This window comes from Homalodisca vitripennis, chromosome 5, assembly GCF_021130785.1.
Source record: "Homalodisca vitripennis isolate AUS2020 chromosome 5, UT_GWSS_2.1, whole genome shotgun sequence".
In the NCBI taxonomy this organism is placed as follows: domain Eukaryota; kingdom Metazoa; phylum Arthropoda; class Insecta; order Hemiptera; family Cicadellidae; genus Homalodisca; species Homalodisca vitripennis.
The window spans coordinates 57,015,439-57,144,357 of record NC_060211.1 but is presented as its reverse complement, the minus strand read 5'-3'; the positions used below and the strand labels follow the sequence as shown (position 1 = coordinate 57,144,357).

At 31.3% G+C, this 128,919-nt stretch overlaps 4 protein-coding genes across 6 annotated transcripts; 2 read left to right on the top strand and 2 right to left on the bottom strand.

Annotated features, from left to right (window-relative positions):
* The first annotated feature begins 8,799 nt into the window (after window positions 1–8,799).
* Window positions 8,800–26,323, top strand: LOC124362243 (CDK5RAP1-like protein). Of its 2 annotated transcripts, XM_046816584.1 has the most exons (10): window positions 8,800–9,419; window positions 12,094–12,342; window positions 14,655–14,865; window positions 15,622–15,767; window positions 15,922–16,130; window positions 17,535–17,819; window positions 18,677–18,826; window positions 22,543–22,686; window positions 23,164–23,288; window positions 25,490–26,323. In XM_046816584.1, exons 1-9 carry the CDS (start codon window positions 9,158–9,160, stop codon window positions 23,275–23,277), a joined length of 1,770 nt encoding a protein of 589 aa, XP_046672540.1. In that variant the 5' UTR covers window positions 8,800–9,157; the 3' UTR covers window positions 23,278–23,288; window positions 25,490–26,323. The 2 variants fall into 2 exon arrangements, with proteins under 2 accessions (XP_046672540.1, XP_046672539.1); XM_046816583.1 differs by lacking the exon at window positions 25,490–26,323 and having other exon boundaries at window positions 23,164–23,318.
* Window positions 26,324–29,114: 2,791 nt separating this feature from the next.
* Window positions 29,115–47,227, bottom strand: LOC124362242 (homogentisate 1,2-dioxygenase). Its single transcript, XM_046816582.1, has 10 exons — window positions 46,787–47,227; window positions 44,399–44,534; window positions 43,128–43,258; window positions 42,265–42,445; window positions 40,510–40,589; window positions 37,067–37,166; window positions 35,392–35,615; window positions 34,596–34,722; window positions 34,331–34,512; window positions 29,115–29,468 (listed from the first exon to the last, which is right to left on the bottom strand). Exons 1-10 carry the CDS (start codon window positions 46,817–46,819, stop codon window positions 29,331–29,333), a joined length of 1,332 nt encoding a protein of 443 aa, XP_046672538.1. The 5' UTR covers window positions 46,820–47,227; the 3' UTR covers window positions 29,115–29,330.
* Window positions 47,228–63,942: 16,715 nt separating this feature from the next.
* On the bottom strand, window positions 63,943–99,482 carry LOC124362241 (macoilin). Its single transcript, XM_046816580.1, has 14 exons — window positions 99,275–99,482; window positions 91,034–91,175; window positions 90,257–90,383; window positions 89,361–89,490; window positions 87,854–87,920; window positions 85,592–85,709; window positions 82,204–82,414; window positions 79,149–79,346; window positions 77,040–77,198; window positions 76,557–76,724; window positions 75,847–75,967; window positions 74,565–74,739; window positions 72,616–72,842; window positions 63,943–69,360 (listed from the first exon to the last, which is right to left on the bottom strand). Exons 1-13 carry the CDS (start codon window positions 99,352–99,354, stop codon window positions 72,619–72,621), a joined length of 1,920 nt encoding a protein of 639 aa, XP_046672536.1. The 5' UTR covers window positions 99,355–99,482; the 3' UTR covers window positions 63,943–69,360; window positions 72,616–72,618.
* Window positions 99,483–101,113: 1,631 nt separating this feature from the next.
* LOC124362240 lies at window positions 101,114–123,198 on the top strand. Of its 2 annotated transcripts, XM_046816579.1 has the most exons (6): window positions 101,114–101,293; window positions 108,524–108,604; window positions 114,425–115,174; window positions 117,017–117,145; window positions 118,478–118,590; window positions 122,645–123,198. In XM_046816579.1, the coding sequence occupies exons 2-6, from the start codon at window positions 108,556–108,558 to the stop codon at window positions 122,753–122,755; spliced, it is 1,152 nt and encodes a 383-aa protein (XP_046672535.1). In that variant the 5' UTR covers window positions 101,114–101,293; window positions 108,524–108,555; the 3' UTR covers window positions 122,756–123,198. The 2 variants fall into 2 exon arrangements, with proteins under 2 accessions (XP_046672535.1, XP_046672534.1); XM_046816578.1 differs by lacking the exons at window positions 101,114–101,293; window positions 108,524–108,604 and adding an exon at window positions 110,344–110,564.
* Window positions 123,199–128,919: the final 5,721 nt, after the last annotated feature.

Below are 128,919 nucleotides of genomic sequence, written 5' to 3'. Positions count from 1 at the left end.
TCAAAGTTAAATTATATCTTTGTTTTGAAGGTCTTCTATGAAAGTTTTCTCATGAATCTGTCAGAATGTTAATAACAATGTCCTTCATTAGAGGCCACACTATCACGTACAGTGGCAACGTTAAGGGGGTTGTGGGGTGCTATAGGAAGCTAAATGAAATTCAGAATAAAGTTTTTTATTTTTGTAAAATATAATTTTCACATTTTGTAGTTTATTATTTTCCAATAAATTATTTATATGTTAAATCATAATACAGTATTATTAAAAGAAAGCATACTAAGTTGACTATGAAAACTACTTTATTACATGTTAAGTGGCAGTGGATAGAACCAAAATGAACCTTACGAAAAGTTTTGTCCCACATCCTTACTGAAAGATGAGTATCACTAACACATTACAGTAGGACTCTTTGTTTTATTTCTTTGTTCACACATGTTAAGGTTAGATCATTAATTGCACTCCACTTGTGGATTTTATTAATGGAAGGACTTTGATTCCTTGCTAAGATTTTGCAGGCTGTTAAAGTACTGCTTATATGAAATCCAAAAAAGTCAATGGGATTTTTTAGTCCTGGGTTCTTTACATTTTATCTTTTTCATTGACTTACTATCCTACATGACTGGTATGAATCTCAAAATCTCTCTGTTAGCAAACAAGACTCACTCTCCTTAACAGCTCAGAGCCAAACCAATCTAAAAAATCTAGAGAACCACAGTAATTAAATCCAGTGGTTTCAAAGAAGCCAACTACTAAATTGCTGAATGACAGAAATTAAAATACTGGATTTCCATATTACTAATAATTCCTAAGAATGGAGCCTAAATAGGGTTTTGGGAGAGGTAAAATTGGCATTATTGAACATCTTAAGTTTCTTAACTTACTTTGGTTATTAAAGTTTTAATAAGGAACTAACATTTTTGGATTACATTGATATTTTGTGTAAGAAATTGAGTTCTGGAATATTTTAATGTTATCCAAGTTAATGTACTTCTAAAGTAAGTTAAAGTAACTCTAGTTACACTTACATACGGTGAAAGAATTGCAGCGCAGTTTTCAACCTGCAAAGTCCACACATGTCCGCACCGACCACCAGACCGTCGTGACCGCACCGTCACCGATAATGTGGAGTTTGAATTTTGACGGGCACGGTGCGGTCTACGAGCGGCATCATTATGTTGTTTTACCTTTGCGTTCTTCTTTTTAAAACTATTTAAGTAGTCTACACGTTCTATTTTATTGCGTTATTATTATTCTATACTATATTATTGAATTATTTAGTATAGCCTATTAACTCTACATCCTGTGTTCGCATACAAAATCATATTTATTGATAAAAGTATTACATTTTCTTACCTTACAGTAAACTAGTCATATTTTCTTATTGTGCTTAAATTACAACAAATTTGAAAAACATGTTGTCCATTAAGTGATTTTAAACAGCTAAATTAGAATTATGAAAAATCTATAAACATTTTTCATTTATTAATAAATAACAAAAATGTAATTAATTATTTGCGCAAAAAATCTATTTTTTATGAATTGAAGTTACTTGATACATTTATTCCGGTATTTTGTAAGGGTCATATTTAGAAATGTTTCTATGACTTGTTTTATTCTTTTCACTTCAATAAAGTAAAAATAAAAATATTTTATTTACAATAAGATTTTCAAGCAAGAAAAACCCATGTTAAAAATAAATAATAATAATAAATAATTTATTTCCCCAGTATAAAAAACTGAATAATACTACAAATAAATATTATTGCCAGTGCTTGATAATAAATAATACTATGACATAACGTATTTACAATAGCAGTAAATAACAAATAAAAAAAATGTTTTCTATTTACTTTCTTTCTAATTTATCTACTTAGATTAATAAAATATAAAAAGTAGGTTACAACCTTTTAGGGTTTTCTTTCTTTTTTAAACTAATAATTAGGCCAATATATTTACAAAATAAGGGAAATTTAGGTACCCCATAAGGCTGTGTCTGTGTTGGGGATACTATATACAAAAAGGGTAAAAAATAAAAATAGCGGAAACGAGCAAGAATGAAATCATAAAAATGAGTTATTGTAGCTTATGTAGTAAATAATGTACTATTACGTTTCAAAGTTTAAAATTTAGTATAACTATTGTGCTGCATTAAATAAAAAGGATTTATGCATGATTTACAATTAAAATATTAGGATATAAACATGTAACATTAAATATTATATTGTAAATGATTATTTTATAATGCTCTAACGTGTCTATTTTAAATATTATTATGACTTAGCAGACAATTACTAACCATATACTGTACTAATTTATTATCTTAAACATATACTCAATATCATTTTGACCGATCAACCATACCCTAATTTTTTTTAGAAAGTATATGTATGTTTCTACTATTTTTGACTAATTCTGACAATAAATTATATGTCCTCGGAGCCATATAAAAATTTTTTGTAAAATGTGTTTGTTGTATGTTTTTCCAGTATATATTTTACAAATATTTACTATGTTTTACAAATTATTATAAAAGGGCTTGCAACATGGCAAACTCTCTGGCAATCACACTATAGCTCTTGGGTTTAATACAAAAAACACCAAATATACTGTTTATAGTGTATTTGACTGAAATTCACTGCAATGAAACACAATGAACAAGAATTATAGGGATAAAAAATATAACCAAGATAATGATATTTACAATTTTACATACTAGCTGAGTGTACAAAGCTTTACTGTAGCATTTGCAATGTTTCATTCACCACAGCGATTAATAAACATAACAGCAATGAAATTAACAATTATCTCAAGCAATACTTAATCTTCCGAATATTTTTTAAGTATCTGTCACTTCGAATTCAAAAGAAACATGCTCTCTAGTACAAACAGTGAGATTGTTGCGCTCAGACTGCATACGGACTGCGATACTGAAGCCATGTATGAATGAGAGGGAGAATGTAATTAAATCAAATCAAATATTTATTTGTTGTAAACATGTTCACATGTATAACAAAGTCAACTTAAAAGGTTACTTAAACCTAACTTAAAGAGTTAACAACTTCGTAAAATTCTGTTACATCGTATAATGCAGGTTGCAACTAGAAAGTTCTTTAGTTTTTTGTCCTAAATCTAGTGAGTGGCAGCTCTTTAATACCTTCCGGCAAAAACATTAAACATTTTTTATGCCTTGGTATAGAAAACTCTTCTGAGTTGCAGAGTATCTGCATCGTTTCACTTATAAGTTTATTTTTGTTTCTAGTTGCATAGTTATGGACCTCAGACATTGCAGGCAGAAGTGCCAAGTTCCTCTTAACAAACAAGAGTGTGCTAAATATATACATAGAAGGCAATTTTTAGACAAAAATAGACAATTCATAGACAAAAATTTAAATGTATGTATGCGAGCAGTGAATGAATCTTAGAATAGCAAATTGCAGGATTTTTAGCTTTATTTATTGACGTTTGCAAATACAATGTAACATTGTTTAAAAGCAATAAAAATATGATTGATTGATTGGACATGTGTGGCCTCACAGTAACCGAGCCGAGCCCGCACCGACACTCGGCCGACTCACGTGTCGGGCACGGTGCGGTTATGTGTGTCCCGACCTTTATACTGTAACTTTTTCGGGTTGTGAATAACAATGTGCTATGACAATACTCAAGTTTCACACTGTCTAGTACACCACCTTTTTTTTTACATATTTACATAATTATATTTATAATTATTTAGATTATGCACAGCTAAAATCAAAATAAAGTACATGAGAACTAGAAGTGATCTTTTGCTAAGATAATCTGCTTTACTTATAATACAAAAATAATAACATAATACAACAAGCAAATGACTTAAATATACAATATTATACAACACCTAGGATTAGCGACATAGCAATAACTTAAGTGTCAAAATAACACTAACTCAAGGCAAAGTATTAATCTTGAATTTTAATATTTTTACTCAAGTTAGTTAATATATCTTTAGATGATAACTAATTGATTACTTATTTAACCCTTTGAGTGCCAAGACACTTTTAGGAGATGGCATTGTCAGTGCCAAGCATTTATGACAGGTCACCTCTCTTAGTGCCAAGCACTGTTTTGGCGTTTGTCTAGTGTTCTACCAAATAATTCACAATTTTAAAAAAAGAACATAATGAGAGGTTTTTTATTTTATTATATAGGGGGGGAGAGGAAGTAGGTTACAAATTATGTTTATTTGGTTTATAAAATCTGTTAACATTTTTAAATAAAAAAAACGATACAATAAAAATTAAATTTGTTCTCATTTTGATACAAGACAGTTGTAATATTTTGATTTTAGTACATTTGTATGCACCTTTTTATTGTTACCTATGTAAATAGGAGCAAGCTTAACTTACCAAGTTTAAAAAAAGTAAATATCTCTAATACTGTGTTTTAACTTTTCTTATTAGGTAGTGCAAAATGTTGAAAATCTGCAATCATAAAAGTTGTCTCTCATATTTAACATATTTTACCAGCAGTAAAAAATCAAATCGAGATAGATATTATGTTTTTTTTATTTTTTTATCACTCATACATAAAAATGAATCCGATGTGTTGCTAAGCACTATCTCCGAGGGCTGGACCAAATTTTGGGGTTAATTCTTTTTTAATATTAATTGAAATCTAAGTTAGGTTTCTATTAAGTAAAAGATTAGAGAAGATACCTGGCATTTTGAAAACGCGGTACTATTTATGTTTTATAATCAAATAATTGTAACTGACACTAAACATCTGGTGACACTTTCAGCTTAAGTTCAACAAATTGACTGAATCATAACGAATATATAGATAACCTAGCAAAACAAGCCATAGCAGACGGCACAAAATTGTTCAATATTTACATCCCAACATCTGACTTCAAAGCCTATCAACAAAGGCAGTATGCAGTAGCATATAAGCAGGTATGCCAACGTACACCAAAAGCGGCATGGTACAAAGAAATAGAAAGTACGACAGGCCATAGCCCTTGGTTCATCATGACAAACTTCAAAAGGTGGGAGATAGTCAACGTAATTAGAATGAGATTTGGACATGCTCGGGTCAATACAAAGTTGTTTGACATCAAACAATATTTCACACCACTTTGTTTAAGTTGTACCCTCGCTGAACGAGAATCCCTTGACCACGTTAGTCTACGATGCCCAGCCTACGAGTTTGCGAGAGACCTGCGCTTTAAGATATTAAATAATCTACTTAGATCACATAATATGAATTTGATTGATATATTAAAACTTCATAACATAGAAATATACAAGGAACTCAACCAATTTTTAAAACAAATAAAAAAAAACACATATAGCTTCAAAGACAGTACACCAACATATATGTCTTCCTGGATATATGTCTCCCTGGAAAAATAAATATTCAATGAAAATCCATAGTAACACAAAATAACATATATATGGCAGAAATTTAACCCCCAGAGAACCACGAGGCGTCATGGGAATTCACCCAAGCTTATTTAATTAAACGAAGAGAGAAAAAAAGAAATTGACTGAAACATCTGTTTACACATAAATGTTATAAAATATGAATAATTGTACAGTGCTTGATCAGTAGTGTAATGTATATAGCAAATACAAAGTTAATATCTAACTTTTACTCCACATTGCACCAATGACGAATTTAAAACACCTAATGCATTCTAAATAATATTTAAACGCTGTTATTAAACCACTCTTAATGAAAGAAATTGTGACTGTTTTCACATAAGGTACTCCAAACTGGTGGGCTTCTTTAACATTGTGATATGGCATGGGGTTTATCAGTGGTTTAAAGAAGAAAAAAAGAAATGAACACTAAAATGCCTCAACGATACATTCTTTCCCAAACTATAGTCTGAAAAACAACAAGACTTCATAACGCAAAACCTTATAAACGATTTTTTTCACTTATATGAACTTAATAAGAATTTCCCCCTTATCCAGGAAGTGATAGGAAGTTAGTAGAATTTTCCACTAGGCTTCTCATTCCTACGTCTGTGTATATATTTTCCTTATTGGGAAACGTGGCAAACTTAACTTTGGCACTGGAAATGCCTTAGACCGAAAGTAGATTACAAGAGCCTGAAGTAAGCGTTTTTTTAAACAAACTAGATTTCCGATAGTTACATACGTACGTTTTTTATCAGGGTCAGAAAGGCAAACTTAACTGTCACACCATAAGTGATTTTATATGGTGGGAAGTAGACACGTTTTAACTGAAGTAGGCACCTTTTAACCGAAGTAGGCTTCTCAGACCTACGTATGTCCAATTTTTCTTTGATGGGACAATAAGGCAAACTCTACTATGGCACTGAAAATATTTTAGGTTGGAATTACATGACAAGAGCAAGAAGTAAACGATTTTTTGATCGAGGCAGGTTTTCGAGTCCTATGTTTCTGTAGTTTTGATCAGGTCAACCACAAGTAGACTTAGTTGTAGCGTTGGAAATATAATTTATTCGAACCAGAAATGCTCTTACACGTACAAAATATGATATAATTTTATTAATAGTCAGGTTAAACTCTTATACTCTTAACCATGAACACTGAAATAATAAGTACAGTACCTGATGTATGCCTACTTACGTTTGAAGAATGTAATTTGTACTACATCAAATTAGATCTTAAACTCTTTTACTAAGAAGTACTAAGACTTCGACTTAACAAAATTCCGTGTGAAGCCGCGGCTAAAAGCTAGCCATATATAAAATGAGATTAAATACAATGCCATAATATATGTCAATATTTAGTAACAGAATGATTCGAAATGCCAATGTAGTCGGCACTTTTCGGAAATATCGCCCACCGGCGGTCCGATTTCATCGGCTCTTGGCACTCAAAGGGTTATTTGTTTGATGTTTGTTTTTGACGATGGAAATATTGTGAAGGAAACAGGTCCGAACGATGGAAAATGTCCGGAAAATCCTGTTTACTTCACTGAAAATGTTATACAGTAACAGAAGTAAAGGGGCAGATATTCAATTAATAATTGCAAAAAGAATTAATAAAAAGTAAATTATTTGATAAGGGTTATGTTATATAGACTTTTGTTACAACATAGCTAAGATATCTGGTATAACCAGGTACACGAAAATCCACTAGTATTAGAATCTCAATCTATTCATACTCATTAAGCTTATTCCTTGATTATCACCTCAGAAGGATCGATAATCAAAGGCTTAGTTCAGTCAAGAATTCCTTTTCATCATTTACATTTTTAACTTACAATTTGATTTTTTTCACTTAACAAATACTTCAACCTGATACAACCCAAGACAGTATAACAACACCATTACTACTTACCATAAAACAAGTTTTATTTTGAATGGGATTTCATACGTATTAGCAGCATTAAGCTTTTTAACGTATTACCTGATTCTTTCAAAGCGTACAGTCGCGTGGTACCTTTTGAAAGAGGCCTGAAAACTGTCCTTTTGAGCATCTATCCTTAAAATTGTTAGTAATATTTGGTCCTTAATAAGGAAAGTCTTTAACAGTTGTAATGACCGGTACAGAAGAAATCGTTCCATTTTGAAGGTTTTTGAAATGGATTTTAGCAATAATCAATGGATTAGTATTGGTACACACCCATGTTCTGAGTAATTCCACGTATTTGAGCACTTGAAAATGAAATGAAATGAAAAATGTCTTTATTAAATACAAAGAAAAACATTCAATTGGCGAGGTTATGACTATTAAGTCCTCTCTTAATGTATAACACCTAACCATAAATAATGTATAAACTATACTATTAGTGTAAAACAAGAGCCACAATATAGTTTACATTATTGTTTTACATAAAAAAATTACAATCTATATTTATATAAAATAATAAAATGAAAAGAAGGTTCTTCATGAAACTAAATATCACTTAACTGCTTTTTCGATACTAATATTTGGGGATATATCCTATTCTTTGCACTTGCTAACAATGAAAGGGATTAAACATTCCAAAGAAGTTGCCTTAGTTTTAGTAACTCTAGGAATATATATCCATCACTATTTGTAAAGCCCCATTTTAGCGGATTATTGTTATATTGAGCTATTGCTGCAGTTGATGAACCTCTGTATGCATTGTTGTACAGTTACTGAGGTGGGAGGAAATATGGTTATCTTGAAGTGTAGAGATTTGTCTGTTATTGTGTGCAAGAAGTGTTGAAAGCTCAGACCAGCCAAATCATCATTGTTTAATGTAAGCTTTGATTATACTAATTACAAGTATATTAATTCAAAGATACAAGTAAGGAAAGGAATAATTAATAGTTTCTTGCTTCAACTACGTAACTGACAAAGAAAACGGATCTTCTCAAAGACCATTTTAGTCTGCCTGAGCATTAGCTGTATAAAATGTCTTTGTTAGCATAATCTCTTGTATCATATAGCCAGCTTCATATAAGTGTATTGTGAGAAGATAAATAATCGGTTGTATCTTGGTTTTACAGTAAAATAAGTAAGGAAAGGAATAAATAGTTTCTTGCTTCAACTACGTAACTGACAAAGATGACATTCTACTTAGATAAGAATTTCAGAACTTGTTTGTTCCGGTGGGAAGTGGAAACAATCTGCATGTAAATTATTTTTTAACGGAAGAATTATTTTTAGTGAGCTGCGTTAGTTCTGTACTTTACAACTCTATGGCTAAAGCAGAAAACTCTAAACTGTATTTTTCTTTTAAAATATATTGCAAACAGGCTTAGCTCAGCTGTTCATCAGCTGGTGTACATTGTATTTTTCATTACACCTTACTTTTAACTTTATTTGAATGATGTTGGTTGATATGTATTCAACCATAAGCCAAGACAAGCCTAGTTGCTAATTTGGTTTGTAAGGTTAGGTCACGGTCGAGTTTGTTTAGGTTATGTTATGATATTATAATTGTGCTGTTTGTTTATTTGGATAGATAAAAGTAAGAGATTACTTATACTCTAGGTAGAGAGCTGAAAATTATTTTAAAATATCCCTGATTTAGTATTTATGATAGCTTATCTCGTTGCAGTATCAAAGCATAGTTTTAATGGACACTATGATCATATTCATTCACTAACTATAATAATAAAACAATTCTTGATCATCATGTTCGATAGAAATACTATGTAGAGGTTTGTCAATTTAATGTACATTTAAGTCTTGATTCAGGATAATTGAAAATGAAGTTAAACTTTTTTGGTAATTGTAAAAATTTGTATTATTCTTATTTCAAGCTTAATCAAATTCAAATTGTGTCAACAGCTTATTTTAGTCAATGTAATATCAATAGAACTAGTAAAAATTCGAAAGTAGTCCCAAATAATGAGCCAACGTTACATGATTTTATAAAATATGAAAACTTAAAACATTTGGATTTAATTGGGGATAGCGCAAATGTACCATACACAAGTAATTGTGATGTTCACTCCAATAACCGTAAGGGTAAGTTGATTGTTATTAATTAATATATATGGGTACGGTCCAATAAGCGGACCCGGTTTTTTATATCGAAGAATATAATCATCGATACCTAATATTCGCATATCGAATCATAGACTATCAATCGATATAAAAGTAATAACAATCATATGTTTAAATTAAAATGTGAATTTAATGATAACAAATAATAAATGAACATAACCAAAATCAGGGAAACTCATAACTTTAACTAAATGAAACAGAACGAAAACGTTTTTACTAAAGTTGTGTCCACCATTACCTTCTTTTTTTGCATCTGAAGACGACCATGTTAGCTCCTCTGACAGTTACATTTGTTACCTTTCCACAAATATCACATAATGGATTCTTAGGTACTAAACCCAACATCCTGAAGCCATAAAAAACATATTTTATCGTCTTTTAAAGCAATTTCGTGAAGCTTCCTAAGATTGACGGCCATTTTAATACACAATGTTACGTGAAATTTAAAATATTACCTTGTATTATTTGAAAGTGTTTACAGCTGTTCATATAGATTATTTAAGTTGTTAAAAATAATTCATCAGTATCGATTGATTATATCGATGGTTATGATTAAGTAATATCGTTTGCCAATTTCGATATAAAAAACCGGGTCCGCTTATTGGACCGTACCCATATATATATATATATATCAAATAAAAGTAACCTAAATATTTATTTACTTTATCCACTTTGGCTAGTATAGTAAGTGGGTAGGGTATGATAAGCGGACCCGGTTTTTTATATCGAAATTGGCAATCAATATTACTTAATCATAACCATCGATATAATCAATCAATACTAATTAATTATTTTAAAAAATTAACTTAAATAATCTATATCAACAGCTGTAACTTAAACACTTTCAAATAATACACGTAGGGTAATATTTCAATTTTACATAAGTAACATTTGATTGTTAAAAATGGCAGTCAAGTTTAGAAAACTACACAACACTGCTTTGAAAGATGATAAGACATGTTTTTCGTGGCTTCAAAATGTAGGACTCGTACCGAAAAACCCATTTTGTGAAATTTGTGGGAAAGAAACAAATCTAACTGTGAGAGGAGCAAATATGGTCGTCTTCACTTTTCCTAATTTTGGTTATAATAATTTGTTTGATCACTGTAAATATTAAAATAAATTTATATTTTCATTTAAAACATATGGTTGTTATTGAGGACTATAGATATTTTATATTGATTGATAGTCTAGGATTTGAGATGTGAATATTAGATATCGATGATTACATTCTTCGATATAAAAAACCGGATCCGCTTATCGTACTCTACCCAATGGCTGCAAATACAGTGGCAATGTACATGTGTTATTTGTGTCACAAGCTGTCAGACACATTTATCCTTCAAAATAGTAAAAAGTTACATTGTTGTGTTTGTTACATGTTATAAATACAAATAGCCTCCTTGACAGTTTTTTTATTCACCACTATATTATTACTTATGTATACTAGAGGGTAGAGTGCGAAAAGTGGACCCGTTTTTTATATTGATGTTAAAAAATTATATTAACTAAATTATAATCATCGATATGACCAACCAATACTGATTCATTTATTTGAAAAATAATTAACTTAACTTACGTCTTCTGTAAATAATTCAGATAAGAAAAATAATATTTTTGTGTTTAACTTAATAAGGGACTCAATTAAGTTAAACTCTCAATTTAAAATGACAGTCAACTTTAGAAAACTTAATGAAATTGTTTTAAAAGGTTATAAAATTTCTAGGCTTCAAGATGTTGGTGTATAGCCGAAAAACCCTTTATATCTATAGTCACAGACATGTGGAAGGCATATTTTGGGTTGAGTGAATATTTTGTGCATTTTAATGTCAACCATAGTGACAACTTTTTAGACCGGGCAACTAGGTCTAATAGTTAGTCTTCATAAATGTAGCTGATACTGATTTAACGTTTATTTGGTTGCCTGAGGGTTGGATTTAAGTGTACAAGCTACAAAAAATATGATTTGAGAAAAAGAGTATTGAGTCATATTTTTAGCCCTATTGATACCCTCCCTATTTCGACCCAGACCTCCACCAGAATTACCGTGATTGACAATCAATTTCTTTCTTAAGGGGTATTTCTCTGTTGATTTCAAAGGAAACCAGGTTTTGTGTTTGTACAATGAAAATTGGCTTCACTGATCCTAGACCCATAACATGAGAGGGGAAGTAGTTGATCATGAATGCGGTTTCCCTCTCTTGACATTTTAGCCAACAAGGCCTAACAGATCATAAACTTAAAAAGAAACACTAAACTGCAGTCTTGTAAATATGGCTATTCTTTAAGTAGATGTAGTGTAAAATTATTCACTAGACAATTCTGACATTATCAATAACTACAGCAGTACTACAGTTTCAGGCACTGAGTGGAACAGTTTTAACAACTTATACAGACAAGATTATAAGATTAATAACTGAAATGGATTATAAAAATGAGGGTAATAGAACACTAGTACCTCTGTTGTGCATACAAAATTGTTAGTAGTCTCTTTATATTTTTTGTATCTTTTCATCAACCATTTTCATTTACCTTATTATTAGTACTCAAGTTTTTACCATTAGTTGAACACACTACCTCTGAAAATTTGTTTAAGTAATATGGTAAGTTATATACGTTTTCTGTTGTTCTTTAGTGTTTTTCGATGTGCATGGCTGCCAGATGAACGTCAGTGACACGGAAATAGTTTGGTCAATACTCAAATCAGCTGGCTTTGAAAAAACTGAAGTACTAAATGAGGCTGACGTTGTGCTCATAATGACATGTGCTATTAGAGAAGGAGCTGAAAATAAAATATGGAATAAACTTATACACAATCTAAAAAGTTTAAAACAAAGAAATTCCAGGGGACCCAACAAGACGCCATTGAAAATTGGTGTACTTGGTAAGTAATTACCGAATATCAGAAAATATGAAATTATAGTTTATGGTAACTAGCATGTTTATAAATCATAGACCTTTTAAATCCTAGAAATTGTTTGCAGATAGAATTTTCACATATTTTATTGCAGATTGAATTTTCACATATTTTATTTATTTCTAATTTACAGTATGCTATTATTTTTATAAGTTATTCCTAAACTTATAATATTGTACGTTTAGAAATGTTCTGTTGATTACAGTACACTCTGAAAGTTGTATGTCCACAACATAAACTTACTTGTGTTTGTACACGTTGTAGTGTTATAGTACACTAAATGTAATTAAATTATGTTCGCAAATAACTGAGATTTGAATTAACTGTATTTTTATGGGTTAGAAAGAGAGGCTTATCTTAACTTGAGTGGAAGATTGTTCCTCTTCTTAATATACAGAATTAAAATTTCAATGTTACAAACTCACAAAAATTGTCAAAACACAATGTGTCTTTCCATAGGATTAGACAGTGCTTTAGATGAGACTTTGTTATGTTAATTAGCATCAAAGTCTTCCGGTTCACACAACATCGAAATATTGTTTATACAATTAACTACTTGAAATATTTCGGCCTCTCTGTGGAGAGCCACCTTTGGTGATGTGGCTGGTTTTACTATGTGTTTATTGTGCCTAATGTGTTTTGCAGAACACATATTCACGACCAAACAACCAATATAACTCGACAAAACAAAAGTACTGGTAAAAATTCCCTAATATTATCCAAGAGTAAAAGTGAAACTTAAAAATATCAAGTCAAAATCAAAATATTTATTGCCATTGATCATCAACATGAAATAAGCATAGTCAAGTACAATGTTAAGTAACAATAATACAATACAATGCAATACGTATTTTGTCAATAATTTATAAATAAAAATATAAGTGAGGTTAGATTACATAATAGGTGTATATTTAAAAAAGTTATTTTTACATTGCTATTTAAAAAAAAAAAAACTATTGAGTGGAGCAATCTGAGCAGAATCATCTAACTTGTTGGAAAATTATACAGAATTTATTTTGTGTGAGAAGCCAGTTTTTTCTAATCTGTGCTGAGGTATATTAAGTTTACATTTATTTCGTGTTAAGTGGGCGTAAATGTCTTGTCTAGTGGAAAACAGATGTAGGTTAATTTGAGTAAATATTAAGATATAATAAATGTAAAGGTTAATGACTCAGAATTTTGAGTTGTATAAAAAGAGGTCAGCAGTGATCCAATGGGCCTGCTTTACAGAGCGTTCTTATTACCTTTTTTTTTGAACTAGCAGAATTTTTGAAATTGCAGTGGAACCGCCCCATAAAATCAAACCGTATGTAATGTGTGATTGATAATAACCAAGAAGCAAAATAACTTCAACAAAGAGATTGTGTGAAATCGTTTTGAAACGGCAACCTGTGAAACAGAAGTCATATTAATAATAACTGGTCTGTGGTTGGTCAAGCTTCAGCCAATCATGAGAAAGCTCTGTCTTCAACTCGTCTATATTGACAATTGCTTATTATTGGGAGCTTTTGTTTAACATTTATTGACCAAAGGTGGCTCTCCACATCTAGGCCGAAATATTTAATGAAGTTTGTTGTATAAGCAATGTTTGAGGTGGTGTGAAACAGAAGACTGTGATGTTAGGTATGACACTGGCCATGTGAGCCCAAGAACTTTGTTGTACAACTTTAAAAATCATTATTTAGTTAGAAAAGAATATACACTATATAATAACTGTAGGATTAAGCCAATTGTAAATCACTTACAATCCATTGCCTTTTCCAAACCATTGATTGTCCATAATCATTGGTGAAAGATTGTCTGTTAGTAATAAAGTAAATAAATAAAATAAAAATACTTACATAATGTTTGCACTAGCCAAAAGAAACCAAATTTAACAATAATGCAAACTAAAACCTCTATTACCTCTAGCATTATTTGATAATGCTCCTCTGCCACAAGACAAGGTGAGAACAATTATTGTTTGTTAACTCACTGCACCTATATTCTAAAAAAAAAAAACTCATTTTCCAATTGGCCGGCAACTTATGAGTCTTTGAGTATAGAAAATGAGCCCAATCTCAATACTTAACAGAACTATAATTTCATGTACAATATATCAATCCCCAGAGTATTATAATATACTTCTTAAATACAACTTTGTCCAACTTTGTGTTTGTGTTGTTTCTTTAGTCTTTAAATAGATTTTGTAATGGTTTAAATAATGAGATCCTTTTTATTTTGTAATAATAGATTTAACAAGTAATCAGAATACTAAACAAAGTATTAAAACTGTCTAGGTTGCATGGCTGAAAGATTGAAGCATACTTTATTGGAGAAAGAGCAGATTGTGGATGTAGTCGCTGGCCCAGACAGCTACAGAGACTTGCCTAGACTGCTGGCACTTACCTACAATGACCAGACTGCCATCAATGTGTTGTTATCACTTGATGAGACATATGCTGATGTGATGCCCGTTAGATTGAATGAAGGATCTAAGTCTGCATTTGTGTAAGGTTTTTAAAATGTCTATAAAGCTTTTTATGCAATGAAATATTATCATTAGCTTACTTAATGCTGTGGTCATTGGTACCCTGAGTGGTTCTTTTCCTCACCAATACTCTAGATATTTCTGCATCTTACATCTTCTTTCCTTCTTCCTAGTTTTCTCAGGTCCTTGTTCACCTGATCCCACCAACTTAGCTTTGGTCGTCCAAGGGGTCTTCTGCCTTCCAGGTTGTTCTCCGGATTGTCTTGGTGCTGTCCTCTTTCCTCAATATGTGCCCTGTCCACCTAATGCTTTTATTTCGTATCTCAGTTATAATCTTTGTATACGGTTCTCTTAATTCCCGATTGTGCTTGATCCTTCACTCTCCATTGTCAAAGGTTGGTCCTTACACTTTTCTCAATATTTTTGTTACATAGTACAGACAGCTACCAGTGTTTTTGTCGTATGTCATCCATCCTGGAGTATTTTATAGTTTTAGATATAAAAGTGTTTATTGTACCATGGAAATATAAGACGCACAAATTTAGACGATTGGATTTGTTTACGTAATGATGAGAGGAACATGAATAGTGAAAATAATTTAGTGGACAATATATAAAAAATAGAACAAAATGAAAAGTAAGTTTTTTTGCATAAAAGAATATATTTATCTAAAATTTACAAACCTGTTTCTGTAAACATCTCAATAACATTCAGTAAAACAACAAAGATTTAACATTTGAAGAGGTTTACTTTTTAACGTAATATTAATGTTCCAGGTCAATAATGCGTGGCTGTGACAATATGTGTACCTACTGCATTGTGCCTTTTACCAGAGGTAGAGAGCGTTCGCGACCTGTTCAATCAATCGTCAATGAAGTACAACATCTTGTCGACCAAGGGGTGAAGGAAATAACACTACTAGGTATATTTTAATTGTTTATTCACTCAGCTTTCATGCAATTCTCAGTTTTATAATCATAAAACTCTTGACAGTAATGTATGTTTAACTATTGGACTGTACATTTTTTAAACATCTGTTTTTATCCAATTTTTAACATTGAATATATGTTTTACAGGTCAAAATGTGAATAGTTATCAGGATTTATCAACACAGTCTTATTCTTTGAGTGGCCAAAAAATGGAAACTGTAAAAGGATTTAAAACAGTGTATAAACCTAAAAAACGGGGACTGAACTTTGCTGATCTCTTAGACAAATTGTCTGCTGCCCACCCTAACCTCAGGATACGATTTACATCACCTCACCCTAAAGATTTTCCTGACGAGGTAACTTCTTTATATATTTAATTATAAACTGTTTGCTCTTTTTATCAGTAGATGAGTCAGTAGACAGTCAGTATTCTTTATCTGATGTTAAGTTTGGTATTTTATTTGGAAATATACCAAAATTTAACAGTTCCTAAAAATTAAATATAATGTTTTTATTCATGTTTGAACTTACTGCCCAAATTGTGTTACTTTGGAGACATTTCCTTTTGGGGTTATAAAGGAAAGATATTCCAGTTATCAGTTATACAAGCAATAAGCATGCAGTATTTGTGATACTGATGTGAGATCTCACATTCACTTGACACACAATTCCACAATGAGTTGAGCAATAAAGAGCTGAACATTTTACTTTAACATGTAGTGTCAGCTTCTCAGAAAAGAAAATACCAGAGTGTAGCTTGGTCAGAATTGGGTATTTTATATATTTTGCTTTAGCTCTGGAACTGTTGGTCAAATATCTCTCAATGATAGAGTATTTTTAGTACCCTATACATTGTCTTAATTTGTTTTCATGTATAGCACAAAAGAAGTATATTATAATGTATATCATTGCATTCAGTATGTTTTCATTATACTTAATAATCTTTACGATATTTATATGCCCAATGAATAATAAATCAAATATCAAATAAATATTGAATAATGGCTACTCAATATTTATTTGATATCAGTACTTGATTCAATTACAAACAAAACAAATACTTTTTAAATGTAATGTATTCTTTAATGTAATACTTAAAATATTTACCATAGTAAACAGACAAAAATAATATAAATATTGGGCATTTAATTTTGAGTGAAACCAAAAGAAGGTTCAAGGATTTGTATTAGTTGTAAGTTCAATACATATACAGTATTCATAGATTTTCAAAATCACAACAGCATAGAAATAAAAACTTTAAGGTCCATGTCATGTTACTTGTTAGAGGATAATATTATGAAATAAAAAATTATGAAATTATTATTGGAAAAAAAACTATTGCAGCTTTTCTATACTATAACTTAAGCATAATTTTTCACTTAACACATTGACTGCGGCAGTCTTGTTTTACAGTGCAGAGCCAGATTGAGAGTAATGGTGTCATACAGTATACACCAGCATTAAAGGTGAAGGTAGCAAGACATGTCTTATCTTTTAAAACATTAATAAAAAAAACATGTCAATAATACACAAATAAAACGTTTAAGAAAAACAAAGTTTTTAGGGTAAATATAATTAACTATTGAAGTGTTAATAATATAAAAACTGACTGTTAAGTTGATATTGTTATTTTTAGAACATAAAATCTTGGATTCTGAGAGACTTAGTCCATAAAAGATCTATTGCATATACTTCAAAAACTGTTAACCTATGAGCTTTGCCATTGTGTGTAATGTTCCATGCTGATCGTCTGTCCTAAGGTCTTGAACATCATAGCTGAGAGAAGAAATATTTGCCGTAGTCTACACATGCCTGCTCAGTCAGGCAATAATCAGGTCCTGGAACGCATGAGAAGAGGCTACACAAAAGAGGCTTACCTGGATTTGATCAGGCACACGCGTGAAGTTCTACCAGAGGTCACTATATCTTCAGATTTTATATGTGGATTCTGTGGAGAAACTGATAGCGAATTTGAGGACACTTTGAATCTAGTGAAAGAAGTTAAATACAATTTTGCCTACATATTTCCCTACAGCATGCGTGAGGTAATGTTTTTCTGTACATAGTTTAACAAATTCTTATTGTACTACTAGAGCTGTTGTTCCTTTGTAATTTAAATAAAATTAGAAAGTTGTAGTTGACCCTATTTAGTTGATAGGGCATATTGTTATGTTTTAGTAAGGGTACTAAAGAATGTAAAGTTGATGAAAAGATTACAATTTTCTCCAATTTCATAACAATGTTCACTGTAAACTTTAAGAGTGAAAAGTGAACTTTACAAGAGTAATTATCAAGTTACCTAACTGAAAGTTGTAAATTAACAAAAAATTGATGTAAGGTTTATTGAGAAGTTCCATCCAAAGTTCAGAGTTGATAAAAGAAGAAAGAGATCTTCCAACATTTTTATGTTTGTTTTTTTAAGAACGATAACATTATAACATTGAGATCACAGTAGAATTTCAGACATTTGCCATAATTATGACTTATTTTGTAATATAATGGTGGCAAATGTTCAAAATCCTACTATCCTTTAAAATCATAAATTGTCAATAACAAATTTTAAACAAAAAACATTGAGATGGTCAAATATCTTCATCGTTTGTACCCGTTTTTTTAATCTTATTTTTTACTAAAGTATAGTATAATTCTTCAAAATACAAGTTTTCTTTAGTTTTTTATGTATATTAGGTACTAATGTTCATTGTACTAAATATTATCTTAGCAAGTTATTAACAAGTGAAAGTGTATTTATTTATACTACCAAATCTTCAGTATTCCAAATATATCATGTTGATAGAAATGGTAAGAAACCTTTGTCTGTTTGAAGTTATGTTTAAAACTATATTGTAAACATAGGTGATTGGTCAGCAATTTTGTCTAGTAATGTTGTGATAACTTGCAGAAAACAACGGCTCACAGACGCTACAAGGATGATGTGCCAAGTGAAGTGAAGCAAAAGAGAGTGGATATGCTAGTTAATCAGTTCAGATATGATGCTGAAGAATTGAACAATGCTCAAATTGGATTGACTCAGCTGATATTAGTGGAAGGGGTATTGTTGTTAGCCATATTAAATTAGTTTAACTTACTATTACATTGCCAGCATTTGGCTTCATGGTGGCCTTGAGACTGTCTCAGTTATACTATACATATTACTAAAATTTTGTATTAGAAGTAATAACAAAGTCAAATAATTTTTATTAACTTGTCCATTAACTCTCCGACTGATGATAAGAAACTCCCAGAATGATACACTGGTTTTGTTGTGTTTTTTGGTTTTGGTCATTTTCCATATATTTTTTAACAGTATGTAGTAAATGCTAAGTAATAAGTGTTATATATACATTTTTTATGTTATATATACATTTTTTATTAGAAACCGTAGAAAAATGTAAAATAATACAAATATGCACTTACTAGAGTATTGCTTTTTTATTTGTACATAAATTGAAAAATGTGTATTATAAATTTTTTGTTTTCTGTAACTTTCACATGACTTGAGATAGTAACATACTCTAAATGTACAAAATATACACAGTTTTGTAATGAACAAAAAGATTATAACATATATACACTTATTTACAACACAAAAAAGTGTTTTGATAAAAATGTAAAATATGTACCAGTACTACTTTTTTTGCAGTACCCATATCCGTAGTGGTGTTTGATATATTCCTTGGGCAAGAGGAATATCAGATAATGAATTGTTTTCACTGGCATTATCAATTTTCACAACCCAACTCACATTCCACCGGTTTATAATCATCCACACTACTTGACAACAAATCTGACAAAGAAATATCATCATGCACTTTATTTGCTAATATGTCACTTTCATCATCAGAACTAATATTTTCATCATCCAATAGTTCACTTATATAATTTGAACAAGGATCGGCCATTTCACAACATAACAATCAATTATGAACAACTAGCCTACATAATAACCTAGCAACAAAGAACGTCAAAGCCGTGCAGCATATCACCAGCTACATAGTCCGTCAGCTGTATGCCTTGCATTGATATCAGCTGACAACGAGTAATATTACAAATATAAACTATATAAAATGAATCTGTATTTATTAGTAGAGGATTCACCTGGTGAAAGTTATGTTTTTATAACTTAAACGGTTTTCGCGTAATAATAGCAGAAAGTTGACCGACGGCTGTGCCGTCTTTTATCAGTTCACAAGCGTTATTGATGAACGGCTTTACCGTCGGTCATCAGTTGGAGGGTTAAGAATAGTTACAATATCAATCATAAGGTTATAACAACAAACTGTATAATTTACATAGTACAAACTGTAAAATGATCCACTGTGTTAAATTACCGGTTGTGATAGGTCATTGGTAAAAGATACAAACAGTATTGGTCCAAGTACATAGTCTTGAGGTACACGTTGACTAACCTGCAAAGGTTTTGATTTTGTACTAGAATTGAAATAGTAATTTTCTTGTAGCTGGTTGAGTACAGTTCAGAAACAAAAATAAAGTATTGTTTTGTCTGTTTTTAAGAGCTTCTCAAAACACTCTCTGAGGTGGCATCCATGTTTCTTACCATGTTGTTCTGAATTTTTTCTAAAGTTTAAAAGCAACACTTCTTCAGTATGGTTTTATATTTAGGAAAAAACAGGTCTGTTGGGAAAACACGAGAGCTGTAATGTTTAACTAGATAGCTGTGGACAAGGAGCGATGTGTAAGCTTACTCGTTGTCATGATGCCCAACAGAGGTTTTACTGTTTTCAGGCCTCAGCGTGTTATGTTTAACATACAATAATTCCTTGTTAAATTTTATTGTTTATTCCTAACCACATGGGACAAATTCTTTATGGACAATGCCGGCAATAAAAAACCACAACCAACATAATCTTGATCGTTGACTTACTTGTACACTTTTTTTGGATGGCAAGATTTTGCCCATCTGTTAGTGCCTGCAACTGCTCTTTAATTTTAATATCATTGCCATAAACCACACACATACTTATGTACTAGTTTTGAGGTGAATGCAAAAGAACAATGAGTGTGGTGCATGTAATGGATGAATGAGTTGTAGTTTATGTTTTGATGTAAGCCAAATTTGATGAGATGTCAATTTTGATGAGGACCCCTCGTTGCTGCGCCTATTGATGTAGGTCAAATTTGATGCGAGTGTAAATTTGATGAGAGTCCCAGGTTATAACACCAATTTGCTATGTGTCACTCCCACATTGGTTACGATAATTTGCTGAAAGTCAGTTCTTTAGAATTATTCACTCACCATGTAGTTGTACGCGCCTTGTCACCAGTGGCACGTTGTTATACCATGTTGTTCATCATAGTATCGGTCGCCATCTTGTCCAATGCTAGCTGTATTTCCTCGTATTACTCAAAAATTATTAGATTTGAATATCTCTGGTGTTATCACCAGAGACAAGTCTGTGTGTATGTCAGGGTTCCAAAATATATTAAGTAATAATTACAAAATTTAACATCACTCCACACTTTTTGTAAAAGGGATATTTAAAGAAAGTCAAAGCAAGTGACCACGAGATTAGTTTATTAAATGTCACACTCTCAAAAATATTATAAACTCACTCACCTTGCAGTGCTTTGATAATTTTAAAAGTCTAAACAATATCCCATCCTTGATTAAATTTCAATATACTATACAACAGATCATTACTTTCCCAGGAGAACTAACACAACCTCCTTGCTTCGAGTCTGGTGGTAGAAGAACGAATCTCCGTACAATACGACGGATACTGATTCAAAACAACACTCATCACTTCTCTCATTCAAATCAGCGTCTTCACGAATAAATTTAATTTAATTCTTTCTTATAATTGTCGAAATTTATCACGTTTATTATAATTAATCAATTTAAGTATTTCTATTTTCTTTTTATTAATTTTTCAAAGCTTTTTATTTAAATTTTTAGCAACATGTGCTTTATGACGTCATAAATTTACAAGTCATTCATACCACAATTGGCTCTTCTGCGTAATTCTATTTAATGTTTTTGTAAAACACAATTTTGGTTATGTTTACTTCATTTTAATTAATCAAATCTTTTCCCGTATAAAGTTCAATAAATGTCTTCGTTATTAAATAAATCTCAATTCCGACAACATGTGATTCACTGATGTCACAGTCTGCCGATTCATTGACGTCACAGTCTGCCAATTCCCCGCGAATATTCAAATGTCGTAATTTGACCTGTTACAGTTTGTTTGCTAGAGAATGTTATTAATTAATTAGTATACCAAACACCTATGTAACCATGGAAATCTACAGATTTATATAAAGTGCAAAAAAAAGAGAATTATGGTTTTGGCAACAATTTTGTAGTTTATATTTTATAATATACATCAATTTATTTAGTCAACAAAAATATTTACAAAAAAGGTTATAAAGTGAGATCTTTAGGCAGAATATCTATAAAATTAACCTATTTATTTTTCAATATAAACTGTTCAAATGAATCAATTTACTATAATCAGTGTTATTTATAAAGGTAAAGAAGAAAAAATAAAGGGAATGCAAGTGTACCTTTTTTACTGGTTGTTGATCATTTAAGCGGTTGTAAGTGTAGAATAATGTGGTGTTTTAGATGTATGTTGTTTAGTATTTTAGATGTGACTGATAAATGTAATGTGATATTGTTCCATCAAAGACTATCATCGCAATTTCCAAAATATCATTATTTACTAATTTTTTAATTGTGACGATATTTTGACTAAAAGTTTTTGCAGTAGTAGGTTTTTTTTCAATATTTACAATTTGTTCAAGGAAAGCAAAAGATCGAAAGAACATTTAGCAGGACGCAATGACGGCAATACCAAAGTAATAATACCCAAGATTGACGTGTGCCAAGAGATCTGTGGGGAAGGTCCTGTCTCTCCCATAACTCCTGGAGACTATGTAGCAGTAAAGGTAAGGCCATATAGATATCATTCTTGAAATGTTTTATGTTAAAATAATGATTTCATCACATGTTACTTTATCACATGGTATAATGTCATATGATTTTGCTGTTTGTTTACAAATTTGTTTATTCTGCTGTTGCCTGTCACCATGGTTACCCATAAAACCAGTGAAAAAAATATTTAAAATTATAAAATAAAAAAAAAGAAAATAAAATTTTATTTTTACTTTTAATTTTGACCTTTGACCCCAAAATTAATCGAGTTCTTTATTGGTCCAGAATTATTGAACAGATGAACAGATAGACAAAGACATGATTTTAGTCTGTCCCTGTAGAATACTTAGCAATCTGTAGTCTCAGTACTTTTATCAATAAGTTGCTTTATATCAGTGAACCATTAACTACAGTTGAGAATAATGAATAAGATAACAATCAAATATACGGCAAAACTTATTGTAAATAAGATTCCAACTTATCAATTTCAGATAACTGGTGCTTCATCACAAGTATTAAAAGGAATCCCTCTGTACCATACAACTCTCGCCAGGTACAATAATAGAGGAGAAGAAGAAGTCAACTGTTGTTCAGTGATTGTATAAATACTATTGAGGTAATAAACATTGACTTTGTGTAATCTTAATTGTTTTCCCTATGTGGAGCCTATAGAATAATTAACCCTAGTGTTGGTAATCGATGACTATTTGTCGGTGACAGTCCCACAGTTGTTGGCAATTGACAATTGGTAGTCGATTAGTCAATACGTTACTTATTATAGTACGGAAACTCGTCGTATTAACATGATTTGGGCACCAATGCAAACATCAGAATCTGTCCTGTCTGCAGACATTGTATTCAATAGTCGTAGCGAGTGCACAGATGACACAATCAGCTGTTTATAAAGTGTAATTTACTTTCAACTCTGTTTTTATAGTCCGGCATAGTTGTTGACTGTATTGGTTATTTTGTTCATTTATTACATTCGATAACAGTATTTATTGATTATTGCACAAAACGTGTTTATTATGGTCCTGTAATGTTCTTATGTGAGTAGTTTTAGTAAATAATACTAACAGTAATATATTTGTTTACAAAATTTAGATGGATATCATAGTTTTGTTTTAGCCCAAGTCATATAGAACCATTACAAACAATAAGCGAACTAACTATTTGACTTATTTTCTCACTATAAATATAATTTTGTTACTTTATTCTTCCTTTCTAATAAGTTTCTTTTTATTATGACTCAAAACAATTATGTTTTTTGTTACTACATTTCAAATTGATAGTTACTGTTTTGTTCTAGGCCTAGGCCTCTGAAGTGCTAATACACACTATAAACCAAGTGAATATTGACTCATTTTCTTACTCTAAATATAATTTCATTACTTTATTCTTCTTTTCTAACAAGTTTTTTTTTCTTATGGGCTCAAGACAATAACATTTTTGGCTACGAAATTTTATATTGTTAGTTGCTGTCTTGTTGTAGGCATATTACAAACTATAAACCATTTAACAATTGACTTGTTTTCTTTTGGTCTATGTACTTTATTTTACTTCCCTTTTCTGTTCTTCTTTCTATAGGAACTCTTCTTTGGTTACAACTCAATGCACAATGAGTTAGATGTAGATGAGAGTGATGTGTCAGACATAGAATTGCTAATGAGTGAATTGTTACTGGACTACTAATCAAGGAGTTATGATCTATTTATCCCTGATTCAGACTTTGACTCTGATGACTCTAGATTGATAAGACGTCCTATAAGGAATATGGTAGATGTAGAAGATAAGGGGGAACCTGAACAAGCTGCTAGCACTGCATACAAAGTGACACCTTCACCACAAGCTGCCAGACAAGTTCAACCAATCCCTAACACCACAGGCCTAGATGACCAGCCTGCAGCAACATTACCAAGCTCAGGAGTTGGGGTTCGGGTGTATGACGAGGAACCTGTAAATATGGAATCAAAATTCATGGTTAGACAGCCTGTTTCCAGAGATTGCCCTGTCAGCCATAAACCTCTGGATTATTTCCATTTGTTTTTGACTCGAGGACAGATTGGTGTAGTCACCCGGGAAACTAATTTGTATGTCTTGAGGAAACAGAGAAAAATAAAGTGCTGGTGGTCTGAAGTAAAAATCATGGCTTCACTCATGGCATAATACCACTGTACGAGTATTATAACTTCGTACAAGAGATGAAAGTTTTTGTGACAATCATACCAGACACAAAACTATGGCAGACTCTTGGTCTACGGATCCCCTTGAGTTCATAGCTTGGTATGGTAAGACCATGAGCATGTGCAAGTTCCAGATGTTGAACACAATGCTGCATCTCACATCCAGGGAGGAGATACCCAAAGGTCAACCAGGCTATGACCCTTGGGTAAAAATCTGACCTTTCCTGTATGCAGTGAACTGTACGTTCAAACAGAACCTAAGCTTGGATGAAAGTATGTTTGGTATGATGAATTATGCTTTCATACAGTACATACCAAACAAACGGCATGCAAGGTTTGGTGTCAAAAAGTTTGAACTTGTAGACTCTAAAACATTGTATGTCGTTCAGGTTGAGCTATACTCGGACAAGAACTACTTGGCAGAGGGACAAGATCCGTTCACCCAAAAAGTTGTACTGAATCTGTTAGAGAAGGGTGGGTGTCTTGGTAAGGGCTATTATGTCATTACCGACAACTTCTAAATAAAATTTCCCGTTGCTCTGCGACTGCTGGATAACAGCACATACTTGATAGGGACTATAAAGAAGACATAAGGACCTGTCAAAGTCTATGTTGAGTACTACTCTTGTTGCAGACCAGTCTGTGTACTTCAGGAGAGGCCCGGTTCTTCTTGTAGCTTACAAGCAGAAACCTACAAGGAAACCAGTCTACCTGATTTCGACTGCGTACCATGCTCAGGATCAAGTTATCCGCAATCGTGGGAGTGGCATGGAAGCCATCAAACCCTATGTGGATACACCAATACAAATAAACTGATGGGTGGTGTGGACTGCAAAGACAAGTCCCTGTACTATTGGTCCTGCTCCAGACACACAATGAAGTAGTGGAAAAAGATCTTTGTCAACTTGCTGAACATGTGTGTGACAAATGCGTATGCTGTGTATGTCCAGGAAGAAATTCATTCTGGAGTTGATTAGGAGCCTGGCATCTCCTTCTAAACTCACTCCAGCTGTTGTGTCTGGAGGAGACGTAGCCAGTCACCGCTTTGAAATGCCAGAAAAAAAATGATAGCTGTGACATGTGCATCCCAAAGAAAAGGACTTCATTTTGAGGCCCAGGGTGCAGTGTGGGAGTCCACAAAGAATTTTCATAAATTGGAACATTATTGAAGTTAATTTTGCAGGGGGAAAAGCCAGTTGCAGAAAAGAACAGTGACTCTGACTAGTAATCTTGTAAAAGCCTAGTGTATTATAGTGGTTTTTTTGTTTTTTTTTACTTTTCCAAGCCCTGTATATATTCCTAATTACATAATTAATATGAACTTTTTGTATATACACATACAACTGACATAATATGATATCCGTACAAGATTGAGACAAGAAAATTGTTTGTGAAAAGTATAATTTTTTTTATATTTACTTTTTCTTTCTTTCCTAGTTTTATGTGTAATAAATAGCATTATTTTGTACTGAAATGTGTAATTATTTTTATTTGAGTTGAATTGCTAATTTTTTAGTTTTATGCATGTTTACACATTTTCAAAACACATTTTTAGTTTCTTTGTATGTTTTCCTAAAAACTTATATATTTTCAAAAACTACATAATAAAGTTTTACAACTTTTGGCTATTTTGAAGTTGTAGGAATAAAAATATTTTCAGACCATGGTCTCACAAAATAAATTTTAAAAAATCTAAAAATTTAAGTAAATTATATTATTATATACATATAATAATTTAAGTAAATTATATATATATATATATATATATATATATATATATATATATATATATATATATATATGTATATATGTGCCTGAATAATTTACAATAGAATATATAATAAAACAAATATACACCTATTATAAATTCAAGTTTTCTGAACAGGATGTTATTCTCCACTCTTTTCTGAAAAAAGCAATACATAATACATCATAATTGCTGTTGTATATTATGTGTTTTTAAAGGTAAAAAGAAAAATACCTTGTGCAACACACAAAACGGCCTGCCATTAACAAGTTAAATGACTGTCACTACTAGGGTTTAACAGATTGTTGAGTTCATTAATTATTTCAAACAAAAGTAATTAACTTTATTCATTTCACCTCACTTTCTTTATAAGTATATTGTCTTGTATGTCTCTCTTCAAAAATATATTGGTTTACAGTATAAGGCTATACAATGGAAAAGATAAAACACAGTTTACAGCAAAAATTTCACCACCAAATGTAGTACTGCCACTGACAGGATATTGGGCGTATTGTATTTAATTTGATAATTTGTTTTACTATGTATATTAAATGGTAAAAACAGTATAGTAAGTATTAATTGCCCATAGTATAACAAAACAATCACATTTTTTGGAGTTTAGTTATATTTTACATATAGGATAAATATTAAAAAAATGCTACTACATATTATTTTCAAACCTCAACTGATGTTTACTAGTACTAGTAGTTTTCTCAATGTGATATTTTAAATGGTTAGTGAACTGGTACATTAGAGTCACAGCACTGTGCATCGCAGTCACAGCACTGTGTGCATTGCAGCCCAACACACTGTGCATCGCAGTCACACACTGTGCATTGCAATCACAGCACTGTGCATTGTAGTCACAGCACTGTGCATCGCAGCCACAACACTGTGCATCGCAGCACAGCACTGTGCACGCACTGTGCATCGCAGTCACAGCACTGTGCATCGCAGTCACAGCACACTGTGCATCGCAGTCACAGCACTGTGCACACAGCACTGTGCATTGCAGCCACAACACTGTGCATCGCAGTCACAACACTGTGCATTGCAGCCACAACACTGTGCATCGCAGTCACAACACTGTGCATTGCAGTCCACAACACTGTGCATCGCAGCCCACAACACTGTGCATCGCAGTCACAGCACTGTGCATTGCACAAACACTGTGCATCGCAGTCACAGCACTGTGCATGCATTGCAGCCACAACACTGTGCATCGCAGTCACAACACTGTGCATCGCAGTCACAACACTGTGCATCGCAGTCACAGCACTGTGCATCGCAGTCACAGCACTGTGCATCGCAGTCACAGCACTGTGCATTGCAGTTACAGCACTGTACATCGCAGTTCCAGCACTGGTGGATGCAGTCAAAGCACTGGTGCATTAGTTGCAAGCACTGATGCTTTGCAGTTACAGCACTACTGGTACATGCTGTTACATCATCAGTGTTAGTGCCAGATTTTTTATTACTGAGTAGAACACTTTAAAATTCATTGTCATTTATAAAACCTGTAGCCATGACAAACCTAAATATTCTACTGACGGTCTTACTCACCAAACCTGAACAATTGGGTGTTGTAAGCTAATTTTGTATACAATACACATGACCATACTATAAATAAATACAAGCAATGCAGTTTAGGTTTACACAAATGACTATATTCAAGTTAAAGTAAACCAACTGAAGGCAAGGTTTCCATCTCATAAATAAAATGTCTGATGTTGAACATCAATACATACTCAGGATAACATGCCTATGCCATGTAGTAATAAACCAGAAAATTAGGTTTTATAATTGAGTTTAATTTCTCTGCCATCTGAATCTGGTACTCAGCAGAGAGTGTGATATGATAGGACAATAGTCAGCAGCCCTGGTTCAGTACAGAATCTATAATGATTTAAATATATCAAAACCATCAACAAGTTAAAGTTTGATGACATGTTATAGTACTAATCGGAAAAGTTTTACAATGGATGCATATTCATAATTGCAAGCACTCCAGTACAGAATGCACTGTACCAAACCCAGGAAAGAAGGGATGACACTAAAGAGTCAGAATTCAAAATCTTGTGGGTTTACATTTTTCCATATATTCACAGTGGAACATGCTCAATTCTGAACATATCTCACTTATACTTTACCTTCCCCTAAATGTTAATCATGACATGTTTAATAGTTACAATGTTATCATTGGTTTAAATAAAGAGACAAAAAGCTTTGGTTGGTATCAGATTTTTTTATTTTATGGCGTTTCCAAAACGATATTGCAAGGTTATTTAAACTTTTGTTTAAATATTTTGAGTAAGGAACTCTTTCCTTTGGTACTGTCAGACATTTTAAATATGGCAAAATGTAGGTTCCATTGATCTAGAAACATCCAGATGCATTATTCAATCTGAAATCATTGCAAAATTTATGAAGAGCGTATTTGACATCGCCCAGCACAATATATCTTGTGCTAGATTTATAGAAAGGATTCGGGAAAATAAAATGAAACACAAACTGAGATTAAAATAAACTTTCATAACATTATCATATAGCATCATGTTGCATTATATCATTACAAATATTATATGTTTTAAAATGTTCTAGAATATGTAACTTCTAAATAGAGTATCAATATAATTGAGAGAATATGATATACCAGTTTAACATAATATCTCAAGTTTAAGTAATTACTTGATTGTATTATCTCCATGTAGTAAAATTTACGATGGGTTTACTTTCCAGAAAATTGAGGTTTGAAGTTCTTTTTCAGTCCTTGCCAACATTTATAATAGTCAGGGTCAATTTTATTGCAGGTTTTCTCACCCCAGGTCGTCAGGCCCAAACCGAGTGAGCTCTCAAACATGAAAGCCTGCAACAATTGTGTGACAACAGTTAGTTTTGTGTTCAGGAGCAGTATTTTAACACATTATTCCTTAAGCAAAGCAATACCGTCAGAGTATGCCATGTACTATAGTACCATAAAAAAAATCACTAATACTTGTACATATAAAATATCTTCCTTGAATTCGCAGGAAATTTGCAAAAATAATAAAAATAATGTCATTACTAATTATTGAAATAAAAATTAAATTAAATTTAAACGTATTTGTCACAATTTTGTGTAATGAAGATGGGATTTAATGTATTAGTAGAGCAAAGCATTGGCTAAAGAAATCCAAGAACACACAACAACATATATACAAAATTAACAATAATCTTTAAGAGAAGCATAAAGTTTATTGAACAGCTCTGCTTCAACCAAACACAACTTTCAAACATATTTTTAAAATAAGATTTAGAAAACCATTAGTTTTTAGATATAATTTAGTACACCCAAAATTACCTGAATACAATCGGCACACAAAACAATAAAAAAATAATTGCATTACATCCTTGCAAAAAACCCAGACGTTTAGGATGCAACATGTACTACACGTCAAAAACATTTATTTACAAGTAGCTCTATACAAAAATCCTACAGAGTATTTGAAGGCATCCTGTGAATCCAAAAATATTATTAATTTATCAAATCCAGTACTAGATACTCCCTAAATATTGCATTGATTCCACAATAAATTCTCTTACAAACAGGAACAGGGCACAGGTATGTATACACACATTAAAAGGTAGGAGCAATGGTACATGTCTTGATGCATAATTTAAATTTTGAAGAAACATATTCAGTGAACTAGTCAGAAAATATTGCAAAGTTTAAGTGCCATGAAACGAACCCATTACCTTCCACAAAATCTAAATTTCCAAGTGAATTGAATCCAAAATAACTTTACTCAATAAAGTTTATTTTGGAAAATGAAATCATATGGTCAACTATTCTAAGCAATTGACTTCGTTAATACTTTATTTATATTTTTCTGTGTTGTTTTTTTGTTCTTAAAGCCCTATTTATTAACTTTTATTTTCGGAGATGGTTTGAAATAAAATATTGAAATTTTTGTCGTTATTATCTTTTGATTTCTTATTCTTAATATTAAAATATATATACTACTTATCTGTGACATTCATAAGGCTGAATTACATTGCCAAATACAGCAAACTTTTGTTATTCTCATCTAGAATTGAATTTGTAAACTCTGCACTAATGGTAAGAGCACTAAACCAGTAATACTGTGAACAAAAGTTCTGTATGTACCTCGCTCGACCTATCAAAGTAATAGAATCTAATATGACTCATGTAATTTTAATAGTCACATATTAAGCCAATAGTAGGAAAATAGACAAATTTCTATTTTACCATATACCATTACGTTACATTAAATTGTGTGGCTGCACTGCTTTTTCTGTGACAGCTCAATAGAATGAGTATGAGATTGAGAATATCTTTAATCTTTATTTTACAACTTTCAAGATTGAAAGTGGTGTCACTTAAAACAATGTAATTGTAATAATATCAGTTCAGAACTTCCTTTACATGGTTGCTACAACAACAGTCACAGATAAAATTCAGCCAGTCCAGAAATTCACTTATGGTATAGAATGGTCATTGGAGCAACCACCCTCGAAGTTTTTTCTTAAAGGTGACCAGGTCAGCTCTCTTGATCATATCAGGAAAGACTTTAAAAATCTTGGCTCCAGTAAAGATCAGCCAGTATTCCGATAGTCTTTTTTTGAGTGATCAGAATACGCTCCGGGTTGCTATATGTTGTACCACCCCACAAGACGATGCCACATCTAAGATGGCACTTGAACAGTCTTGTAGGCTATTCTCACTGCGTCTTCTGTGCCGACATACTTAACTCTCTCTTAAAGTCCATCGCACAGATTATCAACATGATCCGTCCAAAATAATCTACTGTTAACCACAACACCCAGTCAAGATTGGGAAATGCTGACAATGCTCATGCTGCCTAAGATAATTTCTTTGGTCTTTGATTCGTTAAAAATAAGGCAATTTGCTGTGTAGTACTCAAAAGCAACATTTAATGCGATGTATGACTGTACTTCGAGTGCCTATCTATTATTCCCAGAAATCAAGAGAACCGTGTCATTGGCATGCATTATGGTGTTACTCTAGGTTTCCATGTATGCTAGGAAGTCAGATATAAACAGGATAAACAGATCAGGCCCCATGACAGAACCTTGTGGTACACCTCTGTTTACAGGGAGTCTGATAGATCTATGCAAAACACTGAACCCTTTCATGCTCTGCTTGAGTTCAACCAGTTGGTCTCTAAAGCCCATTAATTCAAGCTTTGTCAGCATTTTAGCAATTTTTTTAATTTTTATATTTTGGTTTTGTAAGATTACTTGGATTTTTAATGAGTTGGCTTGCAGATTTTCATGTTTTTCTGTGTATTGTTGTTTCCTGGTGTGATCAGTTGTCTTTGTGGTATCGGTGGAGCCTGTGTTAAGAATGCCTGAGTTGTACTTAAGAGGGATTTTAAGAAGTCTTTAGTTTTATTTTCTTGCCCAATTAACTCTTTAAGCCTGATTTCAGAGCTATTGTTAAAGTGAGATATTGCTTCCTCTCTTTCTTCCAATGTTATTTTTAGCTCTTCAACAGCACTTGCCAACCTGGTGTTTTCATTTGTGAGTGAGTCAACATTAATAGTTTTGTCACCCAAGTCGGACTCCAAATGTCCAGTTTGGCTTCAGAGACTGGAGTTGACTAATTGCTGGCTTTAATTGTAGCTAATAAGTCAGGTTCTTCAGTGTCAGTCTGATAGATTAACTCATTATTCAACTTCCCCTGCTCCTCACGTTTTTGTTTAAGCACAACTACTTTCATTTAAAATTGATGGTATATTTTCTTTTGATGTTATTAGTTCATCTTCCAGCTCTGACTGCTGCCTGGAATGTGATAGTTTAATGGCATGCAATTCCTCCCTTAGAGCGTCGTTCTTGGTGGAAACGTAATTTAGTTCTCGTTTTAACTCATTATTCTCAGTTGCTAATACACTACCAGCTTCAATAGCCAGGTTAAAGTATGTTACCAAATTGGCTTCTGAGTTTTCAAAATTTAGAATTTTTTCTTGCATAGCTTCCTTTTTTTTGACTAGAATATCTGGTGCATGGGTAGGGATGATAGGGATATTAAATGTACAATTTACACACAGGCAAGTTTCTATTTCTATTTTACTAAGCTTTTGCTATTTTTTGATTTTGCTATCTGGCCAGTTCAGACATCTGTGAGTTGAACCAACTTTTACAATTGCTTGTACAAAATACGCCTTTACATTTCACTCCGATAGAGTAGATTCCACAAAGAAAAGATGACAATGCCTTCACTTTTCTGGGACATGCCTGTAGTACACTAGTGCTCTTCAGTTGCGTCAACAAAATAAAGGGGCAATGGATTTGGTTTGGCCTGTCTTGATATAGATTGGTTTGATTTATTCCTCAAGTTAAAAGTACTGTCTTGGGTTTAAAGCTTTGGCAGGCTGCTTAGGTTGATTTTGAACAGTTGAAGGATAGTTTTTAAGTGAGCTTTAAAGATTTTGGGTGAAAAATAGAAGATTCAGTTTGTGTGTGTGCTGGTTTGGCTGGTTCCAGTAGTAAATAATTAGAAATAAAGTTAGGATATCATGATTAATGTAAAACTGCACTAATCTTGTTTGGAAAATAAGTTTTGGGCAGTTTTTCAAAGGAGTTGCCTGCTTCTTGTGGACAAAATTTATGTCTGATGTATAATCATATTTTGTCAGTTTATAATAAAGTTTGAGATCTACAGATTTTATGTTGAGTTTGACTGGTTCTCTACATTAAAATTGTAAAATAATTGTAATCAGCTTTTTGTTGAAAGTTTGGCTGATTCTGTAGGTTAAAATTGTAAAAAATGTTAAATTTTCTTGTAAAATATGAATTAAAGAATAGATTATGAATATAATTTTGTTTGATTTTAAGGAATAACCAAGTTCTTTGTCCATTTGGTTGTGGTTGAGGTAGGCTCTGTAGGAATGCAAGCCAATACAGAGTCAGCACAGGTGCTGAGTTGTCATTATTTGTGGCTTGCACATCTGGAAGGCATGAACTCACTTCAGAAAGTATTTTTGTTGGGTTTTAAGGAAATTTGTTTTTATTTTTGGTGATTTTCAATTAAATATGTTACTTAAATTGTCAATCAATATTGGTACCTTTTAGAAATAAGTCAGCTATGAGGTGTTAGTTTATTTCTAGTGTTTTCTTAGCTTGCTTGAGTGGTTCATGAGTTTTTATCGTTATATCAAACTTACGTGTTTTAAGGTATGATAATTGTGAGTAGTTACTTGGTTTTCTGTTGTTTTAACCACTAAAAACTTCACTTTATAAGAAGACACTGTCAGCCATGTTTTAAGGGACTAGTTGCACACTGCTGACCATTCTAGTTTCTGTACAATGTATCGCTACAGCAACATAGCATTTTTTTCAAGTTTGAATGGCCAGCTGATCTGGACATCCAGCATCAGGGTCAAAAGAAATTATTAAATATATCCAATTTGACACAGAAACCACCATTCAACCTGAGAAGACAATTTAAAACTAAACAACTCCGACTTGACAAAGGCATTAATTGCCATCTGAGCGCAAAATTTTTGATACAGAAAAATATAAAATGTTTTTGTGAAATTTAGGTGGTAATTGACACATATCCAAAACTGAACATAGAATTGCTAGATTGTAAATAACACCTAATTATTGTTTTATAACTTGTTTAACATTATGTATGAGATTGGAATGTTTTTCATATGTAATATAGGCTGTGATTTTTGTAGTTAATGTTTTTCATAAACTTACCATGGTGCCATCTGCCACTCTGGATGGCTTGAGAGGAGCGTTGGAAGCTGCCTCAAAACATTGGACATCTGGTCCATGAGGTGTCATCATGGAGTGAAGACTCGCCCCTCCCGGCAGAAATCCATCTTCCTTGGCTTCATAGTTGCCATAGATCAGACCCATGAACTCACTCATACAATTTCCTGTCAACAAGGTTTTATACAATTATAGAATATCGTTGAAAAAGTTAAACTATGTGTGATAACTATTTATGTTTGAAACTTACGGTGGTAGTATGGAGGCCTGAAGGTGTGCTCTTGCACTGACCATCTCGGGGGGAAGATGACAAAATCGGCAATAGCAGTTCCGACTTTGTTCGAAGGGCAAGTGAGAACTGTGAATATTGATGGGTCCTGTACAGAAAATTAGGTTAAAATTACTGGAAATAACAAATTGGTAAAGGATTCTGGGAGGGAGATGAAGGCAAATTAGCTGAGAATTAGTAAAACTTTTCTATACTAGATGAGAAAAAATATCTTTCTTTTCTCGCACCTGCTGTTCAGACAACATAAATTGTGGTTAAATATCAGTGTGCATTTGTGAATTTTCCAAAATTTCATTTAGGTGCCTTGCTTGTTCCTTATTCATTACTAATAACAAACAAAGTAAGTATATTGTTTACTTATATTAATAAGTAAACAATTAAAATTGTAGATTAAATAATAATTTAAAGTTGGATGTTTTTGTTGTTTACCTACTTTGTAGTTGCAATTATTTACTACAAAAGTCTAATATTAAAAAAAAGAATAGTGAATTTTTCTATTATTTAGAATGACTTGGCTAAAAGTTTATAAGTTTGTCTTAACATTTACTAACAATAGTGAGTTTTAGAAAGAAAACTCTGAGTTTTGTACATGTAGAGAGTTAAAGTCATTCCCAAAAGACTTTTTTATTTTTCTATTTTAAAGAGGTAAGATCAGAGACTACTTAAACACCCAGTACACTTCAGTACTAAAAACAACATTAGTTTTGAATTCCGATAAAAACTATATTTGTTTGTCCAGAGGAATAAAGCTACTTACACAATGATCAAACTGAACAGCATTTATCGTCATGAAGTTTGATAGATTATACTTGTAAGGCACGTAATTCCCATGCCAAGCAACAACATCAAATGGGCTGTGGTTTTGCTTTGCTTCAAAGAAGTGGCCTTGATATTTTGAAATTATTGTGTACTCCACATCTAAATCTTCGTAACATGCGACTGGGGTGAGGAAGTCACGAGGATTGGCAAGTCCATTTGCTCCTATAACATGCAATTCGAAAATGTAAAATCAGTAGTTCTAACAATAGTTTTGGCAAACTATATATTTGTTAATTTTGAAGTACATAGTCTAGCTCAGGTTCAATACTTGAATATTCAGCACTTTTTTAGTATAAAATGAGACACTCTTGTGGCGTCTTTTACTTTTATTTTGTTGGCCCGGTAGCCGTACCAAGCCTTCTCACTAATCATAACTATAGCTGTGTCTTCTACCAATTCTGGATACTAACCTCATCTCTGGATGCTTCAATTACTTTTTCATGTTATCTTGTTTCTAATGATAAGGATTTTCTAGTCTTTACAAGATGAGTTTAACTCTCACTCTCTTGGCTTCCAGACTCTGTATTGTGAAGTTGACTGAGTTATAATCAAAGTTGGCTGACCTGCTCCCTCAATGTCTCTATGAGTTTCACTGAATTTGAAAGGTACTGGGCCCTAGTTAATTGATTTCAGAGATACATGCACCTTTACGAAGGCTAGTTATAGTTACAAAACCACTTCACCATGCTGGGAAATTGAGTACAAAGCGTAAAATTAAAAAATACTTTTTAATAAGTTTAAGGAGTAGTATTACTGTGTCAAGTCAAGTCATGGGGAGAAACCCTGCTCTCTGCTATTCTATGTGGGTTTTCCACAAATCGTTTTGTACGACTTTCACAAGGGGCATTGTCTGGTACTATGACAAAAACTGTAAAATGTTCTCTATTATCAACGAAATCTGTTATGGTAATACTAAAAGTCCCATTCTGTACTCTATCAGGGGTCTATGCTCCAGGAGGATCCACATGATCTCCTACTTTGGATGTCACTCAGAGTCCTAACAATGAAGTGTTCCGTAGCATCCATGAGTTAAGTGACAGTCATAGAAAGCCGACTCCATCTCAGCAACTTGTTCAATCTTTTTGCCTCATGTCATGTTCCAAAAACTTCAAGCTTCCTAGTGGAAAACCACCTGGGTCCTGATAAAACCAGGGAAATGTCAGGTAGTATGTATGTTCTTCATGTTTATTTAGTGATATCTCAGTCTTTGCACTACATATCCACGCCTTATTGCTCCTGGAATGTGTATATTAAAAATAAACCATATCTGGAGCATCATCACAATACTCAACAAATAAGTGGAATTTTCCCTAATGCCAGTTCAATAATCATCATTGGGAAAATTATAACCTCTAAATTAATTATGTGTATTTTAAATATATGACAAATTGAACACTATATTCCTTTCAAAATGTAAATTAGTAACAGCTAATAAAACTAAACTCAATAACTTATATTGTAGAAGTATTAGTAATCAAGGCTATCTTTGAATAACTCTCAAAATCAAATAACTAAGTAAATCAAATAAAATTGGAAATAAAAAGGTAAAATCCAAGCAAAACAAATCAAACGACAGTTCAATAAAACGTTTATGAGTTTTCTGGTACACTTACCAATGGGACCAAGGTTTGGGAGCTGGAAGTGATTGTCATAAACTTCCAGTACGTAGCCTCTGGATGGTCCTTCAACTTCCACTGAAAATCTCATTCCTTGCTACAAATACAATTGACTAATTAATTATAAAAGATATACATTCAAGCTGTAATATACAGGGTGTACATAAAGTCCTGCACTGGTATAATATTTTCTAAACGATAACAGATAAATGAACAAGATTTGGTACATCAATACTACACCTAAAAATCTACTTTTTGAAGGAACTATCAGTTTTCTGTAATATCATGGGGACGTCCCGCAAGGAGACGGAAGGAAATCTTAAATAGGAGCATAGGTCAATATGCACATCATTTTAAAGGGCTTATCTAGCAGAGTTTAATGCCGCAAACCGCACTCAAAAAGATTGATCCAGTACAAAATGGCGGCTGTTCAAAGGTTTTACTTGGTTACATTTCATTAGTAGCCATAACCCCGGTAAAGCAAAACTGCAACCAAACGAATACTGCAGATAAATACTACATTATGATTGTCAGTTGTACAGAAGTGAATTATGACGTAGGTTATCCTCAAGGGTTACAAATTTGGTCCTAATATATTGGTAACAGTGTTTAAATAGGCTCTTACGTCAATGCCGTAGTGTGGGGGTGCTCCGTCCTGTTGAAACCAGATATTCTGGTAATGTTCTCCAAACATGTTTCGAAGTGCTGGTGTAATTTTCATTTTCTAGCAAACGTTAATATGATATTGCACTTAAATTTCCTTCAATAAAGAAAGGACCTACCAACTGGGTACCTATCACACCAAGCCAGACATTCACCTTTAGTGAATACTGCGTATGTGCTTCCCGCATCAGTGAGGATTTTCGCTACTCTAGTACGTAACGGCAATTGTGCCTGTTTACACTTCCATTCAGCATAAATGAACAATCGTCTGAAAACACAATATTGTTTGCATCAATTTTCGTTGCAATCTATTTTGGCCATCATAGTTTCACAAAATTCTATACGTCGATCGAAATCAACTTCGTTGAGTTCGTGCACCAAATGAACTTTATAAGGCTTAAAATTAGACCCTTTCAGAATCTTTTTAACAGACGTAACAGAGATGTCATGAGTTTGTGTTGCTGAGCGTAGGGACTCTTGCGTATTCTCAATAAATGAGTGCAATACATCTAAAGAGTTGCCTTCAGTTGTCGCAGTAGCGGGCCTTCCTGTCTTATGACGATCGGAAAACACTTCCTGTTTCCAATAAAGCGTTGAACAGTTCTCCCTACAGTTGTTCTAGAAATTGGCTGCCTCTCGTGAAAGTAGTCATGAAATAAATGGCATGCTTCCTCGTGTGATCGTCCGTTGTTTCCCCAACCAACCATCATAAGAAGTGTTATACGTTCACGTTCGTCAAGCAACATAGTGTAGTTGAAGAACTACAAGCAATACGACAAACTCTTTTGTACTAAAGTGCACTGATAGAAAGGTTGGACAGCACTACTAAAACAAGAAAACTAGAATAGCCTACTATGAATAGACTGGCTAATTGGGAAAGTCCAAACTGCGACCCAAAGATAAGAGCTTTTTTAATTGTTACTGTTATCAGGTTTTCCCCGTTATCAATATATTAGGACCAAATTTGTAACCTTGAGGATAACCTACGTCATAATTCACTTCTGTACAACTGACAATCATAATGTAGTATTTATCTGCAGTATTCGTTTGGTTGCAGTTTTGCTTTACCGGGGTTATGGCTACTAATGAAATGTAACCAAGTAAAATCTTTGAACAGCCGCCATTTTGTACTGGATCAATCTTTTTGAGTGCGGTTTGCGGCATTAAACTCTGCTAGATAAGCCCTTTAAAATGATGTGCATATTGACCTATGCTCCTATTTAAGATTTCCTTCCGACTCCTTGCGGGACGTCCCCATGATATTACAGAAAACTGATAGTTCCTTCAAAAAGTAGATTTTTAGGTGTAGTATTGATGTACCAAATCTTGTTCATTTATCTGTTATCGTTTAGAAAATATTATACCAGTGCAGGACTTTATGTACACCCTGTAAATATATATATATATATATATATATATATATATATATATATATATATATATATATATATATATATACATACATTTAAAGGTACACTTGTCATTTAAGTTCCATGCATGTCAAAACAGCTGAAACCCCTTAACTAACAGTAATGTTTGTTGCTCCCAGCTAGCACAAGCATACATTTAAAGTGGTCTTGCTCACTTATGTGTTGACGGAATTCATTGAACGAAGTACCGTTGAAATTGTAATAAAAATTGCAAAATATTTGGTATTTTGTGAAGTTTCTATTAAGTATACTGGGTTTTTGTTATTTAACTATAAAAATTTTTGACATGCGCCATTTAATTAATATTAAAGCAAATTACACAAATACTTTGTTTTATTTTATTTGTCATAAACTAAGTGCTAAGTTAGGTATTTGTAGCTTTATTAGTTTTGGAGATAGTTATTTTTTAATAAAGAATACAAAATGGCAGCTAGTGACACATTTATTTCACCTATATTTGCAGGACTTTTTTGTTTAAAATCATGAGTACTATCAGCCACAGAAGTCTGTGACACCCTTTTTCTGAACACCCTGTATGTATATACAGATAAGATAGACTAAAAGACGTGTTTTTTTTTTATCAAAAGGTTATAAAATTAACATCACATACACATATACACACATATTTAAAACAGTTGGCACTATAATCTTTGATTACTTTGCCAGCGATATACAAAAAACCACTTTGGCTTTTAATCTATGCTGACAAAGAAAAAACTCATTAGAATATTGATTGCAAGTTTATTATACAAGTGTAATATGCAAACAGGATTATAAGGATAGTGTTTTATTTCCTTTCTAAAAACTGTATTATATATTGTTTATTGTTAAGTATTGCTGTCAGACATCATCTTATGAACTTCGAAATAAATGATTTGTTAAATTAAAGCCGAAAATATTTAAATGGGTGTGACAATAAATGCCTCATTTTATTCATTGTGGTTAGCTATTTAATGAATGCTGTGGCATAATATCAAACACCAATTAATAACAGTTAGGCACTGTTACAAGTTCAGCAATATTTTTCAGCATTTTTCACAAGAGGTAATAATTGAAAAAATTGCATGGAGCTGGATAAATAGTATGCACAGCTCTGGCAGATGTTTCATGTCCTTGGATTGCCTATAAAAGAAAAACTGTAAACTCTTCAATTAAGTCACTAGTACTCTGTGTACAAGTTCTTGCTCCTCACATGTACATCATCAATTACATGTGTAAAATGACTGTAACCCTATGTTTTGCTAAAGCCAAGTACAGTTATGTTTTAAATTATTCATACAGGAAGTACATCAGTAACTTTTGTACTGATTGTTTCCAATTATAATTCCAGTAGATCATTTTACTTACTTGTATAACACAAATTTCATTGACTTCCACATTCATTATTCCAAATTCAGTCTTGAGTTTTAGATTCCCTTGTTGAGGAACTGGAACATAATATGCAAAGAGAAAAGTTGGAAAACAATGTTTTCTGTTGAAGTTTGTAAATTTAAAAAGTATTATTTCCATTTTTTATTTAAGTTGTGTTATGTCAACCATATATTATATTGGAATTCTTGAAATACAATTTGAAATTAATCTAAGCTTTTATTTAGGAAAACGAATATATTTTAGCCTTTAAAATATTTTTGTGGTTGAAGTATGTACATGCTAATTGTAAAAAACATGAAAATGTCCAATTCGAATAATTTTTGTTTAGAAAGTATATTTTTTATTTCAATTATTTAATATGTTGCTAGTGAAACTATTAACTTGTAGTTGATATACGTTAAATAAACATCAATACTATTTCTTTGAGTTGTTTAAAATAAGAAAAACACAATAAATGTTAAGTATTAAAATTCCTAGGTCACCAAATGTCAAAATAAAAATCTTTTTTGGAACAAGCTCATAAAAATTATTTTGCACTTGTTTTGTAACTCTCAATTGCAATAAAATATTCATATAAGTTTTAACACGTTATTCACATAATAATTTTAAATAGTATCTAAAAATCTTGATTTGATTTTACTGTATATTAACACTTTGGATCTGAATGAGTTAAACACAAATAACATGGAAGGGCGAATTAAAGATTTCTTCACTGATAATGAATTTTTCTATCAGATAGTATGTAACACACAGCTGTTTTATTTTGACATTAAATGTGCTTAACTTAAGTAAATGCAAATAGATAACAGAGTTGGGTGTGGTTGGATATTTAACATTTGTTTTTAAAATACCCTGATGCAAGGTAGGATTACACCACACCACACAACGTGTTGCGTAACAGGCTTTGTTGAGGTTGCATGCAAAATTTAGTCTATAGCTCATTTCGTACTTGAGAAGGCCTACAAACAGACAGACAGGCAACAATACAGAAAAAAGACTTTAGATCCCCTCAGCAGACAAAAGAGAATAGTGCAATATACTGAGTGATAGGCTTCAATGCTGATAGGCTTCAATTTCCGTCAATGGACATGTACCATCATAGAACCCATCCTTGTCTATGTAGAAATAATGTGTGATGCAACGTTTCAAGTACATTTCTAGTCAGTTTGTCACCAGATATGCACACAGACAGTAATTAAAATTTTCCACCCCCTTGAGTGAAAATATTTGCTGATCCTCAGCCAACAAAATGCACTGTTTTTTGTAATATTAATTATAATTTTGGGTTTATTATATCTGCAATAATGACAATTGAATGCCCAAATCATTTACTTTGGAAGTATTTTGTTTTATTCTTGGATATACTCAATAGAGCTTGTATTGTCATAGATCAATAAAATTGCTTGTCCTTTTTGTTTTGTTTTGCATGCAGCTACTTTTCCTTATATCTGACAATGAATCATAACATTTCTTTCGTAAATCAATTGGATAATAGAACGTATTTTACAGATGGTGGCTTTAAATATTGTAGACTATCGTAAGAAACATAAGTAAGATAAATAAGTTGTTTCAGCATAAGTGGAAAGCTAATGGCCAGCAAAATAAATTCACTTGCAGGGGAAGTGATGTCATTTATACTGCAGTTTTGTTTTAACTGACTGTGCCTTATCCAGACATGTGTCATAAATATATATATAATTCAACACATTGGTTTTTTTAGTTCAATCTCACCAAACAAGAAGTCCCCATCAGAGTTGTAGAAGCACTTGTTCTCCATGGATCTATTACAGAGATAGACGTGGATAGCAAGCCCTGATCTGACGGTTGGGTCTCCAGCCCCGCAGATCGTGTGCAGTCCCTCAACCCAGTCCACAGCTTTACCCACAGGCAGTGCAAATGGTAGCCATCTAAGCTGAATATAGAGTAACACAAGTTGTAATGTGCATTAAAAGAAACAGACATAAGAATGTAAGTTATCATAAGTATTGTGTAAACAATTTATTTTGATATGAATTTATGTTGAAGGAAATGTTTTATAAATGTAATAGGATGATTCAGAAGATGATTCTTTTTGCCACAGGCTCTTAAGGTCTTTAGGGTACCTATTCATTTGTATTGGTCTGTTATCATTAACTGTAAAATTACATGAATAAAAATATATTCTATTATGTTATATAAACAAAATATATTTGAAAGATGACAATTGGCATCAGTTTATATGGTACAATGCATGCATTATCTATGTTACATCTGAGTTATTCAAAGGTTCGAGCTACAGAAGGCCTCAGTGTGTCTAGTTCAATTCAATTCAAAATATCTTATCCCATCTTTATAATATAAAATTGCATACAAATGGACTTTGGGATAGAAGTTAATTGAGTTGTTTTCAGTTTTCACTGTTTCTCATCCTTGGCTTGCCTATGGTTATCTGTTTGATACCGAAGTAGGTACAAACATGTATCTGGGTGGATTACAACCAGTGAGATTGGAATTGTCATGAAACAAGAATTTGTTTTATTTCTAAAACATAAAATTTGTTGTGTCATTTAGTGTAAAAGAATATCAATCTGTCTGTTTACTGTATGTCTGATTACCTGATTAGGATTGGGTGCCCGATTCTTCCAGTCATCAGACACATTGTTGATGCTGGCTGGTACGAATGGGGTGTGCATTACTGAAGGCCTAATTCTGTACAGCCATGAGCGTTTGTTCTCCAGCCTTGGTGCTGAAATAGAGTAATGTGTTGGATTTTTGGTATGGTACATAATAAGACATTTTGTAAAAAATAAAGAGTTTTTACACAATATTCTATGTTTTTTTCTGTGTGTGAACTAATTTTTACTCATACTGTTATTGAAAGATAAACATACTCATACTCCTTAGTTATTTGATTAGTGATTTAACAAGAATAAGACAAATCATTATTGAAGAATCAGGAACTGATTAATTATACCACTTTTACTCGTGGTTATATGCACCCTTTGTAAAGTAACAATTTACTGGAAATAGGATCTTTTAAAGTTTCTCAATTTATGTACTTTAATGTTCTCTCATTTCTATTTCGTCTACCATGAAGACAGAAGGTCGTGCTTGAACAATGTTGTGTGTGAATGATATTTGCTTTCTGTTAATTCTTTCTTCTCAATCTAACATGAATTTTTGCTACTAGCCCAAATTCCCCTACAATAATTGTCAACTTTTAATAAGCTGCAAATGCCACAGATATATTTTTCAGTTTTTAAGGCACATATTAAACACAAATATGTGGTGAAGAGACTTTTAATTTTGTGAGACCCAAGCTTTACTTCAAATCTAATTATCAGTGAGAACCTTCAATATGGACAAAGACTTTGGAAAACTTATCATTAACAATCAAGACAATCTTTAATCAGCAAACATTATGCAAAATTTATTAATAAAAGATATTTATTATTCAAATTCTATGACACAAATGTAACAATCCAAAATGGCTGGCACAATCAACCACCCTCTAGATTAAGACTTCTTGGTCCCTTTGACATTCCACTATTCCAGCTACCGATATCAACATAAAAGTGTATTCAAGCTAATTATGTCCGTAGATTATTTAAGTTCTATTTCTTGGCTCATTCAGCCTTTTAATATTTGTTATAAGAACTCCTTGATTGTATTTTATTATTCTTTTTTTTAGTAAGTAACTTAATTAAACTAATAAATAAAAGAATATAATAATTTGATATTGTAAAGAGAATCAAATACAATTTTTATTAATGTATTTGTTAAAATATTCATATCATTTTCAATGTTTAAAATGAAAACGAGTTTATTAGTACAAAAGATGAGGAGTACGTTAATAAATGACAATTCAATACCCAAAGATACCCACCTGTAAAGGCTGTGCCAGACAGCTGCTCAGCGTAAGTGCCATACGGACATTGTTGTGGGTTATTCTGACCCTGGGGAAGAGAGTTGGGGCATCTTGGATCTTCAGATGAAAATTCACTTCCAAATCCTGATAAGTACTGAAATGAATTGGATATTTTTAGCTATAAATAATGTCAAGTCTGACCTGAAAAGCAAGATTTCACCATAATAATAATTTTACTTGTTTAGTTTGTTCATGTAAATTCAAAAGCGGCAAAGATTTTTCACTTGTGAAATCATTCAGTAGCTTTCATAAAATTAAAAATGTTTGATCGAAGATGTTAAAAAAGTTTTAATTAAAGACAATATTAAATTTAAACTTTGTTAGAATGCTTTAAAAATTACAATAAGTTTACTATTGATGATAATATTTCAGAAATTTAAGGGCATCTGCAAAAACGATTGTTTTAAATAATTCACACTTAAAATAAATGTATTTACTCTTACTATTTATTTATTTTGTTATAGGAGTAGCGTAATAAGCTATTATGTAATAATACTAGTGGACATCAAACAATGCAACTTTGTCTATTGCACTTTGTATTTAATGACAATAAACAGTCTTGATTCACACCTTGCCTGCATTTATGTGGGAAAACCCAGTGAGATTGAGTGTGGTCGTAAAACGTAGACCTATTAATATGGTAATCCTGATGCAAATCAGATTTTTTCAATGAGAACAAGTGTGGTATTGTCTATGTTTGTTATAATTAGTTGTAAGTGAATCAGTTCAGTTTTACTTTCTCCTTAGCCACGGAAAGTTTACGCATCACAGCTTTCACTATTACCTCTGAGTTAACTCTCCAAAATTGAGATATTTTGTCATGTGTATATTGCTTGTCATTCAGTAAATGTTAAAAAAAATGTTCTTTAGTATTTATCAAGGTTCAATTGTGATTGCAATTGTAAAAAAGCCACTTTTTCATGTAACATAAAATACGTTTTCTGTTGCATGATTATATGTTGTGTTGTACAAAAAAACAAACTTTTAAACTATGCATGTATCAATATATTTGTTTATTTATATACACAGAGTACCCCATACAGATTTTACCAGTTCTAAAGTACATTACTTTTATCTGTGTCTCTGTACATTTGTTCCTCCAATCTAGACAAACACAATTCCTTGTAAACGTTTATATATATATATATATATATATATATATATATATATATATATATATATATATATAGCTTTATGCATGTCTACTTTTCTATATTTGTATTAAAAAGTGTGTACTTGTCTTTAGCTGGTAGATGTTAGGACCAACATTTTGTCCTGAAAAGTACTCTTGGTTTAAAAAGAGTAGCTGTTTTAAAAATTGTTAAACTTAACAAAAACCATTATAATAAGAAAACACTTTTAAAATATTAAATCAATCTAATGAGAATATAATAACTTTTACTTCATATGTTCAAATTACATAACTCAGACAGAAATTTATTGACTATTGCAATGAACATAATAATATTTACTTCAGTAAGGTTGTTATAGAATAGAAATAAATATTGTATTTATCAAATTACTCTACATCACATCTTTAAAAATCATCAGATAAATGTAAGTTGACTTGCTGGCAATTTTTAATGTCTTGGTTTTGTTGGCAGCTATATCATATCACTGAAAATGTTTTTCAATATTTCAAAATTTAGGTTTTGTAAAGTAAAGATGCCCCCTTCCCTTCCACTCTATTAATTTATCCCAAATGTTAGAAGCTTCAAAAGATACATTTAGAAAGATATACATTATATTCATTAGATACATTTATTTCCCCTTAATTGAAACTTGTTACTGATGTTATCAGTGAATGTCATAGCATTATTTACTTCATGTTGTTGTTTTCATTTCTGTTTAATTTATAAAACATAAACTGCCTTAAAAATAACCTGATTACAGTATATATTTTTCTATTATAAAAATGGTAAATATAACCCCCAAAATGACACTATTTAACATAGGAAAGAATATTTCAAGTGCTTACTTAAGATTAAAATAAAATTTCTGCACAGGGATAAATATGCTGTTTAGATTCATATATTTTTATTATTTGCTAAATTTAAGTATAAGTTAAACTGCTGCACAATAGTTTAAAATTATTAAAAACTGCTTGATTCAGTAAATTTAAAGGATACTCTAAAATAATGGTATATGTTTTGACGAATAAGAGGAAAACTGTTTAATTGGTCATTTGAGTTATAATTTCATGAGAATTTTTAATCAATAAATAATGTTTTGCTTAAAATTTTGTTTTTTTATAACAGTACATTGCTTACAGATTTAAACCTGTCTGTAAGACACTTTAAGTAATTTCCTAGGCGTTAACACGTAAGTAACAAAATATACCCCTACCTTGAGAGCCATTGCTGTTGAACTGGGAGACATTATTTGCTATAGCTGGAACTGGTCCTCAAGGCCACTCAGGAAACAAGAAGAGCAAGTTTATATTTTTGTGAACATTTTGGAAAGTTACCAACAAATTCCAGTGAATTCTGTTAAGCATATCTTGTAAACACAATGTCTTAACAATTATTCTAATAATATTTGTTTAAATAAAATGTAATAACACTTATCATTTGCCACTTTTACTATTTATGCAAAGGGAAGTGCATGATATTACCACACAATATCAAAATATGGTTAACTTAATTATTTAAAATGAAAATTATATCATATTAAGAGTACTAAAAGAACTTTTTAAGAATGTTTTATAGCATAAATGACACTTGTTATAGTATGAATTGACTCACTAAAAGTACCACAACAACCTTTTCCTTTGCACTAATTGGTGCTCTCTTGATAACATAATGACTCTGTTTTATATTTTACTTTAACTAAACATTTTACTCTTATCTTATTTACACTGCACATGATAACTTCAAAAACTTGCACAATGGAAAAGCTTCCGTCTTATTTTAATAAGAATATTATTTCTGGTCTAAATAATGTAGAAAATTAAATTTGCTATCAGTTAAATTATAATAAAACATATTATTATTGGCTGGATGCTATTTGACATAATAATGGCCAAAGTAATTGAGCCATAATCTTTAAATATCTCATATGAGTGTGTTTTTTTTACACAGGAAGGCTGAAATTAATTTTGGTAACTGTGGTCCCACAAAAAAGAAGATTTTTTGGTGGACAGAATGTAACAACATTTCTAAAAATAGCAAGATTACATAAAACATTTGTTTTATTTTAATTTAAAATACAGTAATAACACTACTGATTTTAACCCATTTCGTAACTATAAAACATAACACTCTACATAACGCTGTAAAACAATGTTTATGATGATAGTGTTTTGGAAGGTTAATTTTTATTCTTATTGGATTTAAAACTCCATGTTAAGTAAAATCAGACTCATTTGATTAAATACTCTGAAAATGTATTTAGTCATCAACAGCTCAAAACAAACTACTAAAAAATGGAAAGGCAGTCACGGGACTGACCGACAGAAGTAACTACTTCTTATAACGGGCAGTTAATATATATCTTGAAATAGTACGTTTACTATTATTAAATGGTTATTTTTTATATTTTAAAATAATACGAGATACTCAATTCTTTAACATAAAAGTTTTGTATTTTATACATATTTTTTGGAATTTTTTTGTACATGTTATATATTACAATAATTACTGAATTCGAAATATTAAAGAAATAAATATTTTATACATTTTCATTATTATTGTTTGTATTAGTTTTTGTAATTTGGTCGGTATTATTCTCACTATAACTTTTGTATTTCCAAAATAATTACTTCATTTTTATTGTCATTATATTCTAAAAATGAAATTATAGGTTTGTAATAACTGAAATAAAATCTGAATAAATCTTGTTAAATATCTTGTTGTACTGATTTTTTTTATCGTTTGACATTGTTAAATTTAATTTATCTTTTAAAAAGTCAATTAATGGTTTTGACGTGTCTGCAGCAAAATTTGTATTAAAGTATGGTCTTATGTAATCATTTTTTAAGTGAATTTAGGTTAAGGCCTAATATAGTTGAATAAAGGTTATAATTATAATCAACAAAAAGAGTAATTTTCTTTCAGGATTAAATTACAATATGGCTTAGTTAGCTACAAAAGACCTAATCAATTTATTTTTAATCCTTTTTTAAATCTCATCAGGATGAAACTAGTAGTGAACTGGAATATGAATTATTATTGCTAAAAATTCAATATAGAATCCAATGCGCTTTAAATACTGCTATTACGTGATGTAGTAAGTTTATCGATTTTATTAAGATTCATTAATTAATTATTCATTAGTATTCATTAATAAATAAATTAGTAGATTTATTTAAACCAGTATTTTATCATATATTTAGTCTGTGTTTGACATTATTCACAGTCCGTTATGAGAAGTAGTCACTTCTGTTAGACAGTCCCGCTACTTCCTTTCCATTCCCCTCCCCTCCCCATTGCAAATCATACATCCATAGACCACCAAAAGAAGTAGACACTTTAACGACTGACGTGACCTATCACTAGCCCGCCTGTACAGCCACAGAACTGATCAGAGAAACGCCCTGACATAAAAATGGCCGTGATAGTTCCCCCCTAGCAGCTACAGAGCGAACAAGCGTTACCTTACATTCCGTGACGCGAAACAAAGAGTTTTTCCCCCATGCAAAACATACATCCAAAGCCCACCAAAAGTAGTCACTTAAAAAAAAATTAAACTTATTAATGATTTAACATCAATGAGATAAAATCTACCTGAATCAAGACTGATTACCAAAGGAATCAGTGGTGCATTGTGGTGTTTTTATAACGTAGAAATGTATTTTTGGTAAAAACATATCCATATCTAATCTTTTTAAGTACATTTAAAAAATAAGCTGCTTTTAAAAACAAGATAATCTTTTATGAAATTATTGTCAAAGAAGGCCAACATTATTAATAAGTTTGTAACTCATGGATACTTTTTCTTTGAAAATTTGTAACTCAGTAGTAATTCATTGACTCAATACGTGATAGATTTAAGAGCATGGAGACTTAAATCTTATATCAACATACAACCTATAGAAGGTCAAATGGATAACAGGATTTTGGAGATTTGCCTTCATTATATTTGCCAACAAATGCCTGAAATGCTGTTGCTCTTAAAGATCATCAATCATCAATATTAGACTTCAAAAAAGAAGTTTATTAGTAGTTTATCAATGACACAACAAACCACTTTTAACTTCATCCTTGAATGTCAGAAAATCTTTCTCAGATATGTTCTTAAATTATTTTTGTAAGCAATACATATTTATTAAAATTCCTAAAGAAAAATAATTCAAAGTGAATTTCAGGAGTTTAAGCTGTTGTTAATTTCAATGCTATTCTCTTTTGTATTACAATTGAATGCATTTTTAAGTGTAATGAGTATTAAATAATCTAAATTATTGTAGATATTAGTAATAAGATCTATATAACATTATAATTATATATTAATCAAGGACCGGTTTACAGATAGTTTTGACTGTAATTAATTGTATTATAGGGAAAGCAATACATTAAAGTTTGGTTGCACTGCTCAATACATCAACCTTCAGACTCTGGAGATGGCAAACTGTCTTGCCAAGGTCGCTTACTCAATTTTAGTGTTTTATTTTCCAACCAAGTGTAATTGGTACTAACTTTGGCACTGCGCAGATGCAGGTATAACTTGAATATCCTGGCAAAGAAATAAATATTGTGGCATTAAATTTATAATGCAGTAACCAAATAAACCTTTGATTTGGTATAAAATAGTGTGAAGTTTCTTTAATGCACTGTTTTTAAACTGAATAAGAAATTTATTTTCGTAAAGAACTCTATTTTACTGATGTTTCTCTTTGACATTATTATCTCTATACAAAAAATCCCACCATATGTTGCATTGTCTCAGTCTTCATTAAACTTGTGTAATCTTGAAAATTTATTTAGATCTAATAAACCACCATAAGTGGAGTTATGACTCTTTAATGTTAAAAAAAACCCAGTTATGTTTATATTTATTTCTTAACAAAAACTTCAATTTATTTTAATGCTGTGGCATGATACTTATTGCATATTGTACTTGTATTTCATAAATAAAACATAAGGGTTCTTTGTTGAGTAAAAATTTAATTTTTACATGTGTGTGTGTATATATTGAATTTGTTTGTTTCCAAAATTTTATATTACAATATGTGTGTGTGTGTGTGTGTGTATATATATATATATATACAGGGTGTATATTATGTCTGGAAACACCCAAATATATCCTTTAATAATTTAAATATAAATTTGAAACCTCTTACATCGTGATAGAGATTGGGCATCTACTTTTTGGAAACAATGTTTTGTTATGTCACACCAACGGGGGACGTCCTGCCGAGTGGTATCGTGAATATTCTTAATGGAAGCCTATACCTTGTGATACATAATTTTAAAGGTAATAGCTTACTGAATTGAATGCCACAAACCGCATCTCAAGGGAATTATTCTATCAGAAAATAGAGCATTTTTAGTATTGAAAATTTACTGATGTTCAACAATGTAATTTTAACATGGTTCTTGCCACAAAATGTTGTTACACACTAATTTTTTATAGCATTTTTTTAAATGTTCAATTAAATAAAACAAAAATTTCATTTTAAGCTGGTTCTATTAGCACAAATTTGCCAGTTTTTATTACAGTACAATTATGGAAATACTTATGTTATTGATTTCTTATTACAAATAAAAAATAATGTATGCTGTTAGAAAAGTCTTACAACAAACGTTTTATCCTGCATTTGGTGTCAAAGCAATTGTTCGAAACTGTGTTCCTTCTACGGTTTGACAATGAGCCAATCTTGTGTAAAAATGATTCGACAGAGTTGCCTAACATTTCTTCAGTTATCAAAGCAATCTCCTCTATAATCCTGTTTCTTAGGTCTTCCAAATTATGAGGCTTTCTTCTATAAAACATTGGATTTTAAATGACCCCATAGGAAATAATCGATTGGTGACAAATCCGGAGATCTTGGAGGCCATTCGATTTCTCCTCTTCGGCCAATCCATTTATGAGGAAACCTTAAATCCAAATACTCTCTTACCTGTCTCCCATAATGGGGTGGAGCACCATCCTGCTGAAACCATACATTATCAAAGTATTCTCCTGATGCAATTTGAATAGCTGGGATTATTTCATTTTGGAGCATATTGTAGTAAAGTTCGGCATTTAAATTTCCATTGATGAAAAAGGGTCCAACAATTTTGTTACCTAAAATTCCACACCATACGTTCAGTTTTTGTGGTTGCTGTGAATGGGACTCAGTAAATCCAATGTGGGTTTTCACTAGCCCAGTAACTTGTGCCTGTTAACATTGCCATTTAGGAAAAAAGTTTGCCTCATCAGAAAATAGTATGTTGGTCAGAAAATCTCTATTGTCATCACATTTGCGCATCACAAGTTCACAAAACTCAACTCTTCTGTCGTAATCATCATCCTCACTTAACTGTTGGACTAAATGAACTTTAAATGGTTTTGTATTTATTAATTTTCAAAATCTTACTCACAGACATAGGGTGCATTCATGTTGCTGTGCAGCTTTTCTGAGCGATGTATGTGGGTCTTCAATAAATGTTTGCAAAACATCTAGTGCATGTTCTTCATCTGTTGCAGATTGTATCCTACCCGACTTTGGCCGATTACGTACACTCCCTGTCATTTCAAAACGCTCAATAGTTTTTGATATTGTTGAAACACTTATGGGATTCCTTTCTGGGAAAGTGTCATTAAACAAATTTACAAACTTCCCGATAAGATCTTTGACGATCGCCATATCCTCGCATCATCAACAGAGTAAATTCGTTCTCTTTCAGACAATTCCATTAAAATGCCAAATAAAAACTGAACTACTGTAATTAGATAACTTTTGACAGCAATGCTTCAGAGACACTGATTAACTCGACAGGAATGATATGACCTTTGTCCATTTGTAATTCCCAAGCTTAGACCTGTCTAGTGAAAGCTCCATGCTCAACAAACTGAAACCTGTAGACCAGATGATTAATAACACAATAATGTTTCTCATAGGCTAGTGACCTTTGTCTCTTTAAACCTTCCTGCTGACTGGAAAACACCAAGTACAGATTCATAAGTAATCAGAGAAAGTGACTCATAAGTTTTATTCATTGTAATAAAAACTGGTAAATTTGTACTAATGAAACCAGCTTAAAAATAAATTGTTTATATTTTATTTTAATTGAACATTTAAAAAATGCTAAAAAATTAGTGTAACACATTTTGTGGCAAGAACCATGTTAAAATTACATTGTTTGAACATCAGTAAATTTTCAATACTAAAAATGCTCCTATTTTCTGATAGAATAATTCCTTTGAGATGCGGTTTTGTGGCATTCAATTCAGTAAGCTATTACCTTTAAAATTATGTATCACAAGGTATAGGCTTCCATTAAGAATATTCACGATACCCTCGGCAGGACGTCCCCCGTTTGGTGTGACATAACAAAAACATTGTTCCAAAAAGTAGATGCCCAATCTCTATCACGATTGTAAGAGGTTTCAAATTTATATTTAAATTATTAAAGGATATATTTGGGTGTTTCCAGACATAATATACACCCTGTATATATACATGTATACACATAAAACTATATATGTTACAAAACCAGTGATAACGTTTTATATCTTAGTTGGAAATGTTCAACCTTTATAGTTGCTGCTGTTTATAATTGGAAGAAAATTTAATTTTGAAATAAAAAAAATGTTATAAGAAATGAATTCGAGAAGTATTTAATCTTTTAATTTTCTTTAATAGAGTACACCTTTGTTTATCTAGACTTCATTATTCAAAATCTTTGAATTTATAAATTTTACAGAGTGAGGGAAGCCAAATTGTTTGAGGAATAAACAATTTTTGTTCAGTTTCCACTGCAATTTGTTAAATATATTCAGCGTTCAGAATAATGCATGCAATATAACAATACTATATACGAGAGGTTGTTAATTATAAATCTGAAAGATTTAACTTGGCATTAGACCAACAATGCATAGGTACGATGACTTGTTTTTCAATGGTAACAAAAGACTGTGAAAACAATACTGATAATGAAGATATCATGATTCATTCTGATGCCATGGCACAGCTAGATTGATTAATAGATTAGTCTGAGCAATAATACAACTTTTTCAGCGTAAATTGTAACATCTGAATGATCATACTTTCCGGAAGCAATGCTAAACAAAAAAAGCCAGACTGTTTTTTTACTAAACATGCTGTAACAATATTTCTGATTATTTGCTATTCTATTTGAATCCTCTATAATTATTCCCCATAAAACGAATCCACAGATTTGTAACTTTGATATTAATACATACCATATTACAACCACTGCCGTTGAACTTCACATAGGTTATTAGAATCTGAAGAAATAGTAAGTTCTGCGATGAATGGTGTGAAGTTCTGAAAATTCATTGTCGTATTGGATCAACCCAATATCTATTCACAATCAAACATTTACAAACTGTACACATCTTAATGTAAAATTCTTTTGAATTGTATTTGCACTTTAATATTGGTAACCAGCTTTGTTTAAATATTTATCATGTGAACCATTTATCATGCTATATTCGCTTCAGTCATGCAGTATGATATGACAGTAGAGATATGTTGCACTTTCCAATTCATAGACTTAGTTTGTTTGAGCGTTTCCCACAGCATCTTGTAAGAAAATTGTACAATTAATTGCCTGCTAGATATAAATCAATCCAAAAAATAATGAACTTAAACCCAAAATTTCAGATTTGTTAAAAGAAAACATTATTACTCTATTCAAGAATATCTTTCTTATTCAATAATTTAAAATAACATTGTGAATAATAAATACATAAATTTAAATATTTTATTTTTATAACAATATTTTATAATTTAATAACAGTATACATATTTAATTCGTAAATTTATACATTTATTAGTTTGACGATGTTTTATAACTGACACTAAATATTAAGTTATATTTTAGACCTTAACAATATCACCTGTTCCTCCAGTTGTGCTGTATTAAAATATTCTAGTAATCTACACTATTTTAAATTGTAGGAATAGAGAATTTGTTTTATTCCTGAAATATTTATTACCTGAGATTGATAAAAAAGTCTTCAAGTTGATTATAATTTTTCTTAATATTGCTTTTGTAATTAGAATAAAATGTTTTTTTTTATTGCAGAAGAACCATTGTTTTGAAAGATCAAAATCTTGAAAAATAATATGTTTAGACAATCATTATTTTTATTTTTGCTTAGTCTTCCCTTATTTTTATTGATAATAGGGTGTTTTTTTATCACCTATTTTATTGGTACCTATTGTGACTGTAATTCATGTACTAATTGTTATAATCTAAAAAATTGTTTAAAGGAAATAAAATATAATGTTATCAATTTACATAAAATGTATGTGGAAATGTTCAACCTTTCCCTCTTTGTTCTATACCCCTTTTTGTAAATCAACTTTGTGTGTCTAATTGCTGAAACAGCTGTTTTTATTTCACTTTAAAAACCTCTTATTATAATCAACTAATATTCTTAATCAAATTGATCTTTTAACAAGTTCACTCCCAGAGCAGAGAGCTTACAGATACTGACTTTACTGTGTAAATCTACTCCTCAATACTGTGTTGTCGGGGAGCCAAATTGTTAAAAATATACTACATTAGTTCATGTATGTAGACTTTGTTTCTTACAGATCCAGGTAGTTCCTTCAAAGTTTTAAATGAGTATTGGGTATAGTTGTAATATAATTAGTCATTGAATGGTAGATTAAAAAGATTTCTGTACATTATTATATAAATATTAATATCAGGAAACTGAGCTTTGCTCAGTATTTTTCTGGTAAATCGTGTTTTGGGATTCATTTTATGATAATAAAATAGTGTTATCGTTTAGTTGTTATAGTGTAGTGTGTGTGTTTATAGTTTTATCGTCTGCAAACGATAACACTATAAATGCCATGGCTATTTATTGTTCTGTCATCTTCTGCATTAAAGGGTGCTAGAGCAAAAATGTGTTTTTTTCTTATTTTTGTATGAAACCTCCCGAATATGGGTGACGGAATAAAAAAAGACCTACTAATTCATTAAAAAAATGTTGGTTGCTCCATTAAAATACGTCCATGCAAACAACAGTCACCAAAGGAAATTTCTATTTGTGTGATTAGAAACCCGTTCCTCAGGGAAATGCAATGCAACGCAATGGATACACAACATTTCAAATGGTCTTAAGGAGTGACCTCATATTGCACAGCTGCATTAACAGCACATTTATATGTCGGTATATAATTATTAAGTTCTAAAGCCCTATGACATCTTCCGTCTCGGCGTCTTTGTTCTTCTCATCGGTATTCTCATTGCTTATCATTTTCAGTAGCTACAAGTTGTGCCGCAAATCTTGCAGGTGTTTCTCTCCTAGCTTGTCATTTTCAGTAGCTACACAATGTGACGTTCGCTGCCGCAAATCTTGTAGACGTTGAAACATCTAAATCATGAGACCTTTCTGCTCTTATAATATTAGTTAAGGTTTGCAGGCATTTGACTTTAACAGTACGTGTGGGACGAAGTACATAAATATATTTAATTTTAAAAGGAGTGAAATTATACAATCAAAATTTCCTTTTCTGTTTGAACCGTTGTTAATTTATACAAAAATTAAAATTTTTACTCTTTGGCATTTCTGATGAAACGTCAGCTGTGAGGTATTCGTCAATAGCTATACTACTCTTATGATAAGTCAGATGTCATTTACTATAGAATGTCAACAAAGAAATAGAAAATAAATATTGACAGTTTTTCATTGCTTGAAAACACATATAAAACAATGTTTTCTAAAAATGAAACCTAGCTAGATCGATTTACAAAATCCCTTACATACTAACTTCATAAAAATTGTTGGAGCCATTTCTGAGATTGTATATATATATGAGATTTATACGTTATGATATATATATATATATATAAATATATATAAATATATATGTGTGTATACATGTATATATACACAAGAATTGCTCGTTTAAAGGTATTAGATAACACAAATTCTAAAACTTGGTTATGCCAACAGTTAGAGGACGTGAATCTTGAAAGGGTGCCAGTCCTTGGTGCCAGCAGCTAATATTTACACGTGCCTCTAGACACATACTGGGATGTTGTTGAGATACTCGCTGGAGTAAGCTGCTAGTGGGCACTCTCGACATCATATACTCAGAGTTATCAACAGCAAAATTCATGTTGCATAATTATGTAGTTTAAGTGCATTGTTAGTTTTACCAGTATCACTACTGTCATTGATATAATTTATCAGGCTCAGGAGGTTTACCGACGGAAATATTGATACACATTAATGATTTACTTTTTAAAATGTGTAAGAAAAAGATAGTACTTTACTGTTTGTAATTGAAAATGAAACGTTAGGTTTGTATATTTTTACCATGCAAAGCATTAGTACGCTTTTGTTGTAAAATAAGGACAAATAACAAGTATTCTGTGATCAGTCCTTTGAGCGGATGCTTCTGTTCATTATATATTCCACAAACTGATACCACTGATATTTATTTTTAGTTTCTTTTATTTGATTTTTTTTATTAATTTAAATTTTTTTATCAATATCGATTTTAAAAATTTGAGTAGTTAATCATTTTAAATTTTCCAATGTTAACCATGTTAAAACGCCATACCGTTCAATAACGATCAACTTTGCCTCAACATCTACAAAAAGTTAAGATACAGTGGCACTAACATTTCGAAGCTCAAGGGACAAGTAAAAAATTCAAATCATCCAAGATTTTGAATCATGTTTTCCAAGTTTATTGTTGTAATGTAGATTGTTTATTATTAAAATATGCATAGCAAGAAAAACTTGTTCAAAAGTTTTACTCCATAATGCATTCTTCTTTCAAATGAAGACAAATCGCATTGGTCTTTTTTATGTCCCCATGCTAATTTATGAGGCTAGATGTGCAGTGGGAATGGAATAGGATAATGGCAATGGGTAGAATCTGATGAATAGCTAGTTGTATAATTTGCATGTTCCTATTTTAAAATACCATATGTAAAATGATGTATTGTTATATACATATTTATTTCCACTTAATTTATAAACTAAATGAATTGATTAAGCAATTGAAAAAAATTCCATTTATATAAAACAAAATTTGAAATATCATTTAAACTGTGAACACATTTAGGATCTAAAATTGTGTGGAAATTTGCCAAAACATACACATTACAAAGTCTAGAATAGCTTTATTGCATCGACTGCATAATTAATAATGATACTGAAAAAACAACATCAAGGTAAACAGGTCTCAAGGAGAATATAAACTGACAATGGATTTCAGTGCTAATGAACTTGAGAACGTTAGTCTCACTAAATTCCTTTGAATATTCCTTGATAAGGGGTTAAGTTGAAAAAAATGTAATGGTCTTAATAGTAATACATTTTCATTTAGGAGTTTTACTTTCTTAAGTATTTCCAAACAAACACAAATATATTAATTCATTACCTATTACGATTTCATATATACACATTTATCTTATGGAATCATATATATTGAAGGATAGCTGTACAAAAATAGAGATCAATAAATCATGTACATGGCATAGCTACTTTACGTGAAGAAAAGTGTTTGCTCCACTGTGCTTAGAGATTGTATCAAAAAAATTGTAATGCACTCAATTGTGCAGTTGATGAGACAATATGACTGTCACTTCATCTAGATTACACAGTTTTTGTATCTTTTAGTCTATGTGTCTCAGATGTTAAAACAATGTACAGGTTTGTTTTGCGCTTCTTTGTCACCAACATTCTTTGGATCTCCTTGGACGAACATGACGATTCAAGGAATCAAGTTAGTCTGAGATAGCGTCACATACCAGACAGTGCAATAAAAGGAAGGTGAACTTGAACTTAATTCAACATTCAAATCATGTAGAATTTAAAAAATATGATTACTTCATAATATTTAAATACAATTCTAATTTTGGTAAATTTAAAGGAAAAAAAGAAAAGAGTAAGTAAACATTCCAAATCTAAAAATATTTATGGATCATATTAACATAAGACTAAACAGGTTTCAACATATGTATATATACAGTAAGTACCCTCCTATGATACAATACCGGGTGTCTTAAAAGTACCAGGTCTTAATATGGGATATTTTGGGGGGTAACAATTTTTAAATAGAAATCCTTAGCAAGACCTAAGGATTGTGTAAAATTGGATTAAATGTGTATGGATACTAAAAAATTAGAAAATAAAAAACTTAATAAATTCTATGTTAATCATGGTTGTTGATTTTTGTAATAAAATGTTTTATGATTTTGTGACGTAAGGTCTCAAATTACTAGTGAGTGAATGTTGTATCTGTCTTACAGTAACTTTAAATGTAACAAACTGTAGGGGTTTCATAACAAAATTCAAACTTTAATTTGCCACCAAATTTGATAGAGTAACATTACAGACCTCCAGTTTGTGCCATTATTCTTATTTTTATAATACCTTTAAAATGAGATGTCACTGGCTAGGGTAAAAAGTTTGAGAATCCCAGTATTTTTACTGTCTATACAGATATATGTAAATATATCATTAGATAGAAAATATCATTAGATAATCATATAATACTCGTAGTATAAATATATTATGTTGGTATATTCAATTTATAGAGAATCATGACAAATAATGTAAGGATTCTCAGGTCATTTACAATAATGGTTATTATTATAATTGTTTTTGAATTCAATTCAAAACACCTGCAATACAAATTTTGAGAAGTTAAAATAATATAGCAACAATACAAGAGAACACAATAATTACTGTAACTATTGTAATCAAAGTTCTAACTAACTATGGACTTAACTCTAACTTAGTATGGAAATCTTGCAATTAAACATGCTTTAGAATACATTCATTGTTTAATCTTAATTATCTATCTAGAGAGTTTAAAAGTTGTTAGCTGTTTATATTTTTGGGAAATTTTTATTTTAGATAATACACAACATAAGCTTGAAAAAAATGTTTTAGAACCTGAAAGAAATTTCAAATACATTTTATGATTATATTTTTTATATATTTGAAAGCTTTTAAAGTTCACGGCTTCAAAACTTTCAAAGGGAATAGGTATTAGGCATTGTAAAGCAGAACAGTAACAGGTTTTAGAATTCTTAACAATAATCTTGAAGGCCTAAAAGATAAAGGCCATAAAGACTTCTGAGGACTACTGTACTGTTACTGCGCAATAACATTGCTGCAGTTAGATAGAATACATGAACTAACATAATTACTAACTGACTGTAACCATTTAATATTATCTGAAAACTATCCATTCAGATAATAAACACCACACAAAGCTAAAAATAAAGGATTAAGAATCTCCAAATCCTAGAACTATTTAATATATTTTTTACGACTAAAACATTTATTATGTTAAACTTTTAAATATCAATTGCATTACTGTTGATTAGTTTCAATGCAGCTTTTAAATTTAATTTAGTACAAACCCTTTTTTAATGTGTGTGTATATATATAAATTTATATATAATTTTTTACTGTTTAACCGCTATATTTATTTCATTTAGTTCTAGAATAAGTGCAATGTCCATGTATTTTTGACTGGACTATCTGGTGGCATTTTAATATAGACGGTGTCAATACTTGTATTAGGTCTTGAGGCAATAAGGGTGATTTGATTTACGAGTAGATCTTGTAAAGATTAAAAAATTGAGAAGCTTTTAAAGTTTAAAAAATTATATACAAGATAGTTGTACATGTACCAGGACACATGTTGTGCATCAGGCTTTGTTAAGTTTCGGTACCATAAGCAATATTCGGTTATCAATGTCTGAAAAACTACCTATAGGTAACAACCACCAAATTGTACTAAAAATTACCTGAAGTCATGACAGGACTGCTGTCTCCCTAGACCTACACTGTTTGTGAGGACATACATGATGTACAATAGTTGTATACATGATGGTATCCTCGCCAGATGAGGAACATCCACTGAAGGTACAGGTGCCATCGTCAAAATTTATTTTGCCCATGCAGAAATGAATTTTCATCCAAAGCTCAAACCCATTCATTCTTATGAAATCTCTCTCAGTAATAGACTTAACTGAGTGACGAATATGCCCTATCATTGAATTCGATCTTAGAAATGTAACCTATGTAAAAATTTCCAGAAAAGTTACACACAAAATTTCAAAAGATATCTTATGGAAGACAAAAATTTTATCTGTCTACCTGAGTGATAGAGCAAAATATAAAATATTTTAAGTCTGTAGCTCGAACCATTCTCAAGATATACCGAGGTCAGTAGCGCTCAGCCAAATCCCTTGGAAAGACGTGCATCATCATCAAACTGAGTGTTACCTATGTAGAAATATAGGTTTATGCAAAATTTATATTCTATAGCTCACTTTGTTGACAGATAGACAGACAGAAGTGGTATTTTACCAGCTCCCTGAGTGATAGGCTTCACTAACGCTCAGTCAATTAATGTGCTAACCATTAGAGTTGTCTTATCATCAGCATTAAACAAATTAAACCTTGAGAACTATTAATGGATTGATTCTATTTAAGTCCACACATAAATTGCCCTTTCTTCAGACTGTTTTGAAAGATATATAATAATTTACATCTGGTTACTTCGATTTTATAGTCCATTATTATAATTTAAGGTTCCATATAATCCAAATTGTACTGTACTGTAGTACATTAATTCAACTTATTGCACCTTAACTGTACATATCAAACAATAAAATTTATTCGGAAACATATAAAAACTTATTGAGTAGTGAGGCTCACCAAGGCCAAACATCAGGAGAAAGCAATCAGCATATGCAGAACACAGACCTTGAAATTCCTGCATAGGTGTTATCAGGACTAAGTTATGACAGAGAGGCTCCGCCTCTAATCTTTTGAAAGTATAATAACAGCAATCGCAATAGAATGTTTAATTCATAAAAATGAAAAGTTACTGCTGGTGGAAGTCCAACGCTTCTTACCCTCTTAGAAAACATTTTTAAAGTCATGTCCAATTAATTTTTCATTTCATTTTCATTTTTCAGATTTTATGTGCTTGATTGTAAAATAAAATTTCAAATACCAGTCTCTTAAATCAACAATGGAATCTTCACTATATTTATCATACTCAGATTATGACTACCATTTTCAGAATTTTATACATTTTCTTTTTAAAGAAATTTAAATTTACTGTAGTTATATTAAAACTAACATTTTGAAATGCGTTGTTTGAATCATCATGGTAGTAATAACACTCAAAAAGTAGGATAGACAATATTGTGCTTAAGTAATAAAACTATTTTTATGTGATTAAGACGAAAATTTATTTATACTAATACTACTACTTAGATAGTAAGTCACTATGTAATGTTATAAATTGAGTCTCCTTAAAAATACATTTTTTTAATCAGAACTAAGCTTCCTTAACTAACACATTTTATTTAAGCCTTCATTTGTGATGAAAGATTTGTTAGCTCCATTACCTTAAAATTTAGAAGTTGGTAAACCGTTTTGTGCAATATTAAAACTTTAAATGGCTGTAATTTTTTTTTATAAATTCCATTTTCTATGTCTCATATTAAAACGATGTCCAACTTAACCTACACTTTTTCGCTTTGCATACATTTCTTCATGTAATCTTGATATTAGTCATCAACTTTTGTCCTCTTTGTTTTTGAAATAAATTCCTTTTTTTAGTCCTTTCCACCCTCTTTGGAAAATTCTGTGAGACAAAAACTTAAAGTTCAAATACAATCACTTACTTATAATGAATTCAGGTTCTATTTTGCATGCTTTTATTTTAAGACACTTTCTTTTGAAGTACTAACAAACATTTTATATATGTGCTTAATCTGGTCTAACTCCAATGGTGAGAAAAATCTTCACCAAAATAGATTGTTATAGTTGATTCGGCTAATAATAAATCTTAAACATCTTGGCACTGTGTATTCCTTGCCAGACATGAATGGAGGCATGTCTAAGTGTCCGAGCACCAATCGGGTGGTGGGTAGAGGGGAGTTTACCCCTCTCGTGCCGTCAATTACCACCTGACCACGTGAGTGGTCCTTTTATAAATTTTTGGTTGGATGTGGACACTATTTTTTACGTGCAGTTTTTTTTACGTGCAGTTTTTGACAATGAATGACAACAAAGAGACAATAGTTGCTGGTTGGCTGCTTGAGGAAGAGGAAATTGAGGATGTTGTTGGTACAGAAAATGTTTCAGATTTTGATGCTGTAAGCCAACATTGTGAAATTGACACTAACTCTGAACAATCTGATGCGGGACCTGACGAATATGCAAATATTTCTACTGCTCCAACCCTATTGGCCTATTGGCTCTAGCGAATCGTGGACATCCAAGCACTTCAGGATAACGTGGCAAGAAAAGATATGCAATCTAATACTGCTTATTATGAATTTCGAGTTTAGCTCCAGTTCACCTTCCTTTTATTGTCAGATACCAGACACTACAATAAAAGGAAGGTGAACTGCAGCTAAATTCGAAATTCAATTAAAAGGCAGGGTTTTGAAGGCCCTAATCAGCCTACCTCATGAATCAGGTACAGTACCATTCAAATTACCAACTGCCTCCAGTACGTTGTTAAAACTAACTTCACCGCTCTAAATTTCTTTAATGAGAAGTTAGGGTACTTCTTACCATTCTTGTTAGAAGTTTTTTCATGAGTTTACTTCCTGCTGGCTGCCTATTACCATTGATTAAAATATAGTGCAATTCCTAACTTTCCAAAATACTAGGAACACTTAACTTAATTACTCGCATTACACAAAATAGCAACGATTCTTTCACAGTTCAGCTAGGCATACAAATTCAATCGGTATATGACACACATTTTGCATTTATTGTACAGAAAATAATATTTGGAATTCTAATATGAACCGTGATTTTAGAACTGAAAAAACCTTGATATTTTAACAAATAAATTGCGAGTTTGATATAGTGAAAAACATGGTAGAGCCAGTTGCTGCAGCAATGGTGAAAGTGACACTGTAGCAGCTGGTTGATCTTCACACTGAAGTTAGTTTAGCTAAGCTATAAAGGGAGAATAGTCAGAATGCGGTCGTAATGTGTTAGATTAGTTATTCACCTGAGATGTCGAAACGTAGTGTTATTGATTTCCTGATCACTAAACAATGGCAAATGTCCAGAAAATTCCTGTTTCCCCTTCACTTGAATAGGGTTAAATTTTGATTTATAATACAGACATACACACTGTACATTATTATAGGGAGGTTAACACATAAAACAAACTAAATGAGCATATCAGTAACTGACACCTCAACCATATTGTAGGCCATGTTGAAAGGGTTTATTTCATTTAAATCTGGTACAGTTCCAAACACTCAATCAAGTTCTTAAGCTACTTATTTTCAAAGAATCAGCTTCGGTATTATTACGGCAAAGTGGCATAAACAGGATAAGTGAACATGTAAGAAACAAACAACTGACATTGCACAAATCACTTTAATGGACAACAAAACTTGTCACTTTATTGCAAAATAAAAAATGCAAATGACATATAAACTATTGCTTTAACAATAGAGCTGTAAGAGATACACTCATTAAGTACAAAAACGTGGCTGCAATACACGCTTGGGGTGCCCCGTATCACGACTACATACTACACATTTAGCCAATATCATAGTTTGTACTAATTTCTTTCTAACTACAATTTTATCCTTCCTTTACCAATATTGGCAATTTAATTCATTAGAAACTACGATACTGTCATGGTCAGTATTATACATAATTAAGTATTTCAATCTCGGTTGAAGATTTGCAAATAAAACTTCACAGTCCTAAAAGTAATAAAATCATTAAGATCCTTGAAAACTAATTAATATTACAAATTACCACAGCCTTAGATAAGGTGGTTTTTATTAAATTAAAATAACTTCAATTGTTATCAAACCAAAACAAAAATATAACATATTTACTGTTAGTGTGTAGAGCAACTTGTGTAATAATAGACATAAATGTGAACAAAGTAAAATCAAAGTATTGACAAAGACTTGTCTGCAAATGTTGAAAGCTTTCATTTTTCTTTAAAGATATAACCACACAATAAAACATATAATAATTATACATATATAAAGTACAAGTTCATTTTAAAGTTAACAAATACTTGTTGTACTCCCCTAACTAAACATAGGAATTAGTTCAGCAAATTCCCAAAGTTGTAGTTCTCAAATGGGATTTAGACTGGTTAATAATAAGTAATGCCTGATAATTAAAAAAAAAGAACAAACCATTAATAGAAAACTTAACTAGGCTTTTCTTTGAGCGTTAATTTAAAATGAATTTAAAAAATAAAATGTTATATTCAAATGTAAAAATGTACACTTCAAATGTTATTTTTAGACACATTTTTGACAAAATATGATCAAAATAGTGAACATTTAGGACAAATTTGACCAAGAAAATATTGTGGAATATTCTTAAAAATGGTTTAAACTTAAATTTAATATACCAACATAAAAATAATAAAATATAATTGGAGTCCTAAAAGTTACTTTAGTGAAATCTGAGTCAAGTTTACAAGCTCATTAAGTTCATGCGTTTTATAACATTTAATAGGCAACTTGAACAACTACATATTAATATTTAAACTCAACATCAAACATAAATTATTATATCAATAATTACTTAATTAAGCATACAATAATCTTCCTTCCATGGCTATATAGATGGAAGTGTGTCGGGATTTCTGTAATTATTAATTTTTAGCACTTACTTTTCTCTTGCATCTTTAATAGATACTAAGAGCCAAAACATTGATGGCAGATACCACTACAAGGTAAAAATATTCTATTAGTACTGATACTGAATACTTGCATACTCAATATCAGTAAGAAACACAGTGTCTCTATTCTTGAGCGTTGTTATTGTTTTGTTGTATCACTTAAAGAATGAAACGAGAAGTGGAAAAAGTGTTGTGATTAACAGTCTTTCAAACCCTGTCAACAGTGAAATCGCCAAAAGTTAAATAAAAGTTACATTTTTAAATATTAATCTAAGATAGGTTCTTGTCTGGTCTTTCTTCTAGGTAATTTATTGTTCAGTTACAATAAATCAGTGCCACTATTTACATATTTATTATTTACATATTAATTTTGATAATTGTATTTTTAAAAAGAGCTTAATTTACTTCTTTTTATTATTCAACACTATTGATTAACCTTACCAAAACATATTCTAAAAAAAGAAACTGTACTTATTAAAACAGATTAATTTTGTTATGAAAAAGATTCCTATTATTCATTTTAGAATTAATTACATCTCAAGGAAAATGGAAATTCATAGGACTTAATTTTAATTTTACTCATATAGTGTTTACTGAAATGTATTTTTAATGGTTTCATTTACAAGAAAGTACTCCCAAACTGTGGAGGTAGGGAAATAACCTGTAGGCCTATATAAAGCATTACAAGTACGGAAATGCGGATTTTAAGTTTCCTACTCCATAGAGAACAGGACTATGATGAACCAGTCAGTATTTGTATGTGGTATCACTGGTTAACTGTATTAAAAGTAACGGTTTCAGACCCTTACTGATTTATCCCTATCTGCAGTCACAATCAAGTGACTTAGAATACTGATTACATTTAGTCCTACACAATTTTGAAAGGGAATGAAATTTAAAGAACATTGAGATTTATAAACAGAACAATGCATGATCAAGTGTGGAATGTAATCTATTGACTTAGTAATATAATTTGAAGTAACTAAAAATGAGAACCAATTAAGAATTATATATTATCTCAAAAGATGATTACCTCCCAAACCAGTTGAGTAGATGTTGTTCCTACCTGTAGATAAACGTGAATTATTTTTCAAGTTATTAATATAAATGATTTTAAAACTGTTTCTAATACTAAAATTCTTTGCACAAACAGAGAAGACATCTGTGATATATGCTATTACACATAGCTATATATGATCATCAATAACGATTACATGAATTTTGATCTAAAACAATGAAAAATGTTTAACTTTCTTAGCTATATATGATCATCAATAACTATTACATGAATTTTGATCTAAAACAATGAAAAATGTTTAACCTTCTTTGTGGTAATATACGGTTATCCGTTTAGAGAACAAACGTTGACTCGTTAATTTCTTATATTGTGAAATAAGATTGGATCAAAAACATAACTGAAATATCTCTTGAATCTTTAGGAGATATCCTAACATTAGCTATATTTTTGTTGGTTTTATACCATGATGTCATTACCTGCTGAAATATGACTGCGTTGGCCATTTTGATCATTTGTTTAATTATAGCTAGCACAAGTAAATAATTGCATTGTGTTTATATGGTGATTTATGGTGTAATATTGTAATTAAATGTTGTGGTTTTACTTAATGATTAGTGCTGTAATGCCTACAAATTCAACAATATTTGACTTTATTATTTTCATAAATCTTCAAGGGATGATATTGTTTAATTAGTTTTTTTATAATTTTTCTATATTTTATACATTATTTGATACACATGAAGAAATACTTTATGTATTTATTTGTTAGAAGAAACAGAACAACACTGGGATAAATATCTATCAATTGTATAAAGATGAAAACACAGAACAGCAAATGTAGACTCTATTCAGCTGGTTGTTAGGAAAACAGTTGTTAGGAAAACAACATTCATCATAACCAAAAAAAAAAAAAAAAAAAAAAAAAAAAAAAAAAAAAAAAAAAAAAAAATTAAAAAATTGCATTAATTGAATTATGTTCTTCAGTGAAATAATGTTTGTTTTGAAAACCAAATATTGATTTTTTTACAAACCTAAGCTTATTGCTGAATAAAGAAAGCAGCAGGTATGTTTAGCCAATATTATTAAATTGAGTTATTAATAATCATCATCAACTGCTCAGATATTGTAAATGTTGAGACTGACGCAGGAATACAGAAACGGAAATACTGACAAGTACCAAAATAGGGTGGGCAGCCAACATCTTATTTGATTCACTTCAAATATAATTTAAAGCGGCATAACGATATGTCCTTATCATCAGAATTGCACAAAACACATATCTGTATTGTCTTATTTAAGTTTATTGTGTAAATTATAATTTACAAAAATACTATGAATGTGTAAATGTACGGATTTATGACCGTTTAGAAGCAAATTGGATTGCTTTTTGTGTGAAAAATCAATTATAAACAATTGCTATTCTTTTATTGACATTCAATAAGGTGCACACACATACACAGAGCGTCTACATGTACTATTTTTTTATATGTTCTTTCATGAAATAGAAAAAATTAACTCACGTAAAAAATAAAATTTTTTAAATTTGTAAATTCCCATTAATTAAACCAGAGTTCTACAGCGCTATGACGGTTAAGCTACAAGTGGGTGGTTACTACATGTTTTATTCATTAATTCTACAAAAATATTCAATGAGTATATTTATGTATTTTTACTGCAAAAATACATAAATCAACAAGATTGAAAACAAACACTGGAACTTTTGAATTTTTCATCAGTCATTGAACGTTATAAGTTTCTCACTAACCCAAATAATATCCTGCATTCTAATTTCCTTTAAATTTTTGAGGATCCTAGAATAAATATATGTTATATTGCCCTAAAGAAGTTTTTCAAAATAAAGAAATTCAAATTAGTAAACAATCAAAAAACTTACAAACTTTGACTCTAATGCATAACACCTGGTTTACTTTAAAATAATTTATTTACCCTATGGTGGATGTTTGATACTGGAAGTTTTGTTCCAGAATAATTCTTGTCTTGAGTAAACTATCTGATGAGGAACCGAAAGTTTTATATGAAGAGACATCGGAGATGTATTATGATATTTTTACCATTTCAACAAGTAAAAACTTATAAAAATGCATTTTTAAGATTTCATAAAACATAATACCTATTTAGAAATTAAAATTAGATGTCATTTATTAGCTAATTCAATGTTTTGTAAAACTTTTTGCAGCACATTGAAAAGAACAAAGTGATAAAAAACATAACATAACATAAGTTTGTATAATTAAAACAATAGGGTATACTCATTTTGATAATGTTATTTGTAATTTGCTTCACTTGTGACCCCTAATAATACTTCATGGTTAATAATATTATTAATTTAGTCTTGAGCTACAGAGTTCATTGACTGACAGATGTTATTCACTAAACAATAAAAACCGAACCAAAAATAAAAAGCTGTAAATAGTTCTGAAAAGAATATTTTATTTTATTTGGCCATTAAAAAATACAATGCAATAATCTGGAGAATGCATTTAAAACTTATTCATTAACCAGTCAATCTATACTTCTTCTATAGAAAAAAAACTAAAGAAAGTACCCATTTCATAGTAATACTCAATAAATATCATTGAAACACAGTAGTATAAAACAAACCTTTTAAAATGAGAACCTCAATAAGGTCAAGCTAAATTATATAAAACAATGACTTATTATGTAAAATAGAAAGAAATATCACATATTGTTTTAAAAAGAAAAATATATCATCAGCCTTTTACTCATAGATGATTCTACAGTGTACAACTAAGAAGAGACATAAATACAAAACTAACCAAGGATTAAGTCACTGGATCGTGTGAATCTCTACAGCAAATATCTAATAATAAATCTAGCTAACCGGTACTTGAGAGGCATTACCAAGCATTGCTGTATTGCAGCCACAAACAAGATCGGGTCGAACGCTAAACCACTGCACTCAAGTCGTTCTTAATGACAATTAATTATTCGAAATTGAAATAAATAAATAAATATGGATCGAAGTGTCTATTGGCAGAGCACACCAAACATTCACATAAGTGCCAACAATTCACAACAAAACATTGGCTAGTTTGTAACAGGCGATCAATATCCGCAAACCTGAAATGAAAAACATTGTATTTATTATTCATAATTCACAAAGTGAATGTTAAATATTGTAAATTGACGCAATAAGTATTTGTTTTAAAAATTTCAGTCTTATTTTTGGAGAGCCAAAAAAAGCAACATATAAATACCATATTATTAAAGAATGGGACTATTTATAAATTTATTACTATTTATCTCAGCTAATAATGACAATTCTTAGGTTTCTTACAAAACCATCACAAATTCTTATTCATGAAACTGTTTATATTTTTGTTTTATTAATATAAAAAAATTAAATTATTATACATTATAATAGGATTTCGTTTTAGGAATATTTTATAGAGAATTTTGTTTTTTGCAAAACAGCAAGCAGTAAACACATCCTGAATGAAGTTAATCTGTTCAATGTGAAGATTGCTATTTATATTTCTGGCCTGACACTACAATAATAAGTATTTGTAATCAAATCTAGTTTTATTATTTTTCAAAATATTTTCTATTATTTTCCATATGTTTGAACCAATTTTCAAAGCATTTTTTTCCACTCTAACTGAGGAAGCTCCAAAATATGCGTTTTGAACGCAAAAACAAATTCTGGTGTTGAAAAACAAACAATTTTTTTATGTACCGGAACGAAAGAAGTCATTGGGTGCCAAATCAGAGCTGTATAGTGGATGGCCAATCAACTTAACCTTCTGACTGGTTAAAAGTTAAATTGTTTGAGAGGTGTGAGAGCGTGCATTGTCATGATGATTGGATTTATATTTCTGGCTTGATACTACAATAGTAAGTATTTGTAACCAAATCTAGTTTTATTATTTGTCCAAATATTTTCTATTATTTTCCATATGTTTGAACCAATTTTCAAAGCATTTTTTCCCACTCTAACTGAGGAAGCTCCAAAATATGCGTTTTGAACGCCAAAACAACTTCTGGTGTTGAAAAACAAACAATTTTTTTTGTACCTGAACGAAAGAAGTCATTGGGTGCCAAATCAGAGGTGTATGGTGGACGGCCAATCAACTTAACCTTCTGACTGGTTAAAAGTTCAATTGTTTGAGAGGTGTGAGAGCGTGCATTGTCATGATGATTGGATTTATATTTCTGGCCTGACACTACAATAGTAAGTATTTGTAATCAAATCTACTTTTATTATTTTTCAAAATATTTTCTATTATTTTCCATATGTTTGAACCAATTTTCTAAGCACTTTTTTCCACTCTAACTGAGGAAGCTCCAAAATATGCGTTTTGAACGCAAAACAAATTCTGGTGTTGAAAAACAAACAATTTTTTTTGTACCTGAACGAAAGAAGTCATTGGGTGCCAAATCAGAGCTGTATGGTGGATGGCCAATCAACTTAACCTTCTGACTGGTTACAAGTTCAATTGTTTTAGAGGTGTGAGAGTGTGCATTGTCATGATGATTGGTTTGTGTGCTACTTTGACGTTTCCCGAATTTCTCCAATGACCTGACAAAAAACCAAATGCCACTATTGCCACATGACCGGTAATGCCAAAGAAACAGGCAACCATTTGTTTCAAGGTCCTTCTTCTTACACGCAACAGTAATATGGATCGAACAAAACACTTGTTGAATTTGGTTCGTCTTGAAACACCCACACTGGTGGTTGCGGTTTCGTTTCGGGTCATATGACTAGCTCTATGATTTGTCACCAGTGCAGATGTTACACACAGGCCTTGACGCATCTTTAGCAAATGTTTTTAAAATTTTATTGCACTAGTCGACACAAGCCTTCTTTTGAGCATTGGTCAGGTTATGCAGAATTCAACGGGAACACATTTTTTTACGGCCAAATGTTTATGTATTATCTATTGGTGCTAGTCATACTAATGCCCAAAGATGGCTCAATCCCATGGTAAGTCACATGACGATGGTTATCAATTCAAGCACAGCATCATTGTTTGCAAGCAAAATGATGGATTTAGGACAGCCTTCACGATTTCTTCCTAGAATGAACATCGGTCACGTTTGAAATCACTATACCAGCTTTTTACAGTGCTTTAGGATGGGGCTTCATCACTAAATAATGTATTAAGTTCATTAATGCACTCTTGTCATTATAATCCATGTCAAAAGTTATGAAAATTAATTGCACAAAAGTATTCACAGGTCAATTAAATTTTTTTACTAGAGACTAAACTTTTCAATTAACTGAAAACAACACTAATCGGACTCAAATGGCAAATTGTTATGGTTGAGGTTATATTCAACAACGTAAAGATTACACAGGAAATGTCAGATGATGACCGGAAACTGTCAGTGTTGCCAAGGCCAAAAATATACATAGCAAACCTTGTATGCACTGCTTTATAAATACAATAAAAAAATATTCTACAGTAAAATGTTTAACTAAGTGTTCAAAATATTTAAGATTATTGCACTTTTTTTATTAAAACTGTATTGTAAAATAGATGATTTAGGTAAAATCTCACTATGTTAAAGTCAACTATCCTTCAGAACAAAATTATAAAATACATTCTTCAGAACAAAATTACAAAATACATTCTACAGTATAGAATACAAGGTGAGAGCCAATTTTCATTGTATGAAAACAAATAAAATTATCATGAAAATCCTAAGAAAGAAATTTAGTCACAGCCTCGTGACTAAATACAAGCCTCGTGGTACTTTTCATGAGGGTCAAAAAGAAGAAGATAGTGAAAGGTTGATAACTACCAAATAATAAAATATTTCAACGGTCACATTAATGTAGCCAATCATCAGACAAATAAAAGTTCTATCGGCGTCATCGAATGAGATACACTATGTAAAAGTCTCCATTGTCAGCCTGTTTATCTTGTTGGCTGGTGCTGAGATAAGTACTATTTACATGTCTGAAGAAAAAAGCACATGAACAATCTACACACTATCATTTGGTATTTTTAACCCTTCAACTAAATTCTCACTTTTACTCTACCAAGACTAGTGTGATCATTAATTGAGTTTTTTCTAACGTAAAATTCCTTTATTGATTACGTGACCACTGGATTATGCGATTACACAATGTTATGCCAACTGGTTTTAGCTTTCAGTGGAATCCAAAATCAGAACAAAACTAAAACTTCACAACAAAAATAAAATACACCAAATGTTTTTCAAAAAGATTGTTTTTTTCTAAATACAACTATCACAGACTTTAGATAATTAAACCATTATTTTAATCTATGTCTGCTTGTTATGTTCCCGTGTAATATTCCTGTGTGCTATTTGAATATTGGCACTGTAAGAGTAAATATTCTCTACCTGTTAGGCCTCTGCAGCTGGTGCCAGATGGGAGGACTTGGGAGTGTATGCTGTGGCGTTGGGGTCGAGGTTGGACTGGGCCGAGGGACTGGGACTGTCCGCCAGTCGCAGTTTGGACGTGTTACAGCTGGGAGCCGGGCCAAACGTCTCAGTCGGCATCACAGCCAGCACCTGCGCCATCTTCGCCTTCAGCTCCTCCATCTCCCGCTCTTGCTGGCGTATCAAATCTGACAGACACTCATTGCATGAGCAGACATTCAATTCTGTTACCATACATACCAAATCACAATCTTCTACAGTAGATTTGGTTTAACGTTTGATCAGATGTTCTCTTGTTCTGATTTGGGAAGTAGTGACAACACAGATAACATTAATATATGCGAATAATGTGTTAAGCTCCCTTAACCTTCCTGTCTGAAATCTGACACTGGTAGACTGACTCATGTAATCTGGAGTCAGTGTTTAAAGTCGGTGACAAAGACTTTCACAATGAACTCTCTCATAATTTTGACACTGCACTAAGTGGAAAGTGAATGGAGCTTAACTTATTATTCGCGTTGAATCAACTCTTCCCACTGTAACTATATTATTAATAGGTGACTATGTATAAGGGGATACAAAAATTAACAGGATTAACACTACTGGGGGCAGGGCTTGTGTAGTGTATAACTCTCCAGCGTTGTTGTCTACCTGGTGACATTCTGTTCGGTTAGTCATTATTTTTGCTAATGCTGTTTTGTTCGTTTTCTTATTATGGTATGTTTCAATAAACGACATTTATGGTGTTAAATTTTGCTTCCAGTTCTGTAAAAATGCTACTGAAAAGGTTATAATGTTGAAACCAGCTTACAAAAATGACACAATTTGGAAAAAAACTCAAGTGTACAAATGATTTTCTTGTTTTAAAAATGGTAACATATCTATCTACTGATGACAAACTCAGGGGTTCTGGTCAACCATCAAATCTACAAACAGAGAAAATGTTAATAAAATTCAAGAATTTGTATTAACTTAAATGACAACTGAACAATTGTTGATATGTGGGATTATTTAGATATGATATAATGGATATGACTCCGAAAGCGTAAGTTAAGCCAGTGGAAGATGTCACTGTCCTGCCACCTAAAAAGAGTTGTTAAATATCAATTGCTACATATCAAGAAACACTTTCTGACCTCAAAACCAACAGAAATCTATCTACCAAATTCTGTATGGACATACAGATGGACAGATACCACAACGATTTAGAGAAGGCCTGTAAGGTCCTTAATAGGGTGAAGTGAGCTAAGATGAAATACAGCTTGTTTTAGCTTACTTTTATTTATTCACAGGCCTGTAGTAGTTTTGCTTGTGAATAAAGTAATCAAACTACCATGAACTTGATTGCGTTTACCTAACAATTGTTAATTCAAGCCGTCTTTGAACAATTATTAGGTAAAGATGACCAAGGACGTGGTAGTTAAGATTAATTTTTCACAGGCAAAGCTAGAGTTGATGATGGCTGAATCCCATTATAATGGCATAATCTAGGGATGAAATGACAATGATTTATTTACACTGCTTAACTGAAAATTGAAGTAATTTTTAATGGCTGCCATTTCCGGTTTGGTTGTCCAATTGAGGTCAGGTTTGTGGAATTGTACTATACTAATAAAGACCATTATAATTTGATGTGCACACCAACCTATGCTTACATTTAACATTTTCTTTTGACTCCTTATGGGCAGTACTCCTGAGGAAGTAGTGGATTACTGGATATGTGTTGAATTAATTTTTTGTCCAGTAAATTTGTACAAAATAAATTTAAAATAATTGAAGAATATAGAAAGAGAGTGAGGATAAGATCGAGAAAGAGGAGGACAGTTCGAGAGGAGAAAGGAAAGGAAAATGAGGAGGGTACCAAATGTTTATACATTATAAAACAGCAATTTTGTAGTCCTCGTACTCACTTTCTCTAATTTCTAGTTGACGCTTGGCTTCTCCCAATGCCGAGAAGAGGTCTAATTTGATACGAGTCTCTGCGCTGAGACTGTTCTCAAGATGTGCGTTTTTGTCTTGCATAGCAGACAGAGCTGACATGAGTATCTCAGACTCATTGTGATTTTCTTTGTACTGCCTCAAACACTAAAACACACATTTTTGAAGTGTGACCAGAATTATTCAAAAATTATCAATTTCATATTTTTAATACTCCATCATGTTATTTGTGATTGTTATTTTTTAAGAATTTTAGTCAAGATTTAAAATGTAAATAAATGAAAAACTGTAATTATTTTTTTTTTAAGCGAATAAAACCAGCATTTAAATAATTTAATCACATCATAAACAAACATTACAGACAACAATTTTTAGAACTACATAAAATAATAATGAAATTTATCGTAATAACCTGAAAACCCCAGAATTACTTCTATGTTTCTATAAAAAGGTCTAACTGGCCAAGAACCTGTACATTTAATGTATTGGGGGTTTCTTGAAGGAAAAATTGTTTCTTCCCCATTACGAATACCCAATATCGACATTGTGAATTGTTTGAAAATAATCTTTGTCAAATTTCTGGTTCCATTTTCAATGTTTATTTAGTGAACATAGCTTTATGTGAGGGTAAAAATGAAAACACCATGTCTTACATCAATGACATTAGCAATGTCATTCATGTTCCTAACCATATTTTATGCTTACTTCTCTTTATACAGAAGGAAATAGCATTTGTGAAAAGGTTCATAAACATATACAATAATGTTCAAATCATCACAAAGAAAATGAGTGTATAAATTTAAACACTTCCAAGTAAAATATGTTGGGAGGCACTGGTATCAACAGTTATTTTAGTTTAACTCACTCAAATGCAAACAAAATTGTTATTAGTGGTGGATATGAAAGGGTACCCCTCCAATCCAAAGGTAATCTTCGATATTCATGTAACTTGCTTTCAGCATCTAAATGATCAAAAATTTCTCGAGCAAAACTGAAAATTTGACTTTAGAGGCTTTTAAAATCCAATGAATAAAGTCAGACTTTTGTCAGAAACAACCTTTAACTTTCAATGATAGTAAATTACTGAATACCACAAGGGTTGCATTTTCACCAGCCGTGCAACTAACTGCAGCAAGAGAAATGTTTCATTTATAAGCCCTTGCTCGGTTAATGTAGCAATCCTGATCATGTTTGGAGTGTAATCATATTAAAATTTTCTATGTATATGAATTATGAGAACTCATGAGCATTTACCTGAACATCTCTTTCTATAGCCAAGCAGCGCTCCTCTTTCAACTTGAGCTCTCGCCTCAGTTGTTTTGTTTCTGCTTCAAGATCTCTTCTTCTTACTCTGCAGCTTTCTGTACATTCTCCCCTACAGCAAACATGTAACAATTATACTGTAGTAATAAGATCTAACTCGTATTGATGTGAAAAGCTCTCCACTAACTCCTAATAAGACAGTAATAGATTAAGATTTAACCGTATTTATAATAATTGTTGGTTATATGTCCAGGGTACAAGCATTTTTTATGGTGTAAAATGTTAATATATCGACCTGATTAAAACACCACTTAAAACATTAAGATATATCTTAACAAAAGCTACATTTTAATTTTTTTATTTTCACACTGTGACATGTTGAAATATGAGTTTGTTTTGAAAGTTGAACATTTTGGCAGATCTTTGATTTACTTAGTAAACTTTGTGGTGTAATATTGTAATTTAGTGTTATGGATTTAGTTAGTGAGTGATTAGTGCTTTTACTGTTTTACTGACATTTTAATTATAAATATTTGTTTGTACTCTAGGTCTAAACTGTAATTTTCAATTCAACTAACCCAATTAAAGAGATTTATTAGCATACGAGTTTAGCAAAATATCAAATGTCAGAAATATTTGTCAATTCAGATGACGTACAACATACAACATTGCAGCTGGATACTGAATAGCAGCAGACTTACTTGGAGGGAGGAGACGACATCGCACGTGAGGCAGCTTCTTTAGCTTTACGCTCGGCAGCAAGCTGTGCTTCAGTAGTAGTGCGTAGTCTTCGTTCTTCCTGCACTCTTCGTTCTAACTGCGTCACGGCTTGTTTGTCCATCTGTCGTGCTGACACTAAGCTGTGAATTCTGTGAACATAAAGAAAGAAAAATTAAGTGCATGGAGATAAATACGTTATTGATGGAAGATAGAGCATGATACAACAGCTTAGTATTGATACAGATGGATTAAGTTAGGCAGTGACACATGTATCAGAAACTACTCATATGTAACAAGGGACATGTATCATTTATAATCCACATGGCACTAAACATAGTGCATTTAAAAAATCAAACAGCCTGTGGAGAATGGATTGTATTAAATGTCATGGTGCTGAATGTGTTGAACTAAAGAAATTAATCAGAACCTTAAGTAAAAGTAATTACAGGAAAAAATATACGAACTTGGATTGAAGATCATCGTTGTCAAGTTGAAGCTGACATAGCTCACTTTTGATGCTCTTCTCATTAACAAGCAGAGCATTTACTTGACATCGCAACTCTTGCTCTGTCTGGCGACTCGCTTGCAGGTCCATTTTTAATCTTTTGACATCTGCTTCAAGCCTTAACCAAAAACAAGACATTAACAATTTAGTTTAATCTGTAAAACTTGTTTCAGTCTTAATGATTACAAAAAAAAATCCCATGCAAATAATGTATGCATATTGCATAGCTAATTTTCACACTACATGCAGTATTTACATTACTACTTAATAATATTGCAGTAGCTCGGATTACTTTAAATTTATTGTAAACAAAATTACTTCACTGCCTATAAAACTGATTTCCTCCCTTAACTAGTAACTAATTTCTAACAGTAGAATACTTCCCATTTGTAGATATTGTTATTATTCTCTCTTCTTTTCTGTTATAATACTAATTACCTTCAACTAAGAAATTGGTATTGTGTCCTTCAGACACAGTTGACTGAATGCTAGTGAAACCTACCATTCGAGAGGCTTGAAAAATGTCTTTCTCTTTGTCAGTTCATCCGCAAATTATCTTAATAACGAACTAACTTTTACACTTAACATTTTTCATGAAGCTTAATTTCTATATAAGCAACATCGAGTTCGACAATGGTGCATGCCACTCCGTGCAATTTCGCTCTGCGTTCATAAACATTTTTACATTGGTCTTATGTGTAACAATGATGGCAATGAGAAAATTACAGAATAAATAAATTTGTAAAGAAACTGAGTTCAATCATACGACACTTTAAGTGATATAGTGACACATGTAGCTATAGACTCCAAAATTTGCATGCAACCTGAGTGAAGTCTGTTACACAACAAATCATGTGATATGTACTCCTTCCTACCCTCTATATTTTAACCACGCAAGTCCAATATCTACTTAATAAAATAAGTAAGATATTTTCTAGAGATTATATCTTGCCTCATAAATGGCAAGGGGGACACATCCTCAGTTAAACTGACAGTGTCTCTTTAAATTACCATATCTGACCAAAGAAATAAATATTGCTTTTTATATTTCTATGAGGAGTCTGCATTAGAAGCAGAATTTAGAGGTATTTTATAATCAGGGCCTGAAAAAAACAGTTGTAGATTAGGAAACAAACTTTTTACAGTGCATATTTGAAAGATGATTGGAGAGTGTTCAAAATGAACAATAATTTCTTATAGTTCAGTGTTTTCAAGAAATATTATAATCGAGATATTTTGTTAAAACTAATCAGCTGTTTTAGTATGAGTAAAAAGATAAAAAATGTTTATTTTGCAGTTGTAAAAATCTCATATATATAGAGAGTCAAATAAAACAATAAAATAGTAATGTTTCATTGAAGTTAGTCTTTTATTTAAACATGAAGTGAGGCTACTAGAAAATATAGAGGTTCAAATATAATAGAAGAAATTACATATTTTATTATTTATATAAAAGTTTAATTAAAAAAAAAAAAAAAAACAATTATAAAACCCTAATTTTCTTAAATTATATTTAATTTTAAAATACACAACTCTTGCGTCATAAATGAATAAAAAAATGTCACTCCCTGAAGCTATATAACTCGTACATACTGCAAATATTTTACATTTTTATCATCAGCTGTTTCTATGTGTGTCTGATTACAAAATTTCCTATATCTTCTACTTTAAATGCCTGTAATTTTTGTGGAGTGATCAAAAAAGGGTTTATACTTTTGATCACCCTTTGATACTTTTGATCAAGGGTTTATACTTGTCTTGGGAATATCTAAAACATAATACCTTAAACCAATCAAATCAATCTCTTTTTTCAATCTATGTACAGTTTACAGTAGAACACGTGAATAGATAGTAACAAATTTTTTATAAACTGAAACAAACTTATTGTTTAAATCAAATCAATACATAAATGTGAACCCATAAAATCCCAATATTTAATAGGGATATGTCACTTGTAATTTACTGGCGATGAAGTCCTGCCACATAAATAGTCTGAGACAGGTAGAGAGCATAGTTTGATTCAAGGAATCAGTTACAAATTTTTTTCTTTTTAGTTCAATTTTCTTACCTTTGACAGTATTCATCTTTCTGGGATGAATTGTGTTCTGTGTTATCTTTGTTAGCTTTATTCCTTCGTTCTCGTTGGCAGTTGACAGCATTTTCTTTTGCTTGATGGTTACTCCATTTCGAGTTCGATTTCAGCTGAACGTATGATTTAGAGCTTTTATCTTTTTCTGCTTCATTTTCATCAAAGTCATTTACCGACCTGAAAATAAAAAATAATTAAGATTGAAATCATAAAAATACACAGATTTGCCAGAATATTTAAAAAAATATTTGATCATATTTGATTTTCAAAACAAGGACTTGAACGATAAAATCTTTAATTATAATAGACATAGAGTAAAAGATTGTGTCAACTAATTTGGTTACAAAACAGGCTGTTAAATATTAATTTACAGTGCACAATGCATCAGCGAAGTCTTAAATGCTGTGTTGAAATGCTTATTTTCTCTGCGTTTCTTCAGATATCCTGGTAGTTGATTGAACAGTGTTCCCCCATGTAGATGTGTTTCTTTTGAAAGAGTATCAAGTGGTGCATATGGAGGACACAGTTACAGACAATTATGCTCAGTGAAAATGTTTTTATGCTCAGTACACATACAGCTGTGGTATTGGTGGTCTGTATTTTTTCTACTTTTCTCACCTATGGAAAAAAGCTAGTTACAACCATTGGATAGTGCTGCAATTAAAAATCCCACCACAGCAGGATTAAGTGATTTTATATTTCTTGGCCAAAAGCTATAAACTGATTGAAAGCAGAGTGAGTCAGAGGTGTATTGATTTTTAAAATAAACGCACCAATGTTCATGAAGAGGATTGTTGTGATTGTCAAACCCTGGTTACTGAAGACTTGTTAACAAAAGCTATAAACTGATTGAAAGCAGAGTGAGTCAGAGGTGTATTGATTTTTAAAATAAATAAACGCACCAATGTTCATGAAGAGGATTGTTGTGATTGTCAAACCCTGGTTACTGAAGACTTGTTAACAAAAGCTATAAACTGATTGAAAGCAGAGTGAGTCAGAGGTGTATTGATTTTTAAAATAAACGCACCAATGTTCATGAAGAGGATTGTTGTGATTGTCAAACCCTGGTTACTGAAGACTTTTTAACAAAAGCTATAAACTGATTGAAAGCAGAGTGAGTCAGAGGTGTATTGATTTTTAAAATAAACGCACCAATGTTCATGAAGAGGATTGTTGTGATTGTCAAACCCTGGTTACTGAAGACTTGTTAACAAAAGCTATAAACTGATTGAAAGCAGAGTGAGTCAGAGGTGTATTGATTTTTAAAATAAACGCACCAATGTTCATGAAGAGGATTGTTGTGATTGTCAAACCCTGGTTACTGAAGACTTGTTAACAAAAGCTATAAACTGATTGAAAGCAGAGTGAGTCAGAGGTGTATTGATTTTTAAAATAAACGCACCAATGTTCATGAAGAGGATTGTTGTGATTGTCAAACCCTGGTTACTGAAGACTTGTTAACAAAAGCTATAAACTGATTGAAAGCAGAGTGAGTCAGAGGTGTATTGATTTTTAAAATAAACGCACCAATGTTCATGAAGAGGATTGTTGTGATTGTCAAACCCTGGTTACTGAAGACTTGTTAACAAAAGCTATAAACTGATTGAAAGCAGAGTGAGTCAGAGGTGTATTGATTTTTAAAATAAACGCACCAATGTTCATGAAGAGGATTGTTGTGATTGTCAAACCCTGGTTACTGAAGACTTGTTAACAAAAGCTATAAACTGATTGAAAGCAGAGTGAGTCAGAGGTGTATTGATTTTTAAAATAAACACACCAATGTTCATGAAGAGGATTGTTGTGATTGTCAAACCCTGGTTACTGAAGACTTGTTAACAAAAAGAAATGAAAAATCGTGAAAATCACTGTTTCACTGTCAATGAGTTTTTTTTTAACATTTTCCTCAAATTTAATGCATTTTAGTTTATGCAATTGTTGTGGAGAAGCTTGGCTACCACAAATTTTGGTTGTAGGTTCTAAAACTCTTAACAAAAGACTACAAAATAAAAAACTTGCTGCAATGCTTAATTTGCTTGATGACTACAATAAACATTGTAATGACTTTCTTGTTCATATCTTAAATTGTGATGAAACAGGGACGAGATGTGTAAAGACAGTCGATGGAGTGGAGACACACGTATTCTCATAAAACCAAGAATATGCCCTAAAACTCTGTCAGCTAGATATGCCATGACAACTGTTATCTGGGACAATAAGGGTGTGATCTGGTCGATTTCCTTGAACAAGGCTCGACAATCCATGTAGAAAGGTATGTGAAACGCTAAAAAAACTACAGAGGGTAATAAACAACATGCATCGGAAAAAACTGAGGTCAATAAATTTGTTTCTTTGTGACAATAGACACTCACTCACACACAGCCAACTATCCATATAGCCAAGACCTAGTGCCAAGTGACTACCACCTCTCTCCAGTGATGAAGACCTGGCTTGCAACACAGTGCTTCCTTAGTGTGTTATATGGACATCAACAAACCATACAAGGTCATAAGTTGGTGTGTCTAGATAACTTCAAACCTCTTCTGTTCCCCCCCTCCCCCCACCATAATTGCTTAGGACAAAAAGATACAAATATTCTGTATCACGCTTTGTAATTCGGTATATTTGTGAATGTGACACATTACTTTGTGTATTTTAATGGAACAATAAAAGTTTTACTTTCCTTTGTGCTTTTCTGTGTGTACCATGGTGATGTCCACAGACTTACTGCTTAGACACACAATCTAGATAAGTTCAGTTCTTTGACTCTCTATAACTCAGTCATTGATTTTCACCCTCGGTAAATGAGTTAACTTGTTTACTCAAAATATTTAATAAATCAAATTTATCCTGTGCCTACATGCTTGAGATTCAAGGCAGACTGTACCCACTACATATCAGAGTTTATAATTTAATCTTCAACAACACTGCAGTGCATTTCTATAACAATGACCATACTGTGATTCCATACTTGCATAGTGGTAGGTACCACTTTATCAATATAAACATCTACTAATTACTGTATCATTTAACATACCCAATCCTCTCAATGAATTCTAGCTCAGTGTGGATGTCTCCGTTTGTGTGTGAAAATGATTTGTTATTATTTATAGTCTTATGATCCACTTCTGTACAGGATTTGTCTCGCTCCCCTTTGTCTAGCGACTTTCTGTGGTTGATTTTCACTTGTGTGGAGTTGTTGTTGTGGACACTGCCGTTTGATGTGACTACATCGTTTATCGTTCCTCCTGCAACACAAACAACACTAGTCAAGTAAACGTAAAAACTATCAATGAATATCTGAAATAGTATTACAATGGTTCTTTTTCAACCTACAGAAGAGGTTGAAACAAACAATTTAATAATAGTTTTGCAAATGTTAACTACACTAAACAAACTGTTTTCCACCATGACAACTGAACATATTTTATATTTATCTCATAATTTTCAAACATTACTGAGATTTTGCTACAATGATCATAAAACAGGCTGCTTTCCAACATCATCATGACTGAAAACATTGTCAAACATGTTAAATTGAAAATTCATTTTCCATGATAACTTTTAGGCAACACATCAAACTTTCTATAGTTAACAACGAATATTATTTCAACCAGTAACTTTTAAACATTACAGTAAATTTGCTACAAATATGATGTTCAGTAACAACCGACTAGGATCATACGTGTAGCTAGCAAAAACCACTTGTTTGGTTCAATATACCAAGATATTGTCAGTTAAGAAAGATTGATCTTGTAATGAGTTAAATCCGAATACTGAATTAAAAAAATATATTTGGGTTCAGTAATAGATCATTAATATTGGACAAATGGATCTGCGGAGATTCACTGGGTCACTAATTATTGGGCAAACGGATATCCTGATATTCGCTGTGTTACTAATTATTGGACAAATGGATATCCTGAAATTCGCTGTGTTACTAATTATTGGACAAATAATGGATATCCTGAAATTCACTGTATTACTAATTATTGGACAAAATTCATAATTTAATACCACTAGTGAATGACAACACATTTTCCAATATTAATTTAATTATTTTCAATATTTCCACTTGTGCATCGCTGCGATTCTGCTGCATCTCATGGATGACAATTTATCAGAAGTAAGCAAATCAAAAATATAAAACCAGTTTTTAAAAAACTTTGTGTATTTAAAAAATACAGGATGTCTAGCGAAGTGGCTTGAAGAAATTCTCTAACTTTTCCATATCCTATTACTGATCAAATTAATGATTTTTTTAAAAGTTAGTTTTATTTATAAGTAGTGTGAGTGTCAAAATATGGGGTCATAAATACTGATACAATAGTAAGTTTAAAAGTAAGTAAAAAACTAATATTTAGTTGGACAAAGTTACAAGTAGATCACTCAAAATTAAAATAATGATAGGCCGTATGTGCAGGAAATTGTGTTTGAAATTTACAACCCGGCCCCAGAAAGTTCCAGAAGGTCTACAAAACTTTTCTTACATCTTCTCAATATTCGAAAAAAAAATATAAAAGTTTAACGATTACAAGAGGGCGTGTACTGCTGAGGAGTGACTTTTGGGGACTTTTAGTGACCTGTTTTGACAACCATTACAAAAATAATGTAAAAAAGCAACATCTTTACAAAGCAATACTTTAGGGCATATTTCACTTATTGAACTGGGAAATATATGTATAGATTGAAGACACATTTTACAACAACATGACCTTACTGTGTAAAGTATTCAGTAACCCAAGCAATTTTAATATATATAGAATTTTGGTATTTGTAAAAAAATCAAGACAATTAATTTTACTTGGCAAAATGAAGAAAAATACAAAGTAAAAGAAAAATATTAATGACAAAAACTCCAATTTGTAATCTGTCTACGCTTTTTTATATAGAAAGTGTGACATGTTTTAGTGATCGGTATACTGCCATGAATATACGCAGCATACTCACAGCGATGTGTATCATATTACAGTTTACTGCAAGTGAAATATTTACAAAAGTAAGATAATTTGTAAATTAGGATATCTAACTACAGATTTTCACATACAAAATACAACAATAAACATGTTTTAGCAATAGGTAACTCACTTACTGCCGAGTTACCTATTGCTCAGCTCACAGCTGTCGTCTGTGAACATATGCAGCAGACTTACAGCAATATATGTACATAAATACAAGATCTACAAGCAAAATATGGTTTTCTGAACTATAATTTGTTGAGATATGTACCTACACAAATACATAAATTCATACACAAAGTGCAACAAAATCATATTTTCACAATTAATAATTTACGTAATGCCGATCAACTGTCATCTGGGAAGATACGCAGCAGACTCATGGTGATCAACGAGCGTGTTTAATAATAACTCCTAGTAAAATACTATTTTAAAAACTCATACTATTCACTAATAAGATTTAATAAGATCTATTTATGGCATTTCAAACACAAAATACAACAAAAATGATTTTGTAATGGGGTCATTTGTATACTGATGATCAGCCGATAAATGAGATGGGGAGTTTACCCAAATTCTAGTGTCGAATCCCGTCCTCCATCAATTTTCAAACCTGAATCTTTCTTGAAGATTTTGTAGATTTGAGATTTGGCTTTGAAACTTCACTAGTTATTATCACAATAACATAAAACATATATTTTAAACAGAAAATTTCTGCGATAAAGTTATAATCCGTTTTTTTTTTGCGAGTTCCTTTATTAAAATCCGTAACTTTTTCAGGACTTCCATGACCGGTAGACACCCTGCAAGAATAATCGGGCAATTTTCCTGGTCTATCATAAAATTCCCTGACTATTCCCGATTGTTCAGGTCACTAGACACCCTGAAAATAGATAGATACATAAAACATAGTAATTTTGTAAATAATATTATGCTTTCAGTTCATCTTCTACACTTATGTTAATGAATATTCACAGATAACAGCTGACAATAGTATACAGATTATTAATATAAAACGTGTTATTGTTGTCATTTATATATGAAATACCTTAACTAAATCTAATTAACAATTTATAGTAGTTGTGTAAATAATATTTTGCTTTCAGTTTGTATTTTCTACATTTATAATAACGTGTTCATTTGTGTGCTCACTATTACCATCTGTACTGTTACGGAAATTAAACCACTGTTATTATTTGATAACCTTGTAGGATAAACTAGTAACAGAAGCCTGTATGTTGTCTGCAACCTCTCACGCCACCTCCCTATCTAGCCCCATGTCCTACCAGCTACTTGGTGATGCAGCATTCCTTGTCTGACACCTTACAAAAATCATAAAGACCATGAGATCATGTAAACAGATTTTGTTATTTATAATCATATCATGAGTTTTGGGCATTCAAATTTTAAATTTGCTATTTATGCTCGATTTAAACTTATGTGGTCGATTTCAAATGATTATATTACCTTTACTTTTTTCAGGACTTGTGTTGTGGCACAACGTGTGTTGCTGTTCTATTGGCAGAGCTTGCTGCAAAAGTTGCATGTAAAACTCGTTTTCTTTGGCTACGTCTCTCTGCTTCCGCTGAAATCATAAAAACAACACATAATCAAGCATTTTATAGGGAAGTTTATTTATCTGAATGATCGAAACATTCTAATTTGTCTGAATAATCTATGTTCTCTCATTGTATTCACCAATATGATTTTCAATGACAAGAAACAATAAAAAAGTTATTTTTTTAATATATTTGTACAACGAACTTTTCTCTCTATAGACCCGTACTTCACATAACTGTTACAACAAGCATGCATGCTGTCTCCTGGCACATTCCTTACTAACACAAGTATCAATTGCAGCTCTTTAGCTAACCTATAAGCATCACTGTATGCATATTTAACATGCTTAAGATTATTGAATCCCCCTGATGACAGATAGTTTACATTAACCACTCTTCCATTGAATTTCTGAAAAATTCTCACTGATAGAATGGCAACACACATCCTCTCCTGTCAAGGTCAAGGCCAAGGCCAAACAGTCACTGTTGCCACGATCTTTTGCTGGTGAAATTCATACCACAAAGAGCAACAATTAATGCAGAAGTCTACTGCGCAACCATAATCAAGCTCCACTGAGCAATTCAAAACAAGACGCAGGCAAGCTGACAAATTAATTTTGCATGTTTTTTTGCAGTAAAAATACATATCACTGACCAAATTTCACAGGGAACAGGCAATTCAATATTCTTAAAAATGTTAAATACGCACACAGTGCTGCTTATAAGTTAGCTAAAGAGCTGCAACTGTCATGTGTGTTCAGAAGGAATTCTGGGAATCGGCGTGCATGGTCGTTGCAGCAATTATGTTAATTACGGGACTATAGAGAAACGGCCTTTATATTAAATATGTTCTCGTAGATTTAGTCATATATATATATATAATATATAAATTGAATCCAAACTGTTAACACTATTTTGTATGGACGAGATACAAGGAGCAAACAAAGTACTCCTATCCAAAATCATAAAAAATAACATAAGACACAAATGACAGAGATGATTATGAACAAGATTCATTAAAGTAAGATTAAAGCTGATACTATTAATAGAATAAAAGACTTCATAACATTTAGTTTAAAAGAATGAACCTGTATTAATTATTAAAATTAAACACTTAAAATCTATTAAGGAACCCAGTCTTCCTTATCTTACTCATGATAAAATAACCAGTTAGTTTGTAAATTTTTCTTAAAAAATACTGATATAATTAAATATACCTTTCAAGTTAAACTTAGTATCTTACATAAAGTAATAAAATTTATGTTTAAATGCTAAAAAGCAAAGAGGTTTCCTATAATAACTTATTTAATTTTTTCCTAATAAGGCTTCAAGAAAAAAAATTCTTATTATTATCCAATTGTCAGAAAACATCTTTGAAAAAAATAACAAAAACTTACAGATAAGTCTGTACAGTCCATCAATGAGCACCATAACCATAGCCTGGAGCAGCTGAATCCTTATTTTCCATTAGTCTTCTTTTTATATTTATTCTTGCTAGTGCAGCCCTTGTTTCAGTGTGTTCCAATGCCTTTTCAGCTTCATGAATTTTTCTGCAATTTTGAAGTTTGAGGCCCACGACAAAGTTTTTACCACAATTATCAAACAACTTTTCCAAAACTTTCACTTTCCCTAATACAACTTTACTGTTTTAAATAACAGTAACGATAGTGCCATTTTTCTATTGTGTACAGACCTACAAAGAATTTTTGGAAATTCTTCACCCTAACTTGAAGGATTTATTAAATGTTTCAGTGTTATATCATGAATACATCTTTTGAGAAGGGCTGGGTCAGAAAGATCTAAATAAGCCACCTGGTTGCTTTTAAAACTGACTTAGGTTAAGGATTTTAAATTATTTATGTAATTACAAAAACAACGAAATAAATACGTACATAGGTTGTCATACATACTACAATATAAATAGGATTAACTCTTGAAAAGTGAGTGCTAGTTTTCATGATACTTTCATGTTAAAATAAATAAAACATAAAAATTATGTAAATATCAAGGGTTTAGTATCAAATTGTTCAAAGAAAAGAACATAGAATACTAATGCTATATATATATATATATATATATATATATATGAATTATATATATATATATATATATATATATATATATAGAATTGTTATGACATTTTCTTGACGGGTTCCCTTAAGATACTTACCTGTCTCATTCTGTAGCCCACATAGCTCTTGAAACCGAAACCAAGAGTGACCACTGGGTAACCAATACTGGAAGGAAAACATATTGTTTCAATAAGAATACTATAAATCTTAGAAACACTAAATAACAATATTGTACAGTACATTCCCTCTCTGCCAACTGATATGAGATGGAGATAAGACATGTGCTTGCAGGACGATTGATGTCAGAAACCCACAGGAATCAACTTGTCTCCTTAGTTTCTGGTTAAGAAGGTTTATTCCTGGCGTCTATACAGCTTATTTATTAATATGATTAGAATGACAAAATGATTCAACAATTGGACAGCAACATTTGTTGAGTAATTAAATTGTATAAACCACCTCAATAGTTAATGTTCCAAAAGGTATGCAATTGTAGGGAAGTATTTTACATTTAAACAATACCTACGGTTCGTACGGCTATTTTGTAGTCTGCCCGAGAGTTTGGTCCTGATATGGTCGGACTACAGTCTACTGTATGTCCAAAAAATTCTCAAATTATCATGCAGTTAGTTCACTTATGGCATATGAGAGTTAACTGATAATATGTAACTGTATGAAAAGCACGACATTAGCATCCAGATCTCTAAATAATAATATTATGTGTCTGAAGAAGACTCCTAATTTTTTTCTGTTTTACCATTTAGGGTATACCAGGGGTTATATAGTAATTTTTTAATGTTCATATATTTTATTCGTCTTAACAATAATGGTGAAAATAATTTATTAAAAAAATATTCAATATTGTATTGGGTTCAACTTCATGTCAGTCAGATCTAAAATATGATGACTGTAAATAATAAGAAAAAACAAAATTTGACATAAAAATTTAGTATTATTAAATACAATTTCTATTTTTAAAGCTCTAAACAACAGAAATTGTATAATTTAAACATATTTTTACTCAAATAATTAGGATTATTTAATAAACTACACAATTATTATTGTAACTAGGGATTAAGGAATAAGAAGGAATTAGTATTACCTAACCATAATTTAGAGTATTCACACACAACAATTTCTTATGCTGTAATACAATTTTTTAAATCAGTTCAAAAAAAAAAAAACATGTGTTGAAGAAATTAAGAAGTTTAAACTAAAGTTCAAAGAATATTTAATTAAACACCCATTTTACTCATTTCAGGAATTGTATACAATGACTATGTTATGAAAGCTAGACTACTTTACTTCACCTGGTAAAATAAGACATCTTTATTTTACTTTTACTTTAATTAGAAAAGTAACTTAGTTGTTGACACTATTTATTGTAGCCATGTGCATAATATAAATAAAGATATTTTGACTTTGACTGAAGTACATAATGATTTTAAACAGTTTAATGACTAGTTTAAAATAAAAATTGAATTATTCATAAAATGTTGCTAACATGACATGCATGAGCTTTGCTTCATAGAAAATAAATAATAAAATTAGCGATGTTATTAGCTGTTTTTATGAATGCATTGGATCTTAGACTATATTGATTACCAGTGAGCAGCGAAAGGTCTACAAAGATCCAAGTGAAACGGAAGATGTCGCAGATCTCTCAATCGAACTGCTGCTTCCATGTACACGAACAGTAGCCACAACACCACAGTCGGAACACAGACTCCCTTCTCTACATTTCAAATGTGATTAAAATATTATATTCGTTGTGAAATGAAAAAGTAACTACAAATAACATCTGATAGTAAAAGTTGAGGTTAAATAATGGATGTCAGACTAGCACTTTTAGTACCTAGTTACAAACTGTCAACTCCTGGGGATGGATAAAATCATGGTGGGAATTAGCTATGATGTCCTAATATATTACAAATATAATTAACTTTATGAGAAAATGTCACTTGAAAAAAACTTATATCTAAAAAATATAAGTATCAACTGACTGATACTACCAAATTGTAAGTATACACCTTCAAAATATCAGTGCGCATAATAAGTCTACTATAACTGACAAAGTGTTTTTACAGTGTAACGTGACAGTTGGTAATGAGAACTGTCAAAGTATACTTTTGCTTTTTTTTTATTTCAGAACTAATGTTGTAAGCCTCCAGAATGTAATGTGATTTTGACGGTTTTGTCCAAAAACCTTTATTTGTAAGATCTGATAAAAAAAGTATTGCATTAAATACAATATGTATATAAGAAGTAATATTAAATAAATAAATCAGGGCTGTTTTGGACATTTAAGTTTTTTTAATAATAACCACAAAACACATGACAGTAAGATAAAACTTTAAAAGAAAATTCTACAGCCACATAAAAATAGAATACTTCTTCATTTTCTATCACATTTTAAGAAAAAATACAATATTCACTCTTCATTGTGAGTGCTTGATCCCACCCATTTAACAGATTTTTCAGACATCTGTACACGTACTCACCCGTGTGCCACACATACTGCACCCACACATAAGTGCTTGCTGCGAAGAACAGCCACTGAACTGGTATGAAGAAGAAGCAGATCATGTCAGAAGTGACCGCAATGCAGACAAAAAACACTGAGAATGCCTGAGAATGAAAAAGTATTTCATAAAAATAAAGCATTTATACAAGCTTTTACATCAAAGAACTGGATAATAAAAGTGCTTCAGCATTCAAAATTTAAAGATATTACATTGAAGTTGTTCTTCATTGTAAGTTAATATTGCAGACATTTTTTGTGGAATATTTATATAGAACTATTATATGGGTTAGTAAGTTAGTATAGGCAAACCTCACAAGCTTCAAGATATATTTCAAAGATGTACAATAATAACAATAAAATAATTTCATCTCTGAGCCCCAAACAACCACCTTGTGTTGTGCAGATCACAATTTATTGCATTGTAAAGTCACTGCCTGGTGTCTAGAGAATTATAAATAATTTAGTAATTGAAACATAGTTAGGGCTTTGAAAATATATGAACAAATTTTCCACTTCAGTTTGATCAACTAAAACATACAAATGTCAAAATGTATCATCAACAAAATATTTTAATGCTGGCTAGTTGGGTAGAGAAACTATTTAGAGAGTTGGGCACTAAGGTATGTGAAAATGCTCGGTCCTGGAAACCACCTACCAGCAACAGGATGTTAAAAAGTGTGATATAATGTGTAAATTACAAATTGAAACAATTGAACAACCGTATAGAAAATGAGTCACAGTGTTTCACACTTACCAGGCCTTGATACTTGAACGAGTCGTAAACACTTCTAAGAAGTAACCAAAATGGCCATAGAAATTCAAAGCGAAATTCGAGGATGAAATCAGCCAGCAAAACAACAGCCCATAATATGAAAAACTTCAAATACAGCAATGTACTGAAACAACGAATAATTGAGATAGTTAAATATTGTTAAATAATACACATAAGTACAAGAATGTTAAACTTTTGTGAATAATACTGAGTACACTTCTCCATCTTGATAGCATACACTCAACTACACTTCTGTGCCCAAGTTTGAATTGATATAATTGCTGTAAAAATGAACTTTGTAATAGAAAGTAGCATTACATTTATCTTATTGTATTCTCAATGTTTTGTAATTGTGGTAATTAAAAAACATTTCGCTAAGATCATAATCTAAAAATATTGTACTGAATAATTCATAACAGTTTAATGTTAACATGGGTGAGCTTTGTGAGACAATTGTACTATGAGATTATAAATTTTGAACTGCATATAAATTACAAGGTCTGTCCACAAAGTATGATTCTGTAGCTACAGTAGTAGGCTTGGCACGGTAATTTTGGAATTTAGGCATTACTCCATTTAGCTAACATAGAGCTGTGAAAGTATGAGATTTGTATTGTTTCTCATTATTTTCCAGTAAGTATATAATAAGAATCATGCGAGTTCTGAAAATGTTATCAGATATTAATAAAGCTTTCCGTTGGAAAAAAACACAAACTGATTCAAATGTTCAAAAGTTCATGATTTAAAAGTTGATGAGAAAAATAAAGAAAACTGCCAATTCTCAATAGGCCTCCTATCTGTGTTCTTTACCACAAAGTTTTTTTTGTGTAATAAGTTGGGATATTACAAATTTGAACCAGGAAGATCTTGAAAATATTAACTGAAAAAAAAACTACAAAAAAGTAGCATTATTGATATTTCTGAATTCTCACGACAAAGATGGTTAACACTTTCATCTTATCAAATTATAACTGGAGATGAGACCAAACAGCCATCTATTTTAGTCATACATACGCATTTAGCACCATGCATCAACAAATATTTCAAATGAATTTTTATGGAATGCTTCATGGTCCTGAGTTTGTCCATGTACACATACAACATCTGTTCAGTTGAGTCAATACCCATACCTTTAAGGTACTGAGCAATTTTTGTTTTGGTCCTTATTAATATGTGTCCAGTTCTTATGATTGAGTAAGTCTCTGAAGCAGCTTGACAGTCAGTAAAGAAAATAAAAAACTGAGACTAATTAGATTTTATCTCTCTATGAGCCATTATTAGGAGAGGCCCTTTCTTTCATCACATAGGTTTTCTGACTCATCGCACATTTTCCCAATAAATGGTTAAGAATACCTTTTTTATCCTTTCTTAGAGTGCCTGTAATGAAATTATTATGATTATATAGAGTCCTAGCAAGAGATATAGAGATGAAAAAGTTGTCAAGATACAAATGGTGTTCCTTGTTCAAGCGATTTGCCATGCACAACATTTGCATGACAACTGTGCTCCCTATACCAGTCTATACAACTCTTTCATTTTCCTGAATTCTTTGTGCTACTCTGTACCGATAGAAAGCTACACAATAACGTGTTAATGAGTCACAAAGGACCCAAAGTTTAATTCCTCATTTATGGTGTTTCTTTTGTGGAAGGTACTGAGTCAATCCAACTCGATTCTTTGTGCCAAACTATTCATCAACATACAGAGCCTGTGTTGGGAAGTAGTAAAGTTTGAACAACCTACTTGCATATCAATAATGGATTGAAATCTACCACAAAGGTGATAGCCGACATTTCCATGTGGAACAAGTTTGCTGACATCTACAATAATGAAAAATGTTATAATTATTTGGTAAGGACTGCATGTTATAATATTGACAAAAAGGAGGTAGCATTTGTGAAGTGAGAGGCCCAGTAGCTGGTTATACTTGGCTTGGTTATTATTCCCATGTTCAAAACGATTGACAAAAATACTTTCATTTCCAGCAAGGTTACATCTAACCACTTCCTGACTCAGCTAAAAGGATACAGTCTCTAGATTTTTAGCAATATAGAATCTTGCATATCAATTTGTTCCATTTACAAAAACAGTCAGTATAGTTGTTGTAAAGAACAACTTGAAGTACTCTATTGGTTTAACATTTTGTGGAGGAGAATGCATTGGCCCACTCCATTCAGCAAACGTGAACTGATGATTGTAAGGTGAATCATTGCCTTCCTACACCTCGTTCCAACTACTGTCATCGGCAGGATCATTTTGCTGGACATCATTTTGCCAATCCCTAGGCCTACTAACTCGTTGCTCAATGACACTAGGCCTAGGCCTAGATGGAGACTCATCTTTGTCTGACTCTGATGTTAATATACCTTGAGATATACTAAGCCTAGTTAACATCAGTGGTCCTTTACTTCTTGGTTGAAATGCAGATTTACTAGGTTGCTCTGGGTCAAAAGTAGGGTCTGCATCTGAGTCATCTTCGAAAATTTCTTCACTGGATTCAGATTCACTACTGTCTCTGTTTAATGTATTTTCTGAACCACTGTCACTAAATTAAAAATTGAGCACCAGCAAATACCAATCAAAGTGTCCTCACTCACAAGAGAATTTGGCCTCTTTTTACTCATTTTTGATAAAAACATAACCAGTGATGTAAGATGTTGAGGTTATAAGATGTGTCCACTAATAACCTCAAACGAACTGATAGTGACACAATAACAATTATACAATAAGAGTTGAGCAGATGGACCAAGCTCAGATGGAACAGCCTTCCAAATTGTGATTTTGTTTAAGTTTGATGACAAAACGTAGTATATAACAGAATGATCTGTTATTTTTATTTTGATGCAGATATATTTCTTTATCAATTGACATAAAGTGAGATTTATTTGGGAAAAAAAAAAAAAACGCTGCAGTAAATTCATCATTGCATATCAATTTTCGGCCAGCAACAATACATCATTGTGTATAACCTTTTGGCATATTCACTCAAAATGATATATCCTTGTATATCAGTCAAAAGGTTAACCATTGGCTCATGTAACACACACATGAGAGTTAATCAATTAAATCTATTTGCAGCATTTGTGAAGTGCCTAATGATAGAATCATTGATTCCGAAAGGCCTAGCAATAAAAATAAATATTGGAAAATTTGTATTTATTTACCACAGAAAAAATAGTAAATTTGTTAGGGTAGACAAATATAGAGAATATCATCAGTGAATATAGTTCATACCGTTAGCTACGTGATTTTCCTGAATATTTTTCAATTGACTGCAGTGTAGGATCTGCGGTGCACGAACTTTCGGTAAAAGACCACAATTTTACCGGTACACAGGGTCGATTTGGTACAAACAAAGAATAAAAAAAATAAACCAAAGGAATTTTCATCTGAATTCTACTCATAACTTTGCCAATTTGGAAAAAAGTCTTATGAATAAAAATACTACGCTATTTCAAAGAATTTTTCAGAGGTTCAGGGAATGGATATATTTTAAAAATTACAAATCATATTCTCTACCTTCTACTTTTATATAATAGAAATTTTAGTAGATTATAACACGGGCTTCCACAGTATATTATATTTACCTTAAAAAATATAAGCATTAATTGTAACACCAACATTTCAAGAAATCAAACTATATTCAATCATGATAAAATAAAATATATATATAAATATACAGAGAGTTAATATTTCTTCTTATAGTTAACTTATATTTTCTTACATATTTTCCTTCAAAAACTCTATACTGAATATAAATTATAAATCATTATTATTGACAAATAATCTTATATTAATATAATAATTCATTCGCATTGAGACATTAAAATCTAAGTTTCTATAGTGCAACATTTATTGATTTGAGACGAATTACTAATGATGCATGGCAGGCAGCAAACATACATGTTCTCCTAACTGCCAAGAATCTTTCATGTTCGTATAGGCACAACAGACATACAAACTTAAGACACAGAAAATACAAACTTCTAGTCAAACATTACACAAAAAACCCATAATATGATCTGCTGACTTTAAATGAGAATAGACCTCGCCTCCATATGAGGATTGTCTGGCAAAAACTTTGTTCGGTAAAACTAGGCTAGTTCTGCTCATTGATGCTTAGATTGTGCAACTAACTATACTCATTAATTACCAAACCACAATGCTTGTATACTTTGGTTATCCACCTTAAGTTTATTTGCAGACATCTGATCAAAACACATAAAATAAATGTAAATAAATTGTGTATCATCTGACAAACCTGAGGTTTACCTTCCTCTATAATTAGGACCTACCAACTTCCAATGTCAGAAATTTTTTACCAAAATGCAGAAATTGACGCTGTGCATTTAGGTAAATAATGTTAATGTTTATGATGAAATATACAATTTAAAGGCACTACAAGCTAATTTTTCAATCTATTAAGCTAGCACAAAGACTCTTCCAAAGGTTCCACTTACAAACTCAAGTTGGGAAGTGAACTGGAACTGCTTCCTATTGTTTGTTACAAGGATGTGAGCAAAGAATTCTTACTAATTTATTTGCATTCTGTTTCGTTTCAAGTTGTGACCAATTAATAAGCCATTTGGGTCCAGTTTATGATATTTTTATAATACAAAAATTTCAATTACCATGGTAGACTATATCTAATAATTAATTTAACGGGTACGATTTATGCATTAGTTAAATGGATATTGCAGAAACTTTTGACAGAGTAGCATATCAATCCATGGAGGCAGCTCTGGAACGGTTTGGAGTCCCCCCAGATAATGTCAAGTGGATAGTAGCCCTCCTAAAAAGCAGACAAGTAAAAGCAAAGATCGGGGACGAATCAGTCACCATCACGGCCCGAAAAGGCTGCCCCTAGGGAAGGGTTCTGTCTACCCTCCAGTGGGCAATGGTGGTTCCTTTTCTACCTTCTAACTAAGTAGAGATGAGGGGAGTAAGTCTACTATGCTATGCTGACGACCTAGTGCTTATGGTCAAAAGGAATAACAAAGGAATTCTGGAACGCCTTATTCCAGAAGAATTAAATTTCATAAGCAACTGGTGCCACGGGGAAGGTCTTCGGATTAACCCATCAAAAACAAACATGATAACCTCTACCAGGAAAAGAAACTTCCAGCTTGTACAACCTGTCTAGGAAGGAATCAGGATAAAACAATCAAAAGTAGTCAAGTATCTGGGCGTAGTCGTGGATGAGAGGCTGACTTGGAACACACTTATTGAGAACACAATATCTAAAGCGACAAAGGCCCTTGGAGCCTGCAAGAATCTTTGGATTTAAATGGGGTTTGAAACCCAAAATGATTTTATTGGATACATGAAACCATTATAAAACCAATGGTCACATGTGCTGCATTACTGTAGTGGCAGAAGTAGGACAAAAACAGCTGCCAAGAGGCTATAGAGTCTTCATAGGCTAGTTTGTGTAAGCATCACAGAAGTAATAAGCTCCTGTCCAATCCTGGCACTTGAAGCGATCCTGGGATACACTCCTCTGGAGCAAGAGATGATGAGGGCAGACGCTCTAAGCGCAATTAAGCTTCTAGGGTAATAAAGACTACCTCCTCCTCCGGTCACATGAAAATAACTCAGATTTCCAGAGGCTGAAATGCTAACTGTGTCAGAAGCAATGGTTAAGAAATACTACTTCGAAAAACTGTATACAGTTTCTATTGAAGATAGGGACAAATGGATTAAAAAGGAAGCCTACCTTAAAAAGGGGTCCAGAAGTTTTACACAGATGGTTCTTGCCTTGACTCTAGGGCGGATTTGGAATATACGGACCAGGAGTTAACCTAACAGTGTCCCTGGGAAAACACGCTACGGTCTTCCAAGTGGAAGTCATGGCAATAGAATCATGCACCAGAAGACTCATACAAATGAGGCAAAAAGGAGCAAAATACTTAATACTTTCTGACAGCCAGGCTGCACTGAAGGCACTTGATACCTGTTCGTTTGATTTGAAAGCAGTCCGGGAATACAATAATGCTCTGGTACAACTTCCTAAGAAAACTATAGCAACACTCTGGCCATGAGGGCATTCATAGTAATGAAAAAGCAAGATACCTTCACCAAAAAGGGAGTGGAGTACTTTATGGTCGGGCCAGAGCCGAGTTGCAGGATAGCTTTTTCCTATAGCAAAGCTCTTGTAAAAGATTAGGAAAAGAGGACAAGATACTTTAATTGGAGTAGGGGCCTCACGATTAAGACAATCAAAAATGTTTATCCCTCCTTATGCTAAAGGGGCATCTTTCCCTTAGAAAATACCTCATGAAGTTAGTCTGCCTTAGACAGACTGATGAATGCAGATTCTGCAGAAAAACGGAGGAATCAGCGGAGCATATATGGCTAAACTGTCCTGCCATATCTAAAATTTGGAAAAGATCCCTAGGGGCATATATCCACAGCCCCAAGGACATCAGAGAACAGGAGCCCTCAAATCTGATCGGCTTCTGTAAAAGTTCCAGATTCTGAGAATTCAAATATAAGTAAGGGAAGCGCAAAGGTCCTTTTAGGACTAAGTGTGAGGACAATCGTCTCTTTCACACATGGGGAAAAAAACACCTTAAAATATTAAAATAACAGTCTAGTTAAAGTAAGTCTACAAATTGTTCAAACGAATAGTTGATTGGAAAACTAATGGAATTTCCTCCAGCTGTCATCTATCCAATGCTGCTATGACGAGAACTGACTATATGCATAATTCGGCTGTTTACAGACTGACGATATTAGTTCAGTCGAGATTTGATATGGCCGTTATATAAACACATAGGCTAACTTCTTTACAGACAAAATTGAGGCAATCGCCAAATTTAATCATCTGGTGAATTGTTACATACGTGGAGGAGGAGGAGGGCTTAACATCACTTAGGGATAGAACTAACCACGATAAACTCCACTACACTAGTGAGACAACCTTGTATTCCTGTACATCAGGTAGGGCTCATGAACAAATTGTCGATCACAACACACACTAGCAAAGACAGCGTGTACACATACTCTATAAACATTTCAGTGACATCACCACACACACACGTCATCGATCTTTATTCATGGTTTTAAGGATCATGTAGTGTAAAATACAATTTTTGGAATTAATCAACTCCCGGTTCAAGGAGCTGACAAAAATTATATTCCTTTACTCTATATATTCATATTATTTCTTGATTTGTTGTTCCTATAGACAGAAAATTGTTTTTTAGATTTTCCAAGTTCTATAAAAAGTTCCTTGGCTTTCCTAGTCGGGTGACCGCCCTGTTAAGACTGCAGTATAATAAGCATATTATCAGAGGCAATCAACAAAAATATAAACAAAACTCTCAATACACAAATTGAATGATTATTTATAAGAGAAATTGATTTTCTGTGAAGCAACACTGCAGTCTCAAATATCAGCATAAATTTATATCCATAAAACTGCAAAAACATTATATAGGCCTAGTGCAAGTTTACTAGTTTAGTAAACATATAACCTTAATCTTGCATCAAAATGTTTCAGAAAACAATTTTTAGACCTATAACAATATTTTTTTTTACCCAAGGGCAAGCCTAAAATGTTGGGCAATTTTAATGAACTTTGGGCTGCCTTTTTTTGTCACAAAACTGTATTTTGTAAATTTTCGACCTTTCTTAAAGGGATAGGCAAATGAACTTTTTTTAACTGCTTCCATTCAAGGGTGGAATAATAAAATTTATTCCAGTACTCTAAGGGTTGAGCCTACTGTGTTATTTACTTTTTTCATTCATAATTGCTCCTGATATATTAAATTTACCATGACAACTTATAGCATGAAATATTCCTTTTAGTATGTCCAAGTACTACCAAAATAATTAATCTTCTTATCTTACTGACCTATCAGGAATATGAAGAGAATAGGCTATTTTATACCTTAATTTTCTGAACTAATTTAGGGCATAACATTTATATTCCGTGTAATAACATTGTGTAGATAAGTAAACATATTACAAATAACTGTCAGCAACTTCTATGCTCTTACTTTGAGCTAAAAACATTATCAATTATAAACCATATTTTGGCAACTCATGATATACTAATTTAGGTAAGACAGAATAACAATCCAATAATTAAATTTTCTTATGCGTTTACTGAAATCCTTTAAGTAAATTTGGATCAAAATATAATTAATTTTCACAAAAACAATTTACCAGCAAGAGAAGTATAGTTTTACCAGCAAGCCACATATGGCGGAAGCTTACCTTCCGTAAAAACCGTCTGTGATTTTAGTACGTTTGATGGGCCTCCGTAGTTTGCCACAATCGGCATTTCTTCTCTTCATATTCTTAGATTTCCTATTCTTGAAGAAATTTGACACAAAACACAAATATACACACTGTTTTCTCTAAGAAAACAAAATCAGTCATTCCACTCTAATCTTTTGTTGTCATTTCGTACAACTAGACCTAAATCGCCACTAGCCACGGCCACTTAAATGTTATTGACTCCCAATTAAAATAATAACATTAGTACTATAAATATTGAATTTTTTCTCTCATAAGCCTCAATCCTTGATTATGCTAACTTCGAAGTATACTGCATTTATTTTATCCTGTTGGGACGTCCCTGGGATCTGAAACTCGTGATCTCTTAGTTAGAGAGTAGATTCCAGTAGTCTACGGATGAGTACATAAATCTACGTTTTTCAACATCCAAATTATTTGTTATCGTATACTAAACAAATAAATCAATAAACAATGATTGTACCAAAGTTGAATAACAAAAAATCAACTTATTGGCAAGTGCCTATGCACCTGTGGAACCTCTCGTGCCCACGCCATGGCCTTCGCGGGCAACTTAAAGCATCTGTGACATCTGCTGCGTTTAGAAATAAGATTAAAGAATATTTAAAACTATAACAGCTAAAAAAAATTTTGGGACATATATATATATACACTTTATATATATATATATATATATATATATATATAATTTTAAATTTATTTATATATATTTAATATATATATATATACACTTTAGTTTTTTGCGATTCAATGTTTATTGAAATTAAATTTAAATAAATAAATATATTTATTTAGTTTGGTCATATTTTTAGAAGGTACGTTGGATTACCGCCTAGCTAATTTAGTTTTACTCGTTTAAATTATTATTTCATAATAATTGTTGTTCATTATTATTTAGTTATAGGTATAAGACGCGAATTGTTCTGAAAAAGCAGTTGTATTCAGAAACACTCGAGATAAAGAGACCATTTTATTTACTTATTAATTTTTACTATACAAGACAGAAAACTTCCACAGTTAACAAGCTAAAGTTAAACAAATTAACAAAGTTAAATTTTAAAGCCCGAGAGCTTCCAGGGGTAAGGATCTTTTAATTGCCTGGAGTCCAAGACGCCAAGTATTTGAGTTTTGAGAGACAGGCAGCTTACAGAAACAGGGAGCTCCTAGAGCTCGAGAGTTTCTTAAGAAGAGTATGGATACTTCCAATGTTTATCATCGTTTGTTGATTGATTTCTATTGAATTGGATTCCTGTTATTTTATTTTATTTCACTCCAACGTAAAACCATTACATACAAAGAACTAATTAGGAGGTAGCTAGATAATTATCAGGTAAACAAGCTAATGCGAAGTACTGACATACAGTAAACTAAAAGTTAAATACACAGGATCACTATTTATAGCAATCTACAAAGAATATATACAGTATCGTGGGTATCTTTACTTTATGATCCGGAAGTAGATGTGACAGCTGATTATTTGGTGGACGGGTAGTTTGTAGGTGCTTTACAAATATAAGTGGCAACGTAAACTACGGATTGTGTCTTATATCCTAGTAAAACTACACACCATCACACTTTTGATAAACAAAAAGTTCTTGTTCTTGCTCAGTCTCGCATTGGAACTCAAACTCAGATACTTCGCTTAGGTTTTAGTTCTAATCAACTAAATCTTTCTGTTTGTCACTCTTAATTTTAATTAAACAAGACAATCTATGTTAATACAAATTTAATTAAAGTATATATACTTTAAGAGGTATTGTGTTTGAAAATAATCATTTCTCTTTGTATAAGGTTTCTATGACTGTCAGTCCAGTCCATAATCTCTATAATTAATAACATGTCATAGACATACTGTTTTGAAATGTTAATGATAAAAGTATTTATGTCTATTGTCACATTAACTGTGTATAAAAATTAAACAGAGTTCGCACATAAAAACTAAAGTGTGTTTTTATTCCGGGCAATCCAAAAATAAAGGTAAGTTTATGACTTTTTAATATAGCTTTTCACTTAGGCTTTTTCTATATTTGTTTGGTTATCATCAATTATTGTGATTCACTTCAGAATAGATATAAGGAAACTTGTGAATACCTAGACAGAATTAAAAGTGTTGCCTGTAATTTTATTCTATAGATTTTGTCGGTTAGTCTGACAATGACAATTTCTTTCATTCTCTATTCTTAGTAGCAATGATTTACTCCATCTGGAATGTCAAAATATGTTATGTACTTTATCAAAAACCTTTTATAGTGATGGGTTTTTTTATGAATTTCTGGGAAAACCCCCACCAATCTTCTTTTTGTGCCCTTGATGTTACTTAGCTTAACCAGGTTAGGCTATGCATGTCCTCTGGATTTTTATAATCCTCAGAAATATTAGGTTAGTTGTATAATAAAAAATTGGGGCAAGTAGGATAAACAGAACCAATTTTGTATTGCGAGTATTATCATCGATACTTCGGTATTTATTTACAATATCGTGACCATGGAAAATGGACTTTTTTCTCATGGGTTGGGCGTTTATAGCCAAGTATTATTATCACAGGTGCATATAAACTGGGGGGAAAGTATATTATTGTATTATATTGATGCCTTTCGGGCTTTATTGCGTTAAGGAGCAGGGGCATCACGTGATCTGAGATTTGACTTTTGCAAGCTCGAGTTAATTTTTTTTCTAAAAGAGCAAGCAGTGCGCAGCGGGCAGGCATCGTTGACAGGATTAACGTACTAGTCAGCATCATTTCAGTAACTTATCACCTACCTTAATGAACATCCAACACAAAGGTGTGCCATTACCACTACTGAACTAGGAGGTTAAGAATAGACACGGAGGAACAAAATAGTTCAAAATGGCGTCCCTTCTTTATTTGAGAGAGCCGCGGAGTAATACCAAACTGTCAAATATGGATAGTATTGCCAGAGGTACTGTCAAAAACAGAGTTTTCAGAGGATTTCAAAAAATCATAACTCCTTTGATTTTCGTTGCCGACGAATTTTTTCTTCACTATTGTTTTCAGGAAAAATTGTAGTTTTCAGAAAAAAAATGAACATACCTTTCCATGGTCACGTTATTGTAAATTGATACCATTCATATGTAAAGTAATAGAACTACCATTCAATATCATTGTGTCTAAAAAAAAACAAATTTGGTTGATTGTTTAGTTGTGTATTAAATAATTAGTTGATTTTTGTAGAAACGTGTGATATTATAAGGATTAATTTAGTATATTTAATGACAGAACATCTTAAATAATAATGGACACATAACCATGAATCAAACAATAATATGATTAATCTCATCTAAATAATAAAGAAATCTTAACAAAACAACAAATATACAAACCATAAAAACATACGTTATCTTCTTTCAATGCTATTTTGGTAAGTTCTGTAGTGGTAACTAACAATTTTATTAAAAATAAAGTCACCTATGAATTATCATGTTTAAAATTCTAAAATGTATGAGGTGTAGCTATTAATTAATGAGACTGATGTTTAAAATATTTTATTTTATACTGTATTTTATTTTATACATAATCACATATTGTCACCTTCGATATTCACTCCTCTATCCCTACAACGCTCTATGCGAATTTTCGGTTAGAGTACGATAAGTGACCCGGTTTTGAAATTATCTTATATTGAAGAATATAGTCATCGATACCTAATATTCGCATCTCAAATCCTAGACTATCAATCGATATAAAAGTACCTATAGTCCTCAATAACAATCATATGTTTTAAATTAAAATATGAATTTAATATCTACAGTGATCAAACCAATTATTATAACCAAAATTAGGAAAACCGAAGACGACCATATTTACTCCTCTCACAGTTACAAGTGTTTCTTTCCCACAAATTTCACATAATGGGTTTTTCGGTACGAGTCCAACATGTTGAAGCCACGAAAAAGCAACGTCGTGTAGTTTTCTAAAATTGACTGCCATTTTTAATAATCAGAATTACTTATGTAAAATTTAAATATTATCCTACGTGTATTATTTTAGAGTGTTTACAGCTGTTGATATAGATAATTTAAGTTAATAGTTCAAAATAATTAATCAGTATTGATTGATTATATCGATGGTTATGATTAAGTAATATCGTTTGCCAATTTCGATATAAAAAACCGGGTCCGCTTATCGTACCCTACCCGAATTTTCCATTGTTGGAAACAGTAATGGAAGTCATCTTCTTTCAGCTCTTTCAGAGACATGTGCTGCATTATCTTTTACTTCTACCACAGATTCAAATCTTGTTCCTTTTAATGCAGATTTCACCTTAGGGAACAGGTATAAGTCACATGGTACTGTACAAGATCTGGTGAATTAGGTAGATGTTCAAACATTGGGATGCACTTGGCTATAAACCTCTTGACAAATAATACACTATGAGCTGGTGCATTGTTTTAGTGGAGGAACCATGATTTGTACTTTCACATTTCGGGGCGTTTTTTTTCCGTACTCTGATGTAGTTTAGAAAGTACCTGAGGATAGTAATATTGATTAATTGTTGGAACCCAGTGAAGTATATAATCCAATGGATAATAAAACACAATCATCATTGCTTTAAATTTTGACTCGCTCATTTGAGCGTTTTTCGCTCTTGGTGATGTTGGGGTCTTCCAGTATATGGATAAGCACTTAGTTACCGGATCATAAGTAAAAAACCACATTTCATCATATGTTATTATCGTTTCCAAAAATATTTGGGTAATTTTCAATCGTATACAAAGTGTTAGTAGGCTACAAACATTTTTGCAAGCTTCTTGTTGTTCAAACGTTAGAATTTTAGGCACCAATTTAATACACACTTCTCATGTTGAAATTCACATGTAAAATTTGGCGTACACATTCTTTATTAATACCTACAGTTTCACCAATTGTGCGAATACTTAATCGACGGTCAGACCAAAACAAATTACTGACTTTTTCGACATTTTCATCTGTTTTTGATGTTGAGTGACCTGACCGCGAATCATCTTCAACATCTTCTCTGCCATCTTTAAAACGCTTAAACCATTCAAAAACATGTGCCCACGATAAACATTCACTGCCATACAATTCTTTCAGTAAATTATAAGTATTCTTTCATTAGCAGTTTTTCCAAGTTTAAAGTGAATTTCATAATAAATCGTTGCTCTACTACCTATTATACTAACCATTTTATGTGACAAAAAAACAATAACGCGAACGTAGGCTTTGACTAAACGGTATTATTTATGAAAGCAAGATTAGATGTATATGAAAGAGAAAGGTTCACACTGAACAGCTGTTGATTAATGGCGGTTGACGCATGCCTTCTTGATCCGCAACAGCATCAGTCTCGTTATTTAATAGACACACCTCGTATTTATGTTGGTACAGATGACTTATGTTAACTATTAAATGAATTAATCAGTATTGGTTGATTGTATCGATGGGTTTAATTATGCAATATCGTTTATTAATATTGATGTAAAAACAGGTTCCACTTACCATACTCTACCCAAAAATTGATTAAGATTATCTAAAATGTATAGGTGTATTGTAATGTTAAGTTATGGATTTACCTTGGGTTGTTTTTCACTTATTATGCAAATAGACCAAAATTACCGGTATCCTCCCATAATAACATACCAGCACTTCTTCAGACAATGTGTTTTATAGTGTTTGTGAAATTAACACATTCTCTATACAGTGGAACCTCGATAAGTCGGATTAATCGGGACCGCGGCCAATCCGGGTTAACGAAAATCCGGGTTAGCCGGAGAATTAGGTATAAAATAATAAAATACGGTATACTTACAGATAAACTCTATTTTAATTGTAAAAACATAAAAAATATGCACATTTAATTATTATTAATCCTTACAGTACATTTATAACTGTTCATTTCCTGGTAAAAAATTCAGTCAGCTTTGGTTGTGCCAATGTCGTCTGCCGCTTGCATGCTGTGCGATCCCGCAGTCTCTTCAACATGAGCAATTCAGCCGGCGATGTTTCTGCCTGCCGGTAGTGTACAATACAGTACACTACACACACAACACGGTCATAAGCGAGCGGAGCGAGGTAGGAACGGTACTGAGGGGCCAGGCGTGGCGGTAGCGTGGGAGAGGATTTGGGGAAATACGGGATTGTTTCCGAGAATCCGGGACAATGACCGCCACTCGGCCGCCGTGTGCCATGAGTCACACGCTCACTGTCCCAGTCCCATCAAATACTGATGCAACATCGATTCACGGATACTTTACAACTCAAAAATATTACGTTTTTATTATTGAAATGTTTGTCTGATTTTTTATTTTTTAATTGATAATCGGTCCGGGTTAGCCGGACTTCCGGGTTAACGGGGACCGACTTATCGGGGTTGTACTGTATATTGGAATTTCATGATCATTATTTGGTTGCATATCGAATAACTAGTTACTTTTGTAGAAACATATGTGATATGAGTAATCCATTACCATTGTGTAACAATCTGTTTGCTCAGCATCTCAGCAGCCGTTAGTTTGGGGGAACTATTGTAACATTATTGTCAAGTCTGAAGGAGAATCGGTTGCTATGAAATCAGTAATTATGCCTAGTTACTTGTTCCATACACCACTACATTTTGATTGAATTTAAAGGAATAAAGTATTTGTAAATTGGCAAGATATTTTTCTTTACCAGTTGACCTGAGATAGAAGTTTTTCTAACCCCTGTAGATGTGAATTGGGTTGTGAAGGTTTCACACAAAATGGCAGACCTGTTGTGAATACTTTCTTCCACATTGTTTCTAGGATTAAATACTCTTTTAGAATAAATATATACAGTATAAATACTATTACTAAATATGTGTGTGTGATTTGATATGTACATTTTCTAAAATTGGTTTTTGTTACATTGTGTCTGAAAAACAAAAAAATGTATTACGTATAGAGTGAACTTATGTCAAGATATAAATACAGATTTACGATAGGTAATAAATGAATATATCAAATAATTCCCCACAAGAAGTACCAATTCAATATGAAATCAATGTACATTACATCTGGATGCTGACTCTTAATTATCAGTGCTTTAAGATTATATATAATTTATTATTTACATAATTACATCATCAGTATCATAAAATATATCTGACAGTGAATAACCATCACTAACATCAGATACTACTAAGTATAAGAAAAGCGGCAGATCATGTGGGCCATAGATCACCTGCATGGTCTTGTCTAAATGAGTGCATGTGATAGCTCACCTGCTTGAACATTCGTGTCTCAATGAGTGCAGGTCGCCTGCTGGTCCTCAAAGGGTTAATATAATTGCCAAGATCAAGGAAGTTATGTCTAGGCGGTACCATGTACTGGGTCAGTCAAGATCGAGTCAATTGGCCCATGCTGCGGCAGCGCACATACGCATCCTGTCTGTGTGACTTGTTTGTACTCACTGTTATCACATGTTTTGTCTTTTTCATTATCCGTTCAACTAAGTAAATACTAGTTTCTTTTATGAGTTTTCAACAATTTTTCTGGCCATCTGAAACTTATAACAGGTAATGGGTGGCCTCAGAAAATACCTGATTTGTATTTATTCAGTTTAGGGACACCCATGTTAAAAATTTATCAGAGTTTCTACAGTATGTACTGTACTTATATAGAAAGGGAACATTTAGGGCGAGGAAGTTGTGGCAGTTAGGTTGTCAGACTAGTCGCCCTTCGTTAAGATGGTTGGAACTGGGTAGGTTCCCAAGTCAGGTAGTAGGTTAGGAAAGTTTTTACTAGTTTATATAGAATTTTTGGTTACCCCCTACCCCTAGTTTGTTGATGTTAAGTGGATATTGGGGTAAATTCAGATAATAATAAATTATTAATTTTTCAACTAGTACAATACTTACACCAGTAACACCACTCATTCATGCTAATAATGACAGTTTACATATAGACTTGTCTTGATTATGTAGTCATTCTAGCAGTTATTAGATCAATTAAAATTTTTTCATATTTTAGGATGACGAACAGGTACTCCTTAGAAAGTAAAAGTGTTGGAAAACCTTCTTTTAATTTTAGATTTATAAATATCTATTGAGTTATAGAAAAATCACAATTCCTATTTGTAGTTAAAAAAAGTGTTGTAAATACAATAATTAATAGAATGTAATGAATTGCAGGTTTTACTATAAAAATGTTACTGTAATAGCACTTGAGTCTGTGTACACAACCTTGTCTAGGAGAAAGAGGATCTTCATACCATGTTGAATTTATTGTAAAACACTTTTCTTATCTGGTCCTGGAATATTCTCTAGATATGGCTTCAACTGGAGAATTATCTAACAACCTTTTTTTGATAATGAGATATTCCCAATATCCCTGAGGTGAATGATAAACATTGAGATGAATCCCGGGTTTCCTCAACCTGTCTGTCTCATGCTCCATGCTCACATTGAGATGAATCCCGGGTTTCCTCAACCTGTTTGTCTCATGCTACATGCTCACATTGAGATGAATCCCGGGTTTCCTCAACCTGTCTGTCTCATGCTCCATGCTCAAATTGAGATGAATCCCGGGTTTCCTCAACCTGTCTGTCTCATGCTCCATGCTCAAATTGAGATGAATCCCAGGTTTCCTCAACCTGTCTGTCTCATGCTCCATGCTCGGAAACTTGTTGGCTCTTTTTTTCTTTAAACCAATACAGGCAATTGATTTCCATAAAACGTAGTAAAAGTTAAAAAAGTGAAATGACAAAAAAGTAAATCGACACAAATTTGAGTTTGCCTTATTGCAACGATCAAGAAAATGCATCAATTAGCTTAATGGTCATTGTAATTTACTTCGTTCTTAGTAAAGTCATAGAGTATTTCTATGTTTTAGTGAGTTGAAACTTACATCAGTGTATATAAATTCATATAATTTATGTTACTTTAAAACAATTTCTTAGTTTTATGAACACATTTTGATCAAAAATTATAGAACTTTAAAATGTCAAGCTTTAGTTTTAATACACAGAAATGTTTTGTGGTTGATAAAGCTTCCCATTTTTACAATAAATTTATATGATATTTTTGAAAAAAAATGTAACTGTCTCTCAGCAAGCTGTTCAGTAAGACAAATATGCATGCAAAATGTTATCCAAATGTATTTATGCTTATATTTAGTGTCAAAAACAACTTTAAGTTGACATTAGGTATATGTAATGTATTACAATATTTATTTAATCTCAAGTAAAATTGTGGTTTCATTTTGTTTCAGATAAATGTAGATTAGTACACAATGTTTCTACTATGGCTGTACTTTTGGAATATCCAGGACTTGCTGATCACACGTATTTGAGTAAGTTAGCTTTGTTTACAATTTATTGTTATGTATTAATATGTAATTTAATAAAATAACAATTCACTACCCTTAATATCTGAACAATCAAGTGCTAATTACTGGTTAATGACAGAGTAGTACAAAAGTATATTAAAATTCCAGATTAGGAGATAATTGCAACAAAGTTCACAATAAACTGTTTGTCAAACTATGGAGTGAAATATTGCCAGTTGTAATTAAATCTAAATTATTAGATTTTTTAAAATATAATAGAATTCAGAAATGGATTCATCTCCAGACAACCGATATTAAAAGCTGAACCAATTTTGAATATTTATTTTGTTCTGCCCATACACATGGAAAAGCTTTGAACTGACAATTAAAATCTTGTCGAATAGAATGAGAAATTATATCATATAAATAAAGAGTGATAAAAATGTAACCGAGTGCCAAATATGTATGGCGTTAGGTTCACTCCCTCAGACAATTAGATAAATACTTGATGTTATATATAGATTGGGAATAAATTGGTGTAACATTAACCACAAATCACATTTCTATTCATTATATTAACATACTTTGTAATAACCTCAAATATATGTACCGATGTATATCTACTTATTTTTCTCATGTTTCGAACTTTTTTGAAAATGCCGTACATATGAGTTGCTTGGTAAATAGCATTAAAAATATATTACAAATTTTGCCATGGACCAAATGACGCTCATTGCTGGACCTAGTCTATCGTTTTTAATTGTTTACATGGCGGTAGCAAATGTGTTAATGATAAATAAAACCTACCAAAGTTTTGAACACATGATTGTTTTCAATGCATGTTAAAAGTTTCATGTTCCAATATACTAAAAAAATAGAAATATTATTGTATGACAAAAAGGGTTTAGGCTACTTTTTAAATAAATAAGAAATCTTGTCCGTAGCCAAAAAGTAAAGCTGGAGCTCTAACATTGACACTGTTAACGTGGTTGTTCTGGTATAATCTTTGGTAGATATAATTTTTGTGACGCTCTTCTTCTAGAAAAAAATAAAAGAAAGAATGTAATAAAAGTGTTTTAATTGTTTATGGTGGTTTGTTAGTTAATAAATAAATTAAAAAATTCATTTTGTATTTCTCTGAAGAGTTTTTTCTCACAGGGACAGCTTAATCTATAGATAAAAGTCTCAGAGAAAAACAAATTCAGGATAAAATCATATAGAAATGGCAATTGTGTATTTCATAACACAGTTTGAGTGAAAAATTTATTGTTTATAACATTTTGGTGAATCTGATATTTCAGTAGACTGTGCTGAATACAGCAAATAAAAATTTTCATATTAAAATATCCTGAAGGTATTTTATTATCCTTTATAAATCACAGGGTAATAAAGAAAGTTCGATATTGACTGTACAATATATAATACAAGATAGTAGTTTCATGTATAGACTTTTTTATTTGACATGTGGTGCAGTATCAGTATTATGTCATCATGTTTTCTATGTTGTGACAGCACGTGGGATATTTTATCTCTCGTTATTCCCTGTAATTATTATTACTGATAGTATACATGTAGGAATTTTAAAGTCTTATGTAACAGTCTGGGTTGGACAAGTTAGTAAACAGTTATTTTGTAATTATCGTACAATATTATTTTATTTAATACGTTATTAGTTTTAAATAATTTAAAATACAATTAAAGTGATAAAGCCAACTAATTAATCAGGTTTTTGAGTAAATATATTTAGAAATTGAACTGTACTAGAGTTTGATTGGCAAGGCCGCAGCCCAAGTGTTGGGCCATTGATTATTGATGTTGGTAATGATGTTGCTCACTCCTTGTAAGTTGTCTGTGTTATTGGCTTAACTCACACTCTAGTTGCTAAGGCTTCTCCCCTGAGCTTCGTTATGTCAGTTGGGGCAGTCTCTAGCCATGCATGCTCCACATCCTTTCAACAATAACTCTTCTTTTCGTTGCCTCAAAGGTAATTTTTCTTAAGGAATTTAATTTTTTCAACAATTACTACTGTATTGTGTTGCTGCTGTAGTGGTTTGTTTAATATTCCATTATTGCATTATAGAGTCAAGTAAGCTAGGCCTAATTAATTAATTAGTTGTATAATTTCCCCTCAGTTAAGAAATAATCTTTAAACAATCGTAAGTATTTTTCTATTTTTTAAAGAACTGTAAATATAAATTATTTTTGAAGTTCTTGAAAAAATTACCGAATAAAACTAGTAATTTAATTCAGAAAAGTGGATTCTGAATGAATCTGAAATCCACTACATGAAACTATTGTAAACAGGAATGGGCCTAATGTTACAATCGCTGATCAAGGAATTAAACTTTCTGTACAGATAAGGTATAATTAACTTTATTTTAACTTAAAATATATTTAAAAAATAAATATTATATTCATACATATTAAAATAAGATATGGGAAACAGTTTTATTTTAATAAAAAAAATATATAAAGTTTGAATTTTAGTGATTCGGAAAATATATACAATATATCAAAGATAACTACAAAAGTGCATAAAACAATTGAACATAACACTCTGCGCTTTCTTTAAATTTAATTAGAACCTGAAACCACATCAGTGCTATTACAAATAGATTTGTGAATGGCACAAATAAATTATGCAAATGCAATTTCAGTCAATGTAAATGGTAATGCAATTTGTTTAACAGTCACAAAAAAGTATTGTCTGCTGTAGTCGATTTATTTAACACCAATTACATTTTCAAATGCTTTGATATTTTATTTTATTGAATTACTATAAAGTAAAATAGTATTTTAATTTTTTGTATTATATTAATAAAGAAAACTGTTTCAGGCCACGTTTTTAAAATAGTAATGTAAGCTGTGATTAAAACAAATTTTGAAAAAAGGAAGTTACTGTGGTTGATTGTTGATGCCAATCATTTTGACTGCTATATCTCGAAATAAGTGTTTACTAGCTAAGAATGATCGTGTTGGTTTTGTATCAATATCTGAAGGTAAAAGTATTAATAGAACTAGTTACTATTTACTTGTTGACATGAAATTAGTTTTCTCTGAAAGTACAGACATAACCTCTAACCAGAGTCAGCATACATGTAAAAGTATGAATAGGCATCACATAATTGATTTTGGTTCATTTGAAGCTAAAACAAGTGAGTATTGAAAAGTATAAAATAAAATATCATGAGAGTCTTATTTGAATGTTATTGTTATTTTAAATAATATGCATAAATGATGGACCAACATCACATTCAATAACAATTGGAGACAGTGACAAATACATTTCAGGAACTGATGATAGATGAGCATCATTTTTTCCCAAAATATTTCAAAATCTAATAGTTTGAGGCAACCGGCATGGACAATTTTAAAGCATGTTCTACAAACAAATTGGGTTCAAACACCATCTGTATATATTTCACAGGGGTATATATATATATATATATATATATATATATATATATATATATATAATTATTTTATTTTACAGCAATATAAAAATTTATATGTATATATGAATGAGATCTAGTCATAGTCATAGTAGTCATAGTCAAACTACTTTATTCTGTAATATGTACAAGGTACAAAGAATAGCGTCACTACAATGAAACTAAATACTAACATTAATTTTAAAATATAAGTAAAAAAAATACAATCGTAACATCTCAACAATTTATCTTCAATTCTTCTTTAAATGAATTAATTGGTTTTTGTATTGAAATATTCCTCAAAAGAATATAGAGACAAATTAGTTAAATAATCTTTGACTTCTTTTTTAAATTTTAACAGATTTGTTTCCATTATAAATTTTGTTGGTAAATTATGTAGATATCTAACACCTCTGTAATATGTTTTCTTTTTGTAAAATTCAAGATTGTGTTGATCGACATGTCTATTAAAACGGGTATTATATGTATGTTTATTGGTTTGTAGTATCGGATCAAAAAAATTGTTTTACATAAATTATTGATTCAAATATGTATAAACCATATACTGTCAGAATTCCAAGTTCAGAAAAAATATGTTTAACAGAATCTGTATATCTTAAATTTTTCATTATTCTCAAAGATTTTTTTTGTAGGACCAAAAGCCTATCTAAATTACTTATTGTTGTTGCTCCATAAATGCTTATTCCGTAAGCTAAATGTGAATGGATCAAAGAGAAATATATTAATTTAAGTGTATGTAAATTACTAATTTTTGCCATTTGTCGCAATGCATATAGACCAGTAGACATCTTCTTAGTAACATGATCTACATGTTTATCCCAAGCTAAATTTTTATCTATTATAAGTCCTAAAAACTTTCTGTGGTCACAATCTGGTGTTCATATCCGTAGAAAATGCATGTTTGATTAGATCTGTCAGTGGTAAGGAACTGATGTGCGAGAGTGTGTGTATGCGTGTTATTTTTTGTTTATTGTGTTGGTGGTGTGAATGTAGGTATGTGGGGCGAGTGTATTGTCTTTTCTCTCTCTCAGCTGTTCTACCATGCACATAAAAAATAAATTTAAAACACTAATAATATAATAATAAATAAAATAATGTTTAGCAAATAATAACTCCTCATGCACATCATAATTTTCCTAGCATGTACAATTATTCCCACAGCAACTCGTAAATACATTTATTTTTTTATAAAAGGTAAATCTTACAATGTTTTTTGCAATGTATCATGTGTACCATTGTTTTTTTTTTGTTTTTTTTTACATTCAGAATCGTAAAAAAATAAAAATTACCAGTATGGTCCCACATGAGTGCTCTATATATATATATATGATGATGGTGATGAAAACCAATATACCACTTACGTGAATTCAATGCATTTCGTAAATATTGTATACCAAAGTTTGAAATATGGATTTAAAATTTAAAACATTTGTTTACAAAAACATGATAGTGCTCTATATCCATACTTGAACCGATGAGATTAACAGGCCCTGATGTAGTGAGAGGATTGAGAGAGTGTGAAAACAGTGATTTATTCTAATGCCTATCACAGGTTTTAGAGATGTTTGAGAACAGATCACCAAAAGTTATTGCCATTCCTAAAGTATAGTATAAAGTTTATATTATATGATAGCTTGTACATGAACAAATTGCTGTGTATAAAGTACTCCCTTAGGCATTTCAATGAAAAATTAGTTTACAGATGAAAAAGTTTATATTTTAAAAGAATAGAATTACAATATAAGTATTTTAAGTGCCTATAGTTTTACATTTTGTTGAAAGGCATATAGGGTGCAGAGAAGCAAGTGAAATATGTAAATGGCTGATATCATCTGCTGAAAGTTATGTGGAGGAATTTCAAGGCTGCTAAGAAAAAATATTGAGAAATCTAGAAAAATTCCTGATTGTAAAATATTACGTGTATAATAAATCAGTTAAAAGTGTTAAAAATCTGTGTATCTGTGTTTGATTGTCTGAAATGTTGAATATAATCATAGATTTGTGATATCGTTGTAATCATGTGTTTGTGCAACTGAAAACATTTGTTAGTATTTAAAATGATATCCTATAGGTCTGGTGACCTGGTTTAGCTAAGATTGGAATCTTCCTGGTTTGGGTTGTAAGTGAAAGAGAAAAACTCCCATTGATGTAATTTGTGATTGGGCCATTGATTAGTTGTTGCACTTGGTAAGAATCTACTGATCTTAACTAATAATAAGATTATATACATCATGCTCCTATTACACTCTTCATATTCACCGTGGCTTATATCACAGGCTTAATTATCAATTCACTATTTGATATTGATACTTTGCTAATATAGTGTTCTTATATAGACACTGTTTGGTATAAACATTGTTATCATTATAAAACATGTTATTTTTTATTTCAGTGTTATGGGTGATTTTGGCCATAGCCAATGGAGTTGACAATTCTCCAGTTGGTTCTCACAGCAGTATTGAAGGGCCGTTTCCTCCTGCGGCAAGTGTAGACAGGGCTGTGTATTACCGGTTAAAAAGATCTCCAGATGAAGAAGCTTTTCCAGCCCCGTATTCCAGTGAGATTCCAGATGAGATAAACTCACAACTAGAGGACGATACACAAATAAACAGCCAGTATGAAAGTAGTGAGAGCAGCACTTCTAGAGAAATTGAGAAGGAAAGCGATCCACTTGAAGAACAGACAAAATCAAAACAAAACAGTAAACAACAAAAGTATATCCCTAGCTTTTTTAAAAACTTTAATTCCAATAAAGTAAACACAGAAACAAGGATTTTAGCTACAAATGAAAGTCTGAATGATAAACAGAAACCTACTATGTACAGTCCTCAGGGGTACGGGTTGAAGCAAAACGGTCCCAATAAAAAAGAAACAAAGTTAAACACGAGTTACAGTGATTATATTTTGAAGGGAGATACTGCAAATCTTAATATTCCAAGTAGATACTCCGGTTTAAATAAAAAAGCTAAAGTGGAAGCAGATGTAGGAGGTGAAGCAAAGAATATTACCAAGGCTGTGAAACCAAATACAACGTTGGCGATGAGTGATCAGCCAGCAGAGGAAGGCAGTGAAACACCTCACAATGTAACTGTGACTGATCTCTCCGATGATGAATCTCTTGATGTGTTATCTTCAAATATCAGTAAGTGATATAGTATCATACGTTACAAGTTTAGATACAAATTTAACTTTTTTGTTAAATTTGTATCTAAACAGCAAAACAGTTAATTCCAGATGAAGTACATTAGAATGAAGAATTAATGTTTAGTTCTATAATAGTTTACAATTGCTTTTGTGATGTATTCTAAAACCTATAGTCATAGTTTACATAGAATTACCAGAAATGATAAACCGCTTATATAATAATGATGTCTTTATTAACCCTTTCAGGTCACAAAAATGTTTACCCATGTTTTTAGCCAGGCTGTGACTGTTTTGAATGATTTTAGCATGTATTCATTCATTTCTAGTTGTTTTGTTTAAACAGCTCTTAATGTTTAATTTTTTACAGTTTTTAAATAAAATTATGTATGTTTAACTTCTTACAAAAAGTCAACACTAAACATTATGTCTATAAAAATGTAAGTTTTACATAACTTGAAATTAGTTTACTGATTCTTTCCATGAATTAAACATAGAGCTCATTTTAAGTATTTCATGAAAGTTGCTCACATTTTAGGAAAATCTGTTGATTAGGCCTATGTATACAGGCCTGTATAATAAAATTCATATGGAACTACTTAAATTACTGATCAAAACTGTTGTATCATGGAATTTATATCTCCAGTTGAACAACAACATTAATTGTTATCTAAACACTGTGTCTAAGGTTATGAATCAACTTGTCACAGACCTGCCTTATTGAAACCGTTAAAAAATATAAAATGCTGGTCTAACAGTGAAATTAATTGTGATTTAGACGAGTGACTAAGGTAATGAACAAACTTGTCACAGACCTGCCTTATTCACACAATTAAAAATATAAAATGCTGGTCTAACAGTGAAATTAATTGTGATTTAGACAAGTGACTAAGGTAATGAATCAACTTGTCACAAACCTGCCTTATTCAAACCGTTAAAAATATAAAATGCTGGTCTAACAGTGAAATTAATTGTAATTTAGACAAGTGACTGAGGTAATAGATTGTGACAATTAACAGTGGAATTAATTTAGACAAATGATGTGTCTGTCATTACATTTTGACATTTAAAAAATGCTTATTGAGTAAAATAATTTTTCAACTAAACATATTTTAAAAAGTTGTATGAGTATTTAAAATGTATGACAGTAAGTATAGAACATCTTTGTTTACATTATATTAAAATTTGTCTTTGAACAGGTTACAATAAAAAAAAGACTTAATTTGTGGTCATTGCATTTCTGAAGCATAAAAGGCTGTTTTGTTTTTCAGCCCCAGTAAACATACTTTATATAACAAATTAAAAAAAAAAAAAAAAAAATAAAATAATTGATATTGAGAAGTTGACTAATTACTTATTAATCATATTTCAAACTACGAATAAAAAAAATGTTCTCAAAATAATCAATACTACTAATTTTAATGTTAAAATATCAATGTATTTCAAAACAGCTGCTTTTGTGTTCTTTATCCCTTTTATTTGGATATCAACTGAAAATTATACATTACCAGCCAAAAAGACCTGGTCCATTAGAGGCATTTTGCATAGGTAATGGTTCGTCTTCAGAGAGTTATTACATTGGTTACATTAGGGAGGTTGCGCTTTGAACATTTTGAACTATCCTATATTCCTTCATTCAGAAAACAGAACAAATATAAATACCTAACTTAAAGTAGTCTAATAGACTTTTATATCTCATAACTTCTTACTTAATCTAAATTTTTAAGTTTTTTAGGGGGAGAGATTACTGTATTTTCACTTAAACATCGTAAAGAGCTAGAAACTTAATTCTGTACTTAATCATGACATATTGAAAATGTTATCTTGTCTTTGTATGGTGCAGCAGATACATTTGGAGACATCAGCAACACCACAAGTGCTGACGGAAGGACCATGCCAGCATCCGAGGGGCTGGACATCCTCATGATTTCTGGCATCACTGTCGGCACTGTTGTTCTGCTAGCTTTGATGGGTAAGTTTTCTTGATTTTATTTGTTGCAAATGCAAACAAGGCAAGAATTTTCACTTTTAATCAAGAGATGTACCTGTGAACCAAGTTTTAAACTTGCTGCTTTAGTGTTTAATTAGAAATTTAAAATCCTACATTCCTGGCAGCCAATATCATAAAGTTTAAAAAAAACGTAAATTTAAAAAACCCAAATGCTTGTTCTTTATGCAGATAACAGTTGATAACCACAAGAGATCATTGAAAATTAAAGGTTTACATTATATACATGATTGTAATAAAATATAAAGGACATATTCCTAATGTATTTGGCTTCCAACAATGTAACAATTGTATGCTTTGCTGAAATTAAAACTTTTAACTCTAGAACTGATAATTAACATTATAATTTTTGACATTTCATATAGTACATAAATCAACACTACCACCACTCTTAATATACCATTTCAAACAGAAAGAATTGTTGGTGCCAATAATAAATGTTGTTTTTGCAAGTGATGTCACAGTGACGTTATAAACTTGCCAGAACGATTGTCTTCATCTAGCCATTTGAAGCAGGTGTCAGAGGAAAACATTTCTGCCAGTTCGAGGGTTAATTCAATGGTGTGGCTAGAAAGTCTTGTTTTCAAATTTAGTCCATTGAGATTTCTGCCAGATATTGCTAGCATTAACATATAAATTTAGTTGTTGTTTAGCTTCACATGGTAAGTAAATAAATCATTATTACATTTGTAGAAGCTTAAATGAAGAGGTATTATAGGAGTCTCAAGGCTGTGACAACAAAATAGCTATGTTATATGTAGAAACCTGGGTTGCTCCATCGTGCTTTGGGATTATATCTAAAACATTGTAGCGCACCTGATAAGACAATGAGAATACCTCTTCACCTACACATTACTATATATTGTGTAGTCTAGGTGTCTAATGTTGAATCTTTTCAGACGAGCGTGACTCCAGATAACAATAGTTAAATCTACAACATCATCAAATTTAATGTGCTCCACTAACAGGGGAGTGAACTGGAGCTAAATTCAACATTTACATTATTACATTATTCATATTTCTTGTATACAGTAAACTTGATTATCCATGGATAATTTGTCAGCTGTTTTTTAAGATTTTAAAAATAGTTGATAATATTTAAATAACTGTTTATTGAGTTTTATAAATACTGTAACATGTTATAAGTGGTCCTAAATAATAGGAGAATAAATAGCTAATATAAATAGCCACAATCAGCTGTTTTGCAACTACTATTAGCAACCGCAATGTTCATCTCCATGGATAAATGAATTTTATTGTAGTTCTTGAAAGGAGTCAAATTGTTGTGTTTTTTAGCGGGAGGTGGATTTGTGGTGTACCGTCACAGGATGTGGAACAAGCCCCAGACCCTCAGCGACAAGTGTAGTAATGCCGACTCCAGCGGGTATATTGACGACAGTACTCTCAGAGTAAGTAACAACTCAACATCTTTTATAGTATTAGGTCTACCGATAGTGTTATTTTTTAGTAATAACATAAATTTTAACCAATTTCCTAAATGTATCTTGTAAAACTCAAAAGTGTGTAAATAAGTATAGATTTTATGATTTATAACTTTATGATATAAAATTCAAAATATTTTGATAATTTCTAATATATAAATAGACATGGGTTTTAAATCTAAAAACTACTTAACCTCTTCAGGCCCGATTAAAAAAAAATACTTCGACTTAATATTTCAAGGTAGTAGTACATTATACTGAACACGAAAAATAATTTTTCCTAAATTGTTTTTCTGCTAACTTATTCTAGATGAAGTTTCACTTATTCGAAACTCAGTGAAAGCCTGTGTATTTTATAAACTGTGTTTGAATATCATGAGTTTAAATTAGCCCTACCAGAAAAAGTAAAAATGTAGGTTTACACAAAAAGCAGTGTTATCTTTAAAGTTTTGTGGATAATAAAATAATTTTTGGCGCAAGTGTACAATTTAGTTGTAAATAATAGTATCAGTTGTTGTGAGGAAATATTCTTGCCAAGTGCTATTTTTATACGAAACTGGAAAACTGTTAAAAAACATTTTGGTAAGAACCATTTGTTTTTGTTTTTTTTTTTTTTAATATAATAAATTAGCAGTATACTCGTATTTTTTAAGTGTAAATAAATAATTTATCTGTAGAGGAAAGAAAAGAAAAATTAAGAGGCTATCTAAAACCATTTTGATTTTATACATGTTTTAGTAAAATGTTACAAAATTTGCTGAAATAGTTGCTTAAAAGAAAGCTCTGGTTTTTTCGGACAAACTTTTTTATAATGCTCTGGCACTAAAAGGGTTGAACAATACATATTAACACAAACAAATTAATTTTTCTTCCATTTCGCATTTTGTACAGTATAGTGGACATTTCCTAATATTAGTAATAAGAGTGATAATTGTTTTATTGAATGATTGTTTATTGTTAAGGTTAGTACAATCATAATGTGCTATAAATGTTTTACTTGAAATTAATTCAGGCCTGAATTGAGTAAAAAATTCCTGCATACTGTAGCATACAATGGCTCTGAAGAGGTTAATGTATCCTAAATTTGATGTATTTATTCAGCTAACATGTATTTACAATGAACATATAGAAAGCTAAGTATATCCTGGTCACTGCCAATTCTAGAATTAATTAAATGTTTATTACAATTCAATAGTTTTTAAGAATCAGGCTACTTAAATTTTATTTAAAATTAAAGCCTTCTACAGTAAAAAAATAACAAAAGTATTGATATTTAAATAAATAATGCACATCTAATAAAAAGTAACAAGTTCTATTGTTAAAAGTGCAATATAGCTTCTTATTTATCAAAACAATAGAAGATTGTAGAATTAATTCTTATATCATAAAAGGACTGATAGAAGCATGTATTTTTGTCACTAAATTTTACTACACTGTTTAGAACACTCAATTATTTGTGGAGTTACCTGATGATGAAACATTCAGTTGGAAAGGCCTTAAAAAACAAAATAATAAAAAATAAAATAAGATTATTGGAAAAGTGTTGTTTTACCAAATACTAGTTTTAAAAACATTCAAAATGATTTATTTTAAAATAATTAAACACTCATTGATTGTTATTCACAATGGCTTTACATAATCATATAAGGTGGTGTTATTTCTTTTGTTCTTGCTTATAACAAAATAATAATTGTGTTCCCAGAAATTTTCATTTCTAACAGGTTTATCCTGCCATTTGTAACTTCAGTGGTTACAGTCAAAACCGATGTCATTTACATCTGGGATACCCCCTCGGATGCCCAGGATTGGCACTTCACTGACCCAATAGTGACGATCGATAGGTCGTTTACTGCAAAGGATGACGGTTAGAATGAGTGCATCCTTAGTGTTTTTAGGTTTTTTCAAGCCTAAATATGAAGGAGTACCATCCCCTGTTAATTTTGACTAGAAAAGGCTGGGACAAAGCTAGCTTTGTTCACATTTATCAGCCTTCTTCCAAGGTGAGGTATAGTGTGTCCGCTATCCCTTCTCATGGTGAATGTAACATAAAATCTCCAGGAGGCAGCCCAGCCCCTATCTTCAACCTTACCTTCCTGTCACTCTGCAACCAGTCCAAAGGCCCTGTTAGGACTAACTGCAATGTGATTTTTCCTTAGTTTCTATACTAAGTGAACAGAACAGATCAATTGCGTTACAGTCCGATTCAAAACTTGATACATAGCTCGGTTCCATTTAATTTGAAAAGTTGAAACTTGTTAAAATTTGCTTGCATTAGATTGATTAGAGAAGCAGTGGTATTAAAATTATGCATAGAGTATACAATGTAAAAGAATCAAGAGTTGAAAATAGAATATCACCAAGAACATTTTAATTCATGGACTGAGACTCAGAAGTGACCCATCTCTAGGAAAATTCAGCCCTTTCAATCAGCACCAAATTTGGAACTAAAGTACAGAAACTAGAATAAAAAACCAAAAAGAAAAAAATAAAAACTGACCTGTTTCTCTCATTACAGAGTGGCAATATGCAAATTACTGATTACTAAAACACGTTTTTAGGTTCTTAAACTGTGTAGAAACGTGCAGTAACAAAGTAGCGTATTTTCAAAACTATTTTATTGAAAGTTTTGTATTTTTTATTGCTACATTCATCAACTGCTCAACAATAAACAGGCAATTACTAATTTTTATTTTACCCTGTTTACTCGTTTTATGTTTTGTAGTTGTACACAAATAGGCTCTATAAATATATAATTTGAGATATAAGTTTGTATCTACATTTTTTTCTAATTGTGAATAAAGATGTTTGATTTTTCAAATGTTGGTCTTATAATTAATACAAATATAAACCCATACATTTTTACTTAAATGGAATATATTTTTGAACCCATTATATAATCTACTGTTATATCAAATTAAAAAACAGAAGGTAGAGGTTATGACGTATTCAAAATATATCCGTTTCTCTAAACCTTCCTTTGAAATAGTGTAGTATTCTTAGGCTTTTTCCCTCATAAGAGTACACAAGGTTAAAAAGCAGAGTTCAGATGAAAGTTTCTTTGGTTTATTTTGTGTTTGTGTCGAACCAATCTTGTATACCAGCAAAATTGTTTGGTCTCCTACTGAAAATTAGTGCACCGCAGTCCTCTGACTCGCAGTTTTACACTGTTGCATTCCTCATGGTAGCGCTGTGTTGGAAATTTTTTGTTCTCTTTATTCTTCTGAACTGAATACATATATTTTCCAAACATCACAGAAGGAACATTTTATTATTTACACGATGTTATGTCTGCATATCAAACACAGAGATATAAACAATAGAGCTTAAAATAGGTGGTAGGGACAAATCACCAAATTTATTGTTTATACTGCTAGTGATGACGTTTTCTAGGCCACCACAACTTTGTAACATTTCCTGTGAATACTGTTGATGATGAAAATCAGCCACCGTGGCACTTGATGTACGGGTTAAATACAGTATTGCAGTTGTAAATAAATAAATCATTTAATCTTGGCCAATTTCCATCTGATTTGAAACTCTCCAAAATTTACCCTAAACACAAAAAAGGCTCCACAACCAAAGCAGAAAACTATCGCCCAATTTCACTGCTGTTGTATGCTGTTGTAAATAAAGAAACTTGACTATTGACTATTGACTATTGTATAATTGGTTTGAAAATGGACTGGGAACTTTTTACCGGGAATACCAGAAATTTGAATAAAAGTTTTGAGTGGCCACTCTGTCTGAGAATTTAAAATTATTTTTACAATGAAATTAAATTAATTAAACAAAGTTAATAATTATTTGTCAGAATGCAAGATCAGTTTGCATTTTATTAGAATAACGTTAGTATTCCTCCTTAACGTACATTCTCATTGTAACTTGTTTTCATCAAGAAGATAATTTGCAGTATTATTCTTTAGTTATGGTAATTGTGGTTACATGGTCATGTTATTTTTATGTACTAGAAAGTATTATAGTTTTATTCCATTGTAACAAATTATTCAATATTTTTGAATAGGAAAACTCGGAAGAGATGTACAGCTTGGACAATGACTCGTTCCTGAACAGCCTGGAGGCGATGACTATCCAGAACTATTGGACTGATAACGTAAAACACACGAAGCTGTAATGAAAAAGTCGGCTCTCACTCCTGGTGATCCATATCTACCTAATTTACGTCCAATATGTACCATTATCAATGTCATTTAATGTTTATTTCATGGTAAAAATATAAATAGAGAGAGATAGAGCTACTTTATACTAACATGTATTTAGAAGAAGTCTGCAGCCTTAACTATTATAAAATGATATGTTTACTATGAGAACTCCACCTGGAACTTGTGGTTAAGTGCTGTAGTCTCATAAGTTACCTGAGTTACACTACTACAAAAATTGCATTTAGTATTGTTTTTATTGGCACTTTTAATCAGATCTGAAGTTTTTAAAACTCATTCAAGGTTCTGTCCTAACATTGAGATAAGTAGAAAAATAATATTAATGTATGTATGAGAGTATTAGCGTTGAAGAGTATACAAGTTACAAAGCATTGGAGGTGAAATGCGCTTATCACCAGCCTAGAATTCCATTGGCAGCAGATACACAAATTCTGACATCATAGATTTATCACCAATGTTTGTTGTGGCGAAGGTCTAGCAGATTGTAGGTTCTTACTTCTGGGCCATCAACAGATTTATTTGTAATCTGTATTTTTTTTTTTTTTTTTTTTTTTTAATTTTAATGTTGACATGAGCTGTACTATTTTTATTATTTAGTGAGATATAATAAATGGTAAACATTGCATCAGAATAACTTGATACATAAAAAACTGCTTCCAGACCAAAACATTATTTTTTTAGATAAAATTATAATTTATTACATGTATAAATAATAATAAAATAATGTTTAAAAAGATAGAAAGGCTCTTGGAAGTTATTTATAAATTAGACTTGCACTGAAAATTTCATTATCAGATCAACTGTGGTCAATTTGTGGTTTCAATCACATTGTACAAAACTTATATTTGATACTTTATTACAATACTGAAAAATATTAACAATACACTCAGATTTTACCAATTTATTAATAATATATAATTGAAAATTTTTAATACATATCTTTAAGGTTTTATTAAGTTTCTTTTCAATAAAAATGTTTCGGGATAAACATATTTTTATTAAAATACAAGAAATGAAAATGTTTTATTTACAAACTAGGCCACATGCCAAATATGGTTTAAATCAATTTGTTCATACGACCATGGTCAATGTACACTACTTATAAGCATTATATAGATATGGGTGATCAGTTTCAAAACCACTTTAGTGCTCTGGGAGTTCCAAAACACGGATTCTTTACAGAAAAATGGTTAAAAAACTTTGTCCTATACTGATGCATGGTGGAAAGTAAAAAGCAATTTAAAACATAGCCAAAGAACAATAATGGTAAAATATTATACTAATTTAAACATTACAAAACCAATATTTAAACCAAACTAAAGTTATAATTTAATTTACTCAACACCGCGGATGAGTAAATTACAAATATTAAATAAGTCCTCTTTAAATCCATGTTAAAGGTATTTTATTCTGTGTAGTGGTTATAATTTAGTCCTTGTGTCCCCTTCCACGTGAATGCAATGCATACTTGTATAGTCTTCAACGATTGAATATTCATAGCTTAAAGAGTACAAAAATATTTGCAATATGAATCTCTATTAAAACTACTACAAAATTGTATTCAAATGTTTGATAAAATATGACCTGATTTGTAAGACTCTTTGGAACTAAATATTGATATTTTAAAATAAACCCATGTTATTTTAACTAGGCCCTAGGAACAAAATTGGATGTAGTGTTATTACACTTGCTAAACACATTGTTTAGTTTTTTAATTAATTGTGAGTTGTAGTCAGGGCTGTGTGAATCATAAAAATGTAGGTCAAATTCAAATTTGAATAGTTACATAACAATTAAACTGAATACAGACTCAAAATTAGGTTTCGAATTTAGTTGAAATGTATGTCTCGGCCACTATGTAACCTCCCGTTATAAATAAATATGATCTAAGCCAAATAATTTATAAAATAATATGTTTAACAAATTAAATCCAAAACCCTTGCTCACTTTAAAATAAGATCCAACGAGAGCATGTTATTTGTTCAGTAGCCTATTTTTTCAATATACAAACAATTCAGTGTTGTTTTTTTTTTTTTTCAAGAGCTGTTTAACATCTGAAGCTGAAGTGTTCACCAAGTGCGATTAGTTTAAGTAGAAATAACAAAATTATTAATTGTTTTAATAATAATAGTAATTACACCATAAAGATAGTATAATGTAAAACAATATCTCTTAAAATTTAGTGTAAAATTTTGATTCAGAAAATTTAACAAAGGCAATGTTTTAAAAGTAAAAGAAAATTATAACGTAAAAAGTATTTTCTTGCTGTACAAAATGTATTTGTCTTATAATGAGTAAAGCATAGCTCCCATATTTGACCATCAAATAATACAGAAATATTATTAAAACATTTTTCATTACCAACCTGAAATTAAATTTGAATTATGATGAACTGTGCAATTTTGTTATGAACACTTTGAGTAACAAGTGACACATTGGGAGTGTTGTAACAATCTGTCATGATAAAATGCGGTAGGCCTTATAAACATATTTACTTTCACCTTTTCCCTCAATGGCCACTGTCAGCTTGGAGATGTTTAGTTTGAATTGTCCACCCAGATTGTGTGGTCAGCACTGCCTCTGTTGTGGCTCTTGTGTCAGTTTGACACAGTTAGTAATTTGTGTTTTCCTAGTGGTCATCTAACCTAGGGGGACAATTCTTAAAACAACATTGCAGTGGCGATAGTAATACTTAGGGTGCAGTCTGGTACCGTAGCTTTTGGAAAAAACCAGACTTTTTTTAAAGTCTGATTTGATTATAACTAAAACTTGAAGTAACTTTATTGAACGTACAATTGATGGTTTAAAAATATCAATAGAAACATGTTTCATATTCCTCGAGTAACAAATAATGAGATATAAAGATAATTTAATAAAATATATATAAAACCTGTTTTGTATAGCAAGTTTTCTTTAATTTAATGAACAGAAACATAAATTATCAACTAGTTCGTGCTGGCGAAAGTTATCATTATTAAAATTATATCATAGTATATCATATCAACATTACAATGTAATTTCAAACGTACATATTTTTCCAATAAACATGTTCTGGTGTCCAAACATATTTTCAAATTAGAAATCTATTTTTGCGTGATCCACCAGTGGGTCACGCCTTCAAGATCATATTAAAGAGTAATACAGGATAATAATCTTAATTTTCTGTCTTGAATTCAAAGCATATTGAACATTTGGTGATCATCTGTTTTGATAATCGCATTCAAATTATTACAAAATCGTACTAATGGAATCCAAATCCAGCCATGTTGTTGATCACTTATCTAATTTCTGAATCTGACAAAGTATTGTTGGTCAAATGAAACCATTCCCAGATAGTTTGTTGGTTTTATTCGATAACATATATTTCTCACAATTTTTAGTATTAAAAGATTTTTGATAATTTGGACTTACGTTTTATTATTCACACAGCTTATGGTTGTAGTCTTGTTAGGTTGTATACTTTAGATAGGTATTGTATTGAGAGTTGCAATGCTGTCTGTGATGGTAGGCTAGTTCAAGTTGGACTATTTACAACAAACTTCAGGTCATTTTATACGGTTTTCATAGTATTAAATGTATTTTTATCTTTTTTTGTAGCTAGAAATAACTAATATTTTTTGTAAATTTATACCGTGTAAGAAGTGTACAAACAAATTTATATATTTGTAATTTATGTGTAGTATACAAGAACATATTGTTGTTTTATCTGTTTTAGCTTGGTTGTGATTTCATTTGAGTATTTTATTTTCTTATTAAGTAGTTTTATTTTATTGAGCATTACTTTTTACTTTATTCATAATTTATGTAAATAATGTATGTTGTACCCGTGTGTGTATATTATAAATTTTATATCTTTTATTCACATAACTCATCAAATGACATAATTATGAACAAAACAGATTTTATATCTGATCAGGTCTGTTAAATATGTATTACAGGATTCCTACTCCATTGTCCTTTGTGTACATTCCTTACATGTCACGTATAGCTTAAATAGTTAGAGCATTTAAAAGCAAAGAGCCTCACATCTTTAAATAAACTATGAAAGGATACACTTGGTTTTTAATTATAAGTAAATGATAGCTTGGGAAATTTTAAATAATATTTAAATAAATTTTAAAATATGCATTTTTGTTATGCTGAACATAATTTTTGTATTATTTAATTAGCAAAAAACTAATTACTTTTAAATTGAAATCATTTATAACGTCTTAGTTAATGCATGTCAAGTGATATTACATATTTGGATATTTATTCAATTCAAAAAATGGGCATAGTGTACAAAAATAAAAGTAAACTGAATTGATTTACTTTATTTATACTCATTAATTTCAATTTTCAAACAGAATGTTTTAATTCTGCTGATTATGAAATGAAAATAAAGATTAAATTTAATCATAAATTGTCATTTATATATCTTTAATTTTCTATATAGGTTAAATTAATATTGTTCATTCATGCAATTTCATGAATTCATGCATTCAATTTTTAGTTATTTAGAAATTAAACATTTGTCATCAACAGCTTTGATAATTCACTTTCATCACACTTTGCCTTCATAATAAAAATACATTAGAAATACTGAAAAAATTTCATTGTTACAAGTCAATTAACACTAAAATAAATAGTGGATCAAACTAAATTGTACTATTGAAGCAGTTAAAATTATAGAAATTAAATTTTTTTTAAGTGTATTAATATTTAACTTATCAATTTAAAGTTCTAGGCATACTTCTTGACATGTGTTTGCTTCAGCTTAATAATTTATTTAGGCTTACCACTTTGTACTTGGAGTCTAAGTATAGGTCGGGCCTTGTTATTAATTCTATTTTTAGCATATTTTTTATAACAAATTTCTGGTTATGCTTATTTATTGTGTAAGTTCATATCTTGGGACCCTTGAATCATCTTTGTCACACTTAAGCAAGTCTGGACAGCTGGTTGCAATTTATGTCAGTCTGATTGGTAGTGATCCATGTCATATGTTGTTGCATGTTTTTTTTTTAACAAATCTGACAACAAATATTGCAACTTTGTCTACAGTTTTGCTTCAGAGATTACCACACCAAATGTCAGCTACTTGGATTTAAAAAGTGATGTAGAATTTATATTTTTACATAACATTCAAGTCAAAAGTTTAATATCTCTGCTTTTAAAATGATACATACCGTACATAAAGCCCCAGAGAGCCACACCGAGATATGTATTAAGGGCCCAAGGTACAAAGGGATAAAATCACAAAATTAATGATTATTTATAATTTTTTTTATATTAGTAATTTTCTGCTTTTTTGTAGATAACAATAATTAATTTGTGAAATACCTTTAACTATTTAAGCTAAACTTGTATCATATTTAATTATCACATTAATTTTAAGCAATATATCTGCATGTTCAAACAAAATCAAGGCTAAGCTTCTTATTAAGTAATTTTATCACAAACTTAGAAAATGCTATACCATATCAATGTATGTTTTCTTATCTAATAAAAACATATCATGTGCATCAAATATTATGTGATATCAATGTAAAATCATTCCTTGATTTAAAGTATACATAATTGTCCATTTATTTGTTAAAATGTGTATTGTATTAACAAACTTTGCATATAAGTAATTATTATATTATTCCTATCTATTTATGTGCAGTTTGTTGTAAAATATTGAGTACTGGATTATTTTAGCCTTAGTGTGATTTTTACACAATTCAATCAAATCACGTTCCTTCAACATAAATTAGCTAATGTTCAACTCATAAGCAACTTTAGAAATAATTGTTCAGCCTTAGAAGGTGTGCCGCTTGTATTTAACAATCAATTAAAATCAAACAATATCATCACATAAAGACATCACTTTCATTCTTTGTAAACGAATTATCGTTTGTCTAATTCAATTTGCTTATCACCTTGCAATGTGTTCAGCCTATCGGTTTGTTGCAAGCATTCGCCAGGCCTCACAAAGAAGAATTAGATCTTACAGAAAATAACTATAAAGTTCACACAAAGGCTTCTCAACTTCTGTGTCATCTCGTTAGTTCTAGGCTCATAGATATTTGTACTTCTAGTAGTTTGTAGAGTTGAACTAAGGGTCCAAAGATTGCAGGCTTGCTCGGCCCTTAAG

What these genes read in the sequence shown, in the direction of transcription:
- LOC124362243 (XM_046816584.1), top strand. Translation starts at nt 9,158, where the DNA reads ATGAAGTTAAACTTTTTTGGTAATTGTAAAAATTTGTATTATTCTTAT. An exon ending in TTCCCTACAGCATGCGTGAG is followed by an intron (nt 17,820 to 18,676) that starts GTAATGTTTTTC and finishes GATAACTTGCAG; the next exon opens with AAAACAACGGCTCACAGACG. An exon ending in AGCTGATATTAGTGGAAGGG is followed by an intron (nt 18,827 to 22,542) that starts GTATTGTTGTTA and finishes AATTTGTTCAAG; the next exon opens with GAAAGCAAAAGATCGAAAGA.
- LOC124362242 (XM_046816582.1), bottom strand. Translation starts at nt 46,819, where the DNA reads ATGTCTCCCAGTTCAACAGCAATGGCTCTCAAG. An exon ending in CAACAGCAATGGCTCTCAAG is followed by an intron (nt 44,535 to 46,786) that starts GTAGGGGTATAT and finishes AATTCATTTCAG; the next exon opens with TACTTATCAGGATTTGGAAG. An exon ending in ATGAAATTTGTGTTATACAA is followed by an intron (nt 37,167 to 40,509) that starts GTAAGTAAAATG and finishes TTGTATTTGTAG; the next exon opens with CAAGGAATGAGATTTTCAGT.
- LOC124362241 (XM_046816580.1), bottom strand. Translation starts at nt 99,354, where the DNA reads ATGAAGAGAAGAAATGCCGATTGTGGCAAACTACGGAGGCCCATCAAA. An exon ending in TGGGCTACAGAATGAGACAG is followed by an intron (nt 85,710 to 87,853) that starts GTAAGTATCTTA and finishes TTATGATTTCAG; the next exon opens with CGGAAGCAGAGAGACGTAGC. An exon ending in CTATAGAAAGAGATGTTCAG is followed by an intron (nt 74,740 to 75,846) that starts GTAAATGCTCAT and finishes TGTGTGTTTTAG; the next exon opens with TGTTTGAGGCAGTACAAAGA.
- LOC124362240 (XM_046816578.1), top strand. Translation starts at nt 110,513, where the DNA reads ATGCATGCTCCACATCCTTTCAACAATAACTCTTCTTTTCGTTGCCTC. An exon ending in TTCTTTTCGTTGCCTCAAAG is followed by an intron (nt 110,565 to 114,424) that starts GTAATTTTTCTT and finishes TTTTTATTTCAG; the next exon opens with TGTTATGGGTGATTTTGGCC. An exon ending in TGTGTTATCTTCAAATATCA is followed by an intron (nt 115,175 to 117,016) that starts GTAAGTGATATA and finishes TGTATGGTGCAG; the next exon opens with CAGATACATTTGGAGACATC.